The sequence below is a fragment of the Mesoplodon mirus genome (assembly GCF_964341445.2).
Source record: "Mesoplodon mirus genome assembly, chromosome: 11".
NCBI classification, from domain to species: Eukaryota; Metazoa; Chordata; class Mammalia; order Artiodactyla; family Ziphiidae; genus Mesoplodon; species Mesoplodon mirus.
Genome location: NC_138987.1, coordinates 79,905,461 through 80,040,933, shown reverse-complemented (window position 1 = coordinate 80,040,933; position 135,473 = coordinate 79,905,461). Strand labels below are relative to the sequence as shown.

The following is a 135,473-nucleotide window of genomic DNA, read 5'->3' as shown; positions in this document are numbered from 1 at the left end:
GCATACTGACTAGTAGAGGCTGGATTACCATGAGGAAGGTACATGCAATTACTTCAGTGATACACAACACTGGCTCCTACAGTGGGAAAGAGGAATACCTACCGGTCTTTCAAGGGATGTACATATAGAGTCCAAGTTGACACTGATACCTGGGTACCACCTCCATCATGGGAAACCCTCCAACCCCCCTACCATGTAAAAGTGAAAACCAGAGTGCAGGGTTCCAAAGACATGGCCCAGTGGGGAGAAGAGAGACCAAAGAATCAGAAGACCATGGCTGGGCTCAAAGCTAAAACCTCCTGGTTGTGTGATATTGGGAAGTGACCTCTCTTGGCTTCTGTTTCTTTACCTATAAAAGAAGGTGAATTATTCTTGCCTGGCCCATCTTACGGAATTTTTGAGACATCAAATGATATAATTAAGGTGACAGTGTTTTGTAACTGCCAAGTGCAACTCAAATGGAAGTTGTTTTTTTTTTTTAATAAATTTATTTATTTATTTTTGGTTGTGTTGGGTCTTCATTGCTGTGTGCGGGCTTTCTCTAGTTGTGGTGAGTGGGGACTACTCTTCATTGCTGTGCATGGGCTTCTCATTGCGGTGGCTTCTCGTGTTGCAGAACATGGGCTCTAGGCACGTGGGCTACAGTAGTTGTGGCACACGAGCTCATTAGTTGTGGTTCATGGGCTCTAGATCACAGGCTCAGTAGCTGTGGCACATGGGCTTAGTTGCTCCGTGGCATGTGGGATCTTCCCAGACCAGGGATCGAACCCATGTCCCCTGCATTGGCAGGCAGCTTCTTAACCACTGCACCACCAGGGAAGTCCTGGAAGTTGGGTTTTTTTTTTTTTTTTTTTTTATCATTACCTCCCATTACGTTACTTGTCCTGGAAATACAACTGCATCATTTTTACTGTTGTTCTATCTATTTAATGTTATTTAATATGACCTAATCTTAGGAGTGGTTAAGAAGTAGGTAAGTCAAACCTTATACTCCATTCTCCATCTTAAGACACCAACAATCTAATGCACTTTAAAAGAAAATACTTGTATGTGGCTGTTGGTTGAATTCTTCTCCAGTGTTTAAATTGATATAAGCTTTCTACAAGCCCTTTTGGAAATATGTACTAAAATTTAAAATGTGTGTAACATTTGGCCTAGGAATCCATCTTGTAGGAAATTTTATGCCAAAAGATGTTCACATAAAGCTGTTATCTGGAGCATTATTTTAATAGCAAAAAAAAAAAAAAAGGAAAAGAAACTAAAAACTCTGCAACAAAAATGAACTGGTTATACAAATTATGTAAAATAGCTATAGTGAAGTACTCTGCAGTGTTAAAATGTTAAAGATTTGTATTTATTGACCTCAAAAATGTCCCAAACATATTACATGGAAATCACAAGTTATAAAGAGTGTGATCTCATATATATGTATCTAGAGAGACATATAGAAAGATATTCACCAAAATGTTAGTTCCGGGTGTTAATATTTCAGATCTGTTTATCCTTTTTTGTATCTTTCTGTATGGTTTAATTTTCTTAGTTATTGTTTAGGTTGTTTACGCTTAACCCCTTTTCTTTTGACCGTTTCAAAACTCCTTATCACTTAAAAATGTGGTATTCTTATCAGTTATTTTTGTTACTTTATTAAAAAGTTCATTTGGGGAGATGTTACAAAAGGCAAACGTTCAGAATGTCTGTAGTTTCCAATTTTTCATGCTATCTCATCCCTTCATTATGAAAAATTGATTATTGGTTGAATTCTTACTCTTTTTAAAGTTATTTTAAAACCTCAGGACCCTAGGTATAGTGTTTCAAAGTTATAACTCTAAAGACATTTAATTCAACATAGAACTTATTACTTTGCAATTGTTTATCTGCAGCTTCTATTGTACAAGTTAAATAAATACTAATTATAACTAAATAAAATATTTAGCATTTGTTTCAAAGTTGTACCTTGTTTCTAGAGGAAACATTTTATTTTATTTTTTCATATTTCACATCATGTCATAACTTAATTTTTTAGATTTAACTATAGTTGATTTATAATATTGTGTTTCAGGAGTACAGCTTCAGATTCTTTTCCATTATAGGTTATTACAAGATATTGAATATAGTTCCCTGTGCTATACACTAAATCCTTGTGTTTATCTATTTTATATATAGTGGTGTATATCTGTTAATCCCATACTCTTAATTTATCCCTCCCCCGCCCCCTTCCTCTTTGATGACCATAAGTTTTTTTTCTATGTCTGTGAGTCTATTTCTGTTCTGTAAATAAGTTCATTTGTGTCATATTTTAGATTCCACATACTAGTGATATCATATGATATTTGTTTTTCTATGACTTATTTCACTTAGTATGATAATGTCTAGGTCCATCCATGTTGCTGCAAATGGCATTATTTCATTCTTTCTTATGGCTGAGTAATATTCCATTGTATATATGTACCACAGCTTCTTTATCCATTCATCTGTTGATGGACATTTAGGTTGCTTTCTTGTCTTGACTATTGTGAATAGTGCTGCTATGAACATTGGGGTGCATGTATCTTTTCAAATTAGAGTAAATTTCTTTTTAAATAAATATATATATATTTAATTTTAATTTTTTTTGAGGAGGGGGATGCTTCAAGAGCTCACTCAAAGAGAAAGCATTTTCATTTCCACAGCCAGTGAATGCTACTTAGGGTATTGCAAATGTGTAATTCCCCTTAAAGGCAAAAGAGAGGCCTTGACAATAAAAAAAAAAGAAAAAAGAAAAAGAGAGGCCTTGAAAGAGCTGGGGATTTTTCCTTTCAGTTATCACGAACTCCCTTCCCTTGGACTATGAAATTATGTTCTTCCTATGTAACTCCTATTTCCATAAATGTGCTCATTTGATTTTTTATGAAAACAGAATACATCTTTTCTTCAAATTACTGAACATGTTATTTCTCCTCTTTTTGCCCTTGAGTTTTCTAGTGTTGGATGACAGAATCTGGTGGCTTTTTTTCTTTTTAAATCTTGTACATGCTAAGTATGCTTTCTCTTTGTAACAGTTCCTCACTCTTAACTCAGTAAGACAATATTTTGTCCGCAGATAGGCATTAAAAAAGCTGGCTTTTGTATTGTAAGTAAAATTCCGGTGTGATATTTTAGCATTATTTCATCAATGCTGAACAATTTTAACTAACCTGTTTACTGGCATTTACTGTCTACTTTTCCAATTTAAAGAAAAAGAAAATTAGATCTCTTTCTGGGTTAATTATGACGAGGAGTGAAGTGACATGAAAAATCTTCAGTAGAGGACTCTACAAGAAGGAGACAGTGTTTGAGTCAACATTGAATGAGATTTCCTGGTGTTCTGTGCTATCAGCTAATTTCCTGATATTGTAAATTTTATAAATTTTAGCCACATTTTGTAAGTGAAGATATTTGTGCACCTGATGCTTAATAGCACACCTGTTGGTACTATTATCCTCGTGGCAAATTTAGAAATTGAGAAATACAAAAACTAGTTTAAAAGTTGGCGACAAAGCCAGAGTTATAATACTCGAACTCTAAGTTCTGAACCTTTGCTATGAAAACTTTAAAATGTTTTCAATTGTTCCAGAATCATGGAATTTCAAGCCAGAAGGGGTTTAAGAGATCACTTAGTTCAATGTCTTCATGTTGTAAGAAATAGAATTTAGGCTCAAAGAAAGTTTGAGTGATTTTTCTAAGGCAGAACAAAGTTAAAGCTAAAACACATTTCTCCGTGAACACCCTTCCCCAGATCGGTGTTCTGTCTCTGGTCCACCGTCCTTGAGATATTCTGAATTAGTAGGAAAATGCATCAGATAAAATGAACAGTTGAGGTCAAAAGCCATACATATTAGTGTGAAATATTTTCCCCCAGAGTTGTAATATGCTGTTTCCAGTGGAAAAATTTCTTTTAAAAAATAAGTCTTAAAATCCAAATAAAGCATGGACTTTAGTTAATATGTCAACATTTGTTCAGTAGTTGTGACAAATGTATCATATGTAAGATCTCAACAACAGGGAAACTGGGCACAGAGTCTAAGGAAATGGACACCCGGGAGGGGGAATGGGGGTGGTGGTGGTGGTGGGATGAATTGGGAGATTGGGATTGACATACATACACTAATATGTATAAAATACATAGCTAATAAGAACTTGCTGTATATAAAAAAAAGAATCTAAGGAAACACTCTGTACTATCTGCAACTTTTCTGTAAATCTAAAACCATTCTAAAATTAAGAATTTATTTAAAAAATAAATTTTTGTCCTTTATTGAAATATTAGTGTAAAATATTCACTTTTGGTTTTCTTTAGGAGCCTCCTGAGGAAGCACTTTAGATGACTGTGAAGATGCCCAGTAATGGGAGGCTAAGTAGGAAAATATTGAAAGTGTTTATTTTCCTCCTCTCCTCTCCCATGTGCAGTCACATGTGGTCTGGGCAGTAGTGTTGGAAATGATTAAAAAATATCACAGTAAGAGAGAGCCTTTAAAACCTACATCAAATAGGTTTTGTGCTGTAAACACAACGTTGAACTTTTTTTTTAAGCCTTCTTTTTTTAAAATTGAAGTATAGCTGATTTACAATGCTATATTACTTTCAGGTATACAACATAATGATTCAATATTTTTATAGATTATACTCCATTTAAAACTATTATAGGGCCTCCCTGGTGGCGCAGTGGTTGAGAGTCCGCCTGCCGATGCAGGGGAAACGGGTTCGTGCCCCGGTCTGGGAGGATCCCATATGCCGCGGAGCGGCTGGGCCCGTGAGCCATGGCCGCTGGGCCTGCGCGTCCGGAGCCTGTGCTCCGCAATGGGGGAGGCCACAGCAGTGAGAGGCCCGCATACCGCAAAAAGAAAAAAAAAAAAAAAAAAAAAGAAGAAAAAAAAAAAAACTATTATAAACATGGGCTATATTGCCTGTGTTATACAATATATCCTTGTAGCTGATTTATTTTATTCATAGTCGTTTGTACCTCTTAATGTTGACCATTTTTAATCTTTTCAAATTGAGATAAAATTGACATATAACATTATATCAGTTTCAGATGTGCAACATACTGATTTAATATTTGTATGTATTGCGAAATGATCACCACGATAAGTCTAGTTAACATACATCACCACACCCAGTTACAAATTTGGTTTTTCTTGTGATGAGAACTTTTAAGATTTATACTCTTAGTGACTTTCAAATATACAATACAGTATTACTAACTGTAGTCACCATGCTCTACATTCCATCCGCAGGGCTTATTTATTTTATAACTAGAAGTTTGTACCTTTTGACCCCTTCATGAATTTTGCCCACTCCCCCTCCCATCCCACCCCACCGCCCAGGCCCCACTCACCCCTCTGGCAACCACCAATCTGTTCTCTGAATCTATGAGTTCAGTTTTTTGTTTGTTTGTTTGTTTGTTTTTCTTTTTTCCAATTCCACGTGTAAGGGAGATGATGCAGTATTTGTTTTTCTGTCTGACTTATTTCACTGAGCATAATGCTCTCAAGGTCCATCCATGTTGTCACAAATGACAAGATTTCTGTCTTTTTTATGGCTGAATAATATTCCTGTGTGTGTGTGTGTGTGTGTGTGTGTGTGTATCTCACATTTTCTTTATCCATTCATCTATTTTTTTTTTTTTTCTTTTTGCGGTATGCGGGCCTCTCACTGTTGTGGCCTCTCCCGTTGCGGAGCACAGGCTCCGGATGCGCAGGCCCAGCGGCCATGGCTCACGGGCCCAGCCGCTCCGCGGCACATGGGATCCTCCCAGACCGGGGCACGAACCCGTATCCCCTGCATCGGCAGGCGGACTCTCAACCACTGCGCCACCAGGGAGGCCCATCCATTCATCTATTGATGAACACTTAGGTAGCTTCCATGTTTTGGCTATTATAAATAATGCTACAGTGAACATAGGGGTGCATCTATCTTATTGATTTAGTGTTTTCACTTCCTGTGGATAAATACCCAGAAGTGGGATTGCTGAATAATATGGTAGTTCCATTTTTAGTTTTTTGAAGAATATCCATATTGCTTTCCACAATGGCTGCACTAATTTACATTCCCACTAACAATGCACAGGGTTTGCTTTTTCTCCACATCCTCGCCAACATTTGTTATTTGTAGACTTTTTGACGATAGCCATTCTAACAGATGTGAGGTGATATCTCATTGTGGTTTTTTTCCTAATTAATTAATTTCTTTTTATTTTTGGTTGCATTGGATCTTTATTGCTGCGCATGAGGGGCTCTCTCCAGTTTCAGCGAACAGGGACTACTCTTCATTGTGGTGCGTGGGCTTCTCATTGTGGTGGCTTCTCCTGTTGCGGAGCACTGGTTCTAGGCCTGCAGGCTTCAGTAGTTGTGGCACGCGGGCTCAGTAGCTGTGGCTTGTGGGCTTAGTTGCTCTGTGGCATGTGGGATCTTCCTGGACCGGGGCTCGAACCCGTGTCCCCTGCATTGGAAGGCAGATTCTTAACCACTGAGCCAACAGGGACGCCCCTCATTGTGGTTTTGATTTGCATTTGCCTGAGGATTAGTAATGTTGACCACATTTTCAGGTGCCTGTTGGCCATCTGTAGGTCTTCTTTGGAAAAATACTTATTCATATCATCTGTCCATTTTTTAATTGGTTTGTCTGTTTTTGTTATTAAGTTGTATGAGTTCTTTATATATTTTAGATGTTAACGTCTTATCAGATATGTGATTTGAAAATATTTTCTCCCATTTGGTAAACTGCCTTTTCATTTTGTTTATTTCCTTTACCGTGCAGAAGCTTTTTAGTTTGACATAGTCCCACTTGTTCATTTTTGCTTTTGTTGTCTTGGCTTTTGGTGTCAAATCCAAAAAAATCATCAAGGTCTTCATCAAGGAGGGTACTGCCTATGTTTCCTTCTAGGAGTTTTGTAGTTTCAGGTCTTATGTTCAAGCTTTTAATCCATTTTGAGTTAATTTTTGAGTATGGCATGAGATAGTGGTCCAGTTTCATTCTTTTGCATGTCTTGTATTATGTCTTTAAGGCATAGAGATTGGGGATACTCAAAGATATGAATTCTTCTGTAATAGTTGTTTCCTTGCAAAGATTACATTGATGAAGATACTTGTAGCAGATTTATAATTGATAAGATCTAAAGTTGTGTTTTTTCAATTTTTCTCCCCCTAAAATTTGGAAAGAGTCCTTCCTGTAGTTTGAGACTTTTGGATGGCTCTGGTGATGAGAGGAAGTGGTTAGGGTGACAAGGACAGTTCTCCCTCCCCGAGTTGCTGGGCTTTGGGCTATGGACGTTACCAGGAAGCATGGTCCACTTAGAAGATCAGCTGTGCTCTTCACATTCCTCTCCACCCCTCCCCCTTCCCAAAGTTTTGCTCTATGTAAAAACTTTTAAAACATTTTAAAATCTTGCATTCATGGACACGTAGAATTCAAATACATCTCAGAGTAAGAGTAGGTTCCTTTCTGTAGGGCTTTGCTTTTAACTGGTTCCCGTCCCTGGCTGTGCCTAGTAAAACGAACCCCATTTGTGTATCTTCTTGAATGATGTTTTCACTCCATCACCGCAGAGCGAGCTATAGCATTACATGGGTGTTATTTTTCATGTGAAATCGTCTGTCAGCGTTGACTCCGAAGTCAGCAGCAAATTCCCCCGTCATGCTGTAGCAAAGGAAAATGTGAGCTGAGTGGGCTTGGATTTTCAGTCGCTTGCTCAGATGTCGTAACCATGATGACTCTTCATCCACACGTTATGGCCTGAGAGACTGAAAACAAAACCGAGGCATTGTCCACGTTGTCAACCAAGTGTGTGTGTGTGTGTGTGTGTCTAAGATTCATCATCTGCCTCTCTGTACAGCCCTGGACCCAAACACTTTGCTTCCTAATCCCAGTTGCCTGACTTCCAGACTCACTGTGCCCTTTGGAATGGACCTTATTTTCAGACTAAAGTTTAAACTTAAGTTAAATAATAAATGATAAATGATTTACCTGCCAAACTTATTCTAGAAAAGGTAGGGTACATATATAAAGGAACCAGAATCTGATTCACAGGGTAATTTATTCAACCATTTAAAAATATTTCTTGAGTAGCCACCAAATGCTAGGTACTGTCTTAAGCACTCAGTAAATGACTGAGCTTGGTCATTTAACATTGTAGCCTCACAGATATGAATTTTCCTGAAACCTTCTATTTGTCCCCAACCCTCCTTTATCCTGGTCTGAGCCCTGGGAGGCCGAATTGTATAGACTCTGCGGAAGGGTTTTTCTCATCCTCTGGCCTTCCACTGTGCTGGCCAATGAAATATACTGGCAGGAGGCTGGGGGGCTGGAGGAGAGTGAGGCTGGGCGTTTATTCCCCCGTTTCTTCCTGGGGGGGAATCACAGCTCCTGCGAGGCAGCCTCCCACACACAGCCTCCCCTCTGTGGGTTCCTTGAGGTTTAGGGCTTAGGGGTGACAAGAGCTCTGAGGCACTGCACTCTCCCCACATGCTTTCCCTACACCTTGCCCTACTGCCTTTGTAAAAAGTCTTTTTATTGGACTCTCTTCATATTGCCCCTCTGTTTCCTGCCAGAACCCTGCAAAAAGTCTGATGATGATGGTGATCACGATGAATACTGACATAGAAATAATAACTAATACTGAGCACAGACCACGTCCCAAGTAATACACGAATTTCACATGTATTATTTGATTATTTCCAAAACCCAAACAAGGTCAATGCTCTTCTCTTAACCTTGATCAATAAAGAAACTGACCTTTGGAAAGATTTGGCAGTTTCCCCAAGTCCGTACAGTGAGTAAAAGGCAGAATCAAGCCCTGTGACTTCCAAGCCCCTGTTGTGAGCTGTACTAGCTCTCTTTGTGTCCCCATCTGTGTGCTGCAGCTTTTCCATCCCTGTCCTGGACACACAGCCAGAACATGGTTGCCCGTCATCCTCTGTTACGTCTCAAATCTAGCATTAGGAATTCTGTTACATTTCATTCCGTCTTGAGATATGGAAGTAAGAACATACAATTACTTTTGTTAATTATCATTGTTTCTGGATTTTAAGTCCTGGAACACGATTATGGAAGACATCTTAGGTCATTATGGTAAATTTAATTATATGGCATATCAATAGATATAAGGGCTTCACACCCCCCACACTAAAATCAGCAAAGTTAGAAGAAGAAATGACCTAACTATAACCCTAAATATAAAACCAGATATTAAACTGGCACATACTGACTTGTGTTTCCCAGACCCAGATGACTTTGGCAAACAGCATGGGGAGATTCCTTTGTGTCTGTTGTGCTAGTGGCCATGGCCTCCAAGGACAATCTGCTACCACAGCATATGACACTGTCACCTTCCTCAGTAGAGAATCCTCCAGGGTGTCAATTTTCATATTTAATCTTTCCCAATATTATTCTCTATTTGGTTTCTATACAGATATTGTAGATGCTCTCAGGATAGAAGAAAATTGAACTTCTTGTGGAAATACAAACACACCAGGAAAGAAAGTAAAGGTCATTTGTCACATGATGGTGAGGTTTTGGCTCTTATTAGAACATCCACAGAGTTTAAAAATCATTCAGTGTTTAATAGAGACTTGGAATCATGTAACTGCATGTACCTCTAATTATTACCCTTATGAATGTGCATTCAGGGTTTTTTCTCTCTTATTTTCTCCTTTCTCCTTTTCCTCCTCTCCTTTTTTGTGCTTCAGCCCTAGGCTGAAATTTCCTGAGAAATGTCTTCATCACATTTCAGGAGTCCAGGGGTGTGAGCTCAGACACTTGGCTTTCAACATGTTTCAAATAGTTCTCTTCATGTTTGATGATTCACCAGTCATCTTTTAAGTCTCTACTGCAGGCATAAGGGGATGTGGAAAACAAAAGGATAAAGAAGTCAGAATCTTGACACTAAAAACAGATTTCACCTATGAAGGACTATGGGTGGTGGTGACTGAAAATGAATGCTCTCTCGGTAGCTAGGGAATCTGTTAACTCTCTATATTTTCTTGACTTAGTTAAAATGCTGATACCTCCTATGAGATTACTGCTAATGGACATTTCAAACAGTGAGTTTGTTAGGAGAGGGAAAAGTGTGTGGGAAGGTGGGTCATTCACAGCAAAGGTGGGGAAATCTCTCTCTTCCTTTACAGAGCTCACCTTAATTTTTCTTCTTTGAAAGATAAGGATATTCATCGAAGCAGCCTTCTCTCTCTGATTGAGACCCTTCTATAGGATCTTACCTTCCTCCCGTACCATCTCCCCACTTCTATTCGTTATGTTTCTCCATGTGTCTGATTGACAACTCAGCTTTCCCTCTTCAAATCTTAAGCATGAATGAGGGAAAAATATTACAGGGACTGGCTATCCTTGACTTCTTTTTACTCTTTATTTTTCTTTCCACTGTTTGTTACTTTTGAGTGTTACAGCCTCCAAGTTTATATACCCAAGTCACGGTAGGAGGTAATCGCTAAATAAAATCAACATTAGACGATTTTGCAATGAGTTATTTTCCGTATTTGCTGGTGCTTTTCCCTTTGCCTGTCCTGTCTTCATGTACAGTGTAGGTTTGATTTCTAAGGTTCATACTGGAAGTAAATCCTTTGGTTTTTTCCCTTTGGTGTTTTCAAAGGCAGGAAAGAATTTCTCACCTCTGGAGTTCTACTCTGCTGCAGGTAAAGAATTTAACAGTTATGGGGGTGATAATTAGAGCCAGTAATAATTTGACTGACCTATTCTAGGCACTAAATTGGACAGTAGATCTCTCTGTCATGTTGTAAGATGCTTATTTGACTCTCTACATATATGGTTTAAGAGATCTACATTGCCTCAAAGTCACTGATAAGGTGATTTAGCCCAGAGCACATGAGTGACTGTTGCCTGTGTAGATTTATGTGGATGAGTTTCAAAACTCATTTTGAAATAATTTTAAAATATTTATCCTGTTAAATATTGGGATGAAGGGGCGATTCAGAGGTTGGTGATCAGTTTTGGCCCTAGTGTTACAGGAGGAGCTGGGGACCCTGGGGCTCAGAGGAGCAGGGCAGCAGCCTTCACCGAGAAGATGGCAGGGAAGTGTGGATCTGGGTTCCACCAGCCCAAGCCAGATGCCTCGGGATCTTCCTTAAGTTTCTCCCTTTCTCTTACTCTCAGATTCAGTGTCACCTCTGTGCACCATGGCCTCCTTTTCTGTCCCTACAGGCATTACCTTAATATGGGTCTCGTCGTGTCTCACTTGGATTAGTTGCACAGGCATCCTGGCCAATCAACCTACTGTTTTTTGTCCCAAGGAGCAGAGATGTTTTCTAAAATAAATATCCAGCCGTGTAGTCAACACTGCCCCCAAACACACACATGCTGGCCTGCACACACACACATCTTAAAGTTCTTCTACTGCTTCCCTTAATCTAACAAAGCACAGAGCCTCTCTGGCAGCATTTCTCCACCTGTTTTTCTACTTAGACACACCTGAGGGGAGTGGCCTGCTCAAGGCCTGATGCCTGAGGGAAGGAGGGAGAGAGGAGGTGTGTGGTGAAACTGCTATGACCGGTGTGTAATTTTGACATAGCTCCTAACGGGGTGGGGGGAGGGAGCGGGCACACTTCACCCCCAGCTCCCTTTGGGAACAACGGCTCTAAGGCACCAGAAGGAGAGAGACCCCCAACTTGGTTCACTGAAACTCTGACTCACACCAGACAAATCTCCGCATTCAAAGATACCTTCCTAAGAATATGAAAATGAATATATATATGTGTGTGTGTGTGTATATATCTGAATCACTTTACTGTACACCAGAAAACAACACAACATTGTAAATCAACTACACTTCAGTAAAAAAAGTATTTTTTATGTGTAAGTTAAAGTATTTACATAAATAGATGGTAACTTGTATAAGACTAACAAAACTTTTATTCACTTATGTGAATTATTTAATTAGTGTTAATCATATATTCATTTAATAATGGATAAATAATTTAAATTCATAAAAATATTAATCATTTTTATGGTCAAAACATAGACCTTTGGTAGAATACCACAGGTGACATCATAAGATTGTTTTAAAAATATGATTCTAGGGCTTCCCTGGTGGCGCAGTGGTTGAGAGTCCACCTGCCGATGCAGGGGGCACGGGTTCGTGCCCCGGTCCGGGAAGATCCCACATGCCACGGAGTGGCTAGGCCCGTGAGCCATGGCCACTGAGCCTGTGCGTCCGGAGCCTGTGTTCCGCAACGGGAGAGGCCACAACAGTGAGAGGCCCGCATACCGCAAAAAAAAAAAAAAAAAAAAAAAAAAAAAAAAGATTATAGTTGGTTTAAAACTGTTTTTCCAAAAAAAAAAAAAAAAAAAAGATAACTTCCTAAGTACTGAGGAACAAACAAAAGCTCTTTAATCCTGATGGGGCCCAGTTCCCCTCTGTCCAGCGATGCGGACTTTCAGCTGTGTCTTCAGCCCCTCAGTCTCCTCTCTCCTGTGCTCCTGACTTGCCCACCTTTCCTGGGTGCCTGGAATACTCTTTCCTCTTTCTGGCTAATTCTCACTCACCCTTCCAGTCTGAGTGGGTGCCCCACCCTTTGGCACCTACCACACTGTGGTGATGGCCACACAACCTGTCACTCCAGGGAACATCTGTCTTGCTTATTGTGGTCTCCCAGGATTCAGCCCACGGCCTTGTCCACATCGGTTCTCAGTACCTGCTTATTACGTGAAAGAACAGGGAGAACAATGGGAAGTAAACAAGAATGACGTAGGCAGCATGACACTCCCCCAGAGATCTTTTCCCAGCTGCTTTTCTTGCAGGAGCCTTGGGCTTTGACTCTGCATCTCATCTTAGTTGTCACACTCCAGCCTCCAAGGGCTGGTCTGGCTCTGAAGCAGCTTGGGTTTGCTTTCTGTTTCCTCTCTCACTTCTATGTGAGAGGCACTGTTGATTTTCTAGCATTCAGGAACGAATCTCGTTTTGCTTCATCTATGATCGGGAGCTTCCTATCTTTCTTCTTGTGAGGTTTGGCTTTCCCTCTCACACTCCTGGGAGCTGTCACGGGAAGAGCATGCTCCTTGTGCTGTTGCCCTTTCAGCTGGGCCTCAAAATGAAGGCATAGGAAACAGACCAGACTCCAACCACATCCTGAATCAGGGCCACCCTTCTAGTCTCAGTCCTTAGAGTAAGAAGAGAGATGTCTGGGTTTTTGTTTGTTTGTTTGTTTGTTTGTTTGTTTTGTGGTATGTGGGCCTCTCACTGTTGTGGCCTCTCCCGTTGCGGAGCACAGGCTCCGGACACGCAGGCTCAGCGGCCATGGCTCACAGGCCCAGCCACTCCGCGGCATGTGGGATCTTCCCAGACTGGGTCACGAACCCGTGTCCCCTGCATAGGCAGGCGGACTCTCAACCACTGTGCCACCAGGGAAGCCCCCGAGAAATGTCTGTTTTTAAGGCCACTGGGATACTTGGGGCTGTTTGTTACCTGGCATTACTGTAGCAATGGATGACTAATATAACATCTGTAATACAGGGAGCAACAGGTTCTCCTTGACTCCAAAGTAATATATCCTTAGGAATGTAAAAACTGTGGATTGCCTCATTCATCATCCATTTCAACCTCATTCTAGTATTGTAGAGGCTGGGAAAGCTATCAATTACATTTTCCAGATTCTTTTGCAGCTAAGATTTCAAATGCAATTTAGGTTCCATCCATCAGATGAAGTGTGAAACTTGAATTTAGATCTGAGTTGAGCAAGGCAACCATTTTTGTTGGTGCAGATCATGGTAGATTATGGTAGAAACTTCCTGACTTGGTGACTTTTTGCATAGGCAGTATTGCTTACTATGGCAGTGGTCTTGTGGTTCTGGGCCTGGGAGTTTTACCTGGATCCTCTGTCCAGGCTGTTCCTATAACTCTTCCAAAATTTTTGTGAACTACCTGATATTGTAAGTATAAATTCCTTTCTGCTTACATGAGTCAGAGTGGTTTCTGTGTCAGCTACCAAAATCTAACTAATAAAAATCATAAAATAGGAATCTCAAATGATAAACTCATAAAAATCATACAGTAAGAATTTCAAGCTAAAAATTCGAGGCTGATCCATCATAGACTTTCAATCACCTATGGGGAAAAGTCCAGACTGAGCCTGATATATGAGTTCCTTCACAATTTGGCCCAAACTACTTTTCCAAACTCTTTCCTTACATCTTTTCTTAACTGTCATAACCACCAGCCATGCTGAGCCCCTAGACTTTCCCAAAGCACAGTATGCCTTTTCTGTGACTTGGACATGCTGTTCTCTCTACCTTCAATTACTTTTTAACTCATTGGTTCATTTATTCAGCTAATGTTTATTGACCATCTACAATATGCCAGGCCCTATGCTAAGGCACTGGATGTACAAAGGTAAGTAAACAAGACCTCTGTACGTAGGAGCTCCTAGTCCAGTAGAAGAGATTAATGTATAAATAATTAACTATGACAAATCCTGTTAAGTGCTAGAATATGAGTTTAAAAAAAGTTCTGGGACAGTGGAAGAAAAGAGGAACTTGTTTACCTGAAGTCTTGGTGAACATTTCCCAGAGAAGGTGATCTGGAGGTGAGTGTTATAATGTGAGTAGTGTGGAAAATTGACATATATACACTACCAAATGTAAGATAGATACCTAGTGGGAAGAAGCCGCATCGCACAGGGAGATCAGCTCGGTGCTTTGTGACCACTTAGAGAGGTGGGATAGGGAGGGTAGGAGGGAGGGAGACGCAAGAGGGAAGAGATATGGGGATATATGTATATGTATAACTGATTCACTTTGTTATAAAGCAGAAACTAACACACCATTGTAAAGCAATTATACTCCAATAAAGATGTTAAAAAATAATAAAATTAAATTAAATTAAAATGTTGTTTAGGTTAGGGAGAATGGTAAATCAGGAAAGAAAAATATGTTTCAGCTTTTAAGGGGATGGGGGGTTGGAGAAGGGGGGTTGGAGAAGTAGGGTTGAAAAAGTGACACTCAAGCAAAGACCTGAAGGAGGAGAGGAAATGATAAAAAAAAGAAAAAAGAAAAAAGAAAATGATGAGGAGCAACTCAGGTTTCTATAGGAGAGTAGGAGAGTGAAACAAAATGAGGCTGGATTCCAACTGCCAGACCCATTTGAAGCAATACTGTAGATTCCGTTAAGCAATGGAGAGTCTATGGAGGTTTTCCTATAAGGAAGTAATGAGATTAAGCTACACGGTCAGGCTAACTCTGGTGGCCGAATGGAACATGGACCACAGTGGAGGAGACTGATAACCAGGATATGATTTAGGAGGTGGTTGAAATACAATGAGACTTTGAACTAATTCAGCAGCAGTAGCGGGTAGAGAGAAAGGGGTCAGTTGTCAGAAATGTGTTTCTGGAGGGAATGGAAGGACCTGATGAACAGTTGCATCTGGGGAATGAAAGGAGGGAGGAGTTGGGATGCCTGAAGTTTCTGGCTTTGATTATTGGTTAGATGAGTACAAGGACTTAGTAGCACTCAATACACATTTGTTGACAAAATTACTGCAATTTGTTTCACTCACCAAGATGGAGAATATAAAAGAAGGATGAAGGAGGATTTTGTGTGTGTGTGTGTGTGTGTGTGTGTTTTGGAGTTGGGGGAGGAAAAGATGATGTTTTGAAATGTTTCTGGTAGACAGGAAGTGATCTGGGGCGAGAACAGAACTAGAGGTATGTATTGTGCTTGGGTGTCGTCAGCATAGAGGAAGGTGAGAGTGGTAAGATCGCCCAGGCAGAGTGTGTAGAGTGGAAGGCGAGTGGCCTAGGGATAAGTGTTTGGGAATACTGAGAGACAGAGGGGGGAGGAAGAAGAGGGGTCAGAGAAGGAGACAGGGAACAAATCCAGGGGAGAAACCCATGTTAAGGAGGCATTTATGGAGCCACATGCAGCAGAGTAAGAACTATCAGTGTCCAGTGGATTGAAAATTAGGAGAGCCTTGCCCACTTGGCAAGTGCAGCTTTACTGCAGTTTTGTGGTAGAGGAGTGGACAGCACCTGAGAGTTGGAGAGAGAGGGTATTAATACACTTACAGGTTGGGGCCTGGGGGAGAATAGGAGGAGAGGTGGGGTAGTTCTTCTAGGGAAGCTAAGGCTAAAGGGAAGACTTTTTCTAACGGAGAACGAAGAGGAAGGAACTAACAAAACTGCTTTCACCGTCACCACCAGCTCTGCTAACGCCACCATTTACTGAAGGTGAATGCACCTTGTCACCATTTTATATCACAAGTGTGGCGCTAGAAACCTTTTCCTAAGTTTCACAACAGCCATGCAAGTTGGGAATATCTATTTCCTTTGCTCAGTAGGAGGAAAATGAGGTCCAGAGGTCACTCAGTGCAGAGGCGCTGGACCCAAGATCCAAACCCTGGGCTAACTGTCTTCCAGATCAGCATAACAATGACTCCAAAGCCTACCTGCTTTCTATAGCACCGTTGTATGTCTTATTTAGAATGGGAGACGTTGGCAATAGAGGGAAGCGAAGGATAACTAACAGAACAGAAACAGAACCGAGGCCTGGAGGAGATAAGGCTAATAACAACAAGAGTCAATACTTATGGAGAATTTACTATATGCCAAATGATGGAATATTTAATTTTCTTTTTAAAATTTTAAATATTACTGTGTTGTTGGTTTTTTTTTTTTTTTTTTTTTTTTTGCGGTACGCAGGCCTCTCACTGTTGTGGCCTCTCCCGCTGCGGAGCACAGGCTCCGGACGCGCAGGCTCAGCGGCCATGGCTCACGGGCCCAGCCGCTCCGCGGCGTGCGGGATCCTCCCGGACCGGAGCACGAACCCGTATCCCCTGCATCGGCAGGCGGACGCTCAACCACTGCGCCACCAGGGAAGCCCTACCGTATTCTTATTAGTCTCATTTCTGGATGTTTCTTCATTGCGGCGGCAGCAAGGGGAAAAAAAAGGAAACTTTCTTAATGTATGCACAACGGGTATGATACTGCCCTAAGGCAATGGCGAACATTTCTCCACGTGCTTACGCCCGCTGAGGCCGGCCTGCAGTGCCCGGAGCTAGCCCAGCATGGGTCAGGGGGCGCACTGGGGAGGGAGGAACCTGTCCCCTCCTTGGCAGTCGTACCTCACCCAGGGACGTCCAGAAAAAAATGTTGCCGTGTCCCCGGTCTCTGGTCTGTGGTCCCTGGTCCCTGGTTTGTAGTCCCTGGCTCCGGTCACGGTGCTGAGCAGAGAAAGGTACACCGGGAGGATCGGAACCAGGCCATGCTCTTGGGGGTCCCTCAAAGAGTCCCCACTGCCCAGGGATCATAATGCGTCCCACTCACTCGACTGCAGGTTGTCCTGATGGAGTATTCATTAAATCATCACAGGGGCTTCCCTGGTGGCGCAGTGGTTGAGAGTCCGCCTGCTGATGCAGGGGACACGGGTTTATGCCCCGGTCCGGGAAGATCCCACATGCCTCGGAGTAGCTGGGCCCGTGAGCCATGGCCTCTGAGCCTGCGCGTCCGGAGCCTGTGCTCCGCAACGGGAGAGGCCACCTCAGTGAGAGACCCGCGTACCGCAAAAAAAAAAAAAAAAATCACCACAAACAACCCTCTGTATTGTTTCCCTTTTACAGATGAGAAAACTAAGGTTCAGAGATATTAAGTAACCTAAACGTATAAGGGTCCATAGCTAATGAGTCAGAGTCAGGATTCACTCAGGCATTCTGACTCTGGAGCTCATATTCTTAACTCTTGGTCACTGGTCCCCCAGGTGGAAGGTTTTTTTTGAACATGAAGAAGGAGGGACCCATTGTTCTCTGAGAAGGAAGAGAGAGTTAAGGAACATGTAGATCTCACTGTCGATGAGTTGGATGGTGGTAAGGATAAATGAAGGAGTTCATCCTGATGACTTATTTTCTTGGCGAATCAGGAGGCAGTTACCTGGGTAGAGGAAGAAGGTTGGGTAGAGGAAGAAGTTTGGGTAGAGGGAGGCTGGGCTTGGGGGTTGAGCAGAGCAGCAAAGATTGGGTTTGGCCACTGGGAGAAGTAGAAATCAAGGCAGAGCAAAGTTCAACGAGAAGTGCTGGGGAGGCTTTACAGAGATGAGAGACCAACTGTTTGCACAGGTATGTGGTCACCCGGTTTTGCATATTTCTCCAGTGCACACAGTTGTCAAAGAGTGGAGAAAGCAGATTACACCACTGATCCAGGCCTGGGGGTTTGTGCAGCATACCTGGATGACCCCTTGTTATTGATACTCCATCGGTAAGCTCTGTCAGTTTTACTTCCTACCTCCTAAATACCTCTTAAATCTATTCACTTTTCTCCGTCTTTACCATCATCACCTTAGTCCAAGTTACAGTCACCTCTTCCCTGGACCACTGTGTTAGCCTCCTAACTAGTTTAATCCTCCCTCCGTGGTCTCCATCCCTTTCATTCTCCACACAGTAGCTAGAGTGAGTTTTTCAAAAGCTAATCTGGTCCCACCATATCCTTTCTTAAGCTTTCTCAGGGGCTCCTCTTGGCCCTCGCTCAGCATGGAAGGTCCTGCAAAGCCTCTCAGTCCCAGCTCATGCACTTGCTTTCTCCATACCAACCACACTGATATTCCCCCCTAACCCCCCAAAAAAATTGCCATAAGGCCTTTGCGTGTATAGTTTCCTCTACTTGGAATACTTTCCCCTTCCATCTTCACCATAGACAGCTTCTACTCTTCTTTCAGATTTCACCTCTAGCACTATTTTCTTTTCTTTGGGCTGCGTTGGGTCTTCACTGCTGTGCTCAGGCTCTCTCTAGTTGCAGTGAGCGGGGGCTACTCCTCGTTGCAGTGTGTGGGCTTCTCATTGCGGTGGCTTCTCTTGTTGTGGAGCACGGACTCTAGGCGCGTGCGCTTCAGTAGTTGTGGCTCGTGGGCTCAGTAGTTGTGGTTCACAGGCTCTAGAGAACAGGCTCAGTAGTTGTGGCATATGGGCTTAGTTGCTCCACGGCATGTGGGATCTTCCCGAACCAGGGATTGAACCCATGTCCCCTGCATTGGCAGGCAGATTCTTAACCACTGCACCACCAGGGACGTCCCTCTAGCACTATTTTCTGAGGCAGTTTCTCCATCCTCCTTGTATCAAACCTCCCCAGTCTAGGTTTTCACAGCACCAGGTACCTTTCCTTTACAGCACGTGTCACAGTCTTACATTTTTGTCTCTCTCTACTCTCTAGACTGTAATCTCCAGAAAAGAAGGGACCACGTCTTTTTTTGCTCATTATTATCTCACCCCAGCAAATGGCATGATGTTTAGTAGGTGATCAATAAATATTTGTTTAACAAGTAAATGGTTGAATAAAAGCATTTATTAATTGCCATCCATACTATATACAATGTTCTTTCATTAAGTAGGCATAATATTCAGTGATTTATAATGTCCCTTCGGGGCTTCCCTGGTGGCGCAGTGGTTGAGAGTCCGCCTGCCGGTGCAGGGGACACGGGTTCGTGCCCCGGTCCGGGAGGATCCCACATGCCGCGGAGTGGCTGTGCCCGTGAGCCATGGCCGCTGGGCCTGCGCGTCCGGAGCCTGTGCTCCACAATGGGAGAGGCCGCATACCACAAAAAAATAAATAAATAAAAATAAAAAATATAATGTCCCTTCAAACTCTTAGGCTAATTTTTACATGAGGAAAATTTCATTTTTTTTTTTTTCGGTTCGCGGGCCTCTCACTGTTGTGGCCTCTCCCGCTGCGGAGCACAGGCTCCGGACGCGCAGGCCCAGCGGCCACAGTTCACAGGCCCAGCCGCTCTGCAGCATGAAGGATCCTCCCGGACCGGGGCACGAACCCACATCCCCCGCATCGGCAGGCGGACCCCCAACCACTGCGCCACCAGGGAAGCCCTCATTTTTAGACTATATTTATCACTTCTTCATGCCAAATATTCTTATGCCAAGACAGTATGCCATTTATTTATCCCTTGAATATTAACTCATGTTATTAAAATAGTTGTCCAATTCTAGGAGGCAAAGATGGAATTTGACTTAGATAGCTGAAGAAAAATATTGTCAAGATATATTAAAATATTTTTAAAGAATAGTTATAAAAATAGATGATTAGTCCCTTTGAAGAGAGGGCTCTGATGACTTGGAATGGCCTAAATAATAATATATATATATGTCATGATACAAATTTAACTGTCATGAAGCAAAATAGAAAATACATTATGGCAGTTACCTCATGACCAACAACAAGAGATTTTTTCACTGTTGGAAACCTTAGAATTATGAAAGGACCTGTCTATGAACCAATAGCCACACTTGTTTTTAAGGGCACAAGGGTATATTTTTAGAATAATATGTCTTTTTAAAAAATTTTTATTTTATATTGGAGCATACTTGATTTACAATGTTGTATTAGTTTGAGGTGTACAGCAAAGTGATTCAGTTATGCATATACATATATCTATTCTTTTTCAGATTCATTTCCCATATAGGTTATTATGGAATATTGAGTAGAGTTCCCTGTGCTATACAGTAGGTCCTTGTTGATTATCTATTTTAGATACAGTAGTGTGTATATGACAATCCCAAACTCCTAATTTATCCCTCCCTCCACCATAAGTTTGTTTTCTATGTTTGTGAGTCTGTTTTTGTTTTGTAAATAAGTTCATTTGTATCATTTTTTAAGATTCCACATATAAGTGATATCATATGATATTTGTCTTTCTCTGTCTGACTTACTTCACTTGGTATGATAATCTCTATGTCCATCCATGTTGCAGTTGATGAGACATTTCTGAGAATTGAAGATATTCTTAGAAATAACTCCATTAGTTGGTGAAGAAGTATCTATTTTATTCTTTGCTGGATCAATAAAATATCTAGTACAGTGCTATATATACATGGGTCCTTAAGAGTCATTTGATTCTGATAAGGAAATATACACTAGGAAAAAAAATCAAACCCTCTCCTTGGAGGACAATATGGATGAAAGCTATGGCAGGTTTTCTTCTGAGCTCTTTGTAGCCCACTCTATTTTTTTTTTTTTCGGTACGTGGGCATCTCACTGTTGTGGCCTCTCCCGTTGCGGAGCACAGGCTCCGGACGCGCAGGCTCAGCGGCCATGGCTCACGGGCCCAGCCGCTCCGCGACATGTGGGATCTTCCGGGACCAGGGCATGAACCCGTGTCCCCTGCATCTGCAGGCGGACTCTCAACCACTGCGCCACCAGGGAAGCCCAGCCCACTCTACTTTTAAAGGGTGGGATCAGTCTCACTTAAAGTATTCAGTACTTAGAGGCATGATTACTGAGCTTAACATACAGTAATCTACTGCCTTGATTTACTTCTTATATGTCTTCACCTCTTCCACCGCCTCATCCCAGAACTTTGCATGGTCCTCAGACCCTGTCTCTCTTGATTGATCAGTTTGTAGCTTTTCACAACAGTACTTTAGAGACATTAAGTTGTAGCTCCCAGTTATGAAAATGAATATTGGTCTTTTTTTTAAAGTAACAAATGTTTTTTTTATCATAGGTATTATATTCTTAAAGATAATTATAGCTTTAATCTTCAATTAAAAAAAACCCATGATACAGTACTTTTCACAGTCTCCCACTTTTATTATAGCCTTAATATTCTCACTCTCTGATTTCGCTGGAGCAACCTTCCTATAATATTCATGTAAACTGTACTGTGAGAAGATCAGTGCCTTTCCTAGGGTTCTTGACGATACCCGAGGTGGGGAGTTGGGGAATGGGGTACCCGATACCCCCTTTGAGGGGATGAATGGCCCCCAATCCCTGCTCCGTGTGAACATTCAATCCCTGCCCATGGCTTTGCCTCTGTGATGGCTTCTCTCTGTTCATACAGTTTTACCTCCCTGCCCATGGCTTTGCCTCTGTGATGGCTTCTCTCTGTTCATACAGCTTTACCTCCAGCTCCCTCTCCTTCCCCAAAGCACAATACAGCAAAGCTGCTGAGAACTGAGGGACAAGGACGGGGGTCACAGCAGAGCATCTGTGGGTTGGCTTTTCCTTAAGCCTCTTTGCCTCCATTTTGGTCAGGCCTGCTTGCTCTACCAAGATCATTTTCCCAATCCCTTTATCTGCTTTGAGGTCCCAGTTCCTCATCCACTCTCTCTGAGATACCATCTGAAAACTTTAAGTCCCTACTACCATACAGCTCGGTTCGGGGCCAAATTGTGTGTATATATTAAAAGGTCTGTTAGCAAGCTCCTCTAAAGACAAACACATAGAACTGATAGATTTGGAAATTTTTTGGCAGTATTCCTCCTCTAATGTAGATCAAATCTAATTCATATGTAGAGCTACCCATACCCACTGCACCCCCGTCTCCTTGTTGCTGCCAAGAATTCCTACAGGGAAGAATCTGGGTTTATTTTTTTCTTTTACATTAAAATAACACTGATGATATTATCATGATATTATCAGTAACCTGAAAAATAGAAAAATCTTGTGAAATACTGATCTCAAATGTTGAAATTAAAAATAGAATTGTTCTTCCATCATAATTTCTTTTCTATCCTGAGTCTGAAAGCTTCTGCTAAAGGGTATGGTACTCCTGATACTTGCCAGCAGGGCTTTTCAAATCTTTTTGGTATTACATCTCTGTTTTTTATTTATAAACAAAAAATTTGAAATATGTGAAACTATAAACCATGAGCATGGAAATAGAAATGAAATGCACTATCTCATAGCACACTCAGAATGGAGGAGGAGAGAAAATAAATGTTAAAGGGTATTCTTTAGCCTTAAGGGGAGAAATCAAGGTCAGGGATATTTGAGAGAAAGAGTTTATTTGACCGACCATGTCTTTGGAGTGAGAAAGATTTTGGATCACAATATCAGTTCTGTCTCTAATTAGCTGGGCAAGTAACCTTGGACAACCCTCTCTATATCTCACTTTCTTCCTTTACAAAATAGGGATTATAATACCTCCATCTAAGAGTTATAGTGAAGATTAAATATACTGGGAATGTGTCTGGTATGTGATGAGTGTTTGATAAATGCCACCATCCTTCTGTTCTCCCTTCCTCTCTTCTTCCTTCTAAAGTGGGGACTGCAGCAGGGCAAAGCCACAAAATTCTGTAAATTAGAAATTCTTATAATTAGGATGAGTAAAATTTTTTATAAAAAGGGTTATATGTATATTTAATATATATTTATATTTTAAAGCAGAGAGGATAACTAATTTAAAAATTTTTATCTATAAGGAATGGGAGAAAATATAGTGGAGGAGAAAGGGATGCAAACCAGGTTTCTTAGAATATCCTTGTTTTGTGTATTTGACTTTGAAACTGTGAAAATATTTTATATAATTATAAAACAAAATTAAGGTTAAAATCCCTAGACAGTGAAGAGTAAATGAAACAAAATCAACCTTACTGTATATTCAGTTGTTGACAGAAAAGAACTGTACTGAGTAACTTAAAACCTGGTAACTGGGGCTTCCCTGGTGGCGCAGTGGTTGAGAGTCTGCCCGCCGATGCAGGGGACACGGGTTCGTGCCGCAGCCCGGGAGGATCCCACGTGCCGCAGAGCGGCTGGGCCCGTGGGCCATGGCCGCTGAGCCTGCGCATCCGGAGCCTGTGCTCCGCAGAGGGAGAGGCCACAACAGTGAGAGGCTTGCGTACAGCAAACAAACAAACCAACAAACCAAAAAACCTGGTAATTAGACAGTATATCCCGGGTAGTTTATATCCTAAGCTGAGGGGAGAATGAAAACCTTTTTATAAATAGTTTTCAGGGGTCATATGTTTATCTGAGACTGTTCTATGTGTATTGTGGGACAAAGCAAATGAGTAATCATATGACATTCTAAATCAAACTCTAGGATTCTCAGCTTGAAAGATACAAGAGTGTAAATAAAAATACTCTACTCTCAAATTTGAATTAGGAGTATCAGTCGAATTCAAGAGGAATTTTTTTTTTTTTTGCGGTACGTGGGCATTTCACTGTTGTGGCCTCTCCCGTTGCGGAGCACAAGCTCCGGACGTGCAGGCTCAGCGGCCATGGCTCACGGGCCCAGCCGCTCCGCGGCATGCGAGATCCTCCCGGATGGGGCACGAACCCGTGTCCCCTGCATCGGCAGGCGGACTCTCAACCACTGCGCCACCAGGGAAGCCCTCAAGAGGAATTTTATCTTACAAGTTTTTCCCAGTTTTGTCCACTTAAAAGGCCTAGTAACAGTAGCTGACCCATTAACAATGAACCCTCTTTGTGTCCAGATTGTGGTTTCTAAATACCGTATCCCACTAAAAGGACCCTCAGCCCCTTGTAGAAATGTCTGAATCCAAGTCTGGGGCGGGTAATGTACACAATGAGCCTAGAGCATCTTGTCATATCAGAAAGAAAGGAAGGAAGCTGTGGTATAAAATTTATATTTACATTTATATTTCTTATATGGCATTTGTCCCCAGTTTCTGGCACAGGTCTATTAAAACCTTTGCAATTTCCCGAGTGATAGCAGTGCGTTTTGTTATTCATTATAAACACCTTTCAACGATATCTGAGTTTATGCTAAAGAGGTGATTCTTGGTGGCCCCTAAATAGAATTAGGATGGGGGCTGGTTACAGAGGAACCAAACACATGATTTGAGGGTCTGAACTTTCAGCCCCACTTCCTTCTGAACTCCAGGGGGAGGAAGGTGGCTGGAGATCAAGTTCATTCACCAAAGGCTAATGATTCACTTAATCACGCCCAGGTTATGAAACTTAGATAAAAACTGAGAAAGAACGAGGCTAACGGAGCTTCCAGATTGGGAGGATGGCAGGCCCAGGGAGGGTATGGAAGTTCTGCACCCCTCCCCCCTTGCCCTATTCATCTCTTTGTCTGATTGTTCATTTGTATCTTTAATGACAATATGAAACAACAGAAATTTGAATGCTCCTGCAGGTGTGGTTCTCTGGAAGGTAGACTCTGAGACAAAGATTAGTAGCAGGGAATTGGCTGGGGAGTACTCCAGGGACCAGCACCTGTGGGGGAAAGGAAAGCAGCAGCACTGAACAGAGGAAGCTGGGCTCAGCTGTAGTTACAGCAAGGCGTCTGCCATACCCACAGGGAGTACTGCAGCTGCGATGGTTCCTCAGAGCAGGACCAAGTTGGGGCGGGGCATGTGGGCCTTTAACCCTACACTCACCAATCACTGGGTGTGGGCTGTCCCAGGGAAATGTGCATGACTTTGAGGGCTGTCAGCTGGTAGCACACCCAGCAGCTGGAGGAATAAGGCCTTCGACACTGAAGGGAGAGCTTGGTGGCACCATGCACCATCCACCACAGATGCTGGCTGGTGGTTTGAGGAAATTAGAAAATGACTTTTAATCTTCTTTTAGGTGTAATGCTTTTATTATGATTATGTTTTAAAATGAGTCACTATCTTTTAGAAATAGAGACTAAAATATTTACTGATGAAATGATATCACAGATGGGATGTACTCCAAAATAATATTTGGGGGGTGAGGGGTTGTGGAAATATAAATGATCCGAGTTGATAATTTGTTGAAGTTGGTAATGGGTATATGGGCATCATTGTACTCTTCTCTCCATTTTTGTATATTTTGACTTTTTCCATAATTAAAAAAGTAAAAAGAGATAATAAAATTAAAAAATCATTTACAAAACAAATAGGTCACTTCATATGGCATAACAGATTACATTTCTGTGAACATGATTAATGTTCATTTAATACAATTCTTCTATATAAAATGTTCATAAGTAGATAGAGAGCTCTATTATGTTTTAATTTCACAGAGAAGATAGTAAGAAAAAATAATGAGAGAAGGATGAATTTAGGTTTGAATGAAGGACAAATGCCCTAAGAAATAAAAAGTTATTAAATATCATATTATTGGGAAAGAGTAATCTGGGCATCTTAAGAGTAGAACAGATATACATCCTTCTGAGAAGCCTTACGTGAAATCTGACTGAAGGCAATCGGGGCATTGCAGCCCTCTGACTGTCTTTTGTGCTGTAGAATGTAGTGGAGTATTTTTTTCCTTTCAACACATGGTAATTATTTCTCCCCCTCAAAGGGAAAAATGGCTTTTATGTGTGTCATGAACACAAGATAATTTTGTCCTTGGTAATGAAATATTTGTACATCTAGTTTAAGAACTCGTGATAAATAAAGCTAGGTTAAAAATAACAGCGAATGTCATTTTTTTTTAATGAAAATTCTTTCATATAGCACATTTCCTGACTGTGCTGTTTCTAATTTCTGTTTTAGTTCCTGCACTCATTGTCAAGAGAAGTGAGTCAGACTAGCTGCAGAGAATGTTACCTTGAGCTCTATTCTATAATTATGATTCAGTAGGAAGACTGTGTGTGTGTGTGTGTGTGTGAGAGAGAGAGAGAGAGAGAGAGAGAGAGAGAGAGAGAGAGAGAGACACTGAAAAGCATTTAGGGGAAAAAAATCTTAAATTAAGCTTATAACCCACATAACTATTTCAATGGCACAATAAGGTGAGTTTGTGTATGCCATATGCATCATTAATAATTAGAAAATATACCACATTGCCCATGCTTCATGCCATTCCATGTGGGGGACTTGTCTTCACACTAAAAGGATAAAAGAACATCTGTTCCTTGGCAGTTTTGGCCTCCCTGGGGCCTAATTTGGCCCACTCTATTTGGACCAGATTCCCAGCAAAATGGGATGTGGGCCCTGTATCCTCTAATTAATCTTGCTGTATTTCTTGCTCTTTGCATGGCTACTTTTCTTCTAACTTTCACTTTGGGTCCTTGTCTCAGATGTTATGCCAAGATAAGTTGAGAGAAACTATTGGTAGGCCAGGAGAAAATCTAGAGGTCTCCTGGGTTTTCTGAAACATTAAGGTTTTAGACAGTACTAAGTAGAGTAAAAGCATAATATTAATGCTAATGCTCTAGAAATCTCCACTAAACCAAGCACTGCTAATATTTCACTGCCATTATTACAAATATCTGGGTCATTCATTAATGGGGAGGTTTTCTCTCTTCATGGCCCAGATACGAGAGGGTCCAAACTACCAGCAGAGGCTCCTCACCCAGACACGGGCCAGGAGGTCCTGCGTTAGCAGGCACTGTCTGGTTCTTGCTGGTGCTCACACCATTCCCATCCATCATTTTTTTTGCTTTGGCTCTTCTTTCTGCCATTTTCTTCTTTCACAATCGTTTCTTACCCACTCTCTCTTGTCACATGGTTCTTTTTCCCAGCATGCTTCACTCACCTACAAAAGCTGCCCAAAACCAGAGTGTGAAGTTGAAGGATTCATCTTGGGGCCCTTTTCTCCTTTAGTCCGTACCCCTCCTCATTGTCAAAAATGCTTTCGTCACCCTCCCTCTGATCACAGCTTCCTGGAATGGAAGGGGCTGCTGAACTCATGCAGATACTGAGATATAAATAAGGATGCAGAACACCTCCTCCCCACAGTGAGATCTGTATTTTAATAGTTGCCCCATTGCTGCCATTTTCACACTTCACCCTCAGTTCTTTCTTCTCATTTTTGCCCATAGCATGCTAGTTCTTTGCTTATACCTCCACCACTGCTAGAATACAGGGTAGCCCACCTCTCAACATGTCTTTCTTTGACCTTCATGAATCCTAATATCTGTCAGCTTTTAAATATGTGTGCCTGGGCTTCCCTGGTGGTGCAGTGGTTGAGAGTCCACCTGCTGATGCAGGGGACACGGGTTCGTGCCCCGGTCCGGGAAGATCCCACATGCTGCGGAGTGGCTGGGCCTGTGAGCCATGGCCGCTGAGCCTGTGCGTCTGGAACCTGTGCTCCGCAATGGGAGAGGCCACAGTGGTGAGAGGCCCACGTACCGCAAAAAAAAAAAAAAAAAAAAAAAAAAAAAAAGTTTGCCTGACTAAAAGGACCAGGAGCATTCATTTCCTTGTAACTTGTTTTCTGTTACTTAGAGCCAGAAAATTCATCAACAACAACAACAGCAAAGTGGTGAGCTTGCAGTAAAATGATATATGCACTCAGGTACTTAAAGACCACAGCCAAGGAAGGAAGGCGACATCAGTTAGGGTCTTTTGTTGTGAGAAAAAAGAGACATTCTGGCTAACATGGGGGAAAGGAATTTATTGGAAGGATCTGGAGTAGCTCCAGGAAAAACTAAACAAAGGAGTCATGAAAGGGATAAGGATAGGGGCAGCTCTAGGGGTCCAGGTGGCAGGAACTAAGGCCCAAGATCCTTGAGGCACTGCAGCCTAATGCAATGGTCAGCCATTCCCCAGTCTTTGACGCCCTATGCTCAAGACACAAATGACAGAGAAAGAGAGGATGATGGGTCCAGTTTGGGTCACAGGCCCACCCTTCCACTGGTGAGAGATGCGGGAATGGCGGGAATGGGGCATTTAGGCCTCTGAATACCAAGCAGTAGGTACCCAGAAGAGCCCAGAGTTCGAAGCAGGATCATGGTGCTGTGCTCAAAAGAAGAGGGTGCCAAGTGGGCAAAACCTACAAGGGGCCAGCAGAGTTGAAAAATAAATTGATTCAAATGGGGACAAGTAGATTTAACCTTTTTTAAAATTTATCGTTTTCTGTCTGTTGAGAGTAGCCACTTCCCCTCCCCTTTTTTAAAACACAGAAAGCCAAGATACAAAAAAGTCAGTGTTCAAGGTCAGGCTATCAAGAGGATTCATTGACTAAAAATAGAACTACCATACGACCCAGCAATCCCACTACTGGGCATATACCCTGAGAAAACCTTAATTCAAAAAGAGTCATGTACCACAGTGTTCACTGCAACTCTATTTACAATAGCCAGGACATGGAAGCAACCTAAGTGTCCATCGACAGATGAATGGATAAAGAAGGTGTGGCACATATATACAATGGAATATTACTCAGCCATAAAAAGAAATGAAATTCGGTCATTTGTAGAGACATGGATGAGACTGTCATACAGAGTGAAGCAAGTCAGAAAGAGAAAAACAAATATCGTATATTAATGCATATATGTGGACCTAGAAAAATGGTACAGATGAACCGGTTTGCAGGGCAGAAACTGAGACACAGATGTAGAGAAAAAATGTATGGACACCAAGGGGGGAAAGTGGCAGTGGGTGGGGGGGGTGTGGGATGAATTGGGAGATTGGAATTGACATGTATACACTGATGTGTATAAAATGGATAACTAATAAGAACCTGCTGTATAAAAAAATAAATAAAATAAAATTCAAAAAAAATAGCTAGTGGGAAGCAGCCGCGTAGCACAGCGAGATCAGCTAGGTGTTTTGTGACCATCTAGAGGGGTGGGATAGGGAGGGTGGGAGGGAGATGAAAGAGGGAGGAGATATGGGGATATATGTATATTTATAACTGATTCACTTTGTTATACAGCAGAAACTAACACACCATTGTAAAGCAATTATACTCCAATAAAGATGTTAAAAAAAAGAGGATTCATTGATTAAGAATATTAAACATGATATAACCCTATGAGTCAGTATATGCTAAGTACTTTCCATATATTTGCTAATTAATTCCCACAACAACCCAGAGAGGTGGGATTCTTATCAATCCCGTTTTATGAAGGAGGAAACTGAGGCCCAGAGAAGTTAAGTAACTTACCCAAGACTACACAGCTGGTACCATATACAGCAGAGTAAGGATTCAAGCACAGGCAGTGTGGGTCAGTCTGTGCTCTTATCCACCATGCTGTCTACCTCAGAATCTTTCTATAACAAAATAGAATTTTATAACAAAATACTTCCAGAAAAGGTGCAGCTCTGATCATCTTTCCTACGTTGGACGGAAGGAGCAACGGGAACAGGGACATTTTAAATGACAGTCAATAATCCCGCCCGCGTGGACCCGACTTGGGGATTTTATCAATAAACACCTGTTTCCATTCAAATATAATGCACCAGGACAGAAGTCACTGGCACGGAAAGACACAGGCTCACATCCTGGGAAGCCGGCTACATGGTCCTATTTCCTCAGGGCAGTTATTCGAAAGTATGGGTCGTTTTATTTTTAGTTTCCTTCAGATTCCACCCCCAGCACATCCCTTCACTGTCTCTCCCAGACACTCCTCTGCTTTTCAAAAAGAGAAACACTGAACCTTCTCTCCTTCACACTAAAAGGCCTTTGTCCGAAACCACACATGTCGATTTTAAACAGAAAATCATATTAAAGCACAGTGCTTCCTTTATGTGCCTCCTGCAGCTTTCTGAGTTCCTGTGTCCCTGGATTTATGATGTGCTCTACACTTTCCACATTCTCAGTGCTGTTTTCCCACATTTGAAGGAGAAATGATCAAGAGATTTGTGCTGGAGTAAATTTATTCTGTCTTGAGCTGGGTGAAGGTTCCAAATTCACCACAGCATGGAAAATATAAATGCCGTAAGCATCGTGCTTCCTTCCCAGACACTGCCGGCAGGCAAACACTGGGCCTGGGGCACCAATGAACGTGGCATTCTTGTCATCACGCCTCTGCTCAGAGCTGTTTGCCTTTTCTGAATTGAGTGACAGAAACCTGACCAGATTTCGTGACCCTACCAGTTGGTTTCACATGGGGAGAAAAATCTTCTGGGCCCTTTTTAGCTCCCTTGTTCTCATGGAGGGGAACATGAGCTTTGGGGGTTGAGAGCACTGAGCTGGGGATGTGCCCTCAGTCTCAGGACAGGACACTGCGGAGAGCAATAGAAGAATGTGTGAAGTGGAAGTTCATTTTCACCTTTCAAGAAATTAAACTGTTGACGCTCAGTCATCATCTTAGAGGTGTACGTCGCTCTATTTAAGGATAAGGACTGGGCTTCCCTGGTGGCGCAGGGGTTGGGACTCCGCCTGCCGATGCAGGGGACGTGGGTTCATGCCCCAGTCCGGGAAGATCCCACGTGCCGCGGAGCGGCTGGGCCCGTGAGCCATGGCCGCTGAGCCTGCGCGTCCGGAGCCTATGCTCCGCAATGGGAGAGGCCACAACAGTGAGAGGCCCGCGTATCGCCAAAAAAAAAAAAAAAAAAAGAATAAGGACCTTAGGCAAGGGAGCAGAAACTTGGAAATAATGGTTTGCTGGGTGGGATTTTCACCCAGGGGGTCAGGATGCTGCAGCCTTCTTTTCTGTTTACTTCCATATGTAATGGAACTGTCCACCTGCTCCTGCCCTGTCATATCGAGAAGACTTCCTTCTGTAGTGGACTTGGTCCCTCAGTGAGAGGTGGACAGTCATAGGGTTGGGTAGGATGTCAGCAGACAGAACAATTTGCAAGGGGATTGGCCACCTCCCCTTGATGTTTGAGACGGGCCATGCCCCGTCATAAAGCATCTTTACTATATGAATTTGGTTCGGTCAGTTTTCAAGCCATTCATGCTTTGCTGCTTTTTTCTTGCCCCTTTACTATAAAAAAATCACTTATTCCATAGTTTCTTTCAGTGTCCTAATTGCTAAGACAGCAGGGCAAGGGCAGACAGTGTTCTGCCTTTGGGTGACCTGCTGGGTAAGACCAAGAGTATCTTTCATCTAGAAGTCGAGGCAAACAGAATTACGGACATAAAGAACAGACTGGGGTTGCCAAGGGGGAGAGGGTTAGGGGAGGGATGGAGTGGGAATTTGGAGTTAACAGATGTAAACTTTTATATATAGAATGGATAAACAACAAGGTCCTACTGCCTGGCACAGAGAACTGTATTCAGTATCCTATGATAAACCATAATGGAAAAGAGTTTAAAAGTGTACAAATATGTATAACTGAATCACTTTGCTGTACAGCAGACATTAACACAACATTGTAAATCAACTATACTTCAATAAAATAAAAAAGAATGGAAAGAGAAAAAGTAGAGACCAATGACAGGGTAGCATTAAAAATCAATGGAGGGAGATATGGACTAATCAATAAGGAAAAATGAAACCATTGCTTATCCTCGTGGAAAAAAATATCATAAAACCTTTGCTTATTATCATGTTAAAATCTCAGTTTCAGGCTTACTAAGATCTAAGTGGGAAAAATCAAAATTTTAAAGCTTTTAAGTAAAATATAACATTCTGTTCAGAAGACTTTCTTTAAAAGGGACACAAAAAACTGCACGCCAAAACTGAAGAGTTGATAAATTTGAGTATATTAAACTTAAAATTTCTGTCAAACAAAAACACAAAAACCAAATAAAGATAGATAGCTACAGACTAGGGAAAGACATTTGCAATGTACACACATGTGCGCACGCACACTCACCCACACAAATAAATAAAAAATAAAAGCAGAGACCTTTCATTTCCTCCCTGGCCTGGATCCAGTGTCTCTCCCCTCACTTTCTTGTCTCCAGTCAGGCTAGCCTCCTTGCTGCTTCTAGAACACCCATAGTCACTCTCCCACCTCAGGGTCTCTGCTCTGGCTGTTTCCGCTGCCTGGAATGCTGCCGCCCCATTTGGTATCCACTCGGCTAATATCCTCACTCTTGTCGAGTCTTTGCCCACTTTCTCATTAAGGTCCACCCTGAAACTCGTATTTCACTCAGCAACTGCTCCGTCCCCCCAACTCCCAGTTCCCTTGCCCTGCTCCTTTATTCTACAGAACTTACCCCTTCTCACAGCTATAGCACCTATTTATTTATTATACTTATTATGTTTCCTTCCATTAAAGCTCATGGGGACAGGGATGTTTCTTTATTTGGTTCACTGGTGTATCCCAATTTCCTGGAACACCGACTGGTACAATCACACAAAATAGTTATAGGAACTCAAAAAAAATTTGAAGGAGCAAAAGAATGACCCTCATTGGAAGTCAGTGCTTACCAATCAATGTGACACAACCCTCTGATGTACCACCAGTGGTTTACAGATGTGCTGAGATATTGACACCCTCACCCTTGGGGCAGCTGGCCAGGGTCTGGGGCAGCAGAGGACCTGTGCAATTATGTCCAATTATGCTGTAAGTAGCCTTTTCCCTTTACCCCACCGTCTTCATAGTATTGACACTTTCTAGGTGTGCCAGGACATTAAAAGTTCAGGAAGTACTGCGATGGCTAGGCTGTGCCTTGTCATGTAAAAATGGATATATTGTGTACTTTTCACCCTAAGTGTCCCTCTCTGGATGTGCCGCTGTATCTTGACATCAGAATTCCCCAAACTCAATCAAATGTTGATTCAATGACAATTTCTGTTTTTCCCCCATGAAATGTTCTTTTAAACAAATGATTTTATGCCATAAATTGCATGTTTTAGAACATGAAGAATGTATGTTAAATGAGTCAAAGAATTAATGAATATGTAACAAGAGAGTGGGAGAAATATTTCAAGTGTTAAAATTCTTGATGGTTGTGGCAGAGAGTGGTGGTGAGAAAATCAGGAGGTCTGAAAGATGGTGCTAACGAATTTAGTCCTAAATTTTTCCACCTGGTTGCTCTAAAATGGAAGTTCCTTTAAGAGGGAGGGTGGATGGGAGCCCTTCCCTACAAAGACCTCAAAGTCTGGGGATCTGCTTCCCAAAATATTCCTCCTGGGCCCCTTAACACAAAGAAAGCTCTTAGCATCACCTCTAGTTTAATCCTCACCTGGGTATATATAATAAGGAAGGTCATGGTGTTAGATCTACCTGCACTAGTTTTCTTAAAAAACATCACTGTGGGGCATATGCAAAGTCTCGGCTGCTGGGTGAACAGGTATTAAAGCACAGCTATAAAGGACTGAGAGGTAGCGAGCCAGAGATTGAGAAACAAGAGCAGAAGAGCCAGGGGAAGCCTGGGAGGAAACCTCAGGGCCAGACAAGGCAGTTGGCTGGATATGGGAGTGCCCGGATTCTGGCAAGCATGAGAGATCTTGGAGCCAGGAGTTAGGCAGAAGCCAGGAAACTCTGGGTTCATGAGGTGAAGGCTGAAGGGTGTGGGGAGAGAGAGTCAGGAACAAGGCAGCAGGAACCAGCATCAGGGATGCCTTGAAACCACGACAACTGCCTCTGCCAGGCAGGCTTTTATATGCGTCTTGCCAAGGCAAAATGCAGCATCTGGAACAGTGTGCCCGGGACTGCAGGTGGGAACAGGGTGAAGAGGTGACAAGGTTCGATGGCCGGGCTATAGCTACAGCAAAGGGAAGGTTCTGGCATTCAGCCTCTCTCTCTGAGAAGACAATCTTTCCCATCCCCTCTTTCTAAATCTTATGCAGCACTGAAGGATGAGAGTTGGATGTACTGTGACAACCTGTTAGGACTTTTTAGGACAGTCAGTAATGTCAAGCATTCCATCCCTAATGGACGTGGCCCTGCCTTGGTCCCTCCTCTGCCATCTCTCATGTTACCCTGGTCATTTGAACCCCATTTATGACCTAGAAACTCTGGGACAGTCTAACCATGAAGCCAAAAATGAGGATGCATGTTTGCCGAGGTCCCTTTAACAGTGGGGTCATGGACAGAGGAGCCACAGCTATCCACTCTGAGGACTCCGGGAAAGGTTGATAATGTCTGAATGAGAGGAGTTCAGGATGGGACACATCCAGGATCTGACCATCACACAAAGGGCCTAGGTTCCATATTTGTGATTTTAAGAATTAATGCTCATCAATTGATGTAATAAACATGGTTTCTCTTCTCCATTTGTCCAACTAATGTTTATTGAGTACCTACTACATGCCATGCCTATGCTGCTCCTACCAGCATTAACCTGGCTCCCCTGACCAACCTGGGATGCCTGTATTCTGTTGCTCAACGCCCTTCTCCACTTAGCTGATACTTTGCTCTCTCAATGAAGTTTGCTATAACTTTATGTTACTCTTACCTGCTAAAGATTTTTGCTGCTATCTGAATTTCTAACCCTTCTGCAGGCATTTAGGAGATGACTGTTTGGCTTCTGCATGTTCTTCTGCTGTTACATATTTCCAAAGCAAGAAAGGGCATTTACATGGAAGATGAAAACCCAAGAAGCAAACAGTTACAGTGTAGCTTGCAACCTGTTCTCCAGCCCCAGATGCACTTGGACTTGGTATTCTAGGGCCTGCAAGCCATTAGGGCATAGACTATTTAGGTGATGTGATTGGACCCCGGGGACTGATGTGTTAGATAGAGTAGGTCAGATCTAGCAAAGATGGAGAGAAAGAATAGATGATAATAAAGATGGATAATTACATGAATAATAATAATATGGTAATCACTATGACATAGTTATAGGGGAAAACACAGACTTTGAAGTCAATAAGACATGAATTCAAATACCAGCTCTGGGCTTCCCAGTGGTTGAGAATCTGCCTGCTAATGCACGGGACATGGGTTCGAGCCCTGGTCTGGGAGGATCTCACATGCCGCAGAGCAACTAGGCCCGTGAGCCACAACTACTGAGCCTGCGCGTCTGGAGCCTGTGCTCTGCAACAAAAGAGGCCACGATAGTGAGAGGCCCATGCACCGCGATGAAGAGTGGCCCCCTCTTGCCACAACTAGAGAAAGCCCTCGCACAGAAATGAAGACCCAACACAGCAAAAATTAATTAATTAATTAATAAACTCCTACCCTCAGCATCTTCTTTAAAAAAACAAAACAAAAAAACAAATTAAAAAAAAAACCAGCTCTGACACTTACTATCTGTGTAATCCTGACCAAGTTACTTGACTTTTTGGGTCTCAGTTTCTTCATCTCTGATATAAATATAAGAATGCCTACCTCACAGTGAGATTTGCTTTGAAGATTAGATAAACAAGGTCATACATTTAAAGTGCCTAGAGGACAAGTCCTTTGGTTGTGACACAAAACAGGTGCTTAATAAATGGTAGATCATAGTACGAGTAGCTGCATGTGTTAGTGCTTGTAAAAATGCTAGACTCTGTAGCTGGAACAGTAATGTTTTCTCATTTACTGTCACCTGGGAAGTAAGAATTACCCCCCATCTTAGAACTGAGGAACCTGAGACTTAGGGAAGTTCAATAAATTACTAGGTTCACATAATTAATAAGAGAGGTGGCCCAGGTAGGTAAGAAAAGGGGAAGCAAATGAACATTTACAGAATGCTTACTGTGTACCAAGCACAGTACTGATGCATCACAAGCATTAACTCATTGAATTATTATAATAATCCTAAAAGATAAGTGTTACTATCTCATTTTACATGAGGAAATGGCCATTTTCTCAAGATTGTACAAATGCCCACAGGTGGAAAGTCAGGATGCCATCCCAGATTCCCAAAGCGTATAACCTTTTCATCTTGAAATGAGAGAGGGAAGTTAGGGTACTGGTTTTGTCCACCATGAGATAAGGCTTGGGTCTTTAGAATTTTTTTAAATGGCTGATTTCAGGAATGGAGAACAGATTTTGAGCTTGGTTTTAAAACTTATTAATAGTTTGAGCTCTGTACCTCCTCCGGTGACTCTCTTTGCTTTACTTCCATTCTCAGTCACCCCATCTCTACTCCAGTAAAAGCAGGAGCTAGCAGGTCCCCTCCCTAGGAGGTTAAACTTCGTGGACATTTCTGATGCCTGGTCACTTAGAGGATCAGTGGCCCTGGCTTGTGGGGTTCAGGCAAATGCATCAAATCAGGGCAGATGGTCTCTAGACCTGGACACAAGATCCAGCTTTAAGAATGACAAAGAAAACCCTTACCTTATCTTGAGAAATTGAGAATCCTTGATCTGCCAAGCTGCCAGATTAGCTCACTTTATACCCAGGATGGCTCCATCCTGATTGAGAATCTTCCAGGGCATGTCTATAGGTGTGGGAGACATGACTGCTAAGGAAAGCAGGAAGAGAAAGGAGTGTTCTCCACCAGGTGTGCCGTGACAAAAAGCAAGAGAGGGAGGAAGATGGAAGAAAAACAAGCACAGTCCTCTTGGAAAGTCTCCATCAGGTTAAATTCCCCATATTCTCACAATGACAGGAGTGAGTTCATTTGTATGCTTGGAGGAAAGGGGTCTTGCACACCACCACTGTGCTGGGGACTTTCATTTATTCAACATTCAATAAATAGTTACTGAGTTTCTACTGTGGGCTGGATAGGATACAACAGTGAGTAATCAAAGTCACTGCCCACCTGGGTCTTATATTCTAATGGGAGGGGGCATGTATAGACAACGAACCAAGCTAAGTAACTAATATAGAGTATTTTATACAATGCTAACTTTCATAGGGAAAATTAAGTTAAAAAGTGAGGATTAGGATAGCTGGGGAGTTTGGGATTGACATGTACACACTGCTATGTTTAAAATGGCTAACCAACAAGGACCTCCTGTATAGCACAGGGAACTCTGTGCTATAACTCAATATTATGTAACAACCTAAATGGGAAAAGAATTTGAAAAAGAATAGATACGTGTATATGTATAATTGAATCACTTTGCTATACAACTAACACAACATTGTTAATCAACTATACTCCAATATAAAATAAAAAGTTAAAAAAAAGTGAGGATTGGAAGTGCCGATACAATCACTCTGAGAGAAAGGTATTCTTATTATATTAATTTTTCAAGTGAGAAAACTGAGGCCAAGAGGAGTTAATTTCCTGAGGTCACACTGCTGAGTGGTAGACCTTCAACTGTAATCCAGGTTTGTTTGAAGAAAGCTCATTCTCTCTCTCTTTTTTTAAAGTGCCAACTTTTTATTTTAGAGTAAAAGACATTAAAAACAAAACTACCATCTGTTGTACCATCATTCTATAAAGTTAATAATTAAAAATCTTTAATGTTGTATTGCTCATTCTCTTCTTTATTGCCTTAGCTTCATGTTGAAACAAAGGAAGTCAGGAAAATATAAGACAATCTGTTATTTAGGAGTCTTTTCTAATTGTCTAGTGGGCCGTGACAGAATTCTTTAGCATGTGGTGATGGAGAATTTATGTAGAATATATGGTTCACTTAAGAAATGCTCTTTCTCCTGCTAAGAGCAAAAATGTTTTTGAGGTCAGCATTTCAGCCTTAGAGCTGAAGATGAGCTAGAATGAAAATTCAAAAAATTTAATTTAAGAAAATAATTTGTATTTCCATTGTGTGCAAACCCATGGGAGAGCTTACATTAGGTTCTGCACTTTGCTGTTGACAAGCATTGTTATGAATCAGCAGCCCATTTCCAGCATTGTGGTAATCATTTGATCTTTTATTAAAGAACAGTCTTCCAAAAATATTAATTTAAAAATTAATGTCAACACTCTCTGACATTCCATCCCCGAATGCTGAAGAAGAAAAAAGTTTTAGAGTTTTTTAATAATCTTGGTAAATATTATTTGAACTTTACTTCAAGCCAAAACAAGTTTCATGGGGAAAAAAAATCCTTTCTTCAGCCATGGGCAATAAACTTGGCCAGGAGGGCCTGGAAGCAAGAAACTGAACACGCGAAATACTAAGTGGGCATTCATACTCGCGAACACCAAGATTTTCCGAGACAGTGATTTTATTCCCCTAAAATCAGAAATGTTTTCAAGAAAATCCTCAATTCTTGTCCATCATCTCTTTATCTCCCCAGTGGGTATATGGATACACCTCATGGGCTTTATTTTATTTTTTTTTCAATATCCAGTGGTTAATAAAAAAACCCACTGGCTGGACACATTATCCAGTGTTCTTCATGTTTGGTGGAAAGAGGAAAAAAATAGGAGGCTAATGATTCACTCAAAATCCAAACATCTCTCTCCAAGATCAAGGTTTTTTAAGGATTAAGGGGTGTGTGTGCGCGTGCAGGCACATGTGTGTGTTTGTAGTGACTGGTGTGTCAACGAAGCTTTCCCTCCTTTCCTGTAAATGGAGCTTTGTTTTTCATTTCTTTTCATTGTGCTTATGAGGAAGATATCTCAGGGCTTGAAGTAGCAGAAAGGATTCCAAGTGGTTCTTTCCCACCAAGAGAATGTGTTTACTTTCTCTTATTTAGTAGTTGCTTGCGTCAGTGGAGGAGAAGGGAAGACAGAGAAACAAAAGCAAAGAAAGAGAGGAAGACAGTGGAAGGGGGAAAAGGAAAAGCAGTGGGGGGTCCTGGGGGTTCTGGATTGGCTCCGAAGTGGAGAAGAATGAAAACTGCTTGAGTAACTGGACAGTAATCTCTCAACCCCAGGCTCCAGATAAACCTGATGCAAGAAAATAAGGTATAGATGGTGAAATGAATTTAGCCCATTACTTGGTAAAGAAGAAAACAAACAACTTTTGTTTTCTCACATAGCAGAAGTTGGATCTATTCACTGTAAAGCTTGGGAGGAGAAGCCATTTAACCTGGCTTCAATCTGACTCTGCTGCTCTCTAGCTGGTGACCTTGGCCAAGCCACTAGGAATCCTCCAACTACAACATGCTGACAGTAATATTCCTTTTCATTCCTAACTCATAGAGTTGCCCAGAGGATCAAATGAAATAATTTATTACATATGCATTCTCTCATTCTACAAGATTTGTTGAGTATCTTCTATGAAGAAATGGACAAACACTTGCTTCCTGAAGCTTACATTCTAGGTACATTCTAAATATATTTCAGAATTTGCTGTAATATATGAAATATACATATATATACACACATATACATATCATTCTGCGCATATTATAATATACAGAAACATATTTACTTTGTTATGTAAAGATAGTTATTATGTTACTCTCACATGTGGTAGAAGTTCATAAGAGCACCTTCTGGTGGGTCACATATTATATATATTTGTGTGTAGATGTGTGAATTCAAAATGTAATTGAGCACATTTGTGGATGATTGGCCTGCCTCTTCCCTGACAGTTGGCCTCATCTAGCTTCATCTCTATTCATTTAGGTTTTCCAACACATAACTGGTGCTGCCAGAAAAAGAACACCTTAAAAAAAGAGCTGGGGCTTTGCCAAGTAACCGAAGCAAAAGATATTAACTGCTTCAGTCAGTTTGGATGGGACATTCACACCCAGCTAAGGCTCACTGCTCTCAGACTCAGAGTGGGAGGCGGTAGACTACTTTTCTTTAGCTGGAACAATACAACCCCTTCCTCAAAGGTCAGAAAACCATTGCTTCAATGGTTAATATCTGAATAAATTGTATTCAGATTTGCTCTTGCTTGAAAAAGCAAAGTTTCTGGAAAAGGATCAAGATTCTTTTTTGGACTTCTTGCCTCCCATCCTTACCTAGTTCAGTTTTGTTCAAATAGTTTACCACAAGGTAGAGGCAGCCAAGGTCAGGGTTAATGGAAGTTCATCTACCCCCAGAGTAGTCACCCTGTGCCCTAACCAGTCCCAGCTGTTGAGAGCGGTAAGCTTGAGGATGGGAGAGATGATAGTGTCAGGGATGGAGATTTGGCAAATGGAAAACAGGTCTGTAAATTATTATTACTTCTATTTTATAAAAGGGAAGATGAAAGTCCTGGTTCAAAATCTTAGAGGGGTGATTGCCAAGAGATATGTTCTTATAATAATAATTATTATTTTTTTCTAAGTTCTATTCCTGGAAGTTGTGGTGTGGCTCCATGGTACTGGTTGCATGACTTTGTAAGTTTGCTCTCTGAAAGTATTTTCTACCCATCCAATGTCCACGGTCACATCTCTCCCTGGACACCAAAGAGAGAAAATCAACATGTAAAACTGTAGAAATGGAATGAATAGAATGAAGTAAGTATTGATTTTATTTCATTCTGTTTAATTCCATCTGCAGCACTACTATTAATTGTGACAATAATTTGTACCATTTAGTGATCGCTATATACCAGACATTTGCTAATTGCTTAACACACATTATTTAAATTAGTTCACCCAACAATCTCATGAGCTAGATTTGATTATTAGGCCCACTGTATAATTGAGGGAACAAGTCTAAAGAATTGAGTAGCTTGTCCAAGTCACCCAGCAGGAGAATGTGAAAGCCAGGATTTGAAATCATGACTTCATTCCATGTTTTCAATCCCTCACCATTCTGCCTTGCCTTAGACGTTCTCTTCAGCTTCTTTCCTGGCTTTGCATGACTCTTCTTCATTTTCTTCCCTCCACCCCACTCCTCACCTCTAGGCCTTCATTCCCATCAGGTAATTACAGAAACCAAATGGTAACATTTAAAAACAACAACCAAAAAAAAAAAGTAAACTCTAAGAACACACAGAACATTACTATGTTTTCTCACTCTTCTGTGTTTGGAAACACATGTTGGTTTCATGATGGTTTGGGAGAAGAGCCAGTCTTTTCCTTCAGGGACTCTTCACCAAGTCTTGTGCAGATCTAAGTGATAGCATTTCTTGGGCATCCTCAAAGCAGATTTCAGGCATGGCAGAGAACGTGCATTTTATGAGAGGGCTGGTTTCTAAAGCCTTCGCCCTTCCCAAGAGCAGCACAACAAGACAACTACAGGCCATCGGTGGTCTGTGGCAACCAGAGTGACAGGCTTCCTTGCTGCTCCCCAAGAAGAAAGGCAGCAAATATCTGAAGACTTCCATGAAAAAATTTCAAACTTGATTAAATAAGTAGAAAACAAAGAGGTGAGTTAGAAAGGTTTGCAAAAGTAAAAAGAGCAAATATAAATAACTCTGAAAGAAAGGAATAGAGTGCCCCAAAGAAAACCCTCCATATTTATTATGAAGAGTGTCTCAAGTATTTTTTAAAAGCAGTGGTTCCATTGGGTTGGAGTGCTTCATCTTGTTCCATTGGAATTGGGGTGGTCTGAGAAAGGAAAGGGCCTCCACATTTCAAAGCTGGATGGGGGTATAAAGAGCATAGCTCTAGTTGAGGGAACAAGCAAAAACAACATGGATTTATAATGCGCTAATCCTACATATAGACCCTACCCAGATGTCAGGCCTGAATTAAATTAACATGGAAAATTTTGGTCTGTTCCACTCACTGCAACTCATCTGTGTGGGACATTTAAAGTATATGTCTGGCAGATGTATTGGGACTATTATTAAGTTATTTGGTGAATATATAAAATCTGTTTATAAAATACTAATACTTAATATTTTTGCGAGTAATTCACATATCATCCACTAAACTGCCATGGAGACATGGTATTATATCCTTTACAAGGTCTTTCCCCTTATAGGCTCAGCCACAGGTCTCTCCACATGTGTACAACGGCCTCCAGACTCCACCGTATGAGTCTGTTTCTTCTCACCTGCATAGTACTTTGGTCAACCTCTGTTTTAGATTCTTGTCTTACTCTCCAACTTGGTGTTGATGCTTTGGATTTTCTCTTGCTTTCTGGACTATCTTCATTTAGAGGAAACTCTTCAGTCACCATATTCTTTGTGCCTTGCAGCTGAAGGTCAGTTCTGCCTACTCCCAAGATCAGCCAAAGTCCCATAGATCCAGATTTAAAGCAGAAGCCTGGCCTGTCTCCCCAGCTCAAATAGGGGAATAAGCTGCACCATTACACAATGCTTAAAACAGGTAGTTTGTATGACAGTTCTGTGTATTGATATATGCCCAATTTTCACCTGTTTCTTACCTACAAATTCAGGGTGGGCCCAAGAATCCCCTTACTCCCTAAAATTATAGATAGAGTTCTTTTTTCTTTCTTCTCCATCATCTTCCCTTTTTATTCCCATTGCATAGCAATTTCATTAGTCTGGATTCAATATGAGGAGATATCTGGTATTGTGTCTTGGTTTTGGGAAGGAGAAAAAGAAGTGTGAGAAACAGTTTCTCTCAAATGCAGCCCTCTCAGTGGTATACTTTCCATGCCAGAGGCAGATTTGTCTCCATACTATCAGTGTGTGAACCAGAATAACATCTTCCCATGACTGAGTGTTAAAGTAATTTTCTAATTTACTGAGTCACCACCAGTAATAATACTTCACTTCATATGTGATGTTCTTACTTAAGGACACAGAGGATGCTAAAGATTGTTGCCAAGTAGCTTCTGAGCACTTGAGCACTTCCCATAATACTCAACGGTGGGCACCCTGCAAGTGTTCAGAAAATGTTGACCCCCTTTCTTTCTTTTTTTTTTTTAACATCTCTATTGGAGTTTAATTGCTTTACAATGGTGTGTTAGTTTCTGCTGTATAACAAAGTGAATCAGCTATACATATACATATATCCCCATATCCCCTCCGTCTTGTGTCTCCCTCCCATCCTCCTTTTCCCACCCCTCTAGGTTGACCCCCTTTCTTGTCTTTCATTTATCTTTTTCTTATTTTCTCATTCCTTTCACCTCCTTTATATCTATTTTTCTTCCTCTCACCAGTTTTCATCTTTTCTCCTTTCCTTCCCATGCCTCCCTTTCTACTGGTGGCTCTCTGGTTTGGAGAGATTCCTTCTATCTAGACCTGTGCTGTCCAGAATGGCAGCCACAGCAACCGTGTGGCTATAGAGCACTGGACACATGGCTAGTTTGCTTTGAGATAAGCTGTCAGTGTGAAATGTACACTAGATTTCAAAGATTTAGTAGGAAAAAAGAATGGTAACTATCTCGCTAATAATTTTTATAATGATTATGTGTTGAACTGATAATATTTGAGATCTATTGGGTTAAATAATATATATTAAAATTAATTTTGTCTGCTTCTGTTTACTGTTGAAATTAAATTAAAAGATTTCTATATGTGTCTCACATTTTATTTCTACTATACAGTGATGATCTAGACTGTGTGTAGGTAGTCTTTTTGGCACTAGGAGAATGATCTACATATTTGAAAGTCAACAGGTTGCATTGTCCAATCATTGGCAAATGTCATACATTTACATAACACTTTTTTGGGCTTATATAGTCCTAGCGTTAGAAAAAGATGCAACATTATTCTCTAAAATGTTGTTGTCATCACATTTATTTTTTGAGAGAGGGGTAAATACATGTCTACTACAATGTTTTTTTCATTTTGTCTTTGGTGTGTTCCCTCACCCTGAAGATTTTGCTGGTCTTTGCTAACTGTAGTATGTATTAAGAGAACAATAAAAATATTACTTATCCTAAACAGTGTATGTCTTCTCACCACCTTGGGTCATCCATTCTTTGGTAATACTTCTTCTAAGTTAAAACTAAAACAATAACTGGACACAGTCAACAGCTCATGACTTTTTGTAAGTTGCAGTTGCTTTGACAGATCATAGAGTATCAAAATTCAAATCTATGGGATGATATACAACAATAAGCTAGTATGGAGAAAAAAGTACAGTTAGATTGATTATCACAAGTTTCAATTTTTCTTAAAAATCCAGATTGCTAGGTCAAAAACGTTAAGATTTAAATGAAATTTTCTCAGAAATAAACTTCATAGAAATTGAGGTATTCAAATATCTTTGCCACTATTAGTCAGGTGAACTATGGCAAGTCACAAAATTTAACTCCTTTATGCTATATTATCTGTTTTTAAGTTTTATTTACTTCTTTAAATGGAGGTAATAGCTATTTTACTCAAGGAGAACAATGGATTGAGCAAAATAAACAAACCATTTACAACAGCAATTCAAGGAGGAAAGAAACGGTCACTAGGTAGAAATGCAAGCTATGAACCATAAACTTTGAATTTGTTCTCTGGAGAAGCAACTTTGCAAACTACTGATCTGGGATGATAAGTGGGTGGTGAGAATCAAAAGGAATATTCTGAGTGTGTATGTTGGAGGGGGAGTACAGGTGATGGAGGTGGTTAATAAGGGAAGATTAGCCCTTCCAAGTGTTAAACAGATTTTAAAACAAACATAATTAAGATATTGTGGACCTTCAAGAACATGCAAATCACTGGAACAAATAAATGGCCCAGATATTAGTCAAACACAGTTCAATAGAGAAAAAATAGTCTTTTTAGCCAATGGTTCTGAGGCAACTGGATATCAACATGCAAAAGAAGGAAGTAGGACTGGTACCTCACACTCTATATAAAAATTAACTCAAAATAGAACTTAGACCCGAATGAAAGGGCTAAAACTATAGAATTCTTAGAAGAAAACATAGGCATAATCTTTGTCACCTTGGATTAGACAATAGTTTTTTAGAAATGACACCGAAAGCACAAGCAATTAAAGAAAAAAATAGGTAAATTTGTTTTCATTAGAACACAAAAAACTTCTGTGCTTCAGAAAACACCATCAAGAAGGTGAAAATACAACCTATAAACTGGGAGGAAATACTGGCAAATCATTTACCTAATAAGGACTTGTAGACAGAATATGTAAGTAAATCTTCTGACTCAAATACAAAAAGACAAATAACCCAACTGAAAAATAAGTAGAGGATTTGCATAGACATTTCTCCAAAGAAGATATACAAATGGCCAATAAGCACATTGAAAGATGTTCACCATCATTAGTCATTCCAGAAGTACAAATCAAAAGCACAATGAAATGCCACATCACACCCACTTACATGAGTATAATAAAAATGGCAGACCATAATAAGTGCTGATGAGGATGTGGAGAAATTGGAACTCTTACAGATTGCTGGTGGGAATGCAAAATTGTGCTGTTGCTTTGGTACACAGTTTTGCAGTTTGTTGAAGAGTTAAACAGAGTTACCACATGACCCAGACATTCCACTCCTAGGTATATACCCAAGAGAAAAATATATATATATATATGTCCACACAGAAACTTGCACATGAATGTTCATAGTTACATTATTCGTAATAGCCCAAAAGTGGAAATAACCCAAAGGTTCATCAACCAATAAATGGATAAACAAAATGTGGTATATCCATACATTTGAACATTATTTGGCCATAAAATAGAATGGAATATTGGTACATGTGACAGCATGAATGAACATTGAAAACAAGTGAAATAAATCAATCATAAAAGGCCACATATTGTATGATTCTATTTACATGAAATGTCCAGAATAAGAAAATTCATAGAGACAGAAAGTAGATTAGTGGCTACCCAAGGCTGGGGTAGGGAAGGATGAGCAGTACTGCTAACAAGTGGGTGGTCTCTTTTGGGGCTGATGAAAATGTTCTGGAACTAGGTGGTGATAGTTGCACAACTTTGTGAATACACGAAAACCACTGAATTGTGCACTTTAGTGTGAATTATATCTGAATAAACTTGTTATTAAAAATTAACTAGTTTATATAAATGACTTTAATATATAATGGAGTCATTACAGAACAATAAGGAAAGGAGTTTCAATAAATAGTATTGAGACTATCTACAATTTTGAAAAAGTACAAAATTTACATCTACACTGCTTCAAAGTAAATTTCAGAGGGATTAAAGATTTAAATATTAAAATAAAATCATAGAGAAAGCAAAACAAGAAGGTAGAAATAAATATTTTTAGGTATTTATACATGGAAATAAAATAAATTTCTAAACTTAGAAACAACAGAAGAAACCACAAATGAAATGCTCAACATAAAATGGCCACATTAAAAATAAATACGTAAAAATTAAGAACTATATGATATAAATTTTAAAAACACTAATAGAAAGGGAAATAGATTAGCAAAGAACATATTGCAAAGATGTGACTGACAAAGGTTAATACCTTTATTCCAGAAAAAAATAAATAGTTTGATAAGATATAAAAATAAAAATAGGGCTGAGGATACAAACAAACAACTCACAAAAGAGAAAGTCACACAATTCAAGTCAGGATAAAATTTCTGTAATAACGTTTGTTGTAGAAAGATTATATGCTATGGCCTGCAGAGAAAGGAAATATCCATTCAGTTCGGAGGAAAGAAATAGTAAGGGGTAATGTAATTAAAATGTAGAAAAATACTCATGCGTGCGTGTAATCAAAGATGTGTAATTTAAAAACAAATATCGTATATTAACGCATGTATGTAGAATCTAGAAAAATGGTACAGATGAACTGGTTTGCAAGACAGAAATAGAGACACAGATGTAGAGAACAAACGTATGGACACCAAGGGGGGAAAATGGAGGGAGGGGTGGTAGTGGGATGAATTGGGAGATTGGGATTGTCATATATACACTAATATGTATAAAATAGATAACTAATAAGAACCTGCTGTGTAAAAAATAAATAAAATTAAATTTAAAATATAGCAATTACCCTTTCTCCCTCTATCCAATTAGCAAACATTTTAATTCTTGAAGATGGTGTGAAGAAAAAGTGAAAGTGATATATTCTCAAACATAGACAATGTAGTGTCATGAAAATATCACTCCTGGTTTTGGAGTAAGGCAGAATTAACATCAAATGATAATTCTGTCACTTATAAGCTGTGTGATCTTGGGTAACTAATACAATCTCTGAATCTATATTGTTAACCATAAAATGGTGATAACTCCCACCTTGTAGCATTGATATGAGGACTGACGATATGTGCAAAGAATCCAGCTGAGTGCTTGGCATATAATAACAATAACTATTAAAACATTACAGTTGATCATGTAAATTAATAAGAAAGAAATTTATCAACAAATATCAAGAATCATAATATGCTCATATTAATTTATCAACTAATTTTACTTGTGACAGCATAAATTCTAGGGAAATAATCACTAAGAACAAAGGGGGAAAAACTATAAGCACAAACTTACTTTCATGGCATTATCTAAAACAGGAAATAATGTCCCATAATAGAGGAATGGTTAAGTCAGTTATAATGCTACCACTCACTGGGTGAAAGGATGATGTGGCTGCCACAAAGAATGATAATTGTGAAGACTATGTAGCTTTCTTTTTAAAAAAATTGATACTTCTGTTCACCAAAGGACATAATCAACAATGAAAAGGTAACCTATGGAATGGGAGAAAATACCTAAAATCATGTATCTGATAAAGGATTAATTTCCAGAATATATCAAGAACCTCTAAAACGCAACAACAACAGAAAGACAAATAACCTGATTAAAAAATGGGTGAAGGATTGGAATAGACATTTCTCCAAAGATGATATACAGACGGCCAACAAACATGTGAAAAGATGCTCAACATTGCTAATCATCAGGGAAATGCAAATAAAAACCACAATGACGTATGAGTTTATATCTGCCAGAATGACTATCATCAAAAACACAAGAGATAAGTGCTGGTGAGGATGTGGAGAAATTGGAACCTTTGTGCACTGTTGGTGGGAGTGTAAAATGGTACATCTGCTATTGAAAACAGTACGAATGTTCTTCAGAAAATTAAAAATAGAACTCACATAAGATCCAGCAATCCTACTTCTGGTTATATATCCCAAAGAACAGGAAGCAAGGTCTTGAAGAGATGTTTGTACCCCCATATTTGTTGCAGCATTATTCACGATCGCCAAGACATGGAAACATCCTAAATGTTCATCAGTGGATGAATGGATAAAGAAAATGTTATATACATATATACATATTAAATATATATATATATATAATATAATATACACACACACAAAAGAATATTATTCAGCTTTAAAAAGGAAGAAAATCCTGTCACATGCTACAACATGAATGAAATGTGAGGACACTATGGTAAGTGAAAAAAGCCAGTCACAAAAAGGCAAATACTGTATGTGGTACTACAGTGTGAATACACTTTACTGAACTGTACACTTAAGACTGTTGAGATGGTAAAGTTTATGCTATGTTTTGTGGGTTTTTTTTACTACAATTAAAAAAAATTTTTGAGAATAATAAATATGAACTGAGTGCTTTTCACTGTGCTGGTGCTGCAGTCTGATGGGAGACTCTGAGATGTAAAGGCCATATGGACCATCCAGGGCTGTTTGGAAGGAGAAAGACGAAGCCACTGACAATTTTAAAGCAGGGATATAGACTTATTCTGTTTACATTTTGAAAATATCGATCTCACCACAGTGTGGAAAATGGACTAGATGAATATAAAATTGTATGTTCACTACAACTATGCAAAAATATGCATATGAAGGAAAAAAACGAAAGGAAATTAGCTAATAGGTGACTTTTTCTTCCAATGAAAGAAAATTCTCATTCTTATCTTCTCTAACTCATAAAGGGCGTGACCAGAAAAGCCACAATTTTGAAATGTATAACAGAAGGAGAGGCTTGTTTAATCTCCTTCTATACCTTTCTCTGGCCAGCCTACCCCTCTGGTTATGAATTGGCATAAAGTTCAGTTCAAAGCCTGAGTGTCTCCTGTGCTGCCACCTAGTGGTAACTCTCAGGCTGTCACCAGAATTCAAGATTATGCCAATAACAATTTGTTTCATGTCAAATAATCATAGCACAATCTAAGAATAGGGTTGAAATTATTCTAGAAAACAATCTTAAAATGTCTCTTCGATACTAGTCTTGATCGCAGTTGGTTAGGGAATGAACCTTGTGACCTCTTTAAATTTCTTCCAGCTCTCCTTTATGTGGTTTTATTTGGGAAAAAACAAACAAAAAAACTTTTGAAACTCTGGAAATTTTATATTAACATGGCATAATTATGTTGGTTTGGGTTTTTTTAAATGTCAAATTTAATAATGGTGAAAAGACACTAGAGATTTTATAAAAGAGTGATGGTTTTAGACATAGATATCATGGCTAAAATTTTTAAGTTGGCAAATTTAATATTTTCTTTGCCAATTTGTTACTTTGCAATAAGAAACTTCTTAAAGTAGATGATCAGATAATTCTCAGGGACCAAAAATGTTATATTTTGAGATTCAAAAAACGTAATATTTTAATATAAGAAAATCTGTGGTTCTTGTTACTTCATAACTTTTAAGTAAACACAGTATAAAATAAGGATATTATCCCATAATTTAAAAACTAGTTTGTAATTAATGGGAAATGTTAATTTTTTTCAGAAGAAAAAATAGATATCAAACTAATGTAAAATATTTCAAAATCTTACCTTATGCATCTGCATTTTTCTCCTTTTTCCTGTTTATCAATTGTAAATACTATGTAGCAAACTTCTCTGCTTTGTAAATTCCCAAATGATGTCTCAACTTATGAATGAATCCATATTTTTATGTAAAACAGAGAGGGGCTTTGGACTCAGATTGCCTGCTTCCAATTCTATGACCTTTCTAGGTGCACGTTCCTTGGACCAATGACTCCAACGGTGCTTATCTGAAAAATGGGATTAAAAACCCTACTGACTCAAGGGTTTTGAAGGAGTAAATGAAATAATGCATACAAGGCACTTATAGTGCCTGGTTCATAAGAAATGCTCAAATAATCTTAGCTACGATTATTACAAATGAAGATAATCTATACTCGTGAAATAAGTCTATAATTATCAAAGCTTCATTTCTCAAATATTTCCCACCAGATCAGTGGCGTGATTTTATAAAAAACTTTGTGTGTGTTTGTGTGTGTGTGCGTGCATGTGTGTGTGTGTGTGTTGAATAATTGATACCTGCCTCCAGTAACTTTTATTTAGGAGTTCTTATTTTGAAGAAATGATGATCACATTTGGACATCAGGGTCTGTTCTTCCTTAGGTATTGATCCTGTACAGAGGGCTCAGAATAGAAATGAGAAAATGAACTTGACCCAGAGTAAGACATGTTGTAAAGTTTTACTTTAAAAGATATAAGAATAATTCAAATACTACATAAATTTATTCCTACTCCAAAATATTTAAAACTACTCTTGTATCTCAGTGCTTGTTAAGTACTTTTTAATAACACTTGAATTAAGCATTTTTGGTTAAAAAAATTTTTTAACATATTTATTGGAGTATAACTGCTTTACATTGTTGTGTTTGTTAGTTTCTGCTGTATAACAAAGTGAATCAGCTATACATATATCCCCTCCCTCTTGTGTCTCCCTCCCACCCTCCCTATCACACCCCTCTAGGTGATCACAAAGCACGGAGCTGATCTCCCTGTGCTATGCGGCTGCTTCCCACTAGCTATCTATATTATATTTGGTAGTGTATATATGTCCATGCCACTCTCTCACTTTGCCCCAGCTTACCCTTCACCCTCCCCGTGTCCTCAGATCCATTCTCTACATCTGCGTCTTTATTCCTGTCCTGCTCCTAGGTTCTTCAGAACCATTTTTTTTTTCAGATTCCATATATATGTGTTAGCATATAGTATTTGTTTTTCTCTTTCTGACTTACTTCACTCTGTATGACAGACTCTAGGTCCATCCACCTCACTACAAATAACTCAATTTCGTTTCTTTTTATGGTGGAGTAATTTCCATTGTATATATGTGCCACTTCTTCTTTATCCATTCATCTGTCGATGGACACTTAGGTTGCTTCCATGTCCTGGCTACTGTAAACAGTGCTGCAATGAACATTGTGGTACATGACTCTTATTGAATTATGGTTTTCTCAGGGTATATGACCAGTAGTGGGATTGCTGGATCGCATGGTAGTTCTGTTTTTAGTTTTTTAAGGAACTCCATACTGTTATCCATAGTGGATGTATCAATTTACATTCCCACCAACAGTGCAAGAGGGCTCTCCAGCATTTATTGTTTGTAGATTTTTTGATGATGGCCATTCTGACCAGTGAGAGGTGATACCTCATTGTAGTTTTGATTTACATTTCTCTAATGATTAGTGATGTTGAGCATCCTTTCATGTGTTTGTTCGCAATCTGTGTATCTTCTTTGGAAAAATGTCTATTTAGGTCTTCTCCCCATTTTTGGATTGGGTTGTCTGTTTTTTTGATATTGAGCTGCGTGAGCTGCTTGTACATTTTGGAGATTAATCCTTTGTCAGTTGCTTCATTTGCAACTATTTTCTCCCATTCTGAGGGTTGTCTTTTCATCTTGTTTATGGTCTCCTTTGCTGTGCAAAAGCTTTTGCGTTTCATTAGGTCCCATTTGTTTATTTTTGTTTTTATTTCCATTTCTCTAGGAGGTGGGTCAAGAAGGATCTTGCTGTGATTTATGTCATGGAGTGTTCTGCCTATGTTTTCCTCTAAGAGTTTTATAGTGTCTGGCCTTACATTAGGTCGTTAATCCATTTTGAGTTTATTTTTGCATATGGTGTTAGGGTGTGTTCTAATTTCATTCTTTTACATGTAGCTGTCCAGTTTTCCCAGCACCACTTATTGAAGAGGCTGTCTTTTCTCCATTGTATACTCTTGCCTCCTTGATCAAAAATAAGGTGACCATATGTGCATAGGTTTATCTCTGGGCTTTCTATCCTGTTCCATTGGTCTATATTTCTGTTTTTGTGCCAGTACCATACTGTCTAGATTAATGTAGCTTTGTAGTATAGTCTAAAGTCAGGGAGACTGGTTCCTCCAGATCCATTTTTCTTTCTCAAGATTGCTTTGGCTATTCGGGGTCTTTTGTTTTTCCATACAAATTGTAAAATTTTTTGTTCTAGTTCTGTGAAAAATGCCATTGGTAGTTTGATAGGGATTGCATTGAATCTGTAGATTGCTTTGGGTAGTAGAGTCATTTTCATAATGTTTTTTTTGTTTTTTCGTTTTTGTGGTACGTGGGCCTCTCACTGTTGTGGCCTCTCCCGTTGCAGAGCACAGGCTCCGGACGTGCAGGCTCAGCGGCCATGGCTCACGGGCCTAGCTGCTCTGCGGCATGTGGGATCTTCCCAGACCGGGGCACAAACCTGCGTCCCCTGCATCGGCAGGCAGACTCTCAACCACTGCACCACCAGGGAAGCCCGAATAACATGGTTTTTGATTAAAATTTCAAAATTATTTTAATAAGTCTTCTAAATGCCATTTAAGGTTTCTTAAAGCATTGATTGTTGCTCACCCTGTTGTTTAACTGGGGAAACAGAACAACTGAAGAATCTTTGATGCTGTGATGTACCAGAAGTCAAAATATGTATGGTACAAATTAAGCACAAAAATCAGAGGGATGCAGAGAACAGCTCAGAGTCAGAAGTAGAGTAAGGAAGTCATCTATGGAATGTTCTGGAAAGTAATATGTTGGTGAAGTGCTGGATTGTTGGAGAGACTGTTATGGACTGTCAGGAACTAGGTGAGACTGTGACCAAGGGTCAGGCTGGTCAGAATAGGCTTGATGGACAGAAAAGAAGATGTCTCTGCTGGACATTGAAAAATAGAGATGGGAGGTCAAGGTACCCAAGCAGGGGAGATGGAGTGGGCAAAAATACAGAATCTGAAATATACATGGTGTGGTTTGGCTGAAGAAAGAGCACCCGGATGATGACTCTGCTAAACATCAGAATTCTCTCATCCAAGTGTTCTGACCTAGCTTTGGTGCTCCTGAAGTCAGGGATGCCCTGCTTATGGAGAGAGCGGCTATGTCCTACTCATCAAGTTGACACATGCTTATTTAGCTTATTATGTAGCAGAAACCACTCCAAACATTAAGGAACATGATATAGTTCTTGCCTCAAGGAGCTTGGTGGGTGACAGATATGGGACCTTGCAATTAGAGCACAGTGTGATAAGTGCTAGATCAGCAATATAGCAGAAGGCTTAGAGCAAGGGTTTTGACATCATCTGGATCCTGTTATGCAGAGTAACCTTGGGTGAGTTGCTTGATCTTTCTAAGCCTCAGTTCCTTGTCCATAAAATGGAGGCATGAACAAAACCCATTGCATTTGGGTTGTTATGAGATTTACATGATATGATTCCAGCCAAGATCTTAGCATAATCATGGCCCATGGGGAGTACCTAATAAATGTTAGCTATTGGGAGGAAAGACAGAGAAATGAGATATATGGGAAATAGTCCAATTATGAGGGAACCAAAGAAGTAATAGCAGAGGCAACATAAGGCAAGACCCAAAAAAGTTAGTCTGATAAAGGTAGGGGCTTGAGGAGAGGGAGAGAAGGAGTAGTTCTAGAGAAGAAGAATTCTAGAGGTGAGAGAATGAAAGCCATGTGGAAGACACTAAAAATAATGGATAAATGAACATAAAGTGGAGTCCGGGGAGATGCACAGGGCTTTGATTGTGTGGGGTCGTATATGTTATAGAGTTCTTCAAACTGGCCAAGCACACCTGCCTCATAGACAATGGTTTGATGTTCCTTCTGCCTGGGGTGCTATTCTTCCAGGAATCTTCATGCCTCTCTCTCTTACTTCCTTCAGGGCTTTGCTCAAACGTCTCCATACTGGGGAGATCTTCCTTGGCCACACTGCGTAAAATGGGGCTTATGCAGCACAGGGCACTGGCAAAGCACAGATTCAGGAGTCAGGCTGCTGTGATCGGCATCCCAGCTCCGCCTCTTCCCTTCAGCAAGTTACTTAATCCCTTTATGCTTCCGTTTCCTCATGTGTAAGATGTGAACAATAATAGTGCTGGTGCAGAGGGTTGGTTAAACGAATTGATAGGAGCAGAGCCCTGAAAAGAATGACCGACACACAGTAAGTACTCTGCAAGGATCTGCTGCTGGTATTGTTACTGTTATAATTATCATTGTTCCAAAGAATAATTGAGCTGTGAAGTGGAGGCCATTCCACAGTTAAAGTCAGCACCCTTTCCCTGCTCATTGCTTTGGAGAAGCTGCTGGAAGCTAGATGTCCATCAGGGGGATAATTTTTTATTTCTGTTTTTATTTTTGTAATTAGGAAATATATCAAGCACATCAAAGAGTATATAGAATTGTATTGTGAAGACCTGTACACCCACCACCCAGCTTAATGACTAAAACATTACAAATACAATTGAAGCATCTCAAGGTGTTTTGGTCCTGATTTCTTTGCTATTGTTACACCACCTTTTCCCAAGGGAGCCACTTGCAAGCTACTTCTGTGGGGTGTGATGTGGGGAGAAAGTTGGGAGATCGGGTTCCAATTCGTTCGGGAAGTACTGGGTTTTTACAAATTAAAATAAGGTTATTTTCTGTGGGATGACTCAAAGCTTCCCGAATTGAACACAGACACCCCCCACCCCCTTTTTATGCCAGGTCTTTTGGGACTACGTTTCACATGAAACATTTTTGAAAACAGTATAGCATCAACTCCAAAAAGTACTAGTAACCTGATCATTTTCATGTCATTCAGAGGATGGATTAATTTTAAATATTAAGTAAAAAAAAAAAACCAAAAGAGGGCTTGATGAATAATCTGAGTGCCAAAATCAGAGCTAAATGGGCAATTCAGCTTTACTAACCATGGAGGACTCTATGGCCTGATTATTTATGTTCCAGTTTTCTCTGTCATCTTGCTATTTTACTCTATCCACATTTTCCTTGATCTTGATGTTTAATTTTAATTGTCATTGTTTGTCATGTGTTGTTGTAATCTCAAATCCCATGGAACAAGGCAGGGAATAGATTCATTAAACTCAAATGAAATATACCTAACTGTCTTCACCACAAAATGCTAAATTTTACAATGTTGATTTAATGACTATTGAACATTTCTTTTGGTTCTTTCCAAATTTAACATTGATTAATACTGAGATTAAACCATTAGTATTGACGAAAGCCAGAAGTTGGACTACAGCCACACCATACTTATAAATTCAGTCATTTCAAGGTTATGCTGTAGTGGAAGTCAGGGTCAGTGATGAGCTGATGGATTGGAAGATGGGTGGGAAAAACTCCTTGGAGCAGTTGGTCCTTGAGTTGTGATTTAAAGAGGAGAAACTTGTGGTTTGGTTGTTGTTCCATAGATATGGAAAAAATTGAACAAAGGCTCACAGCCAGGAGAGGAAGAACCAGTGGAAGGAACCACATGACAATAAATTTAGTTAGTCTGGAAGGTGAAGACAAGGTTAGAGCAGGAGATGAAAACAGTCAGAGGGTGGGTCAAGCCAGTAGAAGCCTTTGAAAGAAACACTCAGAAATTTGTGTTTGACTTAAAGGGTGATAGGAAATCAAGGTAAGGCTGCAATTCACTAGAGGATATGGTCAAAACGATGAACAAGGAAAACATAAAGAGAAAAGAAATGACCTTAGAAACTGTAGCCCTGTGAGCATAATTTATGTACCAGTAAATATTTATTATACATTCTATTTGAAAGCAAGTAAACAATATTTGTTGAATGGTGAGTAAACAAATGATTATGCTGATGTGGGTGGGCAAGTCAGTTTATAGAACCCAAGTCATAAGGTAAGCGCCCATAATCAGGAGGGTGTTTTGTCACAGACTTCCTGGGAGAAAGTCAAGAGGAATAATAATAGTAATAATAATAATAATATAATAAACTATAATACACACACATATATTTCTGTGTTTCAGGCACTGCTCTGACAAATATACAATAAAAGAGGTAAGGTAGATAAGATCCTCATGTAGAGGTAACGTATTCATACCTGTTCAACAAATTCTTACTGAGTACCTACCATTGGCCAAGCTATTCCATACACTAGTGATGGAACAAAAGATACAGTCATCATGGAATTTACAGTCTACCAGGATATAGAGAAGTAGCTGGGCAATTAAAATACAGTGTAAAAAGAATGTCTGTAGGAAAAGTACAGAGAGCCAGAGCTAGACTGAAGGGGTGTATAGCTGTGCAGGGTGTTAAAACATCACTGAATGTGTACAGAATGGAGCAAGTTGTGTTTCCAAAACTTGGGGGACTATGATTGTCATTGAAGGACTATTTTGATTAGCATCTTGGAGTGGGGTCAGTGAGGCACCCAAGAGGCATGCTTAAATAACAACAATGAATCACTAAATTGCATTCTAAGAAGGCTGAGGCTGGTTATCCTCAAAGCTTTCCTTTTGCTAAACTGGGAAGTGCAAATCTGATGTTATAGGGGAACTGTTGACGGGCAATAGAAGAGAGGGTAATTGCTGGCTACCTCAAGAGTTTTCCCCTCTCTACTCTTCCCTCACATAGCATATGGCTTCCCCTCTATAAAAATATTTTAAATATTTATTGATTTTAAGAGGTACTCCTTGTTGGCTCATTTTCTTGGTCTTGATTCTGTTCTGCAGTGTGCTCTAGCAGGAGAGTGGGCCACTGTGGTGGATACTTATCTGTGTCGATGCAGCTGGGCTCTGAGGTGTCCATATACTGTTCAACATGATTTCTGAGTGTGACTGTGAGAGTGTTTCTGGATGAGATTAACATTTGAGTCAGTAGACTGGGTAAAGCAGATTGCTCTTCCTGTGTGGGTGGGCCTTATCCAACCTGTTGAAGTACTGAATAGAATAAAAGGCTGATAAGAATTCTTTTTCTCTGCCTGTTTTTAACCTGGGATATTGGTCTTCTCATTCCTTTGGACTTGGACCAGAACTTACACCATTGGCTCTTCTGGTTCTTAGGTCTTTGATCTTAAACTGGAACTATACCATCAGTTCTCTTGCGTCCCTAGACTGCTGACTGTAGATCTTGAACTTAGCCTCCATAATTACATGAGCCTGTTTCTTATAGTAGTAAATCAATCTCTCTCTCCCTCTCTCTCTTTCTCCCCCTCTCTCCTATTGGTTCTGTTCCTCTGGAGAACCCAGGCTACTACAGGTACCCCATATTGTTGGGTTGGGGAAGAGAGGTGGACAGTGCTTGAACATGTTGGTGGTCTCGGATGAGAAAAAAAAAAAGAACTATAACTCAGGGCTCCGGTACCAGAGGAAGTTATTGCAGCTTTGGAAATTATGTGGCAACAAGAAACCCTAGAAAAGCCTGCCTACTGCTTTAAGCCTGTCTTAATATAAGTGAGTAGTGTGTTACTCCTTCTTTATCTCAGTTACCTCTGTGGTCTTAAAATGATCTGTTATTGTAGCTTAGCTGCTCAAAGACATTCTCTGCAGTAGATATAAGGCTGTTGGAAAAGAGGAGAAAATCGGGCAAGTTAGAAGTCAGGCTTGTTTTTCAGAACCCTTTAGATCTATGTGACAGAACCTAACAAAACTAGTTTAAGAAAAAGAAGATTAAAAAAAAAAGAAAAAAGAAAAAGAAAAAGGAGATTGCTTCTCCTCTCCCCCACTCCACAGCCCCTTGCCATATAACTAAAAACTTTAGGAATGGGTGGATCCAGGGCACAAACCATGGTGTCAGCGTTGTCTTTTTTCATTTCTTGTCTCTGATTTTCTTTGTAAGTTGGATTCTTTCCCTCCTGTACTGGACAGCTTCTTTTATGCATCTGGGGAAGACGAACACACAAAAAAATGTAGACATTTTTCTTACAACCCAAGAATGCAAAAGAAGTAAGAACATAATTCCCATAATGCACGGCAGAAAAGTTCAGGAGAACTCTGATTGGCTATTTTTGATCATGTGCCCATCCCTAAACCAATCAGGGATAATGGAGTTCTCTGTTTGACAAAGTTTGGGTCATTTGCTCACTCCGCCGACTAGAAGGTTGTGTTAACCCTCCAGTCCTCCAAAACACATGGAATGGAGAAAGGGTGGATCCCTCAAGTGGAAGATACTGTTGTTACAAGATAATTTTAAAAAAAGGAAAAAAAAAGTCTGGTGTAGATATGTAAATGAACATGTGCTACAGGTTTATTCTACACACTAATCAATGAGAGGGCAAGACAGATTATAACACATTCAAAAAAGATTGAAATGAATGTGCCAATGGAGGCAGAACTATTTTTTCCAAGGCTGGGGGTGTTGGGAAGAAGTTAATTGAACCTCTACAGGACAAAATTATAGACAAGAATTATTTTGTCTTGCTACTGGTCACTTACAATTCAGAGAATTATAAAACAACTCCCACAGAATCGGAATCTGATAACCCAGAGAGGTTTTGCCTAGAATCTAGTTGCATAGTTTTCAACTGGAAGCACAAATATTTTCCCTTCCCTGGGAAGACAAACAACATGTGTTCACTAAACAAGGGATGCAGTATTTGAAGCAGAAATATTTCTCCTCCTAATTCCAGGTGGTACCAGTAGAAAGCTTAGCAGAGTTCAACTGCAGTAGGTAATCTATTGGGTCCTTGAAACAGGGACTGTGCCTCAGTTGTCTCTATGTCCTCTGGGCCTAACTCATGAGAAATGTTTATTAAGTGTGTGGAATGAATGTTGAAGAGCGCATCTGCTGAGTGGACTTCTTCTGGAACAATAGAAAAGCACCCTAGAACCATTCTCGAGCTCTTACTTCTCACCTATCAGAAAAGCCCTATCATTTTATTACTATAAAATACATTGCATGTACTTAAAACACTCAAACTTTGAATTTTTATTATAGATTACTCAAGGTTGATTTGGTTCTCTGTAGATGTTATTTCTGTGGTGGTTGACTACAGAAACACTAAACGGTCATAAGGGATTATTATTATTGTCACCATTATAACTACAGTAAAAGATGATTGAAACTGTCCAGGATTTGTATTAAGCTACAGTTTGTGTTGAATACAAGGAAGTGCAACTTCCAACCCTGATGAAGAAGATGTTTCCAGGGGACCCAGTCACTCCCAACTAAAAAGATATGTATTTACTAGGCAATAGGCTGCTGCTAGGCCAACCCTCAAAGAAAAGCTTGAACGCAATAGGAAATAAGGGCTAAAAACATATTTGGTATAAGAAAAGATAAAATAAGCAATTGCAGATTCAGCATGGCATCCAGAAAGGCCAAGTAGTATATGAACTGCAGACCCAACAATCAAATCAGTTTCACACAGTCTGTTTTGACATTGACTTTTCAAGCTAACTGCCTCTTGATCGTGACATCATAGGAGCAGGTGATATCAGGACAGAATCCACCAGAAAACTAGTTATCTGCAGGAAAGGACAGAATTGACTCTGCCTTTAGGTTCACAGAGTAGCTGTCATTGTCATCACTCAGGCACATGAATCTATGTGATTCTTGGAAAATGTGGGACGAGGAGTTGTGTCATGAGAGCTATAGCCAATTGGAGGGACACGGTCTAATAGTCCAGCACAGTAAAAAGTAAAAATATGTTTTTTACCCCCCAACCGGTGAATTAATAAAGTATGTGTAGCCATTACCCTAAGACTTGTGTGTCCCTCTGGGAATAAAACATGTATTTAGTTGTATCTCTTTAGAAGATTCACTTAGTGTAAAAGAGAAAGACGGCTCTGATTAGGGCAGGATTCTTCACAATTAGATCGAGAGCTATAAAAGTAGAAGGATAAATCTGACTAAGAAAGGTAGGGAATTTCAGACTCTCGGAGGGAAATGTGGGGAGATTTCAAGAGGCTGGGGTGAGGGCCTGACTGGTGGCGCAGTGGTTGAGAGTCCGCCTGCCGATGCAGGGGGCACGGGTTCGTGACCCGGTCCGGGAAGATCCCACATGCCGCGGAGCGGCTGGGCCCGTGAGCCATGGCCGCTGAGCCTGCGCGTCCAGAGCCTGTGCTCCGCAACGGGAGAGGCCACAACAGTGAGAGGCCCGCGTACCGCAAACAAAACAAAACAAAAACACTCAAGAGGCTGGGTGTTCGAACCCAAGTCAAGCCAGCAAGCACCTCCAGGAGCTGGTGTGCGGTCTTCACCGTCATCCCCAGGCTGATTTCCAACAGAAAGAAGCTGAAACCCGAATCACGCCTCGCTCTGTTCCCTCGCAGCGCCCTCCCGCGACCAACGGCATCCTTCTTCCTTAAACCAAGGTGATCTCGATGGAAACGTTTTCTTTCCTCTTTTCCAGGTAATTTAAAAAGAAATAAATAAGTAGCCAAAAGCCAACCCAGAGAGGAAAACCCTTTGGAAAGAAAGGATGCTGGCTCACTCATTGTCTCCCCGTGTGGGCAGTGAACTGCCGGGCACGCAGGCTGGGCACGTGCATCTGCTAGCTGGGCAAAGAATTAACTGCGGCGATTGGGCGATCGTTTGTGACTCCTAAATGCAGCTGCTCTGCAATGTGCCAAGTGTTCACACAGAAAATCATCAAACTCCGGGGGAGGGGGAGGGACACTTGGAAAAACTGAATATTGGAGTTTTGGAGCAGGTTGAGCGGTAACAGGAGGGGGAAGATTTCATCTCTGAGGTGGTCCCATTTTAAATATGTTTTAGCCTTCTTACAGAAAGTGGCTCTCTGTATAGTTTACACACCGCCTGCCAGCCAGTGCTCCCTGGCCTCCTCTGCCACCTTCCTTTTAAAGCAACAGCTGCACATTCATGGGACTGTGCAAACACCTGGGCTTCTTGCGTGTGTGTGTGTGTGTGTGTGTGTGTGTGTGTGTGTGTGTGAGAGAGAGAGAGAGAGAGAGAGAGAGAGTGTGCTTTATGAGCTTTGTGAAATAGAAGGCTGTAGTCAGCCTTAGAAGATGCCAAGGAGGAAAGCAGGCGAGAGGCTGGTAAGGGGTGCCCTCCCAGACAGTAGATAGTGGAGGAAAATAGGATCATCTCAAACCTATGATCTCACTGAACTTGCTGAAAGCAAGACCAAAATAGTTTTGTCTCAAAGATGCTTGTTCTGACCAAGCTTTACTGCAACGCTGTAGCAATGGCGCACAGAGTCCAGACTCAGGATCAGATGTCCCTGGCTTTGAGTCCCTTCTCTGCCCTGTGACCTCTGCTTGTTCTTGGGCAAGTTGTCTAATCCGTCTCAGGCAAAACTCCATCACCTGTGAAATGGAGACAACAAACCTCTACCTCATGAGATGCTTGGAAAGATTAGAGTGTAAATTAGGTTAGTGCAAGCTGGGCATAATAAGCTAGTGGAAAACAAGTATTAGCTCTATTATATTAGGCAATGTGTTAGGCTAACTCATTCTTTATGACATACTAGTTGTTATAATGTCATAAAATGTTGTTATGGAATAAAATTTCTAGTTCTTGCGGAATTAAGAATCTCTCACTCTGTCATCTGAAGAGAAAAAATTCTCCTTAAGACAACATGCCTGTTTTCTAGTTTCTTTCACTTCTAGATAGCCATGATACAACACTTCAATGTGTTGTTTGTGTTCTACATTGACTCAAGCGTTCTACTAAAACTCATGATGAGTGAAAGAAAGAGTAATGTGAATATAGAATTACTAAATCCAACATGGCGCAGTTTGTAATTGTTTTGATTTCATTTTGTAGAACATGGATTATCTGCCAGCAGTTCTTCGGTGACAAGCCAGTGAGCTCAAGTGGAAGATGGATGTGTGATTTTGCTTTTCAGGCCCCAAAGCAAAGTAGACTTGGCAAGGAGTAGGGGTCACCATTAAAACAATCCATGTTTTCAGGGGTGACACATTTTGTCATTTGTAAATGTCTTCCAGCTTGGAGGGAAATGTAAGGAAATTCTCTGGAAGATGTTTTGAAGTTTAATTAAAATACAGTTTGAAAACATACCCCTTGTGCTTTGTACTTGTAAATGTGAACGTATCAGGAACTTGCACAGAGATGTGAATGTTCTCATCCTGATGTTGGGTAGCTCTGGTTGGGAACTGTGTCTATTAATCTTCTGACAAAATAGCAGTGTGCCTCTTTGTGCACAACTGGACCTTATGGGTAACGTCTGTGCAGTATATTCATAGGATGGTAACCTGATATTTTAAATTCTCCTCACTTCCTCTGGGAGGTTGCTGTATACTCAGCACAAACCCTTGCTTCTTGTACTTTCAGGGCTGGAAAAGTTCCTAGTAAACCAGAAGCTGAAAAACAAAGGTCACTCTGGTGAAAGGTTGATAACTTGGAGCAGTTAGTCATTCTCTGGGCTTCTTGTTATTGGAATAAGAGAATGGCATGACACGGGAGTCTGAAATACTCAAAACTCTGATCCATCTCCTACATCCAGCAGACTTTTTGCTTAACTCTGCTTTTCAGTTCATTCATCCAGAAACTGAAAGAACTTTTAAGTTCTGTTCAATGAACATTTCTTGAGCACCTGCTATGTACTAATGCTGTTATCTAGTGTTGGATGATATACATTGACTAAGACAAGGTTCCTGCCCTCAATAAGTTCACAAAATAATTAGGGAAGTAACACTGGCAACTTGGAAGTAACAGTACTTCTCTTAAGGAGTTGACCCAGGACACATGATAATATAATTCAGTGAAGTAATACCTTCAGCCTTTGGAATCTTCGTAGCTACCAGTATTTAACACCTCCTCTGAATCGTTTGATTGAGTCCTTAGGAGGAGCTTTGCATGTGGCCATGTTTTGCTAAATGTATGATAGAATCTTTTTTTTTTTTTTTTTTTTTTTTTTGCGGTACGCGGGCCTCTCACTGTTGTGGCCTCTCCCGTTGCGGAGCACAGGCTCCGGACGCGCAGGCTCAGCGGCCATGGCTCACGGGCCCAGCCGCTCCACGGCATGTGGGATCCTCCGGGACCAGGGCACGAACCCGCGTCCCCGACTCTCAACCACTGCGCCACCAGGGAAGCCCTGGACTAAGTTTCTTTAATTTTTTTTCTCCTGACTTTTCTCTGCTTTTTTTTCTGCCCTCTCCACTCTTCACCTTGAATTGGATGTACTTCATAAAATGATGTCTAGATAATTCAGCCATTCTGCTGAATTGAACTTAAATATCAGACAAAAATACATTTTAAGTGGTTTTAAAGTAATGTGAAAATGTTGGAATTTGTACCAATATAAACATATTAAACTTAAGACCATATTCAAATACAGTTAAAAATTACATCATGTTTCTTCTACTAGAAATCTTAAAGGATATATCTATGTACACATAAAATTCACCTTCTGAGTCATGGTGTAATTTAGATTATATTTTATTAGACATTCTTTACAAATTTAAAATACTGCTATTTTTACATGCGCAGAGGAAAATCAGTTTGGATAATTATTTAGGCATTCATTAAAATCAACCACAATATAGAGACACTTTATTGTGTCATTTATCAACATACTTGATATGTATATCTAAAGTGCATTATGTTACAAAAAATATAGAAATTCAGCAGCACCAAGACACATTTACAAAATAAATACATCAGTTGACAAAATAAATTATGGTAAATGTGATAATAATAATTGGATTAGCCTTGGCAAAAAAAAAATATTCACAATGACCAATGTGCAGTTTCATAGAGCAATGGGGGAGACAGTTTTATTCCAATGCATTTACAGTATTTACAGACAATAAATATTTCTAATACTTTCCATATGTTCATTATTACAGAATCCTGCAATATGTCTTCTGAACGTCTCTGCTGAAAATTTCAATGCCTCCTGTAAAGAGAAAGAAGGGAAAGAAGAGGAGAAAACAGGTTAATTCTCTTTACAAATGAAGAGACATAAAATAAAGGATGTAAATTAAGGAACATAGAATCACAATAGAAAGAGATTCAGGGGACTGCTTGTAAATATCTTTTACAGAAGGTGATTGTGGGATCCACCTGACTTTCTAGAACCTCTGCTACAGGCCCGGTCTTTAATCTGATCAAATGGTCAATGTACAGCAGAAAGGAAAATGGGTAAGGGACAAATTTGAGAATTCAGAAATAAGGCCAGGTTGTGCAATACATCATTAAATACACCTTGCTTAGAAGTTTATTCCCCAGTGATGCCCAACAGAGGTGATGCAAAGGTTGCTTATTCTGTTCAGGTTCTCATTTGGCCAATCTCTCACTAAGATAATGGGCTGTTGTGAGGGTAGAGTGTGTGATTTGGGGTAAAGGTTAGAAGGATGTGTAATTAAACAAAGTATGTTTGGTTGATGATTTGATGCTATCTGTCCTTCCTTAGCTGTCCTTAAACACTAATGAATAAAACTATCATTGGATTTTAGTTTTTGAAGCCAAAACTAAGATAGAATTGCTGCTAGTTTTTTGACTGAATCTTGCATTAGAGATTGGGAAAGCCCATTTTAAATTAGAGAATAAGAATCAATTAATTTTAAAGTATAAAATAACAATATTTCATATCACTGTGTTTGTTTTATTACCCAAAATAAGTTACCACTTGGGACTGACACCTTTTCAAACCCTTCTAAACACTGGAATGACAGTATTTTAAGATGAGCTAGTGACTTTTTCTCTGCTTTCCTCTCTCCTTTTCTCTTCTCTCTGTGTGGTCTATTTCAGGGAATACATATTGGTGTCAAGGAAACAACTACGGAATGGAATCTGATTGGCTGTGTCACTGCATTAACAGCCAGAGTTTTACATGGCAGACCTGCATGATTGTGAGACCTACCAAGAAGCAAACTCTTTTGACAATTTAGGAATTTTATGTGCAGCTTGAAGAATGAAAAGCAAGTTTAGCATTTAGGGTGTTTTAATGTCTTAAGGAATTGACCTCTTCACCAAGAGTCTTGTTTGGAATGATAAAATAGCTCCTAGTTACACAGAAGAAAAATAGTTTACGATTAAAATTTTAAATGGTAGGTGGATATGGATGGATGCTATGAATAAAGTCCAAAAGGCAACTGTCAAACTCAATAATTTGCTTACTGTACTGATTTTTAAATGTCTTGGTACTAAATGGTATTTAGTGAATTGAGTTTAAGAGTAACACAAGCAGGGAGGGAATGAATAGTCTCGAACAATTATTTCCTCAGAAGGAAAGAAAAAGGAAATAAATTAAAGGACCAAGGAAAAGATCTTTTGATTAAGTTTCACCCTGCCCAGCCAGTTTGCTTGTTATCTTTCCTTCTGATTTCCCTTTAACAAAGGCATGTAGTGGAACAGTCAGGTAAAATATATACCATGACCTAAAAGTATATGTATATGTTTATTACACATATGAGTATGACAACACTTTAGACCTCTAGCTCTTCTGAGTACTGAAAAGCTTTTATATTATTTCTAAATCAGTGTTTGCCAAATTATATGGTCTCAATTAAATGAGTTCTACTGTAACTGGACATCTCATTTGTAACATCAAAAATTCCAAAATGTAATTTCCAAAATTTAAAGCTATGTATTTTCCACTGAATGGTTCACGTGAGAGGATCCAGACAGTGTTAGCACAATAGTTTCTTTTAAGAAATACCACCACTATTATATAGTATAATAAAGTCCGTGCTTGCTATATCATCAGCCCTCTTAAATCATAGTATAATAATGCAAAGAGATTAAAGAGAGGACATTAATAAAAGGTTGGTTGCTTACAAATCTTTAAAATAGTAATTCTGAAAAGATCCTAGTTGGATTACAAAATTTGCATGACCCCATATGTTCTCATCAGTACACTCCTGAATTTCCCCACTCTTCTCTACACCTCTATTGCATTGTATTGGGAGAATGCCAACATCTGGCTGCCAAATGAACAGTGCTTTCCATGAACATCCCTCAGAACCAGGGAACAGAAAGGAGAAGCAGAAGTATTCTACTTCTTTCAGTCCTAGGTCTGGATTTGATTAGGGTACTGCCTAATTTTTACTAAATCTATTTTTTAAAATATCTTTATTGGATTGTAATTGCTTTACAATGTTGTGTTAGTTTCTGCTGTACAACAAAGGGAATCAGCTATATGTATACATGTATCCCCACATCCCCTCCTGCCTGAGCCTCCCTCCCACCCTCCCTATCCCACCCCTCTAGGTGGTCACAAAGCACCCAGCTGATCTCCCTGTGCTATGTGGCTGCTCCCCGCTAGCTATCTATTTTACATTTGGTAGTGTATATATGTCAGTGCTACTCTCTCACTTCGTCCCAGCTTCCCCTTCCCCCTTGTGTCCTCAAGTCCATTCTCTACGTCTGCGTCTTTATTCCTGTCTCGCCCCTAGGTTCTTCAGTACCGTTTTTTAAGATTCCATATATGTGTGTTAGCATACGGTTACTAAATCTGCTTTAACTTAGAGACACGTTTGGGATAAGAATTGACGAGGGCTGGTTTTCAATTCTCCAGATATTTAAGAGCATTGAAAATTTTAAATGAATAGAATTCATTAAAAAGTATCTCTACTTCTGTTTTTATAACATATATATTATATATATATATATATATATATATATAATGGATAAAAATAGGTTCTGGCAATAAAGTAAAACCCTTGCATTAGTTATAAATATGTACAATTAGGATCATATCTTAAAATACACTGAATATGTGCATTACACCAAGATTTATGGGGTTTGTTACCCCTTATAGATCCATTAGATATCTGCAGAATAGATAATTCACTATGCTAAAGATTCCTCTAGTGCCACTGCCCATTGATTACTGAAGCTGTACTACTTAACCAGTATAACTATTATTTATATGCTATTTAATGATGGGCTTTGTCAGCGTAACTCGAAGATAGATGTGATGGTAAAAAGGTTCAAAATCCCCTTTGAAACATCACTCTGTCATCCTATCTCTACCAGTCAGGGGAAAGGATTGGAGAAGTAACAGGGGACTCTTTAAATAATGAGATCATTACTGCATATGATGCATTCTTGTGTTGTTTTCCTCTTTCTTTCAAACCCCACAGAAGGGCTGTACTGAAAAGTAAAAACCAAAAAAGATCCTATCAGCGGAAATGCAGGGGTAAAGAGCAGCACTAACACGGCGCTGGCCTAAGCGTCAGGAAATGAAATAAAGGCAGCTCTGAGGACCACCTATCCCAGTTCCCAGGTCTGCTCAGTTGCCTTAACTGTGGAAGGCCTTCGTTTTCTATTTTATAAAATGAGATTAATACTTGCCCCGTTTTTGCCTCACAGAAACACACATAGGTAGATAGATAGATAGATAGATGGATGGTACAACCAGAACGAAATCTAAAAGCACCCAAATAATAATTCCATGTAATCTCACTTAATCTTCACCTGACCCAGTGAGGTTGGCACAAGTACTATCTTTATTTCACCAAAGAGGGGAGTTAGTCTTAGAAAGACCTTAGAAAGGAACTTGCCCAATGTTATGAGCTTTAATAAGTTTAGACCCAAGACTTGAACCTAAGGGTTTTGGCTCCAAAGTCTGTGCATACGAGCATCTGTGAGCTAAGAATAAACAAGCCACATAGATGTGGTTTTATTATTCCTACTATAATACCCTAGAGGAAGTAGTTCAACTTGCTCTGGACAAATAGATACATGAGAAAAACTTATATCTTATAACGAAGTCTATACTTAAAAATTTTCAGAAATCATGATTTTTGTTTCATGAACTGGTAGAAACCAGAGTTAAATTTAATTAAATAAATGTAAAGTCTGTGTTTAAAATTTTAAATTTAATTAAATGAGAATATATTTAATTTTTAATTAAATTTAAATTTAAAAATGTGGAGGACGGCTGAGAACTGTTTATGGTAAGATATTTTTCTGTAGTGTTTGTAGTTCATATCAAAGCCTTCTGCATTCTCCCTTGGAGTAAAAAAGAAAGAAAGAAAGAAAGAAAAAACCATCATAAAGTTTGACGTGGTGTGAGTGGGGGAAATCAATACGTTTCTCTAACAAATGGTGAAGGTGCAGTAGCTTCTAAAGCTTGAGTGAAAAAATGAAAGGGGTTAGTACAGCACTAAAGGATTGGTGTCGGGATTTGTTGGTGGAGAAAGAAGCAGGGTGATTAAACCCCCGTGGGTGTTGAAGGGCTAGGAGCACACTGCTTTAAGGCAGGCCGTATCCTGAGCCATCTTGGTTTTGTAAGCTTTTAAATTGTGGAGCCATTGATGGAGGGACAGATAGGGAGGAGATTCTAGGTCTGTGCAAGCCAAAGCAGAATAGAGGCTCCACACCCCACCTGGGGGCACGGAGGAGGGGCTGGGGCTCCAGGAGCCGGTTACCGTGAACTGAGCTCCAGCGATGTCGCGGAGATGTCAGACAGGTGGTCCCCTTCCAGCCAACACCCAGCCACACCCGAGTTCAGCCAGGCAGATCGAGTTCGCCGCTTCTTCTTTTCCTGCTCCTTGCGTTTTCCAGGCTTGCTTTTCTTTTTCTTGCCGGGTGTCTTCAGTGGCTGCTCTTTGTACGTCTCCACCTTGTTGGTTTCCTGAGTCAAGTATCTGCCCTCATCCTCAGACCCAAATCGGACGGGGTGGTTCTTGGTGTTGGGAACAGGCTTGGAGTTGGGGGACACCTCCGAGGTAGCTCTGATTTCAGCTGTGTGGATTTCCGCGATCAGATGGTGAAGGAAGAATCGTCGCCGTAAATCTTGGATGGACTTCCCCTTGTCATGGAGAAGCTGGTGTTCAGACACAGCTCTTTTGCTTTAAGGGAAAAAGAACAGGAGGGGAAGGAAACAATGACATTTTAGTAGACGGCAGAGACCACAAAGACTTGAGGAAAGCCCTTTAAATTGTCTAGTTGATCCAATACAGGATACAAACTAAGCTGGGAGAGCTGCAAGCCAACTGAGCAAGGAAGGGCGAGAGCGGAAGGGAAGAGCCGGCCGTTAGGAGGCTCCAGCTCCAGCCTCAGCTATGCGGCTCCCTAGGTCCGTGACCTTGGTGAGAACATGAACGTTACTGGGCCTCAGGGGCCCCATCTGTTTAAAAGGAAAGGATCCGATTCTGAGATTTCTATGCTGTCTTCTCAATTTAAAATATTATGATTCAGTTATTCAAAGAAATGGACAGAAACCACTGGGCTTTTTTTCCCCACATTATTCAGAGTTGTGTTGGGGAAATAAATCCAGGTGTCCTAGTCTGGGAAACAAAAAGGTGGCTGATTTCACCTGAGTACTCGCCCCAGGCACACTTGAGCATGAGCAGGCGTGCATGCACACATACTGCTCCCCACTTGAGAAAATACTACTACTACTGAATCTCAAAGAAGAGCAAGCTCTACTAGTAAAAGCAAACAAAGACTGAAGGATGAAGTGAGCTGTGAAGCCTGTCTAGGAAACCACCTAACACACTGAATTTGAACGTGATTGATACTAGACTATGGGCTACCAAGAACCTATATTTGAAGGCCAGTTGTCAGAGAGAGCATGCATCATTTTCTGTAAAGTAGTGGGTGGTCTCTTTAAAATGATTTTGAGTGTTTAAATTAAGTGAGATCATTCTATTTCATCTGTGCGTCTTTTTTTTTTTAATTTAGAATTTCAGAGGGTAATATCCTTAGTACTCAACTGAGAAATTCACTTTTCTATTTGTTCTTTGTCTTAAAAATATCTCTAGAAACAAATATGATTTTCCTATTTAAACAACACTCTAATGAAAATATAGTGAAAAAGAATAAACGAATTCTCTATCAATTCTTTTAGATAACACCCCGACTCCTGCTTAAATGTCCATTCATGCATTCTTGTATTATTCTGTGTGGATTTATTAGCCACATTTAGGAATTGCATACATGAATCAGTCATATTATGTCTGCTACAACTATGCTGCACCTAACTCCAATTTGTACCACTGAAACAACCCCCCAAAGTGGCTCATTTTCAAAAGTATCTGAAGGGGCCTTCCCTGGTGGTGCAGTGGTTAAGAATCCGCCTGCCAATGCAGGGGACATGGGTTCGAGCCCTGGTCCGGGAAGATCCCACATGCTGCAGAGCAATTAAGCCTGTGTGCCACAACTACTGAGCCTGCGCTCTAGAGCCCGCAAGCCACAACTACTGAGCCTGCGTGCCTAGAGCCCGTGCTCCGCAACAAGAGAAGCCACCACAATGAAAAGCCCACGCATTGCAATGAAGAGTAGCCCCCGCTCGCCGCAACTAGAGAAAGCCCATGCGCAGCAACGAAGACCCAATGATGCAGCCAAAAATTAAAAAAAAAAAAAAAAAAAGTATCTGAAGGTATTTCACAGGGCTGCATCCCACGTATTGTCATTCTCCTGACACTACGATAGAGTTATCTGGTCTCTTATTACTTTCATTAATACAACTTTAACTCCTCAGAGAAATATGACAATAATAAATAGCACTCTCCTCATTTTACAGATGTGGAAAGTGAGGTTCAGAGAGATTAAAGGCCTCACACTTGCTCACATGATGAGAACAGGCAGAACCAGGCTCCAAAGACGAAGTTTTTGATTCTAAAACCAAGATTGTTTTTTGACTTCCTCAACCCTTTCTCTTGCCGAAGCTGAAGTGTATGTTGAGGAAACAAGAAAGGAAGGGCATAAAGAGCCTGTGGTAGGCACCATGGCAAGGGGCAAATGGACAGCAATTTATCAGTTTCCTTGAAGACCAAGCTTGTCCCAAGAAGTACATTTTCCTCACCAGAATAACGAACCAGGATTCCTAGTCTGGATTATCACTGGGGGAATGAGAGATTGTCTGGTTATATTGTGAGTCCCAGAAGGGTAAGGCATGAAAACACAGTCATTATTTCTCCGGACCTTATAGCCAGATACCAGCTTCCTTTCAGCATTTTAGCGTGTGTACTGACTTTAAGCCATGAAGGTTGTGCAAAAAAGACATGACTTAATGGAAAGGAATTTAACAGGAGCCTGGTTTAAATGAGGCATGAAGGAGTCTCTCTTCCTTTTTGAAGGTGCCACATGTGACTAGATTAAAATTCACTTACTCTGTGGCAGTAGTTAGTATCCTGGAAACTTTTAATAACCTACAAATTGGAGGCTTTGCTACAACAGATTTATATTGTCTAATAACATTTTTAAAGAATAGGACTGATATACTTGCAAGTATTATAAGTATTGCAGTTTAATAAGTATCTTTTAGCAAAATGTCACATTAAAGAAGGAAGATCTTAGGCGTGATCAATTATACTATTTGGAGCTTTTATTATTTTCTCAATTCCTGGCAGATAGCCACGCATCTGTATTGTTCTCCAAATGTATAATACAGCCTATTGTAGCTTAACTCGGGGTCAAAACTTTTAACAGTTAGTCTGTTCTAATCAAGCCACCATTGCTCATGCCTCCTCTGACTGGCATATATGCCTGTCATCCTGGCTAGCCTGTCAACTGTGAGTCATGGTGCCTTCCTAACTCAGGCACTGCTCTTTCCCAGGATGGTTCTCATGGGAAATGGAGAGATCACTCTATCCTCTGTTTTATAAAAAGCCTACAATATGGCACAACTTTGTCCAGATTAAAATAGTACATCTTTCATGGGGTACAAAGATTCTTTCTGCCTTTTAGGGGTAATTATTAATATATTAGAAAACACAGACTTTCTCAAATGTTAAATCGGAAATGCTGTTACGTAATTTACTTACTAGCTCAAAGATGTCTGCATTTAAAATATTGTGAAGAATGAATTTCCGATTGAGCAACTACATTAGAGGATCAGGGATATAATAGTGTCTTTATTGTCAACAAGAAATAAGGTCCATGGAGTGTTCTATTTACTTTCCAAATAAGACATTAACTGAGACAAGGGTAAGTGACTAACATGTACAAACTAGATGTACACGGGGGGTGGGCAGCATGTTCCAATTCGGGAGGCTTTCACTTTAGATAATTCTGAAGTACTTAAGTTGTAAATATGGCCTCAGTAACAGTCTGTTACTCTATATGTCTGTAAGCATTGCATAGCACAATGGTTCATATGACATTTATTACATACCCAACATGGAAAAACAAGTATGCTATGTTCATGGTCTCCTTTGATTATTATTAAAAGATGCAAAAATGTGGAGGACATGCTTAACACAGATAACTCTGAATTCAGTCAAAATACAGCTCTTCTGCCTTAAAAAAAATCACTCTCAAGGGAGTTTTCAGGGAAGAAGATTAAATTTCTAAGGAGCTCTCATGGAGCAAAGGGAATAGCTGGAGAGATGGGAATTCCGTTTTCAGCACAGGAAGAGATGGCATGCTCGTGCTGATGCTAGGCACCTAAGGAAGGCATGTGGGTTTGAGAAGAAAAGTTCTGTGGTACATGGAAGAGTCAGGGTTAGGGTGTTAGAGTTAAGATGACTCACCAGAAGTCCCTTCCAACCCAAATGACTCAGTCGAAAGTTATGCTTTTCACTAAGTGGAATAGACCCAGTCTGGCTCCCAAGCAAATCAGTCAATGATGTTTTAGGTTTCTGAATCTGCTGGGGCTTTCTAAGTTAAACACAAAGACCGCCACCTGCCGAAAGCCACATACATCTGGACAAGAATGTCCACAGGTCTCCAACTTACGCTCTAGACTCATTAAGTAAAGTCCTTTTGGACTCACAGGTCCAGAAGGTTCACAACCTACATTGCCATGGCCTGGGAAGTGTTACTGTTGTAGTAGTTTCCTCTCCCTTAAAAGTTAGCCCTTAGCTAGAAAACATCTAAAGCAGTTTCCCTAATACTTGGTGTGAAAAGTAATCGGGGAGTAATATGATTTGATTATATGTTAAAATTTCTTTCAAGAAACTAGGTTGATTTGTCGTAATAGTAGACTAATGCTTTGTCTAGCACACAAAATTTACTGTTACTTGGTAATAATGCAAAAATAATGACTTGTTTTTTTAAACTCCATTTGGTTGCAATAATTTGATGAAACCTTTTAATCTGCTGATGATTTCAGCCTCCATGAAAAACCATGGCTGTAATGTGATGATCTATTAGCCATTAACTATAAGAATGTTTTGTGGTAGTTTTATAACCATCTGCTGAGTGTGAGTGTTTAACTGCAATATTGTATTTCACCCACAAACAAAACTATAACAGTCTCTGGATGCTAAATGGTTTCTGATGTGTCTTTTGCAAGGTGCAACAAGGAAAGAGTTAAAAATAGCCTTTAGGACTAACTTAGCACTATTTTTATGTCATAACTGTAGATTTAATCATGGCCCATTTACTGTTTCTCAAAAGAGAAAGCAGGTATTTCTTAAGCAACTTTAAAGAAAAAAATTGGCTCTGTTCCAAGACAGTATTTTTTGACCAAATAAATACAGCATTTAAGTGTGCTTTTAAAAATTTAGTCTTCATCTATATTTATATATGGATTTTACATAACTGAATTAAATACAAATTTCAAAATGAGCAAAAAGCCAATACAATTTCCAGAAATACATCAGCAAAATGTTGATTTGAAGAATACAATGCAGCTTTATCTTCAGCACAACGTTCTACACGACTTGCCTTAGGAGATTCATAATAGATTTTCATTTTGGTGCCAAGGTTCAGACATGTCTAAAGTAATTTCATTTAAGGATTTTCTGCTTTAATAATAATAGACCAAGGGCACATATAAAAAGTTGCCTCTTTGTACACCCTTGGGAATTTGCATGGAAGCACCAGGAACTTGATTGTAAGCATTAGATATTGCTATTTTTATTGTTAGTGTAAAAGTTCTCCGTAATTCCTTCATCAGAGGCAAACTTGTCTCAGTTCTCAAACTTTATGGTTTTCCCATCCTGAACACCGAGAGTGCAGCTTAAAGATCACCCAAAGATGGTCTTACACACATTAATGAACTGCTAGGTCCAACGGATTATTAAGCTAGTGTACTTGCCCACTCTTCCAACTTTTCAGTCACAAAACATGGTGTTAATTCTCTGGTGTGCTTTGAGGTATGACTATTTTAAAGTCAAAATTATCCTTAAAGAATCACCAAATGAAAATGCCAAGATACAAGTTTCCAGTCTACAGTGCAAATATTTGACTCCAGATTAAAGAGCTGTTAGCAATAATTCCAAGGGGGAAAAAAAGTTTCCACACCTAATATTCATTTTGGAATCAAGCACTCTAGCGTTCTTGAACGGTATCAATACCAATGTTGGAGTTGTGCCATTGCAAAGTTGTTACTACTTCATTATATAATATGCCTACATTATGTAATGTGGTCCATTTTATATGCTTAAAATAATGTCATTCATAATAAAATTGATGTAAAGTTTTTGCTTTTCACACAAAACCTGCCACCCACATGCAGTGTGTACGTATACAAGTGTACACAGACATATGTCTCCTGGATCCCTCAGCTTCCTCCGAGTTAGATATCTAAATCTCTTGCAATCTTCACAGTTTCAATATCTTCCCAGGTCCTGAAAGTAACCCCCTTTTTTTTTCACTAAAGGAGATCTTGCCTAGAGGAGATTCTGTAAAACGCTCCCTCTCATGGAAACACAAAAAACTTGTCTCTTGCCTGTTTCCCCTTGAAGTTCAACCAGTTCTCCCGCCGGGTTTGAGGAGCCGGGCTCAGCCCCGGGCAGGTAGCGGATCTCTCCGCTCTCTAACCTGGGCGAGGAGCATCAGTGACCGCGGCGAGCCCTGGGCAGCGCCCCAGCCTGGTGGCCTCTCCCCCTGGACTCCCCAGCCCTCACCCGGCGCCCTGGGGAGGACCGGGCACTTACAGTCGGCGGCCGAGCTCCTCCACCGAGCGCCCGCAGGAGGGCACCGAGTAGCTCAGCAGGAACACCGCGACGCTCCACTGCTGAACCAGCCTCCACAGCATCGTATCCTCTCTCTCTGGGGACCTGCAACGGAGAGGAAAGGGGCCCGAAGTGTCAGTCCGGCATCTCCATCTCCCCGCCCTACCCCGCTGCGCCCCTTCAGCCTGCTCTCAAATAGCCTCTTCAAGGGCATCTCCCAACTTGAAAAGAGCAAGAAAAAAACTTTCTCTGGAGCCTCTCGGCACTTACTTATTTAGGAACAAACTACTGTGCTTTTTCCAAACCACACAGGCAAAAAGGGACCAAAAAGAGGAAGAAAAAAAAAAAGGAAAAATCAGAGGCGCCTTCTCCGAAATAATAACCAAAATGAAATGGGTTTATATATATATCTATGATGAGTAGCGTGTTTACACGTCTCCCATAGCAATGTCTAATTAATCTGGCCGGCAGTATCTTGGGTTCGGGAAGCAGGGCTAACCCCTTCTTAAAAAAAAAGAGAAAGTTTTCCCTTCCGAGGTCTGCTTCTTTGCGAACTAGGCCGTCTTGTTCCAGAGCCACTTGCAGCGAGACCCACATATATATACCTAGCTGTCTGTCTACCTCCTCTGGTGGGCTGGTTGCTTCCGGAAAGTTGATTCCACACACCCTGGGAACCAGTTTCAAGTGCGTGTGTCGTCGATCAGGAGGGCCAGGTGGCGGCGAGGGCGGGTTAACAGCGGCGCGGAGGGGCGGCGGCGGCCTGAGCGAGCGGCGGGGCAGCAGCGGCCCCGCTTCACGACCGGGGAGGCATGCTGGCCGGGTGGCGCAGGTTGGAGGAGAGTTGAAAGCCGAGCAGAGGAATGTTCACACGCTCGCAGGCAAACCTGCCGGAGAAGTGAGCGAGTCGCAAAGAGGTGGCGCCCTAGGAACGCGCGCGGGGCGAGCAAGGGCGCGGGCGCGCGGGGGGCGGGGGAGGCGACGGGCGGCCGGAGCGACCGGAGGGGAGCCCCGAGCCGGGAACGTCCCGCCGGCCACGGGGAGCCCCCCTCCTTCCCCGCGGCCCCCAGCGCTGCCCGGAGCTCCCCCGAGCCCCACGCCGGAGCGCGGGCCCCGCCGCGCCAGCCCGGGGCCGGGGACGTGGGCGGATCCACACGTTCCCGCCGGGTCCCTCCGGCCCCGGACCGCTCCGCGGATCTGCGAGCCGAGGTCCCGAGGGCGTGCGGACCGCCCGGAGCAGCCACGACCCCCGTCGCGCAGCTGCAGCCGAGCCCCGCGGGACTCGAGCCCCGCGGGCGCCCAGGCCGCCGGGGGCGGTCGGCAAGGAGGAGGCCGAGGAGCCGAGGCGGAGAGCCCGGGCGCCCGGCATCCTCGGCGGGGAGGTCGCGGGCCTTTGGCCAGTGCCTTTTAGGAGCCTTAAGCCCGCTTTGGGAGCTCCGGGAGCGTGATGGGAACCCTCCTCCCTGGCCCTTTCCTGGGACAGGCTGAGTGGGGAGTGTTGACTAGGCAGGGGGGAATCCTTCGCACAGAAGAGTAAAAACGGTTTCAGACTTCAGGTCGAGATGGCATTTCTTGCTGTCTCAGAACAGCTGAGGACATCTGGAACCTGTCCAAGAAAGCCCGCGCACAGGATGGAGACCCCCTTTTGAATTGCAGAGGGGGACCGAAAACTCCTGGGGAGCGCACACGGCCCTTCCGCCCACAGACAGGAGTCTAACCCACTCTTTTCCCCGATAACCTACTCTGTTCCCCGCCCCCCCCCCACGACCCCGCGTCCCCTGTTACATATTCTAGGATGACTATCCTTGTCGCTTCAGCCTGCAGAAGCAGCGGAACTATCGCTCTAAGCTGTTCTGCCTCGGAGAAGCGAAGGGAAAGCAGGGGGTTTTTCCCAAAACTGCTGGGCGGGGAAGAAAGACTGCTCTGAATTACTGGGCAGTATCGTCTAGGGAGGGCTTGCAGCGGATGTGAACGCCCTCCCCACGGACTCCTCTATCTTTCGGAAATGAACCCGGGTGGTTGGGAACCATTCAAGAGGTGTTTGTCTTCTAGACAGACAATCCCACTGGTAGGTTTCACTACTCTGTAGAAGGCTAGTGTGATTTAGAGATTTGAGATGATTAAGGGAGCCTGACCTTTATCAAGCCTGGTTTCTGGCTGATGCTCCACAGATTTTACCAAGGTTGGGTGAAATAGCGCCCTCTCACAGACCCCTCGCTCATCTCGGCTCCCTTTTCCCATTGTTAGCTGCTTAGCTAACTAGCTTTAGCTAACGTTTGCTGCTTAGTTTGGGTGGGTGTCACTCCTTCTCAGAAGCTGTTATCTCCCTCATTTGCTTGCTTTAAACTTCACACTTACAAAAAAAAAGTAAGCAAAAAGCAAAACTTGGCTTCCTCCAACTTAAAAAGAAATCTGGGAATTTCCACAACTTCCCTTGAACGTTTAAGAATCTCTAAATGTTAGACCTGTTTGCATGGCATGAAAAGACAAAGTATCAGCACTCAGAAATGTCAATCTTTGAACCTCTAACACTTTCTGATTTATAATAAATTCTTTCCAAAAAGACGTAGGAGCCTTAATGTAATCGTTAGAGCTGAAGGGGGAAATCTGTAAAAAAGTAAATCACAAATGAACCATTTAATACTTGCAAGTTGTTTAACATTAAAATGATAATATTTGCTTCCACAATGAAAAACCCAAAGGTACTTAGCCAAGTTTCAAACTACCCAGGCTTTAGAAAGTCAACCCTCCCCCAATAAAAGGTTAAAACAAAAAGCAGATTGAAAATATTAAATCACTTACACTGTAAATAAATTCATTATATTCTCAGAACATTATAAAGATTGGCCTCCATAGACTGCTTTGATTTATGTTGCTTTTTCTACTAATTAAACAAAATTGACCCCCTCTCCCTCCCTCCTTTCTTTCCCCCCACACACTTTTCTGATGTTAATGGCAAAACATCTATCAAATATTTTTAGAATTTCCTCTCTACAAAAAGAGAAAATATAGACACAGGAAAAATAAATAGTCTTTATATACTTGGAATACTGAAGCTTTCCTCATAATTTATTACTTCACCTTTTCCTTGATTTACAGTCTTCTCTGCTCTTCTGGCCAAAGGAGGGAGATCTTCTCAGCAGTCTCTTCCAGAAATAATTTTTTTGTTTTGTTTTTCAAAAAAGTAAAATTAAGTCTTAAATGAATTAAAAATTTCCTGTAAGGAGCCTTCTGTTCCCACCCAAGGTAATTATTAGAAAGCAGGTCCCTCTTCTAAAGCCGCCCAGTTTATTACTTTCAGTAGAAATTCTCCTCAAATATACCCTCAATATATACTTTTCTGAAAAGGATATTTTCTGACATCATAATCTAGTTCTCAATATAATTGAGTAACCTCTACGATAATGCTGAGGACACATGACTGCAAATGAGATGACTCCACACTAGGAGGCTTTCTTCTTTTCTTTTCTTTTTTTTTTTTTTTTTTTTTTTGAGGTTTAGGAATAGAAAAAGTGCCAACAGAGCCTGAATGTTTGCTTAGGCCTTGCTATCACATAAATGCACCTTAGCAAAGGAGGATTTGAAGACCTGCCTTTAACCTGAAGTCTTGCCATGTTAAGACAGATTAGCATTGTGAGATCTACTCCTACACGAATGCCTAACCCATGAGCAAGCCCCAGACTTCCATCTTCCCATCCCCAATGACAGAATTATAAACCGATTTTAAAGAGATTTTCTAAATTTCTAAGTGTACCTTTACTCTTAAATTCATGTTTATATAACCAGTTGATGTCTATCTCCAGGGATATCTCCTCTTGCAATTTAGGAAAAAAACAAAACAAAAAAACCCTAGCATTTATGTTTAGCTTCCTCATCTTTCTCCCTTTTCCCCTCCTTGTCTCAAACAACAAGCAAGCAAGCATACAAATGAAAAAAAAAACACCTACAGCTCTTTAAGCAGTGCACCTGGGCTCAGAAATTCCCTTATCTTATTACAAAGAAACATCCAAATGTAACATTTGCCAATCTGTAGGTCCAAGCTATATCTCTAAAATCCTATGAGACCAAACAACAAAACTCACCCCTTCTCTTCTGCGATCTTTTTCTTTGTTTGCATAATTCGCTCATGTAAAGTTATCATTTGATTACATTAGAACATGGTTCAAATTACTTTGAACCATTCATTGCCTGGATTGGGACTTGAGAGCTGACCTCGAGGTAGCAAAAAAAAGGAAGTAATGCCTTTAAATCCCACATAGGGGCAGGAAAGGGTATGTTTCATTATTAAATCTCTTTATAGTTAGGTGAGGATAGGACTCAAAGTGAGGCTGTCTTCTCTAGGAACAGGACTGGCTGCTGACCTGTGGAGGGGCTGCCTCAAGGAGAAGCGCCTAGATACCATCAAGCTGATGCGATTCTTTTATTGGCAAAGTGGGTCTCATACCCTCCTGGCCCTTCCCTACTTTTTGGGCAATGTTCTCTGGGCAATGTTCAGCTTTCTCCAAACAGGACCAGAAAGCCCACGGGTGAGGCAGTTTTCCTGGAGGGCCCAAGCCAATGTGAGATGAGAAGGTCTTTAAGAAAGCGGGGTCTCCAACAGGTTCTCCAAGGTCAAGCAGTGGTGCAGCCTTCGAAACCTGTGAACATCAAAACATGACTGAGAAGGAGTCTTCTGGCCAGGGATGGAGCCCCTGTGTGTGTGTGTGTGTGTGTGTGTGTGTGAGAGACAGAGAGAGAGAAAATGGTTGTGTAGTGCAAGAGTCCTGATCTCCTGGACTGATGCCCGCTGGATGCCCTTGGCTGGGCCCAGTTCCTGGCTCCCTGAAGCAGGCAGCTCTGGACTTGTGCGAGACCACAGGGGGAGTTCCAAGTCCCACCTGGCTCAGACGACAACCCCTCCATCTGAAACTGATCTTGGGCATGTCACGCAGCTTTCCTGGCAGGGACCCAGCTCTCCTGTGAGCAGAGTCGTCCTTTCTTAAAATTTGAGCCCTGTTGTCTGGAAGGCGTTGCCCCCCGGGAATCGGCAGGACCCCGGAAGCAGTTTACATCCCTAACACCATCCCCCGCCCCTTCAAACTGGGCCAGGTCTCAGCTCTGCACAAGGCAGCACCGGACTAGGATACCCATCGTCTCAGGCAGAAGGGTATCCAGACACCCACACTTCACCGGGGTGTGTGTATTTAGCTTGAACTTGTGATTACGATGTGTTCGGGCCCTGACTTCCCTTACTGGGATTCCTGTCAGAAATAAGGCCGCAGGAGAGCAAACGTGAAAGCCTCGCTCTTCCCTCTCTGGGGTCTCCCGGCCTGGTAGTTGCGCTCTGGGCGCAGGAAGGGGAAGCGTGTGTCTCCTAATGGCAGGAGGCCCGGGTCTTGGAAGAGGCGTGAGACGACAGGACCATCTTTATCAGCCCTCACGTCCCACTACAGATTTAGGTAGCCCTTGCAAATACGGTACCCGAGGAGGCTTGGTTCTCGGGGACCTCAGACTTGATGGAAAATTTAGAGGCCTGGGAGGCCCTCGGAGGGTCTAGCTACGTTCCCTGGGTTCTTGGGCTTCTCTTGCTCAGCATCTGGACTCCGATTGCAGCACAGAATCCTTCTGTCCGCAGCGGTAGAACTGAGGCCTTCGCGCTCCGCCCATCCCGCTAGGTTTACTGCATGGCTTGGAACCCGGTACCGAGATGCCCGCCCAGCTCGCCCCCTCCTCCCAGAAGGGCCCTGCTTCTGGCTGCAGGGGAAAGGAAGCTTCGGGAACAGTGTGACCCGAAGACAGGGTACGAGGCACTAGCGAAATTCCTCCTAGCAGGGCTCTCTCCTCCCTTCTCCCTCCTAGGCAATCTATGACTCAAACTTGACATCAGCTCCCGGCAGACAGTGACCATAAGTTCCCAGTGGGGGTGGGGCGGCTATACCCCGCCCCCGGCCTGTCCCGGTCCAGGTCCGGTCTCCAGGGGGCTGTGCAGGCTCAACCTCTCCTCCTGGAGGCCCCGGGACTCGCTGTCCTCGGGCCCGCCTCCCGCGTGTCCGTCCGGTTCGGCGCGGCCAGAGCCCCGGAGCCCGTCTGCTTTATTTCATTTAACACGATCGGCAAAGCCAAGGCGGGGTGAGGGGCGGAGCGGGCCCGAGGGAGGAAATGAAGGGACGTGGAACAAAGTTCTCTCTGCCAAGTCTCCCCGTCGGATTCTTAGAATCCGGTGGCACCTTGAAGGCCTGATGTGAGGGCAAGGAGACGGGTTATTAATTCTTGAAGCCCGCTCCATCTATATATAGCTGCTCAGTGGTTGCTGTTGGCGATCGCGGGGGGTGTAGACCGTGGAGCACGTGGCACCTCTCCAGCGCTCAGAAATCAACCTAGCTGGTGGCTCCCGCGGAGTTCGGGAGCGGCGCGGCTCAGGCTCCGGAAAGCCAGTGAGCTGTCCATGGTGTTTAAGGCTCCTTGACGTGCGTTCTGGGCCGTCTGGGCGAGGCGCAGACCCCCGCGCCGGGGGCTGCCACACCTCCAGCCCCAGCCTGCCGGCCACCGAGCCGGTGTGCGCCGGGCACCGGAGGGACGTGTTCGCGTGCACAGCCCCGCGACGCGCTCTCGCAGGGGCATAATTCCAGAGATAGACGGAAAAAACCTCTCGAGTCCAAACTGTGGGTTTCCTTTTAGCTCCTTCCTGAAGGTGTCTTTCCCCCTCAGGCAACACTTCTCGCACTTTAAGAAACGTCGGTCCAGCCAGCAGCCTACCTCCCTTCCCTACGCCAAGGTTCTAGTCTCAAAAGAGCGAGAAGCAAGTCACCGATCTTATTATGCTTCTCATAATGGTTAAAAGCATCTACGAACTGACCATCGCTTTTGGGCCGTGTGGTATCGCTGGGGTGACGCTCGCCGCTTCTATTGGGTGGTGAAGGAGCTGGGAGATTGTGGGGAGTCTCAGGGATTTCGGTCAGTTCCTTTCCGAGGGGTGATTGGGGTCCTTTGTAGAATATTATTGTTCAGAGGAGTGACTGCTTTATTATTCCCCAGAGCCCTGAGCAGTGTCTGATTGCCACTCTTAGGGAAGGAGGAAACAAAGAAATTGTCATGTAATATTACAATGTAGTAGGTCCATTCTCAGTGAAATACAGTTCTGCCTGGTTCTTGTGACCTGGCCTTAGGAAGAAATCTTTATGAACTGAATTAAGCTCTTATACATGTTTAAGACAGAGAATGTTTTGCCTTTTTAATTATCACCACATCTTACCTTTTTGTCTTTTAATTTCTCTTGGCAATTTCCCCCCTACTTATCTCTATTAGAGATCCCATCTCCATTTGAGTAACAAACTTCTTTAAATACTACAAAAAGTTAAGAAAAAGATTGTAAACATTTATAACTCTTATTTGAGTTTTGTGCCTTTACTTATGGGGATATTTAATTAACATCCAGAACATAATGGAACCTTTTATGTTTCTGAACAAGACATCAGATTGGAACGCATCATTGCTTGCTGCTTTTACCGTTCTTTCTTATCGTAGTGCGGTACTTAAAAAAAAAGGAGTGTGTGTGCTTATTAATAACTCTGAGAATGCCTGATGTAAAATAGAAAGTATTATGATTCAATAATTTTCATAGCTTTTGCATTTATAAAATAAAGATAATTAGTGAGGGAAAATAGGGTATTTCTTTATATCAATAAAATTTATATTAACATTTTACTTTTCTCTATTTATAAAAATTAATAAAATAAGGCTTGAATGTGTACCTAGTTCCTTGAAAAGTATGAAATAAACTGGCCTAATAATATTTTATTACTATTGTTTTGTAGTTTAGAAGTTTAGTTTTGTTCTATGAATTCTTTGGTAGCTAGGCTTCCTCTATATATCCCTTTACTCTCTTTTCTATGAAAGGAGAAGAAAATAGAATGATATAAATAGACTTCATTCTTTTATTCTTTATCTGCTCCTATAACTTAGGAAGCTATCCTCCCCAACTCCACCTCCACTGGTAGCTTAGCATTTTCCTTTGTCCCATATTAATACCAATTGAGAGTTTCCCCTTTAAAGTTCATCCAATTTCCTTCAGTTTCATTATTTTTTTTTAAATTAGCTTTCCCCAACAGCTTGTTAGATTTTAAAAATCTCATTCTTTTATCCAGAGAGGGTATTAATCCTTCCCACCAGCAGTTCTGTTAAAACTTCCAGACATTTTTTTCTGCTTCCAAGAGGAAAGTATTCAATCAGTATAATTGTTTATGAGCTAAAAAAGAAAAAAGAAAAAATCCATCGATCTCTTGTTTGTGTTCTGCTTACTTTCCCAATGTACTCAGCACTGCTATGAGCCCAGAAGAGGTCTTCTGAAGATATCTGTGGAATCAAATTGAATTGTAGTTCTTTCTACCTGCACTTTTGAGAAATGAAAGCATATATTAAAATTATTTTAGATCTACTTCCCAAAATTCATATATAAAGCTCATTTCTCTGCAACTGAAATCTTTGTGTAAGGCATTTTCTTTTAAAAATCACAGTGGATTGGGGGAGGCATCCCGTGTGTTATTCTATCCCAAAAGTCTCTCTTTCCTTAATGTTTGGTGCATGGTATTGCTTTCCTGAAGATATTTCTCTCTTCATTTCATTTGTGCTTCACTTCCCAGAGATTGATAAATGAGGGGGGAAATGTGGATTCATGATGCATCATAATATATTGAGATCAATTATTATGTGGGAGTACCTACGTTAAGAAAATTTAAACTGACCTTAGCAGAATTTTGTTGCACTTTGCTCCTTTACTTCTCATCCTGCTAAGCTGTTAATTGTACATAGAACTGCCAAGGTACTTTTCATGGTTAAAAAAAAAGGAAGCCGCTTTTTTGTGGAAAGGATAATTTTTTTTTTTTTTTGGTCCTATAAACACAGGTCACATTCTTTGTAAAGCTGTTTTTAACAGGCAAAAGTGTACATGTCTCTAGCAGTTAAACTTGCTCTTTAAAAGACCTAGCATGTCCTTAAATGGAGCAGCAACTCAAGTGTAGTTGATATGGTTCCCAAAACCCCACGTTTTAAAAGGCTTTCATTGTCGAGGTGCACCAGGATGTACTTTTAGGTCTATAATACACAGTCTGGGCATCACAACCACATATTTCCCTCATCTCATTCCAACCCTCGTGTGGTGAAACCAAAGAGACTCCAGATCAAGGAGGGTCAGGATTTGCAGAGAAAGGGCTGTGTAAGTACAGTGAGTACAAATCTTTAAGACCTTCCCCAGACTTCTAAGCAGTTGAGAAGGTAGCTTGTTTGCTAAGTGGGGCAAAGTGTCTCCAGGTCTATCGCTGGAGCTGCTGACATAATTAATGATTTCATTCGGAGCCTGAAAGAAGGCACTTGTATTCTCTCTGGCATGGGCAGGGCAAGTTCATGTCCAAACTCTAATACTTTGGGTTGATTTTAGCTAACAAGACTGTTGGTCCTCTTGTTGCCTACCCAAAACTTGAAAGCCAAATATTATATTAGGCTATGATACTTCCCAGCCTTGAGGAGGTTGACACATCCTAAATATATAAACAGACACTATTATCTAAAGATGAATTACATTCTGGTTAGAGATTCCTTATTCCTAGGTCAAACCAGGAAAACTAAAAACCATAGAACAACCCACCACCACCACCAACCACACAGCAAACTACTTTAAAAATCAACATTTTCCACTAAGCCTTATATGCAAAAATTTTCTTGTCCCATTTTACACTATGAGGTTAGTGACGATCCTTGAAAATTAATTATGGTACTGAAAAAGACTTTAATAACATTTCTGCTAAAAATAAACTGGAGGCAGTGTAGTGCCCTGGATTCATGATTGCTTACATCTGGTTTCTATTTTTGTGAGTTTCATCTGGTTCTCAGAGAGTTCATTCACAGTCATCACAGGTTTAGTTTCCTGTTCTCCAATGGGAGAACTTGTCTTGATGACCCATCTATTTTTCATCTGAATGCTGCACTTTTTTACATTAGGAAATGTGGAAAAGGAGAACGAAAAATATATCAGGTCTAATCAAGCAAACTGAAGTCTGAACAGCATCTTTTAGCACCTGATTTATCCTGAATCTGGTGACGAATAACAATGAGGAAATCACTCTGTTTTAGACCCTTGTAGAAGCAGGTAGGAAATAAAAGAGAAAATAGATAGAAGGAAGAGGAAGGGAAGATGGAGGGAGAGGAAGGAAAGGGGAGAATGGAAGAAAGAAAGAAATTAAATAAGGGCTTCTTTGTCAATAAGAACACCCATGCCCACCCCATTATATTCCCATTGCCCATAAGACATGGTAATGTTTTTTTCTTCCTTTCCACGTTAACTTTCAGACCTTTTTCAAAGAAAGGAATGAGCTGTATTGTATGCTCGTTGAAAACAATGTCTTGGACTCCTTCCCACACTTAGGGAGGGAGGGGCAGGATGCCATAGGAGCCTTAGTCCTTGGTGATCTGGACTTGGGTAGACCAGTTTGACTCTAGTTTATAACTTATCCTATCTAATATCTTTTTTTCACCATCTAAAACTTCCCAGTGGTTCTCCTCTGTGTAAGCAACACCATCCCCTTTTTGAGATGACTACTTTATCTAAAGATCCTATGTAGTTCATATTCCAAGGTCTCATGAAGTCTATTCTTTTCACCTCACCATATGATTTTCCTAAATTTCCTTCCTGCTGATATCCCAGAAATGGTCTCCAAAATATCCTAGATGCTATCTACAGTCAATAACTGTAACTACAAATATTATTGAGCTCCTATACCTAGGACTGTGATGACTTCAAAGAGCATTATTTCATTCACAATAGATTGCAGCATTACCTTTCTTGACTAGGGTAAATAATTACTAGAACTGAGATTTGAATTTGGTTTTGACTGACACTATGGGCCTCTCTAGTATGACACAGGATCTGACTGCCACATCTCATATCCACTGATCTATACGGGTTGATTTGGCTAATGTGACTGGCTGGGCAACTGTTATCTTCTCTCACCCATCCATGTAGGTTCCTGAAAGCTATGCACTTAGTTGAAGAGGTGGAGAAGGACCATTTTTCCATCAAGCGTTATTGAGACGCTGAGTATCTTCACTGGACAGCAAACTGTAAGATGCTCTAACTCTACAGACTAAAATGAAAAGAAGAGCATTCTTTTTTTCTCCCCTGCTGATTACATGATCTTATTACACACTACAGAAATAGTTCAAGAATCAACCTTATCTGATGGTCTTATGCCAACATTTATTGAGGTTCTACTTTACGCTAAGTTCTATTCTTAGAACTTTAAAGAAAGCCACATGCATTGGATTATTGCTCTGGTGCCCATAGCAATTATTCAAGGTAATTTCTTTCCCTTTCCTTTCAACATCATATTTGGACCTGCCAATTTCAGCTTTTGTTAAGGGGCATAATATATATTTTTGAAAGTCATGTGAAAACTATGTATCTTTTGGGAAATTGTTAGCAAATATACTTTCATTTAAGCTATTTATCACCTACTATGTCCAAGCTGTGTATTTTTTTCAAAAACCTATATGCCATGACTACATTTCTTCCTCTATTGCTTGGGCTACTTTCTTTCCCTTTTTGTTGTAAGTTACTTCAAATCTTTTTTGGAAGTAAACAGGTAAAAAAGAAAATCTAGTACAAGGCTGAGATATAGTGTCAGGGCTATTTTCAGAGAACATGAAGTCCGTTCATTTGTTCATTCAGTCATTCAATAAATAGTTCTTAAATGTCTATTAGGTCAGGCACTTTGTTAGGTGCTGGGGTTACACTGATGACATGGAATTTGCAATCTCTTCAGAACTGTGAATCTCTTACTTCTTGTTAACTAAACATTTGACAGTTTTATTATAAATCTTTGAATTTTGACATAGGAAATATTTTACTCACATTGTTTATTGTCTGTCTTCTTCCAGTGGAATAAATGCAAACTCTGTGAAGGCCAAGATCTTTGTCTGTTTTTGTTGTACCTCCAGAATCTAGAGCAATGCTTGCACGTGGTAAGAAGTCAATAAATATTTCAAAGAGTGAAAGAATAAATGAAGATTAAAAGGTGCAAATACTTTTCCCCTAAATACACATCCTGGTACAAATACATATATGCATATTTCTTTGATAAGACAGATTTCTACCCTGAGTTGGCAATTTTCTTCACTATTGCCACATACTTATTAGTATCTTATATCAATATACTAAAGGATTACTGATAAATGGAAATAATGTCAGTTTAAACACAATAATCTTTTAAAATATTCTATGTAATAATAAGTTAGACTTGCCCAGAAATGAATTAGTTTTACCATCAAAAGCAGGTCCTATTTTCATTTCTGTGTGCATTCATTTTAGCTCCCAAACTATAACATAATGAGAATAGTCTCTATCATCAGATCATGCTGCCAAAGTGGAGAATGTAATTTCACCACACCCGAGTAAGGATTCCTGCTAATGGGAAGGACTGGCTATTGTCCTTTAGGTGGTTCCATCATAGCTGAATCATTAATCAGCAAAAGCCTTAAGGATGTTGAATTTGTCTTTTTTTCCTACAGTAAGTAAATACATGTTATTGTCATGGTAGATGAGCTGGGCAGATGAGAATCATACCTGAGTCAGTTCCCCACTCCTTTCCCTGACTGCCACATCCAATTGTATAATAATGCCTATGAATGCATTTTTCAGTCATTTTAAAAAACCACATTTTCCCCTCAAATGACCTGTTATGGCTGTGGTTTAAGTGCTATATTTTCCTTGCAGTAGCTTTGAGCAATAGCCTTCCACTTCACCGTGGAGTTTTGAGCTTAATACACGTGCTACATTAATTCAGTAGAATGAAGAATTATATTAAAAACCTAAAATAAATCTGATCTACAAATCCTACATATTACCTCTCACTGGAGTTTCAGACATCTGTGAATGCATGAAACCTTATTATTGAATTATTTTTCAATCCCGTCAAGAAAGGCTACTGCATGGCCCAATAGGTTAAAACTTAAAATGCAAGCAACATTGCCTGTTAAAACACATCATTGGATAGGACTTGAAAATCATAGTTGCTGTCTTGCTCAGTCATCATAGATCTTGGCCTAGAGTTCTTGGCAGAAACAGTGTTTGAATGGGGCCTATCTCAAGCTCTAATAGAAGCTGTTGAAAGAATAAAAGTTGGCAAAATTTTCGGCAGAGAACCAAGGATAGTAGAAACTACTTTCATATTATAAACTGGAGATAATAGAACCTCATGACCTTAAGCATTGCTTTTAAAAGAGACATCAGATGACCTTATGTTTAATAAGGTGTCATATTCTTGATTTAAAGGATGAAGCTCAAATAATTAGAACATCATTGAAGTATAAATATTGAATGTCAGGGGAAAAGTTGAGTGCTATAGCAATTTCAGGAGGAGAAAGTTCCTTGGTGTCACTCAGTCAGCCTTCAGCATATTGTACTGTGCAAGTCTCCTTGGGAATATCGTTCATTCATTAGGTTCTCCTAAATGCTCCTCAAAGAAACCTCATCGTTATCTAACATTAAACCAAAGAGAAACAGACAAAGGCAAAGCCACAGTCTCCATATAAAGGAAGCAGCTCTGAATTACAATCTGTTGGCTTCCAATTTTTGCTACATTTGCTTAGGCAATGAGGGCTATATTCATCTGTATTTGTCATGAATGTATATTGGCAATATGGGCAGTGGAAAAAGTGAGTCCAAGACCTAGAATTTCATCCTGGCTCTTCCTTTCACCAGCTAGTTTTGTAAACTTAGAAAAGGCACAGAACCTCTCAGAGTTAGTTTATTCACCTATGAAATGCAGATAGCATTAGCACATACTTCACAGGGCTGTCATAATGATTAAATGAAATAATACAGGTAAAGTTAAATCCTTATCAAGATATTTAATTAAATGCATATATTACATTTGACCATTATTCTATACAGAAATACATAGATCTTAATCTGAATTATTCCCTCCTCAGGCATTCAGATAAGTATCTGATACACATCAGGACAATTAGACAGTGAAAATGACTTTAAGATTGAGAGCTTTGGTTTGGCTTTTTACTCTCTCAATATTTTCCTTCCTTTACCTGATAAATATTAGCATTGTGTAAATCATTTCAGGAAATACCACTCTCCTTGATTCCCAGCATGAATACCATACTGAATATTTTTTAAATAAGGGGTAGATAATTGATTTGTAACAGGGGTTGGTCTTTTTCAATAGCTGCTGTTATCTGAGCATCTTTGTTTGGATAGCTATTTCAGCTGTGGCTATTACAATCCCTGTGGCATCCCATGAATCAGCAACGTTCAGTTTTGGGGAGAGTCAGTTTGACCCCTTGTGTAACCGTGGTATCTAAGGCCTTCTCAGACATAACAACAAACTTCGAGGTTGGGGTCAGAATAGAGAGATAAGAATTGGAAGTCAAGGAATAAGAACCAAAGGGCAGGAATCAGTATATTCAGCAAATACACTGTGTTACAAGAAAAGGGGAAAAACCTAAATCTTTTAACTGGGGAGATTAAATAAGGGAGCAGGATGGTAAGGAGAAAAGGGGAAAAATCTCAAATCATATAGAGAATTTCATTTGAACTTACTATTTGTATGTACATCTGTCTGAACTTGTTGAAGTTCTGATATTCCCTCCTATGGAATTTTCAACCCACTAATTCTTAGTAAGGAAGATCCAGGTGATGGGCAAAGCTGAAACGAAATGGATTGATAAGGTCTGACCAAAGTCTGAATTCCTCCAGACAGTGATTGCCTGATTTAGGAACTGTAATTTTTTTCCCACCAAAGCCCATACCATAACCATAAAGAGCATTAGAATTGCAGCTTGAAAGTCCCTGCTTCTGGGTGATCTTTGTGGTTGGAGTCATGGAGAAGAAAGTATCCTAAAGCCAAAGGATCTCTGTTAATGCACACAGGATGGATATGGACCCCACCTAGCTTGGAGCCTTAACTCTGGTTGTCATAAAGGCTTATGTTAATCCTGGAAAGAATTAATGAGATTAACAGTTCAATTAATCATTTATTTATTGAACTGAGTTCCTACTGTATGAGGCTAGCTCTATAGGAGATATAAGTATGAAAAAGACACATCTATTCCCTTGAGGGATTTACAGACTTGTATGTGTAGAGATTAGGCCTGTATAAACTCTTTAAGCCCTCCATTTTTACCCCTTTTCTATCAGAGGCATAACGTGAATAAAAATAATTCAATCATATGCAGTGTCATTTCTCCAATAAGAAAGAAAGAACATACAAAAGTCTCCATTTCCTTTTGATGGCATCAGGCTTCTGATGGACCAGAAAAAAGGCCCAGTGTACTGCAGCACAATAAAGCTTATTCCTAAAGAGGAGGGCCGAGTCCTGTCACTATGAGTGTTCTTTCATCAGTAATGATGACTGTGTACCATTTCTATGAAAAATTAATATCTTAGAGAGATTACTTACTTAGTAGACACCATTGGTTACCTAATGTCTTTTCTCACACATCCTTCTTCCTTCTTAATAGGTCCCTGATTTTATTCAGGCATTTACCCCTCTCTGTGTGACCACATTCTTTAGGGTGGGCAAACCCCAGCCCTGACCCGGGCCTAGGGATACATCCTGGTGGGTCTAAACCCATTGTAGCGGGTCTACCCCTTTGCCAGCGATTGGTTAGGTATAAGCATGTGATCCAGTTCTGTTCAGTAAAGTCTATAGAGTGAGGAACATTGGGAAATTCTGGAAAGAGTTTCTTTGCTTCTAAGAGAAACAGGGAGAGTCACCTCTACCTTCTGTAGACACGGGTTGCATCCGGATATGTTACCTGGATCTGTGTCACCTACCTTGCCCTCAGTCTCAGGATGAAGCTAACCTACAGAGGAAGGCAGACTGAAGAGGGTCTTAGAGAAGCAGAGTCAAGGTCACTTTTTTGACACCTAGAGAGCTTTGTGTAGGAGAGATAATAAATGTTAAAATATCAAGCCAATCTGAGTTGAGTTTTCTGTTATTTGCAGCTAAGAAATTTCTTACAGATATAGTCACTGTTTGAGGGAACCATAGCTCACACTATGTGTTCTGTAGTTTGGGAGAACTACTTTCACCTTTGCCCATACCTGAAGCCCATCTTTTACACCATGAGCTTGAGCAGAGGTGAATGTCAGTGTGGATCTAATTGAAGCCCAGGGTACACCTTGAGGTGGAGAGCTCAGAAAGCAACAAAATATCAGATTTTATCTTCTGGAAGTGTTTTCCTGAAGGAAAAGTTGGAGGTGGTCTGGGAGACTTGAGGGGCATGACAGACATGGGAATCTAAGTTTTAAGATGTCTTCCCTAATGTTCACTAAGGAAGAAAGTCCCTGCTTTCATACTTTTTGTATGAAAGTCCAAAGCAGCTAAAATTACATCTTTTGCTCTTCCCTTCTGAGACTGCTTATTTTAATCCCTCAGTAAATTACTTAGAATACGTGTCATAGTCTTATGTGTTAAGCTGGTGGAAACTGTAGGACAGGTGGCCAGGGGTAGAGGTATTTGCTTTATTTTATGGTCTTTTTGGCACTACCAACAAGTTTTTCATTGGACGGACTATAACATATCATAGCAATGGAGAGTGACAAACAACCTTGGGATCACCAGTGGGGAGAACATACTTCATTTTTTCTAAGACAGTTGTTTCCCCTAGCATACTTACATCTATGAAATTGGACTGCATTTCACAATTGCTCTTAGCCAAGTGGCAGTCGTGATGTAGCCTGTCATTGCTTGTTCACACACATCAACACTCGTAGAATTGGCTCTAGTGACTTAGAAGAAATTCCTAGAGACAATAGTGGAGCACTGTCTTAAGAAATGCTGCATCACGAACAGTCCAGATGGTGTAAGGGTTGATAGTGTGTGCCAAAACATGGACATGGTTGATTCTGAGTCTGAAAGTTATTCAGAAAGTCATTCATAAAATATATGGGTAAAGTTATTAGACAGTCAATAACGTAACCAATATATTTTATGAAAAAAACTGTCATTTTTGCCTATATGTCTAATGCATTTCTCAATAAATATAAAATAAAAATCCTAAGTTATAAGAACACATTCTGTCCTAGCTTTACTGGCAGTATTAAAAATATTTTAGAGGCGCATGAAATAATGATGTTGATAACATCTCAGATTCAACGAAAGATGGTTCCTGGACAGTCAAATTGCACTGTCACTGAAGAACCAGACACTTCTTCTACTGCACTTGTCAGAAGGTTCCTTCCTCTGAGCACAGTCACCTCTCTTGTTGTTCTTTTTTGAATCAGTGCATCAAGTGGGTACTCCTGATTGGCTAGACTCAGTCACATGACTTCTTCTAACTAGAAAGAAATCTGAGGATGTGATCTCTAATTTCTGTCGTGGGAAGATGAGACTCAGAGCATGAGAATATCCCAGATTGTAGAAAAATAGTCATACTTCAATAAAGAAATGACATTTGAGATGGATGTCAAAGGTTATGTGCTGCTTGTAATGAGTAGAGAAGAGTGGGGAAGATGTTCTTAGCAGAACAGCTAGTATAGAGGCAGGAAAGCACTGCTTATATTTTGGGAAAATGGAAGAGTATTGCACATTTACGGGGATTATAGGAAAAGTACATGGGAGCTGGATAGTGGAAGGTCTTTGGTTTCAGGCTTAGGAGTTTGTGTGTATTTCAGGGGCCTTATGGAATTATTAGCATGGGAAGTGGAAGATGCTGTGGTTTCTTTAGTCTTAAATAATCCATGGTCTCCAGCATACTCCCAGAAGGACAGAATTTGTTCAAGGATTCTTCTAGGTATTTAGAAGCGATCTGTGTTCAGACTTAATTTTTCTATGCAAATAGATTTTCTAAGGTGCTAAAAAGTACATACTTAATTACATACCTCAGCTCTTGCACAACTTTCTTTACGAAATGTTCAGATTATATGATTATTTTCTAAAACAGTCATTGTCGGATTTGGTATGGATATGGGTTCTATCCTTTATGCATTTCCCTATCTTTTCATCCTCCCTTTAGCAAGAGAATTTGAAGTGGTTTGAGGTTTGGAAGAAAGGTTGGAAGACATGTGCTCCAGCATGCCAGTCTTCAATATTAAATGAGTGTTGACATAACATTTTATTCCTTTTTTCTTTGTTTTTTTCTCCTCTTGGACTTCAAAGCATAATTCTTATTTCATGCTATGAAAACTGTAAGTGAAGTTCCATTGTAATGGGAAATGAATATAGATAAAGGGTTGTATCCAAACTTGAAAGAGCTGAATCCAGTCATTTTAAGAAGAGCTGCCTCATATATTCTCATTACCAGCTCAGCTCTCTATGAAGGATGCACTGGGACAGGTAGTGAATCACAAGGTTTTTGTTATAAATAAATCAAGCAGTTGATGCCTCTGTAGCTATCTGTGATTTTTCTGCTAGTACTATCAAAAACAAGCCACTAAACATAAAATTTATTATGTGCATTTTCTTCTTTTTTAAATATACCGCTAATGGCAACTACCAACGCTGAGACTATAACACAGAAAGCTGATGTGATAAGCAATCTACATGCCATGCAGAATCTTTACAGTCCTTAGTTTTGCTGCTACTCACAATGTCTGCTGCTGTTTGCAAACGGTAGCTTAGCTTCATGATCTGCCTGATTCTTTTTCTTCCAAGCTCACTCATTGTGTCAGTTAGCTTTTGCTATAGACAAACCACCTAAAATCTAGTGGCTTAAAACAACAACCATTTATTGTTACTCATGAGTGACAAGTCAGTTGGGTGCTTCTGCAGATCTGAAGCACACATATGAGTAGCTAGGCTCCCTAATGTCTGTGGTCTCCTGGTGACTTGGCTGGGGGCTGTGTATGAGTGAAGATGGCCTCCCTCATGTGTCTGGTGGAAGTCTATTAGTGAGAAAAATGGGGATACCTAGGCCTCATACCTCTCACCATCCAACAGTCTGAAAGCTGTTAGGCCTGTGGAGGCTCAGGTGCAAAACTTTCATGTTTTAATTTCCTCCACATTTTATCAGTCATGGTAAGTCACAAAGGCAGCCCACATTCAAGGGGTGGGGAAACAGACTTCACCTTTTGATGGAGGAGCTACAAAGTACTGTGAGCATTTTTGCAACCTCTTACAATCACTTTCTCTCAAGATAGAGTGACTGGCTGGTATGTCTTCCCTTATAGTCGTCTAGTTGCAAAAATCTATGCTATGCAAAGTTGTTTCCCCTCTGTTCACCTTGCTTATTAATTATCTCTGTTTATAGATTGCAAATTTTGCTGTCTTGCTTTCTCCTTAGAGACTCAAATAAATATACCCTGACCCAACCAGCATAGGTAATGAAAAGAGCACTAAGCCTTTGTTTTCATTTTGATGTGTCAAGAGGCAATGGGAGAGTTCTTGCAAGTAAAGCTTCTGCTACAATTTTAGAAAGTATGCTCTGCATAAGGTTACCTAGTTTAGGTAGAATGTACACTCAACTCAGCTGATCAGCATCCCAGCTGCTTCCCCCCAGAGGGAGGGTCATTTTTCTCTAATTCATACAAAGGCACCATATATTCCAGTGGCATCCTGATTAAAAGCTCTGAGTCCTAATTTCATCAGCTGAAAACTGAGCAGAAGGAACTCTCAATTCAATACCCTTTTATGACAAAAACTTCCAACAAACTAGACATAGAAGGAATTTATCTCAATATAATAAAGTCCACATATGAAGAGCCCACAGCTAACATCGTACTCAGTGGTGAAAAGCTGAAAGATTTTCCTCTAAGATCAGGAACAAGGCAAGGGTGCACACTGTCACCACTTCTTTTCAACATAGTGCTAGAAGTCCTAGCTAGAGCAATTAGGCAAGGAAAAGAAATAAAACTCATCTAACTTGGGAAGGAAGAAGTAAAATAATCTTTGCTTGAAGATGAGATGATCTTATAGGTAGAAAACCCTAAAAACTTTGCAAATAAAACTGTTAGAACTAATAAATGAATTCAGTAAAATTGCTGGATATGAAATAAACATACAAAAATCATTTCCATATACTAACAACAAACTATCTGAAAGGGAAACCAAGAAAATAATCCCATAATGTTAAAAAGAATAACATACTTAGGAGTAAACAAACTTAAACCAAGGAGATGAAAGACTTGTATACTAAAAAGTACAAAACATTGATATATTAAAGAAGACACAAATAAGTGGGAAGATATTATGTCTTCATAGATTGGAAGACTTCATATTGTTAAACTGTCCATGCTACTCAAAGTGATCTACAGATTCAATGCAATACTTTATCAAAACCCCAATGTTATTTTTCACAGAAATTAAAAAAAATCATATAGAAGCACAAAAGACTGTGAATAGCCAATGTAATCTTGAAAAAGAAGAACAAACCTGGAGGCATCACATCTCCTGATTTCAAAATATATTACAAAGCTACAGTAATTAAAATGATGTGGTACTGGCTTAAAGATACACATATAGACCAATGGGACACAACAGAGATCCCAGAAATAAGGCCATGCAAATACAGCTAACTGATCTTTGACAAGGGTCCCAAGAATACACAATGGGAAAAGGGTAATCTCTTCAACAAATGGTGTTGGGAAAACTGGATATCCACATGCAAAAAATGAAACTGGACCCTTGTCTTACACCATACACAAAAATCAGCACAGAATGAATTAAAGATTTAAACATAAGACCAGAAACTATAAAGCTCCTAGATGAAAACATAAGGGAAAATCTTTATGACATAGATCTTGATAGTGAATTTTTGGATATGACACCAAAAGTACAGGAAACAAAAGCAAAAATAGACAAGTGAGATTCATCAAACTCAAGGAAACAATCAATGGAGTAAAAAGGGAAACTGTACAATGAAAGAAAATATTAACAGACCCAATATCTGATACGGGATTAATATCCAGAATATACAAGGAACTCCTAAACTCAATATCCTAAATAAATAAATAAATAAATAAATAAATAACCTGATTAAAAATGGGTAAGGGCTTGAGTAGACATTTCTCCAAAGAAAACATACAAATGGCTAACAGATATATGACAAGATGTTAAGCATAACTAATCATCAGGGAAATGCAAGTCAAAACCACAATGAGATATCACCTCATACTTGTTGGTATGGTTATTATTAAAAAACCCCCACAAAAGATAACAAGTGTTGACAAAGGATGTGAGAAATTGAAACTTTTGTACACTGTTGATGAGAATGTAAAATAGAGTGCAACCAGTATGGAAAACAGTACAGAGTTTCCTTAAAAAAATAAAAATAGAATTACCATATAATCCAGCAATCCCACTTCTGGGCATATATCCAAAATAACTGAAATCAGTATCTTGAAGAAATATCTGCATTTCCATGTTCAGTTCAGCATTATTCACAATAGCCAAGATATGGAAAAAACCTAAATTTTCATTTACAGGTGAATGGATAAAGAAAGTGTGGTATATACATAAAATGGAATATTATTCAGCCTTAAAAAAGAAAGAAATCCTGCCATATATAGCAATATGGATGAACCTAGAGGACATTATGCTAAGTGAAATAAGCCAGTCATTGAAGAACAAATACTGTATGATTCCATTCATACAAAGTATCTAAAATAGTCAAACTCAAAGAAACAGAAAGTAGAAAGGCAGTTGCCAGGGGCCAGGGGTTGAGGGTAGTAGAGTGTTGCTGTTCAAAAGTATATAGTTTCAGTTATGCAAGATGAATAATTTCCAGAGATCTGTTGCACAGCTTGGTGCCTATAGTTAACAATACTGTATTGTGCACTTAAAAATTTGTCAAGAGTATGGATCTGATGTTGTGTTCTTACTACACTAATAATAATAATAATAAACAAAAACAAAAAACATCTTTCCAACCATTGTCATAAAGCTGTTCTGGGGATTCAATGATACAATTCCCATGGAATCTTTAAAAACTATAAAGTGCAGTAAAACTACTTGGTTGCTATTCTTATCGATATTTTAATACTGTTTAATTCTGATGGATGGCTTATATTTTAGAATCTCTTAGTAATAACTCTGACTTTGCCATTTTAAGGATCATTCATCATGATCAATGAAACCATCTAGGAAGACAGTATGAAGTGTTTATTGTCATTATTTAGCCAAACATCTATTAGCTAATCTCCTATTGTGTATTTAGCAAAATTCTAGGCACTGTGGGAAATAGTATTAGGTGGACATCATCCTTCTCTTTAAGTAGTTTAACGATCTAGTTAGGAAAATGAAGCTATCACATACAAGACAATTAGCAAGGAATGAAACAGTAATGAATCAAGAACCAAGTAATATGCAGTCTCAGACCCAGTTGAAGTTCAAAAAAGAGGAAGATCCTGGAGGTGTGAGTGCTCCATGACATCTTCTTGGAAAAGGCGAGGCATCAGAGAGTTAGGAGAGAAACAATCGCAATTGCTTTGGCTGCTCTATTGGTACCATCCTTCTTTTTAGGGTCTCCAAAACTGTAAGGGCCTTCTTGATTCAGTTGTCAATTATTAGACAGTGTGTGGTTTAAAAACAGAATTCCTCCTCTAGCTTGGAAAGAAATTTCTCCCCACATGTCAGGTTTCCTTGATACAGGCTTGAGCATGACCTTGGATCTTTTTAGATTACAGAAAGTTTTTGTAGAATCTTCACAGCCAGCATCACTTCTGACAGGAGGATATCTTTGATGTTGATGATAATCATCAGAAATTTACATTGTTTTATTATGCTTTCAGAGGATGTGAAGTTACTAAGTAGATTCACCAGGAGATACACATCAGTCAGCAAGCAAATTAATTGGCATCCTTATTTCATAGTGTTTCTTTCTTTTTCCTTCAACAGTTCCTTATCGCATTGTTTCTCAAAGTGTGGTCTGTGGGCAACCTACACCAAAATCCACTGGGTGTGGTAATTAAAAATTCAGGTTTCTGAAACACATCTCAGGCCTACTGAATCAGAATCTTTGGGGAGAGTCCAAGAATCCACATTTGTGTGAGCTTCCCAGACGATCTTTTGCACGTCAATGTTTAACAATCATGCCTTAACGCTTGCTGAACTTACAAACATCCAAATGTCCCCTCTACCACTCAACTCTGTGCCCCCAATCAAATCAGATCTCTAATGTTGGGACCCAGGCATCAGAGTTTTTAAAACTTCAAGGCAATTCCAATGTGCAGCCACAGTTGATGACCATTGGCTTACAGCAGTACTTCTCAAGCTTTAATGTGTACATGAGCCACCTTGGGATTTTATTAAACTGTGATTCTGATTTAGGAAGTCTGAAGTAAGGCCTTAAATGCTGCATTTCTAATAAGTTCCCAGGTGATGTAGATGCTGCTGGTCCATGGACCCCAAATTGAGTAGCACAGGCTTAGAAAAAAATACATTTAATTGCTTAACTGCCCCATTCTTCATTGACACAATCTTCTGCATGATTTATGTACGATCAGACCTAATTCCACACTAATTTATGGCATAGTGAAATCTCTGTTCCAAAGAATCCTTTTTCCAGCTTCCCATAAAAATAGTATAATATTTCTTCCAGACTTATACTGGCCGACAAATCCTGGGTTTCTACTTCGACCTCTTTTCTTACCTCTCCCTCTAAACGTGCTTTCTTTTCACATATAATAGCTCATTTCTGCTCAAGGCCTTTGCCTTGTGGCTTCCATGCAGACTCTTCTCCCAGTTCACTGTAAGGCTGGCTCTCTCTGTCCTGTCAGGATTAAGTTCCAATGTCATCTCTTTTGTGGGAATTTCCCTGTCTTCCTCCATCCCATTCCAAATATATATTCTCTATTACATCATCATGTTTTGTTTTCTTTATAGAACTTAGTATTTGAAATTCCTATTGATTTATTCCTTTCCTTTTAAATTGTCTATCTCCCTACTCCACCGCCACCACCATGGCAGCCACACAGGGGTTAAGGCCTGGTCTACCTTGTTCACAGCTAGCCCAGTGCCTGAGACAATGCCTGATATATGGTGATTGATCAATAGATGTTGTTGGGACTTCCCTGGTGGCACAGTGGTTAAGAATCCGCCTGCCAATGCAGGGGACACAGGAAGATCCCACATGCCGTGGATCAACGAAGCCCATGAGTCACAACTACTGAGCCTGCACTTTACAGCCCACAAGCCACAACTACTGAGCCCTCGTGCCACAACTACTGAAGCCTGCGCACCTAGAGCCTGTGCTCCGCAACAAGAGAAGCCACCACAGTGAGAAGCACGTGCACCGCAACAAAAAGTAGCCCCTGATTGCTGCAACTAGAGAAAGCCCACGTGCAGCAACAAAGACCCAATGCAGCCAAAAATAAATAAATATAAATAAATAAATTTATTTTAAAAATTAAAAAATAAATATTGTTGAAGGAATGAATGGTAGTCTGTAACATCATCCACTGTGTGTTTGTTTACAATACCAATTCCTGGGTCCCAGCCTCAGAATATCCATTTCAGTAGTTCTGGGATGGGCTCCAAAGACCCTAGGTTGAGAAACAAAGTCCTAAAGTGTGTGTTCCTTTCTTGATTGCCTGAATATTCTTGGATAATAGCTATGGATATTAGAATTCCTAACTTCTTTAGAAAGGGAATATGTCACAAAAATAGGATATATTTCTCTTGCCTTTTAAGCTAGGGTAGATTTACTATTAGTACCACATCAGACCACACCTCTTATCTACTGAAGCAATATTTCTGGATAACGGTTCTAGTAATTTTTGTTTCTTAAAAGATCTCCAGGTGATACTGCTAAGTATTCAGTTTTGTGCAGCACTGGAGTGTGAGGGACTCATTATTAGAACTGATGGGACACAAAACAAGCATTGATGTTAATTCTCCACAAGCATATACATAAAACCTCTGAATAACATGCTGTATCTGATAGAAATGATTTTGGGGCAAGCAAAGACAAAAAAATCTGATTAACAGTAGATTAAACAATGGGTGATTTTTCCTCTTTCATAACGAGAAATCCGAAGTTAGGTGTTTACTGGCATTGGTTCAGCAGCTCTGCTCAAGGATTCAGATTATTTCCACCTTTATCTTCCAACCACCCTCATACACTTGCTTTCTTCCTCATGCTTGTAACTTTGTTTGCATAAAAGCCCACACAGCTTCAGGTGTCACGTCCAAGGAAAGAAAGAAAGAAAAATCTCTCCCAGGAGCTCCCTCAGAAGACATTTTGTTTTTCCTCAGCCAGAACTTGGCATTCTACCCTAGCTGCAAGGATGTCTGAGGATGTGAGTAGAGAGCTTTCCAGACCATACTGGGGGGGAGGTGGCTAGTGAGAAGGGGATTGGGAATGGTCTTTAAGTAGCCAAGGAACAGCATCTGCCACATATGCCTGTTGTGGAAACAGGATTTAGCCCAAGACGATGTCCAAAGGGAGACTTTCACCCTCTCCTGCTCCATTCAATCTATGCTTTTCTAGGATTATTTTTTTCTTTGCCTAGAGAATTTTCACCAACTGACTGATTTTCACTTCCAAAGTCTTTTTTTAAAAATTGGGATATAATTGACATATATTGTTAGTTTCAGATGCACAACATAATGATTTAATACTTGTATATGTTGAGAAATGACTACCACAATTAGTCCATTTAACATCCTTATCACTTCACATAGTTAAAAATCTTTTCTTGTGATGAGAACTCTTTTGAGAACTCTTAGCAACTTTCAAACATACAGTACAGTATTATTAACTATAGTCCCCAGACTGTATGTTACATCACCAGGCCTTATTTATTTTATAACTGGAAGTTTGTACCTTTTGACTCCCTTCACCCATTTCACTCACCCCCCATCCGCTGCCTCTGTGAACCACCAATCTCTTCTCTGTATCTATGAGTTTGGACTTCCTGTTTGTTTGCTTTTTTTTTAGATTCTGCATATAAGCAAATCATACAGTATTTGTCTTTCTCTGGTTTTGTGAGTTGCACAGTTTTGCAAGTAGTGATTTATGTTTCCATTCTTAGTACCATCCTCACCAGCTAGCTGCCAGCGGGTCCATTTTTCATCTATCAGTCTCGCCTTCTGGTCATTCTTCAGTCTAAGTGGAAGGATAGGTCATTGTCTTTCAGGGAAATGATGAATCCAGATTAGTACCACTGTTCAATTGGTCATGATTGTGTTTGCTATCTCAAGTGACAGGCCTTCTGATTCTTTTCTGTTGGATAATTATTTGTGGAATCTTCTGGAGTGAAAGTGGCTCTGGAGTTATTGGCTGCAATATAGAAACACTGAGACAGGAAATTACTTAAGTGGAACATAATCCATGTGTACCTTATGCTACTTAAATCCTGTGATAACCAAGAGGCTTTTTCTTTGATTTAATGTAGGTACTTCATCTTTCCCCATGTCTGGAGGATGAATCCTATTTCTAATAATTATTGGGAGCAAGAATATCAGGAGTACCATGAGTAAAGGATAAGAGTGTATACTAATAATTTAGATTCTTGAACCAGCACAGAAGGAAGAAACTAACCAAAAGGATAAAGAACAAAAACTTGCAAAGAAGCATGTGGTAATCAGTGGCTTTGGGAATCTGGGGTCTTGGGCATAAGCCATCTACTTAACATTGTCTTCGGCTTCTGGGCCAAAACAGCCCTGTAAATGTTGACTCACTCACAGATGAATGTCCAAAGTGATGAGGGCAATGGTATCCATAAATTTATTCTCTGTGGTATCAATGGTCCTTTACTGAGATTCTTTAGATTTTTTTTTCCCCCAGAAAACTCATTTCCTCAATATTTCAGTCAGTACTCTTAAAGATACATGTTTTGGCCAAGAGAGAGGGGAACTCCATCACAAGTACCAAGAAAAGTCTCTGAGTTCATGTTCTGTGTACTTAAGGTCAGAAGTACATCAGTGCAAACATATTTGAATATAAAACATAAAAGGGCAATCTATCATTAATTTCCCCTAAAACACACTTGCACCTGCAGACTTCCTGGAGGTTCTCTCTTTTTTTTTTTTTTATGGGGAGTGTCTTGAAGTACAGGGACTCTCAAGCACCTGGAGGCAAACAACTGCAGATGTCCGCCTGAAGGCAAAGATTTGATCTGGTTGATGAAACCATCATGGTATGTCCTAGCAAAACAATGATCTACCGATTACAAAGCTTGAAGTGGTTTTAATTCTGAAGATATGCAAATCCTATGCCTGCAAAAGGGGTGGGAGATCCTGCAACAAAAGTCTGGAATGATTTCCAAATGTGTACCATCAAGAACGAGAATTTTTATTGACATTAAGAGTTTTATTTCATGCAGATTAATTCTATATTGTTTGAAAATAGTTACTGGTTGTCTCAAATATGGCTTAAGTAGAAAAGAAAGGAAGGTTCTTTATGGCCTTGTATTCAGGGTCTGTTTTTGTTAATGGTCCAAGGTGGGACTCTGAACTTTTCCCAGAATTTAAACTAAGTATTAGTTTTTAAAATAAAAAAGATATTAATATTTACTCTAAAAAATCCTCTAAAATCTTTTTGGCCACCTAAAATATATTAAAGACCAATATTGGGAATAAGAATAATTAAGCAGGGCTTCCCTGGTGGCGCAGTGGTTAAGAATCCTCCTGCCAATGCAGGGGACACGGGTTCAAGCCCTGGTCCAGGAAGATCCCATATGCCGCGGGACAACTAAGCCCATGTGCCACAACTACTGAGCCTGTGCTCCAGACCCTGTGAGCCACAACTACTGAAGCCCGAAGGCTTAGAGCCCAGGCTCCGCAACAAAAGAAGCCACCACCTGCGCAAGGCAAGGAAGACCCACCAGCCAAAAATAAATAAATTAACTAAATAAAAAATTTTAAAAAAGAACAATTAAGCAAATTTCCTTTGATTAATAAATTATCTTCCATTTAAAACAAAAGAAGAAAGCAAAACTGCTTAAAGTTCAATCAGCCAGGATGCTTGTTTGAAAAGCTGTTGGGTTTGCCTATCCCTGGCTATTCTTTCTGATTCACATAGAGGCCCGTGCTATTGCTCACAAACCTGACTATTTTGTACAGTTACTACAGTTACACTGCTCCAAGTGAGATTTTTTAAGGTACTTACGGTACTGTGTAAAAATTAAGCATTTCGCAGGCTTGGTCATACCACGTAATTGCAAAGGTTCTTAAGTCCAAGTCAACTTGAGCAAGCTTGTTCTTGATTTATGTGCTACTTCCAAAAATATGTCCAGGTACTTACTTCCTTTCGCAGAGGAGCAGTGAGGCAAACATAAGTTGTTATTGGTGATTGCACCCTCACCTGGAACTAGAGGACCCAATTTTTGGACTTTGGTCACACCAATTTTAAAATTTTAACTCTTGTGATCATTTACTCTTTACTGATATCCTCTTCTCAACTTTGTTCTAAACAGTTTTCTGCCTTTTTTGAGCCTCAGAGCCAGGAGACCAAAACCTTCCACTCCTCTTACCAGTTAAATGCAGGCAATTAGGTGGAAATGCCCCTTTAAACACAGGTTTGAGCACACCAGGTGTAATTCTCAGCCTTACCTGGATCCAAGGGTTAACCTCAAGAATCTCTTGACTCATGCTATAAATTTTTCAGAAATATTTACTGGAAAAAAGTACAAACTCATAATCTTTCCCATCATTTAAATTGTACATTTCGAAGCCATCATACTGTTCACAGTAGTAGTGTGATACAGTATAGGATTGATGGATACTTACTTATGTTATTTACCTTCAGGAATACTAAGAGGCATCTTACATTGGAAGAGTCAAAAAAATTTTTTTTCTGATTTCTAAACATTATTTCAGACAGATTTATCCTACTGTCAATAGTGCTTTCAGTTAACTACAGAGAATGAATACATATCTCCCCCAAACTACATCAACATATTCAAAAAGGGTGCCATTTTTTTTTTCAAGAACTTTGTGTATCCTCCCAGATTCATCTAGAAATTGATAAAATGGTCAATCAACAAATGCAAAGATGCAAGTGGAGATTATTAAATAACAGTTCCAGGCTCTCTTTTCTCCTCTAGCTGTATTGATCAGCTGCTGTTTCTCTAGGGGGTGGAGTTGCGCTGACATTTGCCCCTTCATTGTGCCTTGTGTTGAGAAGAAGCCGTTTTTTTTTGGGGGGGGGATGAGCTGATTGGATCCCTTTTAGACCAGTTATGACAGAACACATACCCCGCTCACCTCCCCAGAGTGGGTAGGGGAGTCAGTTTCATACACAACTCACCTTACCGATGGCTCTTCATATCAACCCTGAAAGTGTTACTAAGAAAAGCCAAGAATTAACTGCATATAACCAGTTGAAGCCATAAATGGACTGAGGGTCAGTCCGCTGACACCTTTTTCCTGAACATTTGATTGCTGAGCAACCAGATATAGAATAGTCTTGAATAGAAGACTAGACAAGTTGTGTTTTAACTAGGATTTTGGAAGAAGTGTCTTTTAAAGTTGTTTTTTTTAAATACATTTATTTATTTTATTTATTTATTTTTGGCTGTGTTGGGTCTTCCCCAAGAAGTTGGCTGTGCGGGCTTTCTCTAGCTGTGGCAAGCAAGGGCTACTCTTCACTTCAGTGTGCAGGCTTCTCATTGCGGTGGCTTCTCTTGTTGCAGAGCACGGGCCCCAGGCGCCCGGGCTTCAGGAGTTGTGGCTCACAGGCTCTAGAGCACAGGCTCAATAGTTGTGGTGCACGGGCTTTATTGCTCCGCGACATGTGGGATCTTCCTGGACCAGGGCTCGAACCCGTGTCCCCTGCATTGGCAGGCAGATTCTTAACCACTGAGCCACCAGGGAATCCCTCTTTTAAAGTTTACTTTCAAGTATGAACGATGATTAAACCATATAGATCTGCTATAGAATCAGTCTCTCCCAAAGTCAGAGGAAACCTAGTGATAAGAACCTAAACACCCCCCCACCCCCCAACTCCCACCAGCCTCTTTCGCCTCCCCATTTCAATCTCTCCTCCACTCTTCTGTCACAGTTCTCTTTTTTAAACTTCCAATCTAACCCATGCTATTTTTCAGCCTAAACATCTTCGATGGATCCCCATTCCCTTAGAAAAAAAAGTCCAACCCCCTCATGTAGGCATTAGAGGTCTTTCATAATCTGGTCCCAGTCAAAGATTCTAGACTCTTCTCTTTTGACCCAGCTTGTCCTCGGCCACACTAAGCTTTTCACTGTTTCCTGACTACGCTGACTCTCCTATGTTGTTCTCTCTACATGGAATGCCCTTTCCCCACCAGGGTCTATGCGTCCCAGATAGCAACTTAGCTCTTCCTAGTCTGCCCTCAAAGGAGAAACAATGCCTGGGCTCTGAACTTATCACATGACATGTTTGGTTGTTAGTTACGTACTCATGAGTCTGTCCTACCAAGTTGTGAATTCTCTGCTGGAAAAGATAATGTATTATTCATCTTTATTCCCCCATTTTCTTGTGTAAATGTGGTGCATAACACATCTTCAATAGTTGTTGAATTTCAGAGTGTTTGTTGAATAGCAAATTTGGGCAGGATATGCTGCAGATATGTGATAATAGTTTTAAAATATTGACTTATTTATTTTTGGTTCCCGTTACTTGTTCTGCTAGAGCAGTGCTGCCCAATATAAATATAATGTAAGCCACAGATGCAAGCCACATATATAATTTAAAATTTTTTAGTAGCCACATTAAAAAAGTTTAAAAAAAGGTAAAATTAATTTTCATAGTTTTTTTAAATCAAAAGTGTCTAAAATATTATTATTTCAACATGGCATTAACATAAAAGATAATTAATGGGATAGTTTACATTTTTTAAGACGTCTTAGAAATCCAGGATGTATTTTTCACATCTCAATTTGGACTAGCCACATCCAAGTGCTCAATAGCCTCATGTGGCTTGTAGCTACCATATTGGACAGCACAGCTCTAGAGGTTTCTACTACTTCCATTCAGGAAGTTGCTGGGGGCTCTATAATAACTGCTATAAGAAAGGCATGAAAAACCAGAAAGCCAGGAAGAACTTCATTTCCTGGCTTTTGAGTTTCAAAAGTCTAGTTCGCTGTGGGGAAAGGATAGCTTCATGCAGAGGAAGTGAAATAGACTTGAGAGAAAGCTTATGAAGTGAAAAGAAGGCATCCTGTGGCCTTCTCCCCCAAAGTATGCACATGAGCAAAGAATCCCTAGACCAGGCAGTGGGGGGAAATTTAAGAGGCAGTAGAAAGTGAGCAGGCAGTGTGCGTTCTTGAGAAAAAAAGACCCTTACCTCTCTTTCTATCTCAGGTTCAGAGTAAGAGGACAACTGAAACTCAAGTTGGCTGAGGTTTTGAGAATAGTAGAGGCCTGGGACCCTTTTTTCCAAGGAGGGCTTAGGAAGGTGGCAAGTAGAAAAGCTGTTCTATAGTGTGTCCAGGCTGATGGACGTGAGATAGCCTCACAGAATTCCCATGTGCCCCAGAGCTTTATAGTTAGCCTCATGCACCCAAGAATAGCTCCGACACAATTACCGCTTATCAATAGTCCTATTGAGTTTCCTGGAGCTCACCCTTCTGTAAGAGAAGCAGGAGGATCCCAGGCACCAGAAGGAGAGAAACATGGATATTAGCAGAGAGAGACATAAATAGACAGACAGATATAAACAGATATAGACAGACAAACAGACAGATTCAACACATAGACATGGAGGAGCCCTGTGGATAGGAAGAGAGAACAACTGAGCAGTGACCTATGTGGACGTGGAGTCAAAGACCAGATAGAAACAGGACATCTGGACAGATGTCACCACACACAGGTGAAGACTCTGATAAAATGACACCTCTCTCAGGCTTGGGTACCACATATGGCTTCCTGGAAATTAGACACACCTCCAAGGAGAGAACGACAAGCCTAAATCAACGGGGCTTCAATTTCTCCTACCTGAAGCATGAGGGCTTATAATTAAAATGAAATTCAGTCATGAAAACTATAGGAAGTTCCATCTCTTACACAGCTGACATTGTGAACTGAGATTCATGACCACCATTCAAAGGATATTCTGGACTCCTGGTAAATTGGTTTTATATTTTTAACAGTATTTAGAATAAAGTCTCCTCTCACCCTTAAATATTTTTATTCAGGAAGGCTTTAAAGTCACAGAAAGAAGCTCTGAATGTTTTCAACTGCACATTATAATTAACTATAAGTAACTAAGCATCTAGGAGATTCAGAGCATCTAAAAATTGGAAGACAGATGTCTCTGCGTGTAGTCAATGAAGGAGAGAAATTAAAATATAGATGATGCTGAGAAATACAGGCTCAGTGAAATTAATAACTGTCACTAGTGCTCTAGAGAAGTGCTAGTCATGAAGAATATCATCTTTCTATAGGGCTGCAGTATACCCTTCTGCTTTCCTAATTTTTAAGAATTATTGGAGAAAGAAGGGAGGAAAATCGAAGCTGTATGAAAATGAGAATTCTTTCATAGATTTCTCATAAGGAAGAATCATTGGGCCTGAATTCCCAGGGTGAAGGTGAGTGCCCTTTGCATATATGTATATAAAATCTATGCTCTGAGAGGGCAGACAGCAGAAGCAAGAAGAACTACAATCCTTCAGCCTGTGGAACAAAAAAACCACATTCATGGAAAGATAGACAAGATGAAAAGGCAGAGGACTATGTACCAGATGAAGGAACAAGATAAAACCCCAGAAAAACAACTAAATGAAGTGCAGATAAGCAACCTTCCAGAAAAAGAATTCAGAATAACGATAGCGAAGATGATCCAGGATCTCGGAAAAAGAATGGAGGCAAAGATCGAGAAGATGCAAGAAATGTTTAACAAAGACCTAGAAGAATTAAAGAACAAACAAACAGAGATGAACAATCCAATAACTGAAATGAAAACTACACTAGAAGGAATCAGTAGCAGAATAACTGAGGCAGAAGAACAGATAAGTGACCTGGAAGACAGAATGGTGGAATTCACTGCTGCAGAATAGAATAAAGGAAAAAGAAAGAAAAGAAATGAAGACAGCCTAAGAGACCTCTGGGACAACATTAAATGCAACAACATTCGCATTATAGGGTCCCAGAAGGAGAAGAAAGAGAGAAAGGACCAGAGAAAATATTTGAAGAGATTATGTTCGAAAAATTCCCCAACATGGGAAAGGTAATAGCCACCCAAGTCCAGGAAGCGCAGAGAGTCCCAGTCAGGATAAACCCAAGGAGAAACAAGCCGAGACACATAGTAATCAAATTGGCAAAAATTAAAGGCAAAGAAAAATTACTGAAACAGCAAGGGAAAAATGACAAATACCATACAAGGGAACTCCCATAAGGTTAACAGCTGATTTCTCAGCAGATACTCTACCAGCCAGAAGGGAGTCGCATGATATACTTAAAGTAATGAAAGGGAAGAACTTACAACCAAGATTACTGTACCCAGCAAGGATCTCATTCAGATTCGATGGAGAAATCAAAAGCTTTACAGACAAGCAAAAGCTAAGAGAATTCAGCACCACCAAACCAGCTCTACAACAAATGCTAAAGGAACTTCTCTAAGTGGGAAACACAAGAGAGGAAAAGGACCTACAAAAACAAACCAGAGTTACTTAAACTAAAGTTACTTGAATGTTAGCCCCCAAAAGACTTATAAATACTTTTGACATCCTTTCCTCTTCTAAAACTAAGAGAGAGAAATAATGAAAAGTTCACGAGTTGCAGGGCAAAGATGTTTGACCCACCACTTCTGAAAAAACCTTGATTCTAATCATCCTGGAAATCCACCTGACCCAACTAGTCAAGAAGAAACAGAGATTCAAAACTTTCCAACAAGTTCAGAAAAGTACAAAAGAATTAGCCGTGAGGTGACAAATTGAGAACATTCTAAGAAAACCTACTTCAAATAATATGATTTGTCTGGGAGTTAAATGTATTGCAAAAATTTAAAGAAAAAGAGAGACTAAAATACCAAAAAAAAAGAGTCGTCCCTAAATAATGGGGGTGCACATTGCCTCACAGGCTTGCTTTCTCATTGCCCCCATCTCCCATGCGAGGGCCTCGCTAAAGACTCTCTTTTCCCCTTTTTCCTTAGATGAGATAGAGGAGAGGAGAACGCAGCTGTTCACTTGTGGGATGGGCCCAAGGAAGGCAGAATAATGGACGGGCAATCTCCTTACTTCCTCATCAGAAATCTTTTAAGAGATCTAGTTTAGTGATGACTATTTGCGGTGGGAATTGCAAATGCTCTTTGTTGTCTATTGTTTCCTAAAAGGTGAAATAGTAATTTCCATTTTCTCAGAGGTTTCTTTTCTTTTTTTTTTTTTTTGCATTACGCGGGCCTCTCACTGCTGTGGCCTCTCCCGTTGCGGAGCACAGGCTGCGGACGCGCAGGCCCAGCGGCCATGGCTCACGGGCCCAGCCGCTCCGCGGCATGTGGGATCTTCCCGGACCGGGGCACGAACCCGTGTTCCCCGCATCGGCAGGCGGACTCTCAACCACTGCGCCACCAGAGAAGCCCTCTCAGAGGTTTCTTAAAAGCTAGCAGAGGGAAGTTTGTGAGCTTGAACTCAAGCAAGCAGATAATATTCCTGAAGATGTTCATTCTGTGCCCATGTCAAGATCTTCTCCTGGGGATCCAGTTGGTTTTTACGTTGTTGTAGCAGCAGTCTCAGTAGTGGTGGTAGCAGCAGTAGGAAGTGGAGTATTGAACGCTTACTGGGATTTTATTATGTGTCAGGCACTGTAGCAAGCACTTAACCAGGAGTAATGGATTCAATTTCATTGTAACTATGGTTATTATTATTCTTCCCGCTTTAGAGGTGAGAGACTGAGGCTTAGGGAGGTTAAATTTTGTCAGGGTCACATAAATAGCAAATAGCAGAGCCAGGAGTCAGTCCTTGAGCCTGTTTTTGTCTTTTATCTTAACATGCAACACTGAGTGCCTACTACCCCAAGAACAGGATGCATAATTTTCAGGGCCTGTTGCAAAGTAAAAATGTGGGACCCCCTAGTTAAAAAATATAGGAAAGTCAATATGGTGCCACAGAGCATTAAACCAAACTCAGGGCCCTGAGTGACAGCACAGACCACAGGCCCATGAAGCTGGTCCTAACTGTATCTAACTTTTGGGGATACAATTATGAATAATATCCAGTTCCTGTCCTTAAGGACTGACAGTTTAGTCAGGAGAATAGACATGTAACAAGGAAACTTCTATTACTCATCAGGTAAGATAAGGTCGTAGAAGTCAGATACAAAGCAACCACCACCCAGCCTGGGGTTTCAGAAAACAATAGTTATTATTATTTGTAGTAAATGCAGTAAGGAAATGACCTCTCTTAATTGCCTTTTCTTTCTCACTTCTTTATTTCCTTCCCCGGTTGAGAAACCTGACATATGACACTGAGAGACAGAGGTAAAATGAAGCCTTAATACTGATGGGAGAACTGGCTTCAGATGTGTGGCTGAATGGCCTTGCTCCTACACTCCTCCTTCAATCTCCTGATTGAAGCATTCCACTCTCTGGTCCCTGCGGGACAATTGGGAGCCCTGCAGGCTGCCCATGTAGGGGGACCTGCCCCACTCAGCCCACGGCACGCGGCATTTGTGAGTGGCTAACCCAACAGAAATGCTCAAGGTCTTCTCCAAAGGAGCAGCAGGGTGAGTGAGCAGCTGAGAACTGTCAGGACCGGTGTCCAGTAAGGTCCCTCTATCTGGAATCACAGGATGCCAAAGTGAGCCTGTCCCTCAGCGGGTTTTATAACTTTTGTTTTAGGGCAGATTGGCTCACCTTTTAATCTGAGTAGCAACCCTTTACATTCTTGCATTTTTCAGGCCCATCAGGATGGTAGTGGTCTTTTACTAAATCCCTTGATCTTTCTTATACTTCTATAATAATTTTTGAGGAATGGGAAAAGAGTCTGTAATCAGAACATTATTCTTCCAATTTTTTTTTCAGTCCTCAGGGAGTAGGGAAAATCTTTCTCCTCTCTAAGTAGTGAGAAGCTTCTGTTTTATCCTTCTAAAGGCAAAAGTTCCATTTCGAATGCTCTGCGTTAGGTTAGAGAATAACAACGGTGAGTGAATAGAGCTTGATTTGAGTGAGGTAAGTGGTTGAAGACACTAAAGCCTTCTTTGTTAGAGGTGTTTATTACCCCAGTAATTGGGAAATTAGGATACAAGGAGATGTTTTAAAATATTGGACTCCGTAGTGGGCTTTCTTTCCCTGCTCTTTTTAAGTGAATGTTATGAAAGTGTTTCATTTTTGTATACTTGTTTACTAATGGTGTGAGAAAATTCCAAGGACAGTTTCTCTGTGTGCTTGTGTGTGTGTGTGTGTGTATCTAGGACAGTGTCTCTCAAAATATGATTCTTGATTCTTAGACCAGCTGCACCAGAATCACCAGAGAAACTGATTAAAAATGTGCATTCCTAGATTCCACCATACTAAATCTGCAGACATCTACATCTATACCATGCTCCATGAGAGAATCTTTTCCAAACTGAAGTTTCAGAGGCCCAGAAATCCATTTAAAATGACTCATCTCTGACAATATTCAGTAATATATGGTAGATGAGAAGTAGGTCTAGAGGTGATCCTGAATGAGGGTTCGAAGGAGGAAGCGTTCACTTTGGGCTGGGTGGTTGGGTGAGGCTGTGAACAGAGGGAGGAAAATAGATTTGAACAGAGGAAAGGAAGGATATTTCAAATGTGGAGAGAGCAAAGGCCATGGGGAAAGCTACTGTTAGTCCTCTTCAGGGGATGGGAGATAGGTATTTCCTTTGTGGCCAGGACAGGAGATAGAGATGAAGAGCATATGAATCACTGAGTCTTTCGACAATTTTCTGTTCCTAACTTAGAGTGGAAAACAGTCACTCTCTCATGAGCCTCTGTAATAGTCACTCTTTTGGTCCTACATGATGGTATTTCGAGAAAGAAATGATGGATGTAGATGCTATCTACAAAGGAAGGTATTACAATGAAGACGTTGACTGATTCCATGGGAGAGATGGAGGCCAGGCTCCATAATATCTCTGGCATGTTGACCAGAAAGTCCCCTATATCTGCACAGCCAAAGGAAATGAATGAATACATTTATCAGCCTTCTTTGAAGCCATCATTTGGGGCTTTCAAAAGTCTAATTTGGGGATCTACTTTTACTATCAATCTGCACTCCATGTCGACTCCGCTAATGAGTCTTTACTCACATCCCTTGTCAACCCCCAACCGTGAGCACCTGCTTACGGGTGCCCCAACCCTTGGGAAAGCAGAGCCAAGTTTGAGGCCTGTTCTGAGGTTCACTTAAAGCTGATCTGTAAATCAGCAAAATGAAGTTTGGTAAAATAAACCATAATCCTATTTTAGAAACACTATTTAGGGAATTCCCTGGCGGTCTAGTGGTTAGGGCTTAGCGGGTTCAATCTCTGGTCAGAGAACTAAGATCCCGCAAGCCGCGTGGCATGGCCAAATAAATAAATGAATAAATAACTTCAAAGCAGAAACTTTATTTAAAAATAAAACAAAACAAAACACAGTTTAAAATATATTTACAGGATTCTCTGACTATCCCCATGTCATATTTTGCAGCACTTTTCTATTTAAGTTTATGTCATTAAAAAGAGAAGAGCTGTAGTCACAACAAGGACTGTTTTTATTTTTAATATTATCTTTAAATACACACAATATTAAATTTCTACAGACTAAGGTGTTGTGTTATTTGTTTTCACACTACATTACAAGCCCAGGACTGAGCTCTAGCCAAAAAGACTTGTGAGTCATCTCGGAGCACTGCCTTTCCTGCCCAGGCGCTGAAAACAAGGGGGCCACTGAAGGCTGACCTGGGATGGAGGCGGTCTGCCCAGCTGTCATCCATCTTACTCTGCAGGCCCACCTGTCCCAAGTAACTTCCTTTCTTCCCCTTTCCCTTCTTCATTGCAATGAAATATATTTCTTCTGTACTCCAACAGATATAAGAAGAAAGTACGTCAAGGGCACCTCATTTGATCCTGGGATGGTTCAGGAAATCCTAAAAGAAATCTAATATTTGGATCCATTCAAGACTTTCCTACCATTGGCTCTGTCCCGGGGTCCTTTGTGACCACCTAAACATTCACTTCTTTCCCTAAGGCCTGCCTTACCAGAATCCTCTTCTCTCCTCTACTTCTAGAAGTGTGTATACTTGGAGGTGTGGGGCGTGGAGGGTAGTGGAAGGTAATGGAGAAAGATCAGAGGTCAGCGAGACACGGGCAGCACGTCTTTCAGTAAAGAGAAACCTGTATGTTGAGATGTGATCCTCCCAGGTGATTCATTCTGACGGCTGGGCTGCTGTGGTCAGAGGCAGTTCTGGCCTTAGGCAGAATTGTAGTGCAAGAGACATTTGTTGGAGCATCCCCTACATTGCTTTACACACCCTTGGCTATACAGAGTTCCCTCTATTCTGCGGTGTCTTTTCTCTTCTGACAGACATACCAAGAGATCATGCAGACCAACACAGTGACGTTTGCTTCGGATTCTGTAGTCTCCATGTTTCCCCAGCTTGAATGTTTCTCCTGGATGGCAGCAACCCTCTCTCATATTCTCCTATAACTTGCAGGGCATATGCCACCCACCTAAGCAGGTAACTGAGCAATTGCTCAGTAAATATTTGTTCATTGAGAACAAAGTCTTTTTTGAAATCAAAGAATAAAATTTCTCAGGGTGAAATTTCAGTTACTGTGACGTGAAGATGCAAGATATTTTGGGGAAAGAGAAACTTTTTTATACTTCCAGTCACTTATATGGTGTTCTTATAGGGTGTGGAGCACAGGAAGCTTCTCAGAACTATAAGGATGTCTGCTGGGGCTGTGATGGCCCAAGCCTCCTTACTGCAACAGTATCAGCAAATATGAAGCTTAGGGACTTCCCTGGTGGCACAGAGGTTAAGAATCCGCCTGCCAATGTAGGGGACATGGGTTTGATCCCTGGTCCGGGAAGATCCCACATGTCATGGAGCAACTAAGCCCATGCACCGCCCGCGAGCCACAACTACTGAAGCCCACGCACCTAGAGTCTGTGCTCCACAACAAGAGAAGCAACCACAGTGAGAAGCCCATGCACCGCAATGAAGCAGTGAGCCCCTGCTCACCACAGCTAAAGAAAGCCCGTGCGCAGCAACCCAAGACCCAAAGCAGCCAAATATAAATAAATAAATAAATAAATTCATTAAAAAATAAAATATGAAGCTTAAAGATTGGGTGAAAAATATGGGAAAAGGAGGCTTCAGGTCTTCTGAAGTTATCTGAACTCCTTTCTAAATCTTAAAAAAAATCTCATCCCACCATCAAAAAATAAATAGCTTGCTTGGGATCCAAATGTTTATGAATATTTGTGACCCTATCCATCAGAGCCTCTGAAAAGCAGCAGAGGCATGTGGCCTATTTAACGACAGTGCACATTCCACTGCTTAATAACTTATATTAATACTTCTTGGAAAAAATGTGACTTTTATAATAATACCAGACTCTAAAATACTTGTTGAAGTGTCATGGTTTCTTACTCCTAATTAGTATAATTATTAGCCAATTTTTCCAATGTCGAAGAATTATTTTTATTGCCAGCTAAAATTACTATTTTCATTTGCATCACAAAACTCTTAAGTGGTTTGGTAAAATATGAAAACATCACAAAACTTCCCTTGAGATGCACTGGATACATATTGGAATAACTTTTATTCCTCTGAGTAAAAGATGGAAAATTTGGCTGTTCTATTAATTCTTACCTCAGCAGATTTTTTTGAACAAGGATAATTGCCTTAACAGAAATGACTTTTCTCATTCTATAAGGGGCAGTTTCTAGTTGAGTTCATTCCAGTGTTATTCCTGCTTTACAAAATGCATAGGAAATAGAACCAGAGGTTTTTGGAAATTCCAATATGGTATAGTAGCTAAAGAAAATAGTGATAAGAATTTTCTCAAAAATTTGTGCAGTTGTATTTGTCACTGTAAGAGGAAATGCTAATGAAAAAACTAGAATGGGTTAATAAATTGCCTCATTCATATGTGTATATATAGTTTCTTTTTAAGTGTGCAATGTTAATTAAAAATTGAAGGAGAACTTTAATATTTAGTTATTTTTCATTTGTATAGAATATATATTTCATTATATACAATATATATTATATATTTCATTATATATTATATATTTCATTTATGTATTATATATAATTATATATATGGTTTCCTCGTAGGTGTGCAATGTCAATTAAAAATTGAAGAAGAACTTTAATTTTCAGTTATTTTTCACGGCTTCTAGGTTAAATTTCAAATTACAAGAAGTTCCTCATTTTGATTTGTAGCTCTTCTTGGAAATGGAACATATTCCAATTAGAAAAAAAAAAAAGTAGGTCGAGTTAGTTAAATAAGAACCAACAATGCCTAATTCAAAGGCTTGAGGCCAATTTATCCCATTGTGCCTCTCATCCATATCATCCTTGGCCAAGATCCAACTACAGAACTTTTGATCATTTATCTTCTAAATGCACAGCCTGTTACTGCACTGTGCTGCTTCTCCTTGATCTATTCTCTTTTTTCTACTGTGCCTTCTGGAAACCCATTTCAGAATGTACCAAGAAGAATAAATCTAATTTTTTTTCTTTTAGTGGTACCCCCGTGAAATGTTTTTTGGGATGAATGCCTTGATGAGCCCACTCAGAGGCTGGGCCTCCTGGGCCTGTGGGTAGACTAATGCCCCGAGAAAACAGGCTCAGAGCTCAATTGCACTGGATAAGAAAGGACCATGCAAGATGTAAGGGACATGAAAGTGTCCAGGAAGAGACAATGAGACTCAGCAGCTTGTGACTTCATGAATGGCTTTGAAAGACACCTAATGAGGATCTTTGGAAAGAAATGTTATGTGCTGAGTGATGTATCTACCCATGCTCAATCCCAAATTCTTAAGTAAATTTTGTGTGTTGAGCTGGCACTCCATATAGTAGTTTTTCTTTAAGGGGAGAAGGTGAAGAAGTGCAGCATCTTACTTCAAGTCTGACATGAGGCACAAAACAAAGTTGCCCTTGATCTAAAGTGTTCCAGTATGTCTCTCCTTTCGACTTCAGAAATTTCCAGAAAGAATGGTCCACTGCCTATCTCCACTTCCTCAATTCTAGTGTACTTGATGCACTCTCCATGGTCAAGGTAACCCCTGCCTGTGGCCTACACTACTATTAATATCTGATTCTCAAAGTTGTTCTCCAACCTAATCTGCTCCCAGAACTTAAGGCTTAAATATATTTTTCTACCTGGATGTTCTATAGGCCTGAACTTCATCTTCAAACTTCCAGGTTTTTCATCAAAGTCAACATGTCACATCTGAACTCCCCATCTTCTTCCCCTTTGTCCTAAACCTACTCCTTCTCAGGCTTTCTGCAACCTACTGTTACCAGGATCAATCAAGCTAGACATCACACCACACTCCCTCTTCAACCATCCTGTTCAGTCATCAGACCCTGTTGAAATTACCTTCAACACCTCGACTGAGCCTTTTTAAAATTTCTCTCTTAGAAAACTTACATGAAACTTATGATTCCATTTTTTAAAGGATGGCTTCTGTGTTTATATTCATCACCAGTCTGTGAGTTCCTTGATGACAAAGACTGTCTTACTCATCTCCTTCTTTGTTTATCTCTTTCCCTAGACTCTAGCTCTTAACACAGTGGATCACTTATCTATCACTACCTAACAAACCACCTCGAAATGTGGAGGCTACCAACAGCAGCTCTTTATTTGCTCGTGATTCTGTGGGTCAGCAACATGTACAGGGCTCATCTGTGATGTCTGGTCTCTGCACTACGGGGTATTGGCTGAGCTCATTCATGCATTTGCAGTTAGTTGGCACATCAGCTGGGGACTGGCTTGTCTTCTTTGGCTTCATGTACATGTCTGGCAGTTGACCGGGGCTGTTGGCTGAGGTATCTTGGTTCTCCTCCACATGACTTCACACCTCTAATGGCTCACCCAGGCTTCCTTGTACAGCAATCTCAGAGCAACCAAAGGGGGAGAAGAAGCTGCAAGGCCTCTTGAGGTCTAGTCTCTGAAATTGTATAATGTCACCTCTGCCACATTTTTGTAAAGTCAAAGCAATGGCAAGGTCAGGCCAGATTCAGTGGGTGGAGGAATAAACTGTATCTCCTGATGGGAGGAACAGCAGAGTTACACTGCACAGGAGCATACACGTGGGCAGGAATGATTCACTGGGGCCATACATTGCTTCTGGCATGTGGTCAAGCTTCACAAATGCCTGTAGAATAAACTGAATGGATGGCTGGGTGGATGGACAGATGGAAGGGTGAATGAAAGACAGTATGGCATGGCAGCCAGAACACCGGATTAGGAATCTTAGTCCCGCTGCTGTCTATTACTAATTATTTGACCCTGGGCAAGACACTTTATCTCTCTTACCCATGTTTCCTCACCTATAAAATAAAGGTAGGAGACTAGAAGTAGTCTAAGGTCTTTGTTGACCTAACATTTATGATTCTGTAGCTATTAATCATATTATTATGCCACAGGTAGCAATAATTACTTGCCACTTGCTTTCTCTAAATGACTTGATTCATCCATGGGTAAGGCACATGGCTAAGGGAAAATCATGTTGGTGCTCATTTCATGGAAACATCCCAAAGGTGTTTCTATCGTTAGTCAACTAGCTAGAAGCAAGAACGTGCCCGTAATAGGCATTCTCTCAGTTATTTTTGGTGTGTGTGTGTTAGTGGTTCCTTTGAAATGACTATCAAGACTTTCTATTTAACACTATTAAAAATGTAATCCCTGTCCTTAAATGCAACGTAGAATGTACAGGCTTCCTCTTCATTCATCCCCCTTAACGGAGGCAGTTGGGAAAATATTGTTGGATACTTAGAAAAGATTAGGTTTGCTAAGAATTGTACTTACTTTGCAAAATATATTCTTTCAACTCTTTTCAACTTTGACTCTGCTTGGTATAAATCAAATATAACATGTCAACCTGTGAGTCTGCAAAGGCTTAATTGCCAGGTATCAAGTAAGTTATTTCCTTTGCACACTGAAAATAATATTTAATCTTTCAAGCCCCTGGAAGATCTTCAAATTACACATAAATTATATAATAGTTGAATATATAAATATTGCGTTGAATTATATAAATATTGTGTGAGTTTTACTTTTTCAACTCCTTTGATACGAAACAGAATAACATGCTATTGATTTTTTCAATTTTATGTTCAATATCAATTCATACCAATGGTGGTAGGATGAATGGGGAAGGTGGAAGGCAGAGCTGATAAGAATCCTACGGATTCAAGGTCATTGTATCTGCCTCAGTCCATTCAGATAATCAGTCTTTTGATATTTCACTTGAACTAGTCTCCTATACATTTTCAGGCTGGTTTTATTTAGAAGGCATTTCTTTTAAAGGAAACTGCTTGGAAAGCAGTGTTAATAAACCTTGAAAAAAAATCAGATGTGATGTATTCACATGTATTTTTATATTAGTTTAAGAGCTGTGCTGAAATGAGCAACTTGGTTCTGTGAGTGGAATGGCTTATAAAATGAATAACTGAGTTATGTGAGTCTTGATTTTAGTGAATGACAAAACAGCTAAAAATACAAAGCATTAAAATGGAGCAAGAAGGATTAAAGTACAGGTCATATCCTGAGAGAAAAATGGTTGTGAGGGAGGAAGGAGGGTGGTGGCATGGAAGGGAATGGGTGCGGGTCATGTCCAGCTGGAAGCACATGATGCCACTTGATTCAGCCGGTCATTCATACTTACAGTACATCCTGTGCTGAGGGTAGTTACTGTTGTTACAAGTTTAAAATAAAAAGGCATCATGGGTAAGTAATGCAGTGGAGTTCAGTGGAAGGGTGTTAGTTCTTTTGGGGGCAGGGAAGGAAGTAGAAGATTGAAAGGGTAAAGAGTCAGCTTTAATTAGCCTTCAGATGGTTTTTCTAGGCGGCTGATGGAATCTGCCTAATTCTTTGAGTAATGCCTTAGTATTATGTATGGCTTCCTTATTCTATGGCAGTCTCGTTGTTATTTATTTATAAGCCTTCTACTTCCAAAAAGGATTTGAAACAGCTTATAATAAAAAGCACAGATATAATAAGCCCCTCAAATCAGCAACAGAAGAGTAAAAGATAAGAACTAAGTATTAATAGTAGTAGAGGTGGGGGAAATAATTATATGATATTAGAAACAAATGACTAAGGAAGTCACCACAGCTCTGAGCTTCTTTTTTTTTTTTTTTTTTTTTTTTTTTGCGGTACACAGGCCTCTCACTGTTGTGGCCTCTCCCGTTGCGGAGCACAGGCTCTGGACACACAGGCTCAGTGGCCAAGGCTCATGGGCCCAGCTGCTCCGCAGCACGCAGGATCTTCCTGGACCGGGGCACGAACCCGTGTCCCCTGCATCAGCAGGTGGACTCTCAACCACTGCGCCACCAGGGAAGCCCAGCTCTGAGCTTCTTAATGGTCAAGATAGGAAGTTTTAGTAACTAGGAAAAGTTTTTCTTGTCCTCCAAAGAATCTTATAAGCAATTTAGGTCATTTTTTTAAGATGAATATAAGCAATAATTAAGTACATTTAAGAAAAATGTGAGACATGATTAAAGAAAATCTAATCCTACCACTCTCACAGAACCATTAACTTTACTTTTTTAAAAAAACACATTAACTTCTAGTTTTTGTCCTTATGCAAAGTTTTTTTTTTGGCCATGCCACGTGGCTTGCAGGATCTTAGTTCCCCAGCCAGGGATTGAACCCGGGCCCTTGGCAGTGAGAGCTCAAGTCCTAACCACTGGACCGCCAGGGAATTCCCCAAACATATTTTAATATCAGGGCAATCATACTGCATTTTGTTTTCTTTTTTTTTCCATAATGGCTAAATATTTTTCAGGCTTCACTGATGACTGCATATTACTGTTTTTTAGACTGTGAAATAGTCAATCATGTTTTTATAATGCTCTCACTTAACCATTTCAGTTTTATTGACCTAGTTTCTCATATTTTACTATTGTAAAGAATACCTCCGTGTATATAATTTTTTTCCTCTTCTGATGAGTTATTTCTTCATTCAGTCAATAAATATGTATTGATAAGTTTTTGTGTGTGCCTGTCAGTCTCTGTGTACTGTAAACACAGAGATCAGTATTTTCCAAGCACAGAGGAAAGGTGTGCTACTCTGCCTGGGCAAGGAGCTGCCAGGGGAGGCTTTACAGAGAATGTGAATATTTAGACAGTCCCTAAGAATAAAAAAAAAAGTGCTTGCCAGATCTCTTTCCATATAGGTTTTGTCAAATCATAATATCGGTATTGTAAAAGGTTTCCTTCTTTCCCACATCTTCAAACCTCTACCGGTATTTGTGTTACCATTAAATTAAAAAAAATTTTGTATCTCAATTTGCTTTAGGTTACTTAGATTATATTTGAAGATAATATAGTATATATGTAGATTCTGTTCATAGTCTTCAAGCTTTCACTTACATGGCAGGGAAAGGCAGGAAAAAAATAAGACATTGGAGTCCCATTTGTAAGATGGCTTTGCCACTTATTAGTGATCTAAACTGGGGTAAATTACTGAATCTTGCTAAACTACAGTTTTCCCAAAAGCAAAATTAGAATAACAGCACTTAACCTTGCATGATTGTTGAAAAGATTAAATCAGAGAATGAATAAAGCGCCGGGAATACAGGAAGAGTTTTAGGAGTAACTATTATCGCTTATTGGAATATTGATGTTCTCCTTGTAAGATTCAAGAGTTCTTTACACAAGTTAACCCTATGTCGTATTTGGTGGAAATAACTCCCCTACATGTTGCTCTTCTATTTTCAATTTGTGGTTTAAGACTTTTATATTTTAAAATTAAAGTTGGGTAAGTTATTGTTTTGTTCAATATTAGGGTTTCTGATAGTTACTCTATTGTAGGATTATATGTAAATCTCTAAACCATTTGGGATCTATTTGAGCATATAAAAATTTAATGTTGACACAGCAAATATTAACTTTGCTGTTTTGCTGAACTTTTTTTTTTTTTTTTTTTTTTTTTGCGGTACGCGGGCCTCTCACTGTTGTGGCCTCTCCTGTTGCGGAGCACAGGCTCCGGACGCGCAGGCTCAGTGGCCATGGCTCCCGGGCCTAGCCGCTCCGTGGCATATGGGATCTTCCCGGGGCACGAATCCATATCCTCTGCATTGGCAGGCGGACTCTCAACCACTGCGCCACCAGGGAAGCCCTGCTGAACTTTCATACAAATTTTTGTACAATAAAATCTGTCTCAAAGCATGAGAGTTCAACATTGCTGGTATTTTCTTTTTACTATCTAAAATCACAGATTCCCCAAGTAGGCTACAATAGACATACAGCTTGTTGAAATTGCCTTTTAAGATGAAACCGCACACTTGATGTGAGATCAGTGAAATCAAAAGGACTGAGATAATATTTACAGAATTATTCACGTCGACAAACACAGCTCTGCTCATTGTGTATTCACTTGTCGTAGAGCATTACAGAAAAAGGTAAATATTTCTTGGAACTTTCACTATTATAGTCTGAGTCTAAAACCTGAAACAAAAATTGTGGGCAATTACAAGGTCTAACTTCCATAGTCTGTAAATTTAAATTCTATTTTTGACATGATTTTGAAATGGCATCTTATTATTTACATTTAAGAGATGAAAGATAAAGGAAGTTTTTTGGTTAATAGAAGAAAACCTTTTTGCAGTCTGGTCTTATTCATTTATCTAGCCTCAACTCCCACAGCTTAGAAATTTATAACAGAAGCACTCAAATTTGCAGAGCTTTTTGTACCCTATATGCCTTTTCACATTAGTCTTTCTGTCTGCAATGGAATTGCAATTTTTCGAGGCCTGATCAGGTTCTTATCCTTGTAGGCTCAACATAAATACAACTTCTCTGAAACCTTCAGCATCATTGTTAACTCTCTGTCTTGATCCCCTCTGGAGTATTTATATACTTTTGCTGTTGCGTGAAACCCATGGCCTGTGCCTGGGAGGCAGTATTCATTGGCTTTAAAGGAAGGACTTTTAAATCAGACATGGGCTTGAGTCCTTCCTCTTAGCAATGTAGGCTTAAGCAGGTCAGATGACCTCTCTATGTCTTAGTTTTCTCATCTGTAAAATGGGGATAATAATATTATCTCACAGAGTTATTGTGAGAAACAAATGAGATAATGCATGTTAAACATTTAGTCTAGTTTCTGACACATAATAGAGACAGTGCATGTTCTTGTTAGTTTTTGTTAATATAAATATTTCCCCACTACTGTTATCTATTGCTTCATATTGATATCCCAAAACCTGGTGGCTTAAAACAACAAACAGCTATTATTTCAGTTTTTATGGATCAGGAATCTGGGTGCAGCTTAGTTGGGTGATTATGGCTCAGGGTTTCCCACAGGTTGCACTTAAGATATCAGCTGGGGCTACAGTCATCTGAAGGTTCGACTGGGGAGGTTACACTTCTAAATTCACTCACGTGACTATTGCAGGTGTTAGATCCTTGCTGCTTATGGCCAGAGACGTCAGTTCTTTGTTATATGGACCACTCCATAAGGCAGCTCACAAAGTGGCAGTTAGCTTCCCTCAGAGCCAGTGAAAAAATGAGAGGGGATGCCCAAGACAGAAGCTATAGTCTTTTGGTCATCTAATCTTAGAAGTAACAGCCCACCATTTTTGATTTATTCTATTGTTAGAAGTGAGTATTTAGGTACAGCCCATACTCAAGGTGAAAAAAATCACACAAAGGCCTGAATACCAGAAGGAGGAAATCATGGGGACCATCTCAGAGGCTGCCTAGCGCCAGGAGGGCTGGAGCTTACTTACTGATTTTTGTGTTGTCGTGTTTTCAATGGTATCTGTCTCCATAAACCTTTACTCCTATGGCTAACAACTTTTTCTTAGTTCTGGAAAATATGAGAGATTCTTACTTATCAGCTGCTCACACAGTGTTGTTTTTGTTGTTCTTCCCTAGGGGAAAAGCAATTACCAAAGCACAACACTCATGAAAGGTGGAAGAATATTGGCAGCAGCTTGTTCCATACCATTGTTATAGGAGGGAGGGACTGCCAGATAGCATGTGTGAAGAAGGATGAAAAAAATTGGGGGAAATTTACACACATCAGTTATTTATCTAAAAATTTTTTCACTGTCATAATCTAGTCCATCTTTAGATTATGGAAAAGAAGAGATGGAGTTTTGTGTTCTTTCTAAAAATCATTAGATGCTGCTGCATTTAAGGGAAAGAGAAATCGAATTATAATTAACAAGGTAAGACAAATATCTTTTACAATATAGCACCTGGTTGTATACATCTGATTGTAACCATAGTTTGTGTTGATCAACCTCCTACCAGCTGGTTAAATAAATTCCTAACGTGCCAGGCTCCTGGGGTGAACCCCCCTTTGAGAAGCCATGGGTTCATGGCTCCTAAGCAGGAATCTTGTTTCCTCTGATGTAACTGAGTGTGGCATGATGCTGTTGGAAAGAGGGTGCTTAGTGGTCACATATTTTTTATTTTAGTCTTCCTACTGGGTAACCCCAAAGTTCTCGTGCAGGCCACTTAGAAAATACTCCTCCAGTCTCAGAAATTTTCATTTTCCCCCATGTTCTTTTGAACATCTTTCATGTTGACGGCTAAAAGTTATTAAAGCAGTCCCTGATTGTTATTTTTAAATCTTTAGCCATTGATAGGTAGAGTTCTTTCACAATCTTAGGCGTAGGAATGGTACCCGATAGATCTCCAATAAATGAAAGCTACTCTAATGATATTATTACAGTGCTTTTCTCAGATCCTCCCTTGGGATTGTTTCACAGCAGCTAATGATCATGGCCTGTTACTTCTGCATTTATGTGGACAGAGAATCCCAGAGTAACAAGCAGGAGACATATTGAAACCCCTCCCTGAATGACTACCCTGTCTGGGGTGCAGACATTTTTTTTAGTGTGCACGATTTTGTTTTCTTCTCTTCCTCTCCATACCTAGTCTCCCATCCTTCTGCTAGACTCGCCAACCCATCTCCCACTGCAGTTCCAGAGCGCTCCTCTTTGATCCTCCTCATTGTAACTTTAGATGTGAGGCTGCAAAGACTCTTCCTTCCCTTTTGGAGTCTTGGAGCACCTATAGCCTTCCACCCGCCTATCTATTCCTTCATTTCTTGGTACATTCATTCATTATTTTAAAGGAACAAAGATAGGGTTCCTGGGCTCACAGAGCTTGTGGTCTAGGTAGTGGGTACTAAGACCTGGCATGCAGAGTGATGCAGAACAGGATGGGAGAGGCAGTGTGAGGGAGGACCCCATCCCTGGGATTTGGAGAGGGAAGGTCACTGCCACCCAAAGTGATCAGAAAAGACTTTGTGGAGACCGTGTGATGAGGAGGATTCTGACAGGCTGAAATGGTGGGGGAGACATGCCACAGGGTGAGGAGAACATAAAGAAAAGTGTGGAGATGATGGGAATAATCCATGAGTGGAAGGTGGCCAGGAGTCCAGTTTGCCTGGGAGCAGAGAGTGGGGGAAAGGGCAGTGGGTCTGAGGTGTGCAGGCTGGGTTTGGGTCCCAGGCCTTCTGGATGAGGAAGAAACCAGTGTCAGACTGGGAGATGGTTGCTGAACATATGACTTCATCTTTCCAAACCTGTTTCCTCACCTGAAAAGTGAGGTTGTTTACCTCACAGAAGTGTGAGAATCAAAGGAGACAATTAATGTACTGTGGCAAGATAATTAAAAGAACATGAATGGATGATGTCCACCCCCACTTGCCATCATAATGTTCCCCTTTCTGTCCCTCCCCCTGCTCTTTGCCTCAGGGAGAGAATGTGGCAGACCACAGAGAAGAGAAAAAAAGGAGCATCTTCCTATTTCACCCGGAGGGGAATGGAAAGGACTGGAATGGGATCGAAAATATGGGATTATCCAGATTGTTGAGAGTCTGATGAATGTTAGGATTCTTCATGTTGTCACCTGAATCCCCCCGGGAGAGATGGGGTGGGGATAGGGAGGCACTGGGTCACAGATAGCACATCTCCTCACAACCTCCTTGACTGGTGAGCTGTCAAGCCCAAGAGGATATTTGGGTAGAGTCCCCTGAGGCCATGTGGCCTTAGAAGGGAATGGCTTTGCAATGAGTCTTGGCAAATAGGGTCATAGCCCCACAGAGAATCCCACATTCTACCCTGGTAAGAAAGCCATGGAACAATAGTGCTGCTCCAAAGGGTGGCACCTGAAGTGGCCTGGAGACGGGAGCTAGGGCTGTCTCAGAGCTGAGCCAGAGGATCAGTGCTTGAAGGGCCATAGATTACTCAGCAAAGACAGAGCACGTGGAGAACCGGGTCCATCCCCAGACCCCACACCAGCTTGATAGCCTGTGAACCCTTGGATCTGCCATAAAACCGTTGAGAAAAGCGAGTTTCAGCTGAACCAATAATTAAATTTCTGCAGCCCCTAGGAAATAGGAACTCAAAATAGAAATGAAGTTGTTGTAGGAAAAAAACTAAATGAACCATTTTTCTTGCTCATCGAGGTTGTGGATTGAGAAGTATATCCATTACGGTAACTTTAAAAACCTTAAAGTGACATACCACATTAAGAACTAAAATGAAAAGAAAGTTGGAAAGCTCGGTGCAGACTGGGGTATGCACAGCCCTGGCATAGCATCCTGGGAGGGCTCTGAAATGGAGCCTGGCTGTTAGGATGCTTTAATTCCCTATTCTCAGCCCCAGAACAGTAAAAACTGTGGCACAGCTGTTCTGGTTGTAAAGGGCAACTATGTAGGGCAGTATTCCCAGAAGCTTTCTTTGCTCCCAAATCAGCTCCGTGAAAAAGTAAGTGTTCTAAATATCAGGCATGTCGATACTGACAACCACAGCAAATTCAGTGCCAAACTTTTTTATCTTTGTGGCAGATGGTGGCTTGTTTGTGAAGCAGCACTTCACAGGGCAAGGGTGCCCTTCAACACTTGAAATAGCTGAGGCCACTTATAATCCTTCAACTCCGAAGAAGCATCAAGCTTTGAAAAAACCTCTGGGGCAACTTCTTTCTTAGCACCAAATGCCTGGTGGAAAACCATTGTTCCATATCTGGCCCTTTCTTTCATTCTGTAGCTGAGCATTGTTCATTGATTCCATTAATTAACATTTATTGAACACCCTCTGGGCTGGCCAACATGAGAGGGGCTGGTGATACACCAGTAAAGAGGCAGGACACCTTTCCTCAAGGAACTTGAATAATTACAGTCACATGTGTTAGTAATAATCGATCTATAAAGTAAGTTGTAGAAGTACTCTCATTCTATAAATAAAGCAACTGAGATTTAGACAGGTTAAGGAACTAGCCCAAGGGCACACAGCTAGAAAAGGGAAGACCAGAATTCAGATAATTCTGGGTCCAAAGTTCACACTTCTAACCAGCACATTCTAGCGTCCAGTGAGGAATGAAGGTGAACAGGTTGGGGGCTACATATGAGACGGGATGATGGGAGCTCTGATTAAGGGCTCTGTGAGAACTTGAGAAGGCCCCTTCCCTGTTGAAGAAGGCAGGGCGCGTTCCTAGAGGAAGCCACGTTAACAGAAGGATTGTCAAACTGAGCACCTGAATCAGAGGATTTGCTCTGGGTCCTAGCCATGGACATTAGAATCTGTCCCTCATTCTCCTATCTATGAAATTTTCATCCAGAGCCCACATTTTCTCATATTTTTCCCCTGTGGAACAAGGATAGTTGCTTTTCATCGAGCCTGGGTTCTTTATTACCCCTGTCCTTATGCTGTGAATCTAAAGATGGGCTATTCCCGTTCACTGGCTGTGGATATAACCTAAGGGGTGAGCTGGAGGAGGGCCCAGCTGGTGCCAAGGCAGCACTGTGCCTGTGGCTGGGACAGGACTCTGAGTGCGAGGACCAGCCGTCCTGGTCAGCCAGCCTCCAGCTGAGTCGGGTGAGGCCATACCGACCTGAGTAACTCTGGGTCAGCAGGTGACCTCACTGAGTGTCTGCGGGGACTTGAGACACAGCGAGGGAGGAAATGCACTAGAAGAAAGCAAAGTAAGTCAGTAAATGACTGTCATTAGTGTCGCACCTCTGACAGGAAGGAAAAGGAGTGCCTCTGTTCTAAGGTAAAATTTGACAAAGACCCTTTAGTCCTAAGCCCTTGAAAGTGCCCTGGAGTTCCTTTCAGCATTATTATTGCCACCCGCCATCTTGTCTTCTCTTATAAGATCTGTTTTTCCTCAGGCACCAGAATTAAGGGTAACTAGGACCAGTTACTTAACTACGTTCTCAATATTGTTTCGTTACAAATGTCCCGAAATGCCTATGTGTACTTACCTTTTCAAAGTATATCTAGAAGGTAGAGGTTTAAATACTCATCTAACATTTTGAAGGCAATATATGCTACCATATCATTTTCTCTTTTGGATTGTAGAAATAGGGCATTTCAGCCACGTGGGGATCAAATACGTTTGAGAAAGGAGATAGTCTGGGAATCTCACCACTATTTGTAATGTTTGTTTCTTTGGAAGATATTAGAAATTAAAGTAACCACTTTATAATCAAATTTTAGTAACACATTAAGTAGGAAATGGCAGGCATATGCTAAAATGGCTATGATTTTCCATTAGTCGGCTTTGTTTGGTATGTATGACAGGTAACCCAGTGACATGGCAGCAAATGGATAGTCGTTCTTTCTCTGAAGCTATCGATGAAAAGGGGACTCGCTCTAGCTCCCTAGAAGTGAACAGAGTTGTTTAATGCTCAAAGAGGAATGGGGCCACCCTCTGGGCTTCTGAGGCTTGCTTATGATGTTTTAAAGCAGCCTGCCAGGAACAAAACAGGCAATATTTGTGTAATTGTAAACAGATCCTTAGATCCTTTATAGCTGGGATAATCTGTACAAGCAAAGGGGCTGCCTTTATTCTTCATAATAGAACCAGGACCTTGTTTGCTCCCTCTGTAACTGCCCATCGAGGCTGTGTAGCGTGCAGCCATGTGTCCTGCAGAGCAAATGGTCATAAAGTGATACGTCTCTAATGAGGAAAGTCTTCCTGAACTAGTGGCATGAATCAGGTATCACAGTAATCTGTTATGAGTATGACTTGGGTCAGGCAGGGTCTCTGCAGGAGGCCAAAGTGTGGCAGAGAAAATTCGGAAGGGGGCCTCAGGGAAGCAGGTTCCAGACCTTTTACACTTTACAAACTGCGTGGCTTGGCCTAATCCCTTACTTTTTCAGGAGCACGTTTCCTGGGTCTATATAATATATTGGAGCAGTCTTTTAAAACTGAGGTGACTGGTAGTATAAAGTTTGGAGGCTAGGCACACAGACTCCAGAACCAGCCCTCCTGAGCTCAAGTCTGGCTGTCACCGAGAGCTCCGCGACCTTCCACAAATCTCTTATCCCAGGGCCTCAGTTTGAGTAAGCATGGATGCAGGCTATCTCAGCCGGCTGCTGTGAGGAGTAAATGAGTTAATATTGAGAGTTTAGCGCACAGTAAACTCTCTATAAAGACATGTTCCCTATCATGGTTACGGTTGTGCTTTCTGGAACCCAGTTCTGCAAATACATAATTTGAATATCATGCTAAAGTATAGGTTTGATTATTAAAAATAACATGCAAAGAAAAATAAGTGACATGTCCACATGTAGCTCCGATGACAATCTTTCAATTTGTGCTGCTTGTTTAACTTTTTTCTGTGTAGTCATTGGGACAACGTTTCTCCTGCTAGATCTCGTGACTGTATTCATATTGATGAAGAATGCTGGTGTTTCTTAAAATCCAGGTCTGCACATGGGCCCCGTGTGGTACCGTCCAGCATACTGCACTGTGGTAGCACACATACCAGAACCTCAATTAAATGACAAGAAAGTCAGCCAGGTCCAGGCGCTTCAGTGTCTGACGCGGGAGATGAGTAACAGGAGGAGGACCTCTGACAGGTCACGTGGGAATCCACATGGTATGATGGAGAGTTTATGCCCTTCACGTGTTTTAGATGCTTCTGATCTGACTTTTGTGTTTGTCATAAAACAACGTGTTAGATATTGTTAGTGATCCGACATGAAAACAAACACATTCTGCTTTTCTTCTTATAAGCTTCTGCATCAGTTAGAAAGAATCCTGAGCTTATCAGGAGGCCTACTGCAGTACCAGTAACATCAAACTATCATTCACAACTCTTTACTTATCCGAATCAGAATTTCCCCAGTACTGTGGAACCAAAACAAGTTCAGAAATAAACTGGGTTCTGAGGCTCATGTAAGCATGCAACTCTCACTCTCAATATTATCTTTTCTTTTTTGGGGTCATTGAAATGGCCTTATTTTTTAATCAATGGGCTTAATGATAAATGAATGTTATGAATTTGTATTTATTAAAAAACATTTACGCTGGCAAAACAGAGCTTTTGTTATTTTACAGTAGGGTGACCACTGTCTCGGTTTGCCTGGGACTGCCCCAGTTTTAGCACTGAATGTCCTTCATCCTAAAACTCCTCAATTGTCCTGGTCAAAGTGGGATGGCTGGTCACCCTGTCTATGTATCAGAATTCTGTGTAAGATTTGGTTTTAAAAAAAGATACTGCTGCTAAAATTGTTTGAAAGTCACTGTGATAGATGATATAGTATGGTGAATAAATGGTTTGTTATCCAAACCTGGACAGCCTTGGGAGTGAAAGGGGCACAGACTGGACAGGAAGCAAACCTTATCCTAAGGTACCTTCAGATTCGAAAAGGTGTTTGTATTCTTTTCGATTGCAAACTAAATAAAAACCTTTTAGTAGCAATCATCCTGAATATCCCACAGCACTCTTCGCTTAAGGATCATTGATCTGAGCCTAAATTCATACTTTTAATTTGATCATAAATATACAAGATGGACAAGATGAGCCAGATGAGATCTTTACTAATACCTGGTTACACCTTGGGATTGGTTGGCTAAAAAGATTAATCCCCCATGTCAAAGTACTTTCTTGTGATTCACTTTATTTCTCATCAAAGCAAATGAAAAAGAAAAATGTTAATTAAAGGTTGTAGCAAGTTAGTCTCCAGTTGACTAAGGTTTTATTTTGTCTAAAACAGTCTCTAGGGTGAATAAACGTTAACCATTTCATGAATGAACAAAAATGTTACCTCTGGATAATCTCAAGAAAAAATACTTTAAAAGTCCAGCAACTTACAAACTTCCTGTCCCGAGAAGGACTGACAGTGCGCGGGATGGTTGGGGGCGTGACAGCCCTGCCCCTCACATCCACACCAGCTGCTTACAAGGCAGAAGGCAGGATCCAGTCCTCCAGCGTATGTGCGATCCTGTCCACACACATTTAGCTCTTCACTGACCTTTCTTAAACTGCTTTATTTTCGTGATTATTATTAAGTTAGCTCTGCATCAGCAAACTCCTCCCTGTTCCCCTCCCCCCTTTTCTGGAAGGATGCTCAAAGCTCATCCAGTTCACTTCTGCTAAGGTAGAAATAATGCATGATGGCAGTGGACCTGGTGCTGTCACTTCAAAGTAGATGAGATGCTCTTGATGATTCTGGGACATGTGGTCTCTCCCACTTTCAATCTTTCACCCTAAATATGATGAGGGTACTTTTCAGTAAAGGGAAGTCCTTGCTCAGTACCACTTAACAATTTATACTCTTTTTTTTTTTTTTTTTTTTTTTTGCGTTACGCGGGCTTCTCACTGCTGTGGCCTCTCCTGTTGCAGAGCACAGGCTCCGGATGCTCAGGCTCAGCGGCCATGGCTCACGGGCCCAGCCGCTCCGCAGCATGTGGGATCTTCCCGGACCGGGGCACGAACCCGTGTCCCCTGCATCAGCAGGCGGACTCTCAACCACTGCACCACCAGGGAAGCCCTATACTCTTTTTTGTTTATAGCTGTATCTGCCTATTTTCTTTAAATATTTTTAGGAACAAGGAGTCTTTTCTGGTGAATTACACCTTCATGTGATAATTTGGGGATACACTTTACATTTTTAATCTTTTTTTTCATGTTGAACCCTTTCCTTAGTGCTTCATTGCTGTCAGCGTTTGCATAGATCTGCATCATTACTCTGATTCACTGGCTGATTAATCTATTCTGTCTCTGGTCTCTTTTCCCCATTTTTCCAACAACCCACTCAGGACTGTTTTAGGTAATTCTAAGACCCATTGTATCCTCTATAGAGAAAGCACTTTCATGAATTTCCTGAAGGGCTGTGGGCTTGAAGAATGTATGTGCAGTTTATATGCAGAATTAAATCTTTGGATTTAAATGATTGATCCATAGATTAATATCAAAATGGATAAATCCATTTTTTATATGGCTAGTAATTCAGCTATTGGTAGGACCCTGATGTAAACAGGGAGGAACTTGTTTTAAGTGGTTGCAAATAAGCACGGACATAGATCGAATATGTCTAAGGTCACATTTCTGGCTGAGCAGAGCTTGAACACAGATAATAAAAATCCCTCATGATTACTAAGGGATTACTCATGATTACATGCAGACACTGATCAACATACTGTGCTTTATATATACTACTCACATCATCTTCATAGCATTGTTGAAGTAGGTACTTTATTGCCCCACAGAATTTAGGTAACTTTTGCACGTTTTCCCAGCTGGCAAGTTGTAAATCTAGGGTGACCAAATGTCCCGGTTTTCCCAGGGCTGAGGGTGCTCTCAAACAATGGAAACTTCAGTGCTAAAATCAGAGAAGTCTCTGGCAAATCAGGACAAATTGGTCTCACTCTTGGTATGGCCAAGAACTGCACCCAGGAAGTTGGGTTTCAGAGGGTGCACTGCTGACTCTCACGTTATTTCTCCTCTCTTTGGTGAGTGCAAGAGTAAGTCAGTTTGCAATAGGCACGCCCCGACTTTTTCCCAAAGTAAAGATTCAAGAGCTGAAATAAGCCATTGATATTAGGGTGAACTTGGGAGCATCCTCACTGACAGGTTTCCCTGCTTCTCGTTTTAGTTGCATAAACCTGAACATGTAAAATGTTCTTATGTAAGTAACACAAAATTACTATTTTCTCTGTTCATGGTGTCATTTTTTTTAATCCCTTCTCTTGTTTTTCCTACATTCCAAACCCCAATTCCTAAAGCTTAGCGTTTCCAAGCACCACTTTATCTCCACACAAGGAGGGAGCTTTTCTAAAGTTGCCCCATGCTATAGAGCTCTGCTGGGTACAGTAGAGCATTCTGGCTCTACGTGACTTTAATCTCCTGGCTTACGTGATTAAGTGCACAGAAAATTCCAGGGTTTTCTCCCAAATCCCTAAAAGAGGAGGGCCAAAATGCTTGCTTGCTTCTCAGAGTACTCTTCCGCCTTGGATTCGGCGCTCTGAATTGGAATTAATATTTCCTTTTCCAAAAGAGGAGTCCCTTGTACAGAGATCCTTAAAGACACACACTTTGCCTGAATATCTTCCATGCCCGGTCATTGGGAGTTCCAGAGGCAACACTTTGTTTTTAGAAAGAACTGATTGTGGCAATATTGTGGCAAATACCGTGTTGAGATTTGTCCATCTGCAGTGTTATGAATTCTATCTCCTGCTTTCTGAAGCAACCAGCATAAACTACTTCTGCTTCAGATATATGAAGGCAGCATAAATGTGTCCCTTTAACTTTTTCTTTTCCAGACCAAAGATCCTCGTTTCTTCAATTATTTCCCCATGTCAGTGGTTTTCACGTATTTTTTTCAAATGAAATCTTACATTGAAATGAAGGGTGAAACCATTCATGAGTTCAATCAGTGTATAATTATTTTATACATTTACATTTATAATGTTTCCTTACTATAAAGTCAGTTAAGGATAGTAAAGGGACTACACATTAAAAACCAAAACATATACTCAATATATATAAAAAACAATATATATATATAAAACTGAATCACTTCACTGTACACCTGAAACTAACACAACATTGTAAATCAACTATACTTCAATTTGAAAAAAAGGAAAATATTTGATGATACTAAAACAAATAAACAACAAACAACACCCCCTCAAAAAAAATTGAAATGGAGGCTTATAGTTTATTGCCACAAACTTGCATCAGTATCCAGTTATCTTCTGTGTTGAGGAGATCCTGAGTTGCACATAGTGTTAGTTTTTTAAAACAATTCTGATTGTAATCTGAGGATTCTCTTTAATTAAACTGATGCAAACGTTTGGAAGTGGATAGACGTGATGTTTTTGTTTCAAAATTTAACAGCTAATAGTATCTATCAGCTGCCTGCTTTTCTTATGATGCATACATAAGTCATATAGAAAGCTTATAATATGTGTCAAAACTCTCACATGATGTCACCATGACTCAACGGATCATGGTAGTCACTTCTTTTTATACAATTCATTATTATATACACCCTGACAAGGGCATACAATGAATGGGTGTGCCGGAGCCTTACTTGCCATTTCTTTGAGCGTGGCATACCTGGCTACTGGTCTCTCTCTGTACAAAAGTACTGCACTCACAATTGTATGTAAGCAGACATATATGCTGGACTGCATTTTGTGTGTGTGTTTGTGGTTGGTGATTCTGAGTGATTTTTATTCTCTTTATTATTTTCTGAATTTTTGACATGTTTCACAATAAGCATATTACATATCAACTTTACTCTCAGAAAATATATATTTATTTTTAATTATCAAGATATGCCTGTCTCAATACTCTAAAAATGTAAAAATAATTATAGAACAAGAAACTATAGAGAAATCACAAATATAATTATGGGGTGAGAAAGACTGTTTCTTCCTACTACTTTTCAAGTTTTCTTATAAGAATATGTAATTTTTTTTTTTTGGTGACAGTTTACTAATCTTTATTTAATGGGATAGAGTTAAAAAATTACTACCAAACTTAGACATTTTATTCAGAACTGCATTAAGAAAAAATGACTAGTACAAAGCTGCAGCATTTCTTTTTTTTTCTTTTAAAGGAATCTTGATTTAATTGATATTCACTTTATTTTTTTAACACCTTTATTGGAGTATAATTGTGTTACAGTGGTGTGTTAGTCTCTGCTGTATAACAAAGTGAATCAGCTATACATATACATATATCCCTATATACCCTCCCTCTTGCGCCTCCCTCCCACCCTCCCTATCCCACCCCTCTAGGTGGTCACAAAGCACCGAGCTGATCTCCCTGCGCTATGTGGCAGCTGCAGCATTTCTGATAATATTTGCAGGTAATTAAGATACATGCACAGTGATATGAGGAGAAGTTTTGTTCTGAGAACTACACAATGATGACATTAACACAAGTTATGGAATAAAGGTCTGCAAGGGTCAAATTTTGATACCTAATATATTTGATTATTTTTATTTTAGGTTAAATTTTTAAAATATAATTTAAAGTAAAATTCAAATTAAGCAATTGCAGAACCCCCAAATATCACCATATAACCTCAGTAAAAAGCCCATGATCTGTCAATACAGTACAAAATGGCTATTCCATCAAATAACCTAAATTATATTTTATACTTCTAGACATAATTTTAGGTTATGGAGTATATTCGTTTGTTAGGGCTGCCATAGCCAAGTACCACCGACTGGGTGGCTTAAACATCAGAAATGTATTTTCTCACAATTCGGGAGCTAGAAGTCCAAGATTAAGGTATTAACGGGGTTGTTTTCTCCTGAGGCCTCTGTCCTCAGCTTGTAGATACCCGCCTTCTCCCTGCATGTTCACACGGTCTCCCCTCTGTACAAGTATCTGTGTCCAAATTTCTTCTTCGTGTAGGGACATCCATCATACTGGATTAGGGCTCACTCTAATGATTTCATTTTAATACCAAAAACATCATTTTAACTTAATCACCTCTTCAAAGCCTCTGTCTCTAATTACCGTCACATTCAGAGGCATCATCACGTGAATTTTGTGAGGGACACGATTTAGTTCATAACATGGAGTTTCATGATCTTCTACGTTCTTGTTAAAGAAACTTCTTCCCCTCACAGAAAGCAATACACAACTTTCCCAATTTTTATTTAGTCATGTATTTGTGTGTAGATACATTTATAGAAATAAAATGTATGCATCACTTACTTTGCACTCACACAAAATTGTTAAATGTCTTTAAAGAATCATTTGACATTTGAAGAAAAAAAAAGCTGTTTTGGGGGTTCTGGAATGATTTCACCTTTGGCTATTTGCAATTATCACACGGACTTGTGTAAACCAACCAGTATCAAGTTAAAAGAAAATCAGATCAATGGTTGGAAAAATCAAAACAGATGCTCATTAGATTCGTCTAAGTCAGAATTAACTCCACCTTTCAAATTTTGTGGGAATTGTGTTTAACATCTGCAGAACAAAGCAAATACATTTAATTCACCACAGCCTTGAGTTTATAGTTCAAATTTGGCCTCTCTGATCTATTATATTTGTGCTAAAAAGCTAAGGAAGTGAGTTATAAAAACAGAGAAACTAGAAATATTAATTTTTCTAGTCCAAGATCATCCTCCTCCTTAGGTTTCACTTTTTGTAACTTGGGGAAGTTTTTGGTATTAAAATGGAATATTGTCTATTCTCAACTTACAACCCAGATACATTCCGAAAATTCATTTGAAAGTCAGTTATTAGAGACTTTCAAGAAATTTTCCCATAGAAATAATGTTATTTATGATGGTTACACCCCGAGGCCAGCCCATAAAACCCTGTTTAACGCCCATCGCACAAAGTATGGTATTGATAGTATAACGCTATGAAACTCCTAACCAACAAAAACACTGCCTTGATGGAAAAAGAAATAGTGTCATGAGGATAAGATATATTTTTAAGTCTATCAGCATGCTTTTCTCATTTCTATTTCTCTCCGATTTGCCAGAGGTATCCATTTGTATTGGGGGGTTAGGATTGTTCCCGCAGCAATGCAAAGAGTCTGTATTCAGCTTTTGACAACTGGAATAGAATTTTTGAGACTATGGTCTTGAAATTTAGAGTTTATCCCGAGAAGAAGCATTTTTAAATTTCTGAACCACTCATTACATAGCCACACGCCTACAAAGAGTGAGACCTTGAAGGTACTATAAGCCAGGGCTGGAGCGAGCTCAGAGTACCACAGGAGACACCATCCTGATGCAGGGAGGGCTGGATGCAAGGCAGGAGAGACAGAGAGGAGGGAGGCAAGCTG

The 135,473-nt window shown here is 40.4% G+C and overlaps 1 protein-coding gene and 1 long non-coding RNA gene across 4 annotated transcripts; one reads left to right on the top strand and one right to left on the bottom strand.

The window, feature by feature from the left end:
- The first annotated feature begins 14,488 nt into the window (after positions 1-14,488).
- LOC309812130 lies at positions 14,489-64,740 on the top strand. The gene is made up of 4 exons (XR_014295291.1): positions 14,489-14,564; positions 63,490-63,577; positions 63,687-63,784; positions 64,394-64,740. It is a non-coding gene; the product is annotated as an uncharacterized lncRNA (long non-coding RNA).
- Positions 63,170-75,260, bottom strand: PTHLH (parathyroid hormone like hormone). Of its 3 annotated transcripts, none has more exons than XM_082635641.1 (4): positions 75,045-75,260; positions 74,422-74,544; positions 68,020-68,442; positions 63,170-63,539 (listed from the first exon to the last, which is right to left on the bottom strand). In XM_082635641.1, the coding sequence occupies exons 2-4, from the start codon at positions 74,520-74,522 to the stop codon at positions 63,530-63,532; spliced, it is 534 nt and encodes a 177-aa protein (XP_082491767.1). In that variant the 5' UTR covers positions 74,523-74,544; positions 75,045-75,260; the 3' UTR covers positions 63,170-63,529. The 3 variants fall into 3 exon arrangements, with proteins under 3 accessions (XP_082491767.1, XP_082491768.1, XP_082491769.1); XM_082635642.1 differs by having other exon boundaries at positions 75,061-75,260; XM_082635643.1 differs by having other exon boundaries at positions 75,106-75,260.
- Between the last annotated feature and the right edge of the window lie 60,213 nt (positions 75,261-135,473).

Excerpts from the sequence above, each read along its gene's own strand:
- PTHLH (XM_082635641.1), bottom strand. The coding sequence starts at position 74,522 with ATGCTGTGGAGGCTGGTTCAGCAGTGGAGCGTCGCGGTGTTCCTGCTG. Across the intron at positions 68,443-74,421 it reads GAGGAGCTCGGCCGCCGACT|CAAAAGAGCTGTGTCTGAAC; the intron begins GTAAGTGCCCGG and ends TTTCCCTTAAAG.